Genomic DNA, 114,139 nt, shown 5'->3' with positions numbered 1-114,139 from the left:
ATGTAAAACTGACCCCGTACTGCCTGCTGGGTAAATACAGTATCAGTCCAAGCAGCCAACTTCAACAACTAAACCCGCTGGCTTATTGTTCGGTAAATAATCAGACTTAATAAAAGACTTGTTCAATAACCTCTACGTATTATTTAAAAACTACCGTCCAGTTCAGCAGCGATGAGCTCGAGGAATTGAATCGAGGCCCTTATTATTAGTGAATCTCCTGTTCCTGTTCAAGACCTCAAAGCACAAAATGCTGGAAATGTCAATAATTAATGGTTTAAAAGTTTAACGATAAGAGTTCACTGATGAGTCAAATCATTCCATAATTGTAGAATGGGCCCTTATATCATATATTATATCATCACATATTGAAACATGAATTATGATGTGATAAGAATGACATATTACATGTATATTTGATTCTCCACTAACAGGTCCAGGCTTGCATTTCTGACTGTTTCCATTAGTTTTGACTAAAAGAAAGAGGCTTCCATGTAAAGGATGCTTTTTGTCCCAGCACAAGACTGAACACAACCTTCAACCCTCAAGTTCAAATAAAAGATATCCACATTTACAAGCTGCATTTTCAAGCAATTCCTCTCGTTTCAGTGATGCATCACATCAGGCTTTTGTCGCTGCGACTTCTGAGGGTTGCTTTGCTGTGCCATCATGCCTCCGTTGGTCTTTATAAAAGGGCAAAGAGAAGCCATCTCCAACTTCTGCTCTTGTATCTTTCTGCTCCGGCATCGCTGGGCACATCTGTCCACCTTTGTAATCTGAAGCCTCATGAAATATCAATGTCATCAGCTCGTCCATGTTAGAGAGCGGACAATTAAAAGAGCGTTTAAAAGGGAGGAGGGGGGCGGTCCGAATGAAAGAAGAGTGTGTTTCAGTCTTCAGGCTGAAGAAAAGGCGAGCAGGACTAATGCGCTGTGGATAGCTGTGTGTCGCCCGAGGGTTAACAAGCTGTAGCTGAACAGCAGGCGAAGTGCAGCTCTGCAGATCGGGGTGACCATTAACCTCTTCAACTCTGAGGGCCTCGATTTCAATTCCTCAAGCTCATCACTGCTGAACTGGACGGTAGTTATTGAATAATATGTAGAAGTTATTGAACAAGTCTTAAGATTATTAAGTGAATAATAAGGCAGCAGGTTTAGGTGTGGACGTTGGTTGCTCGGATTCGTACTGTGTTTACCCAGCAGGCACTGGGTGTCAATTTGACGTCAGAAAGGCGCTGGACTCTGTGTAAATGAGAAGGAAATGAAAATCGGTTGATTTGTCTGCTAAACATCATAACGTTAACATCCACACAAACGTCCACACAAACGTCCACACAACGTGAAATTCGAAGCTGACGTGGACATGTTGTGTTTAATTTTCCCAACCAAAATTCAACATCTGTACAACGTTGAAGCCTGACAGCGACCCAGTGTTGGTTTCTAATGAATGTAACTTTAATTTCTAACCAAAATTCAACATCTGTACAACATCAGGGCTTTTAAATGTAAATGTAATGTAAATGTTGTCAACCGAATGTTGGTTTCTGATGAAGGTGACTTTAATTTCTAACCAAAATTGAAAACGTCTGTTCAATGTTAGAGGTTGATGTCAATACAATGTTGGTTTCTGATGGATATGGGACTTTAATTTCTAACCAAAATTCAACATGTGTACAACATCAGAGCTTGACGTCAACCTAATGTTGGTTTCTGATGAATGTGACTTTAATTTCTAATCAAAATTCAACATCTGTTCAATGTTAGAGGTTGATGTCAACACAATGTTGGTTTCTGATGGATATGTGACTTTAATTTTCAATTAAAATTCAACATCTGTACAATGTTTGAGCTTGATGTCAACACAATGTTGGTTTCTGATGGGTATATCACTTTAATTCCCAACCAAAATTTAACGTCTGTACAACGTTGGAGCCTGACATCGACCCAATGTTGGTTTCTGATGGATATGTGACTTTAATTTCTAACCAAAATTCAACGTCTGTAAACATCGGATCTTGACGTCAACCTAATGTTGGTTTCTGATGAATGTGACTTTACTTTCTAACCAAAATTCAACATCTGTTCAATGTTAGAGGTTGATGTCAACACAATGTTGGTTTCTGATGGATATGTGACTTTAATTTTCAATTAAAATTCAACGTCTGTACAACGTTTGAGCTTGATGTCAACCCAATGTTGGTTTCTGATGGATATATGACTTTAATTCCCAACCAAAATTCAACGTCTGTACAATGTTTGAGCTTGACGTCAACACAATATTGGTTTTTGACGTATGTGTTACCGTAATTTCTAACCAGAAAGTAACGTCTGTACAACGTTGGAGCTTGATGTCAACTCACTGTTGGTTTCTGACATTTTGTTTGGAGTTTAAAGTCACATATCCATCAGAAACTGCCGCTGGGTTGACATCAAGCTCCAATGTTGTACAGACGTTGAATTTTGGTTGCAACATCAACATTTAAACCTTGTGCCCAATGATTCCAGGTAGGCTCTAGACGCACTGTGTCCCTGGCCACAAAGATGTGGATGAGAAAATAATCAGTATTTAGCAACCAGAGACTTTTAGAGCCTGGCAGAATGATCTATTCCATCTGTCCCGATGTGCTACAGCACATGTATTGCTTTTGGCTGAACTGTTCGTTAACAGTAGAAACTGAAAGACAAGTTAATGCTTTTATGTATAGCAAAAAGTCCAAGTTGCTTTTATAAAAAATAAAAACAGCCTTGCTAAAATAATACTAAAATATACTATATATATATATATATATATATATATATATATATATTTAATATACTGTAAGACACTACTCTATTGAAAGAATTCAATGTAAACTGCCTGCGTTACTCAGTAATACAAGTCTGGCTGGCTGATCCCGGCCATTTAAGAAGTTAAATAGGCACTGCTTTTATAACGGCAGTGCTGAGAAAAGACTTACTTCTTTGCCTGGATTAGGTGTGTGTCCGTCCCCTGGAGGGCCACAACACACTTAGTACTTTACTCAGGGCTGTCACATCAAATCTCCAGCCCTAGGACCCAAAATACAATGTTAGTGAGTTTTCTTCCTCAGCAGATGTTTGCGATTTGTTGGTGAAGTCTGCTTCACATAGTTTCAACTCTTCCCTTCAGCAGCAGCCCAAATCCAGCTCCAAAGCTAACGATCAAGCCCTTCCTGAGCTGCAGCGAGTGTGTTAGAGCAGGGACAGCCTGAGACTGTGCTCTAACTCACCGACTAAACCAGTTCACTAACTGCTGAGGTGAATCAGATGTGTTCGAGCAGACAAATCAACCCGCTGGACTAAAGCCCCCCCCTCAGGACTGAAGCGGTTGAGCCCTGCTATACGTTTTCATGCTTGTGCTGTTACCCGATTCATTACTAGATTAACACAAAGACCTGAAATAAAGACACTAAAACAGAGCCCCCCACCCCTCCACCCACCCACCTGATTCAACTCATCAGCTAATTCCCAAAGCCTACAGGATTTAAACTGGGTGTGTTAGAAGTGGGAAAAATAAAACCCTAATCTCCGCAGGGCCGAGGCCCTCTAGGACCTGAGTCTGATACCCCTTCAGGGCCTGCATGCTGCAACATACACGGGCACGCGCCTGCCTTTAGCCTGCAGGGCTTCTACAGGCAAGCTTGAGGAAAAGCACAAGGCTTTTCAAGCCTCTTCACATTTATTCTTACTAATATAATCTATAGGTACCTCCACATACCACAGTTGTATTCAAATGTCTGAGCATCCCTGGTCAGACTATGTGTTTTGCTGATGTTCTAAAAACATGCAAAATATATTTATAATTGTATATAATAGTGTAGATATAGTACATTTACATTCATTACAACACATTTGTTGTTTTATGTTACCTTTTTGAGCAAATATTTTATAAACAAATAAAAAATATATTTATTTTGAACAAGTGTATGTTTATTAATGTTCATTCATTTGTCTAAATTAATATTTGTAATATATTTTATTTCATATAATGAATATATATTTAAACACATTTCTTTTAGATAATTATACATATATATATACATATATTTGTGTCAACATATTTTTCTGCAATAGGTTACATTTAAAAAATAAGAAAATAAATATAAAACTTCAAATTTAAGTTTGTTAAATTATTAATTATTTGTTTCTAAATATAGAAATAATCTGAGGAGAAGTACCTAAACTTTTCTGTATGACTAACAAAGGCAATGTTTCTGTAAAAAGCTGAAAGGAAAGCAGTAAACAATTAAACATGGGTTACACATTTACTTTACATTTATTTTTACAGCGTTTATCAGTAAAGGTTTATTCTACCTAGAAACACGTACAGTCGTGTGCAAAAGTTTTGACGCCCTTGCTCAGAAAAGTCTGCTTTGTTAAGAAAAAAATGTGAACAAATCCACTAAAAAGAGAACAGACTTACATATGAGACAGTTCTGCACATCGTATAGTATCATTTTAATGTATGTGCTGAATTTAATATAAAATAAATTAAAGATATTAAATATTAAATGTGTCATGAACTTCGTATGTGCCATATTTTGTAATTTATGTTTTTCCAACATGTTATTTTTATATTCAGCAAATAAAAAGTAACTGTATATTAATATGAGCAGAAGTGTGTTCTGATTTACACTGCCCAAACATTTGCATATGATAGTATTTAGGAAGCTATAACTTACGGTTTACTATAGCAAGCCATAACTCATACATTATGATCTGCTTTAAGATATAACTATTTTTCATGTAAATGTAAAATAAAGTACATTACATTAATTCATTCATTCATTAAAACGTGTTTAGATCACTAATTTAATGTATATTTACAAACACCATCTGCAAGATCTGCTTACTAATTCTTACTGCTGTAAAAACTGATGTGTGTGTTATCCTCTTACGTGTACGCCTAAACAAACACATATATGATATATAATATATAATAAAAGCACAAAGGGTTTTTTTCCGGATGGAAATTATTAACTGGACATAAAGACAGTCACTTAGGTTGCATACCTTATAAACAAAAGCTTCAGCTGCATTTTTTTTCTCGACTACTGAGAAACATCGGTTGTGCACAGTTTGATGGAACTAAATGATTAGTCTTTTCCCCCCTTTGTTTTATTCCGCACTGGGTTTTACTTACATCACTACTGATTTCATGCTGCTCCAGCACTGCCCACTCAATTGAATGCATCCCGGTGGACTCTGTACTGGAGGATTTGCAATATTCAGACTATCTCTGGGCATTGCATTGAAAATATTTGCACACAGCAGCGGGGGGCTTCAGTGGCAGGGTACATCCCCCCTACGCCCCCCCCTTTAAAGCAGCTGCTCTCAGATTCAGCCTTGATTTCCATCCTCTTGTGTGTTTTTAATATTATGCATGGCTCCCCAGATAAAGTCCATGGAGAATGTAACATGTCTTAGTCGGTTTAATCACTTTCAGAATTAAAGCTACCTGTCAGATCCACAGAACAGGCCGGGGCGGGTGGGACGGGGGGCGGGTGTTACCGCTCCAATACAAGTGTCATATTTTTTGTTTTAATGTTTCAGATCCCAGTAAGCAAACACATCATTAAAAAACAACGAACTAACTGGCTTACAAACAGAGCTATTAGCACAATATTAATTGTTTAATTAGTCCAAGTGGTGCTACATAAATAGTAAACCGCTTCTTTATCATTTATTGTTGGATTATTAAAAATAAGCAGCGTTTGAAGTGGAAACCCCCCCATCCTCGGGCCGGTGTCCCGCAGAGTTAAGCAGGTGTTATGGAGCCGCGCTCACCTTTCCTGCAGATTTAAGCCCATCCTCCATGCTGAGATATCCACCTTCAGCTCGCTTTAATGGCACAAAGAGAAAGACTCCCACAGGAAAGAGGGTCATCTCTGCCCCTACACCCGAAAAGATAATGATTACACAAATTACACTAAATTATACAGGCCAAATTCTACAATTCACACACATTTTACAATAGACATTTAAATGTACTCTATATATATATATATATATATACACACTTAGATTGATATGGTTATATTATGTTTTTTATGGGAACAACATTGGAAATCAATGTAAAAAAGATTATTTAGATTATTTATTGTTTTCCTACTGTAAATCAGATTACAATTACGTCAAAAACTGGAAAAAAGGCAAAAAATTTGATACAACTTTTGCATTACAGTAATGACATACATGCATAAAAATGTACATATCCATTTACAGCAGAGCGTATATCTACACAGTATATTTTACATATAATAAGATGTTAATGTATTATTTATATAAATGTTTTCATTTGTAATAATACTATTATTATTATTTCTAATTATTATTGGTAATCATTTATTGATAATTATTACTGTGTTTTTTTCCAGCTCAACTGAATTCAAAGCTTCAAAGCTGATTTCACACTGAGTGCAGAGAGGAGTTTGCTTGTTTGGCGCAGTTATTATAATTAACATTGCGTGTGTATGTATTGTTATCAGTGTGTCACTCAAAAACGTGTCTCTTAATAAAAAAAAAACTATATCTGTCAAAACTATATCTGTGATCTGTCAGTTCTTCTTTACATTGTGTCCAAATTGAAATGGATCAATAAAAATAAATGGATCAATAAAAATAAATGGATCAATAGAAATGCCTGGAATAAAATATTTTTCAGTGTCTTTCACTGAACCTTAAGAAGGTTCTTTCCTTCTCCTGTAAAGCTGTAATTTTGGAGATACATGATTTTTGCACAACAGTGCTAATATATCTGCTGCAATAAAAGGAATATGCATAACTTGAGTGGTCTGGAGAACTTCAGCTGTCTTTTCAATGTGTGAGTTAATGAGCTCTGCTCGTGTGCAGCTGCTGAACTGAAGCCGAGTCTGAAGTGTCTGCAGTGCCTCTGAACTCACCTCAAGTCCTCTAGGCCGTCCACCTTTCTCCTGGTCATTCACATGCCAGCGCAGGGTTGTCAGTCTGTCCTCAGAAGCAGCGTGCAGGATCGATTTTGCAGCACTTTCTGCTCCACACACAGCGGCACTGGAGCTGTGAATAGAACAAAATAAAGATGTTCTTCTACCCCGCTGGAGCATTCAAACACAGCCCAGCAGTGCAGGGAAAAACGGACAGAATCACAGCGCAGAAGAATGGCTGAATGCATACACTGCTAAACACGCTGACACAATGTGAGGGCTTCATACAGACCCCCTATGAATATGAATCCCCTCATAGGAGCGAGAGAACAATGCAGGAAAACGCAGAGCTTTCTTTGGGCAAATTGTTACAGAGACCATACAATTACACCTCTGTATGAGAGGCTGAGGTCAGGGGGAGAAATGTAGGACACTTTCTCAAGGAAGAGAATGAAGATACTAACATTACCACCACTACCACTACTATTACTACTACAACCACTACTACTACCACTATTACTACTACAACCACTACTACCACTACTATTACTACTACTACTACTACCACTACCACTACTACCACTACTACCACTACCACCACTACTACTACCACTATTACTACTACAACCACTACTACCACTACTATTACTACTACTACTACTACCACTACCACTACTATTACTACTACTACCACTATTACTACTACCACTACTACCACTACTATTACTACTACTACTACTACCACTACCACTACTATTACTACTACCACTACTACCACTACTATTACTACTACTACTACTACCACTACCACTACTATTACTACTACCACTACTACCACTACTATTACTACTACTACTACTACCACTACCACTACTATTACTACTACCACTACTACCACTACTACCACTACTATTACTACTACTACCACTACCACTACTATTACTACTACTACTACCACTACTATTCCTACCACTACCACTACTACTATTACTACCACTACCACTACTATTACTACTACTACCACTATTACTACCACCACTACTACCACTACTACTACCACTACTATTACTACTACTACCACTATTACTACTACTACCACTACCACTACTATTACTACTACTACTACTACCACTACCACTACTATTACTACTACTACCACTATTACTACCACCACTACTACCACTACTACTACCACTACTACCACTACTATTACTACTACCACTACTACCACTACTATTACTACCACCACTACTAAGATAAGATAAGATAGTCCTTTATTAGTTCCGCAGTGGGGAAATTCCCAGTGTAACAGCAGAAAGGGATAGCAAGACACTCAGTTACAAAAATTTGGATAAATAACTACCACTACTACTACCACTATTACTACCACCACTACTACTACTACCAATACCACTACTACTATTACTACTACTACTAATAATAATAATAAAATGATTGTAATGAATAAGACCTACATAAAAATATATATATACACACACACATACAGATTTTACTGTTTATAACTTTTTGACATAATTTGAAAATTTCTGATGAATGGACCAACAGTATATATATATATATATACACACACATTCATAAATAATGTAAAAATCTGTAAGCAAATTTTTACTATAAGTATTGTTGATTTTCTAAGTGTAAATAACTGAACCATAAAATTAGTTACAAGGTTTTGTTTGTATATATAAGTACACATACTTGATAACAGATAAAACCTACTTATGGTTCTTTTATCCTATACAGACCTAGGAGCAGATGTAGTGTGTACAGCCCCTGACCTGTAAACATAGACTGATTTTACTTCAAATTAGTAAAAGTAATTTTAATTATTTAACTCAATTTAATTATTTTAACAATGTTCTTTTAAAGGGTTTTTGGTCTCTTTCAGAGACAGATTCAACTGTTGGCCAAGTTGTGCTCTCTCTCTCTTTTCCCCTCCCCTACTCTCTCTCTCTCTCTCTCTCTCTGTCCACACACACACACACACACACACACACACACACACACACATCCTCGCTCGCCCTCCAATCATGGGCTTCCAGAGGGGGCTGTCCCCTCCACAGAGAGTTTCTCTTTCAAAGTGAAACAACTCTGCAGAGGGAGGGCTGAGCCATTAATAACTCATTAGCGAGGGGGGCTGAACCCTGCCCAATATAAGCGCTCCCCCAGCCTGCGAACGGGACACTTACTTTCCACCGGCTCGTCACGTCACAAGGAGCAGGGCTGCCCCCCTTCATTCCCACACGTCCCGTTCCTTCTGCCCGGTGCTGCTCTCCAGAAGCCGTAGCCATGGGGTCGGTGTTGCCGGCTGAAGCGCTCATGATGAAGTCTGGGTTCAAGCCTCAGACTCACTCCCTGTGCGACATCATCACCTCAGACATCCTGCACAGCTTTCTGTATGGACGCTGGAGGAACGTGCTGGGAGAGCATCTGTCAGAGGAGAAACAGCAGCAGCACCACCACCACCACCACCACCACCACCACAGTGTCAGCCCCAAGACTGCCTTCACCGCGGAGGTCCTCGCACAGTCCTTCGCTGGAGGTAGGCTGCCAGTCTATATTCACTCCTATTAACACTCTCTTTTAAATTTGGACCGTTTATGCAAAAGTTTGGGTACCCCTGGTGCAATCTGATGTATTGTTGATTATTTAAGTACGTATAAGTGAACAGAAATACAGAGAAAACACAATTAGATGTGATTTAATTAATTTACTTGTAGTTTTCTGCAATTTTAGATAATTCTAGATATATGTATTTACTGAATTTAACATTTTAGAAAAGATAAAACATGACAAAAAATGTGAGATAACTTTTGTACATCACATTTCATGTTTAAATATGTGAAATTCTGCAAATTAACAGTAATTCTGTATTAAATTGAGCCTCATTACAGAGGAGGTGTATTTATTTTGGCTTAAAATCAAGAATTGCATGTAATTTGACCAGAACACATATGTATATATATATATTTATTTCTAATACATTTCTACAGTCATCTTATATTCCCATCCCATATGTATTTTTATTAAGCCTCATCTTGCATATGTATCTAATATGTGTTCATGCATTTACACTCATTATATATATAACTAATACCCAATCAATCTGGTATCACCCTATATGTACTACGCTTAGTCACATTTACTACTACATCCTACAGCTATTTCTGCTTTATATATATATATATATATATATATATATATATATATATATATATATATAATGGTTTCTACGACTTTTCTTCCTGCATATACACAAATCTATAAGGCTGTTATCTCATCGCCACAGATATTTCTATTATTTCACATCTATATCAATTTCACCCCACATTTCGACCTATTTCTATTATAAAGTGCTATCTTAAGAGGCTCTATTAGAAGCGAATAGATACAGGCGATGTCCAATGATCATAATCACAACAGTACTCTCACTGCACTGCCGATTTTTACATTTAATTGAATAACTACAGTAATTTAAAGGTGAGCACTCCTATTTTACATATGAAAACATTGTAAAAATAAGTTATTTGAATTCAGATTTATATAGGGCTAATTCTGTAGGTAAACCGGCAGTGCTTATGCTTGCCGCAGATGTCGTGTGAAGAATATAACATAAATATCAATAAAATAAAATGTATCTGTTACCTGTCCTGGTGCACCTCAGTGAACTAGACACCTGTGCTGTGTTCATTTTACATGAATAATAATGATAATAATAATTTGCCCTACTACCTACTGCTGTCCCAGGGTCTGGGCTGGGACAGAGGGGACACCGCTGTCCCCCACTGTCCTCAGTTTCTTCCCAAGGTCCCTGTGACTCTGGCATTACTGTTCTCCAGCATTTTCCCACTTTGTCTCCTTTCTTCTCCTCCCATTGAGCTCCTTTAACCCGTTTAGTGCTCTGACCCCCTCCATTTCCAGGCCTGTTAGGCGTGTAACTGCTGCTGACTAAAGAAAGAAGGGCATTAAATTCATTTGGTTAACTTTGTGCTTGACCTGAGAAAAAAGTTTCCACTTAAACTGAGGGGCTAAAGGGGGGGAAGGAGCCCAGCCCTCCCCTCAGCCAACACCCACCTCTTCTTTGAGATGTCCCCTGCTCTTTTTCCATTTTTTTTATCTGGTATTCATCCATCTCTGGACAGTCTCTTTGCCTCTTTTGGCAGCTCCGGGGCCTTTTTCTCCCTTTCTGTGGCCTGAAAAGCTGGCTGTTCCTCCCCTAATGCACCGTGAAGGCTAATGCTACCGCTATTCACGGCGTGGCAGCGAGCTAATCGCCTTGCCGTCTTTCTTTCTCCTTTTTGTTGTTTTTTTTGTTTTCTCGAGAAATTCCAGGGTGCTTTAAACAAGCTCCCGTTTCATTCAGAGCAAATTTATTGCTACAAAGTCCTTAAAAAGGATAATGAATTTGGAATTAGCCGCTCCTTTTCCAGCGGAGTCATGAATATCTTTGGGGAGCCGGAACAAATCGCTGGACGGGCGGTGGCTATATAGCTAATGCAGGGCCGTTTAACCTCTCCCAGGTCTCATTCGCCGTCGCGAAGAATAATAATAATGGCGATAATAACAATAATAAAAAAGAGAAGCCTTAAATGCTTTGATTGTGACATTTAAGAAAGGCAAGTGTCACTCTTTAAGCCCTTGAACGAATCTGACTGTGCGGAGCTTTCCCTCCCAGGCTTTCACCTCCGTTTTAGCCCGTAAATTGAATTTAGCACGGGGAAATTAGCCTGTATCTAGCTAATATTTCGTGACCAGCATTAAAACGAGAGAAACGAGAGAAACGAGAGAAACTCTCATTTGCATTTCAGATAAATGGACACGTCTGGGTTTAGTTTCCTGGGCTGAACTAGCGCAGCGTGGCGCTATGTGTCTACTATCAGTGCAGCTCAGGCTAATCAAGCCAAATTAATCACAATAAATAATTAATATTTCACCTTCCCGAAACGATATTCCAGTATTAGTCTTAATCTTAATCTTGTCTTGATGTAAAAGTTAAAATAAGGGTTTTTAGGGAACCAGTAGCGGTTCTTCTGTCGTGTTCCTCAAAGATCCCCTATTATTAAGAGTGCAGGTGCTGCTAGCTAATGTGGCTAAGTCGTTGTACTGTGTTTTATTTAAGCAATAAAGGCAAACCTAAACAAAAACACCCCCCAAAAATATATTTTAATATCAGTAGATTTTAATTAAATTAAATTAAATTAAATTAGAGTTTATTTTCATTGAGAAAGTACAAGTTCAAGAACGAGCTAATGCAGTTAGCATCATCCAGAAGTGCAAAACAGCGATCACAAAAATATAGTTATCTAGTACAGTTTATGTAGAAATCGACAAGGAGAACCATTTAAAGGCTTAAAGAACCTTTAACTTCATGTAAAAGTTAAAATAAGGGGTTTTTAGGGAACCAGTAGCGGTTCTTCTGTCGTGTTTTTAAAGATCCCCTATTATTAAGAGTGCAGGTGCTGCTAGCTAATGTGGCTAAGTCGTTGTACTGTGTTTTATTTAAGCAATGAAGGCAAACCTAAACAAAAACAGATTTTAATTAATTAAATTAAATTAAATTAAATTAAATTAGACTTTACTGTCATTAAGAAAGTACAAGTTCAAGAATGAGCTAATACTGTTAGCTAGCTAGCGTCATCCAGAAGTGCAAAACAGCGATCACAAAAATATAGTTATCTAGTACAGTTTATGTAGAAATCGACAAGGAGAACCATTTAAAGGCTTAAAGAACCTTTAACTTCAACCTTTAACTTTTAGGGAACCAGTAGCGGTTCTTCTGTCGTGTTTTTAAAGATCCCCTATTATTAAGAGTGCAGGTGCTGCTAGCTAATGTGGCTAAGTCGTTGTACTGTGTTTTATTTAAGCAATGAAGGCAAACCTAAACCAAAAACACCCCAAAAATATATTTTAATATCAGTAGATTTTAATTAATTAAATTAAATTAAATTAGACTTTACTGTCATTGAGAAAGTACAAGTTCAAGAACGAGCTAATGCAGTTAGCATCATCCAGAAGTGCAAACAGCGATCACAAAAATATCTTTATTATTATTATTATATTATAAGTTATCTAGTTCTGTTTATGTAGAAATCGACAAGGAGAACCATTTAAAGGCTTAAAGAACCTTTAACTTCATGTAAAAGTTAAAATAAGGGGTTTTTAGGGAACCAGTAGCGGTTCTTCTGTCGTGTTCCTCAAAGAACCCTTGGTAGCTCCTTTATTTGTAAGAGGGCAGGCAGTGCTAGCTAATGTAGCTAATTTAATATCAATAGATTTTAATTAATTAGATTAGATTAGAGTTTATTTTCATTGAGAAAGAACAAGTTGAAGAACAAGCTAATATAGCTAATACTGTTAGCATCAGCCAGAAGTGCAAAACAGCGATCACAAAATTATAGTTATCTAGTACTGTTTGTGTAGAAATCGAGGTTATGTAGAATTAAAGGCTTAAAGAACCTTTCACTCGATGGAAAAGTGCTTTACCAGTTAAATAACCTGTTGCAGCTTTATTTTATTACTTTAAGAGTGAACCTAATTAAAGTGGTTACACTATACATTATTATTTTGTTTTATTTTGTGCATGTAAGACAGACCAAACCAAACAACAAACCCAGAAAATCTAGATAATTAATCCAGTTAATTTTACAAAAAAATATTTCCAACTTATTTATTCAGTCTAGATAAGATTAGATTAGCAACACGAGCAAAGGGTGGTAATAGAGGTGGTACACAGGGTTCTTTGAGTGATTCCATAGAAGAACCATTTTTGTAAGAGAGTGAGTGTGAAGAGCCTTTTTAAGGCTTAAAGGACAACCTTCACTTTATGTAAAGGCTCTTTACCAATTTAAAGATTCCTCACCCTCATAAAAAGTGGTTCTTCTACGGTATCACTCAATAGCTTTTTTGGGACATATTTGGGATGTTTAAAAAAGCCGAAATTGTGAGTTTTAATAGTTGAGTTTTAGTGTTATAATCATGTGTGTTTTGTAGCTATTGTATTGTTTTTATAGATTTGTTCATATAAAAAATGTATATAGTATTAAAACATGAAATGGCATGAAATAATCGTGTGAAGAGTCTAATCATATTTGCTATGGTATGTAATCAAACCATAATATGTTATAAGTATATATAAGTTTTTGTGTGAAAGTCAAGATATGCAATAATCGACGCAAATCTCGTCTTTGGGCTCGTGTTCATGGTTGTTGTGTTTTGTCTCTTGCAGAAGTGCAGAAGTTGTCCAGCCTGGTGTTGCCCAGTGAGGTGATCATCGCTCAGAGCTCCATCCCCGGCGAGGGTCTGGGCATTTTCTCCAAAGCGTGGATTAAAGCAGGCACAGAAATGGGCCCGTTCACCGGCCGCCTCGTCTCTCCCGAACATGTGGACCTGCTGAAGAACAACAACCTCATGTGGGAGGTGAGCAACCACCATAAACAGCTCCATAAACCCAGTTCTCAGAGCAAGGCGGTCTATGGGGACCTTTAATTTAATTCTTTAATTTCTCAAAGAATCTTGTAGTGCTTCTGAACAATTACTAGGCTTGTAGATTCATACAGGATAGCATGCAAGTGTCACTGTAGGACAATATTACATATTAAAAGGAGGTGAAATAGTTAAAATATTAGCATTTTGATGATATTATAAATAAGCTAGTATTAGACGATAATTTTATATAGGGAGATCTGATGAAATTAGACTGATTTGATCTGATATCAGAATCAGCCTATAATTCCCACATCCATCCCTACCTTTATTAGAGAAATGTTGTTGTGTATTCACTTTAGTAAAAAGGTGCTTAATGCTTGCTTGAGTCGTTAATTCGTTGAATTTATAAAACTGCAGAATAACCATGAACTTAAATGTTCTTTATGGAATTTGTGAAATTTAAGGCTTTATTTTAAGGTTCTTCACACTTAATCAGGTTGTTTATAAAATTTAAAACTAATTTATAAAGGTCTTTGGAAGAACTTTCCATTAGAAAGTTATTTGGGAACCAAAAGTGGTTATAATATGGAATCTGTCAAGAGAACGAGGGGTTATTTTACAAAATTGGTCATGTTTATAAAAATGTACGGAAGGTTCTTGCACTTACTTTTGAGTCATTGATTTATCTCATTGATAAAAGTCTGCAGAAGAACTGTCCACTGAAAGGTTCTTTAAGGTTTAATGTTCTGAAAGGTTAAAAAAGTGCTTATTGTGTGGAATAATAAACCTTTTATAAGGCTTTATTTTTAAGGTTCTTCTCACTTAATTGAGTCGTTGGCAAAAAATTGTCTTTTTTCTAAAAACCTGCGGAAGAACCTACAAGGTGGAAAAAGTGGTTATTGTGTGGACTTCATTTTTAAGGTTCATAACAATAAGGTTCGTTATATAAAATCTGCAGAAGAACTGTCCACTAAAAGGTTCTTTAGGGAACCAAAACTATGGAATTGCTCCAAAGAACCCATTTAAAGCCTTTCTTTTTTTAAGGTCTTTAATTCATCTCATTAATAAAGATCTACAAAAGAATTGTCCATTGAAAGGTTTTTTAGGGAACCAAAAGTGGTTCTTGTGTGGAATCGCTCTAGAGAACCCCTTTTTAAGCTTTTATTGTTAAGAGTTTTGTTTAAAGACTTAGTGTTGGAGCCGGTTTCTATAAAATCATATTTTTAAGAACTAAATTAATAGTATATAATAGATTCAAGATTGAAGCGTTTATTGCCATGTGCACAGCAGAACAAGCAGTTACACTGTACAATGAAATTCTTACTTTGCAGTTCCTCCACTTACCGACATAATTAAATAACTTAATAAATTAAATTAAATATCAAATTAAAAAGAGTGAAACAGAATAATTATAATAAAAAAATAAAAACAAACAAAATTATATATATTTATATATACACTAAGTACACGTACAAGTAACGCTAAGTAAAACAAAACCACTAAGGAAAGAAAGTACAGTATGGATACATGTGCAAGTTGTACAGTTAAACACAAGATTTACATTTAATGTAAGTTAATTAAATGTAATTAAATTAAAATAAAGTAAAAAAAAATAACATTGAAAAAACAGAATATTTACATTGTCCAAATATATTTAATAATATCATATAAACATGGCAGCTGGATTACTGGACACTGTGTAAAAACTGTTATCCAGGTATGGATTGGTGAAGAAGAGTGATCTCGTTCATCTGAGCCAAAGGTTTACGTCTTAATAACTGAAGATTTTATGTGACTTAAATATAAAGAGTTCTTTAGCTTGTATAACAGCTATGGTGTCGTCCGAAGCTAAAGGAGTCCAGAGTTTGACTAAGCTGGTAAAGGAAGGCATGTTAGATGTTGTCCATAACGCTCTTTATACTAATATGCTCTTTAGAGACAACCTTGCTTGTGGCGCTGACCATGATGTTGCTCCTCTGCATGCTTCCAGGTGTTCAATGAAGATGGAACTGTCCGCTGCTTCATCGACGCCAGTCAGGAAGACCAGCGCAGCTGGATGACCTACATCAAGTGTGCTCGCAACGAGCAGGAGCAGAACCTGGAGGTGGTGCAGATCGGCAGCAGCATCTTCTACAAGGCTGTGGAGGTAAAAGTGACAATATAATGCACTGAGTGCATCAGACAGTTTATTAATAAACACCTACATGATATGGACAAAAGTATTGGGACACCTGCTCATTCATTGCTCCTTCTGAAATGAAGGGTGTTAAAAAAGTCTATCCTGCTTTTGTTGGAGTAACTGTCTCTCTACTGTCCAGGGAAGGCTAGCTACATCAGAATTTTGGATGATCACCACCCCACCGTATCCTAAAAGTATTGGATGGAGCTGCTCCACCCATCAGTCAAGAGAAAACAGTTCTTCCACAGCTCAGTGCTGGGGGGCTTTATACCCCTCTAGCCCACGGCTGGCATTAGGCAGCATGGTGCCCATAGGTTCATGTTGATCTGCTCCAGAGAGTCCTACTCTATTGGCAGTACTTCTCTACCGTGTGAGTGTGGACATGTCCAAATGTTTGTGGACAACCTTTCTAGTAAATGCATTCAGCTACTTGAAGTTGCAGCCATTGCTGACAAAGATGTGCAAATGCACCATTCCTAATAAAGCCCCATAGCAGTGAGCTGAGGAGCAGTGGAAGAACTGTATTCTCTGGAATGATGGATGAGTTGGGGAGTTGGGCTAGTAGAAAGCAACATCCAGAAGTTACTCCAAAAGAAGCAGGATGAGCACCAGGTTTCAAAATTCTGAGTTTTTACTACTGGAAGGGAGAACTACTGAGGCAAATGAACTGTTATATAAATATAAATATTTGCAGTGTTGTGTATTACTGGGAACTGATCTCAGATTTTGCTTTTGTTTCGATTTAGACAATTCCTCCTGACCAGGAGCTGCTCGTTTGGTATGGAAATTCCCACAACACTTTCCTGGGTATTCCCGGTGTTCCAGGTACCGAGGAAGAGCAACAGAAAAAGAACAGAAATGGTGAGTGTACTCAGAAATATGACCCTGTATGGGAGACTTATGCTATATTTTCGGTCTTTCTCTATCTGACTGAATAGAAATACACTATATGTCCAAATGTAGTGCTGGGAAGTACTGCCAATAGAATAGGACTCAACATGATGAACCTATTGGCACCATGCTGCCTAATGCCAGGCATGGGCTAGAGGGGTTTAAAGCCCCCCAGCATTGAGATGAGATGGAGCAGTGGACAAACTGTGTTCTCTGTGATACTCTCAATACTTTTGAGTTGGGGATGATGAGGTGGGGTGGTGATCGTCATCCAACATCCTGACCTCACTAACGCTCTTGTTGCTGAATGCAGTCAAATCCTCACAGCAATGCTGCCCCGAAATCTAGTAGAAAGCCTTCTTTCCTGGACAGTAGAGACAGTTACTCCAACAAAAGCAGGATAAACTCTTTTCAGTAAATGAGCAGGTGTCCCAATACTTTTGTCCATATCGTGTATATAGTGTAATTTTATTTGCGTAAAATTTGCACACTCTGCATGTGTGTGTGGGAAGGTACGTGTAGAATGTTCTGCCCAGCTCCTGTATGTGTGTGTGCTGAGCTGATAATAGTCGGGGTCTTTTGGGGGAATTATACTCATTAGGCTTTTTTTTCCCCAGATCTGCATTAATTACATAATTGCTCTGCTTTTGTGCTTTTGTTGACACTGTGTGACAGAAAGAGATCGTTATCTCACAAATCCCTAAGCAAGCACGCCCCCTAGTGGTGATCGGTGGCACTGTGGCCCCCTCAGGTGTTCAGTGCTTTAGAGTCAGTCAGTCAGCTCTGGTGTAGTCATTCTAGTATACGGATTAAGTATTATGGCTGTGAAAGAACCACCCACTTTAGAGAACCAGAGGTGGTCCTTCTATGCTAAAGAAATATTTGGTGGCTTTTAATTTTTAAGTTTTTGTGAAAGCCTTAGTGAAAGAGCAGGATTCTGTAAAAATCAGACCCTAGATCAGAAAGACAAACAGACAGAGAGACACAGTTAGTGCAATAAAGTAGAAAACATAAATACAAGGTTTCCTAAAGGTTACTAAATAAACCCCCGTCTCTCTCTCTCTATATATATATATTAATATTTATATATTTTATATTTTTATATTGAAAACTATGTTTTAAATATAAGGAGGCTGTCTCTGCCCATTCAAGTCATATTAACATGCCCAATTGGGGTTATTGATAACAGGGTTGTGGGTGCGATACCCAGATTTGCTAAGCTGTTGGGCCATTGAGCCCTTGAGCAAGGCCCTTAACCCTCTGCTCCAGTTTTGTCCATGGGTTTCATGTTGGCCCCACATATGGATGTCCACTAGGGTCAGTGATGGGACCAGGCGGGGTTAAACATGGTCCCCATCTGGGTTGTATGTTTGCTGTCATGTACTGATATAATGTATAATTAAATAATTAATGATCTGTAGCACCAAAGACAAACTCTAAAGATTTTCAACCTGTGTCTTTTCTCCCTCCTCCCAGATGACCTCCACTCATGTGAAAGCGCCTCCCCTTCCTCCACCTCTTCTTCCTCCTCCTGCTCCTCCTCCTCCTCTGCGGCCAGTCGGATGCGCTGCGTCATCTGCCACCGTGGCTTCAACTCGCGCAGCAACCTGCGCTCCCACATGCGCATCCACACGCTCGACAAGCCCTTCGTGTGCCGCTTCTGCAACCGCCGCTTCAGCCAGTCGTCCACGCTGCGTAACCACGTGCGCCTGCACACGGGCGAGCGCCCCTACAAGTGCCACGTCTGCCAGAGCGCCTACTCACAGCTTGCTGGGCTGCGAGCGCACCAGAAGAGCGCCAGGCACCGGCCGGCCAACCCTGAGGCCGGCCAGCCCTCGCCTCCGCCCGCACAGATGACGGCCATGGCCTCAATGGCCCAGCAGGTGCCGCTGGTGCACCACATAGCCACCATGGTGCTCTGAGGAGCGCAGTCATGTGGCTGGACGCTGGAACAAAGGTTGCACTTTAATCGCTCACCAAAATGTGGTGAGTTGGTCTACGAGTCTGATTTAGACCAGGTTCACATTAGTCTTATTGCTCCATCTCTGTAGGCTTCATATTCCTGATCCATAACTATTGAGGTGGTAGAAACCAGTAGCGCAGTGCATACTGCCATACTTATGGTTAATGTTTGGGCTTTCGTTACCATATTTGATGCAGCATTATGCGAAAATTTGTATTTTCTGCTCCTGGGCTCCCCCCACAGGTGAAGAGTGTAATTCACTTTTACTCCACTGCAGTAAATACAAATCACGCTTTGAGCGCCCCCTCATGGACAGGCAGCTGTACACATGCATTTCTGGACAGGCTGAGAGCTTCAGAAGCAGCATCTGGAGGCAGAGAAGCATGTGGACTGAGGCGGTAGAGTAATACTACAGGGTTTTACTGGATACTACAGGATTTTATCTAATATAATAAATATTATATAATATCTGCTCCATAGTGCAGTAGCAGCAGCATTCTCCCTGTTACAGTCAGTGGAGCATCAGCATGATCCTGAAGCTGATATTTAGGTACAAATGTTTACTTACATAATGTTGCTTTAACATTTGCTGTTAAGGGGGAGGTCCAGTAAATTTGTTTAAATTCTAAATAATTTAAAGTTTAAGATGTAAACACACAGTCAGAGTGGGGTTTGGTGTGAAATGGTCCATTTTTGATAAACTTACTAACTCACACGTTCATCGTATATTGTATAACATCTGTTATTTACATCGTGTCAGAAATGCATGATGACTGGACCAATAGAAATGCCCCATATGACTTCCATTGAGAGTTCAGACGGTTTTGGAGATTATTCACTAAACAAAACCACCAATGAACCTTAACACACGTCTTCTGAGTTTCATATGTAATGTTGATGGCGGTGAAGACCAGAAAGGAAGATATCTTTGGGGACTACTTTGCCTTATAACACCTTGCACATACCCTTCCACCATGAATAGGTGTTTAAAACATACATTTTTACATTTAAAGCCACAACCTTCTCAAATATGCCCTAAAACAATGTCTTAGACCTGTTTCTAAGCACTTTCTAAGCAACTCTTTCTGTGAGGAAGCTCTTCAGACGTCTGCTTCCATTCTCCACCACTGTGAACAACTCTGACTGGAGAATTTTCTCTAGAGCAGAGCATTTCACACCAAACCCACCCAGCCTGACTTTGTTGACACATGAACACTGACACATGAATTACTTCCTCTTACAGTTTCCTCCCATATGACCATGTGCTGACGGTATGGCCCGCACTCGCAAAACCCGGCACTGATCAGTTAAGCTTGTCACGTGAACGCAGCCTTAATCACGATCAGGATTCTGGAAGATCTCGCAGTGTGTTGTGGTCATGCTCTGTATCGGTCAGGTATTGAATAATGTGTTATTTTCTTGCTGACAGAGACGTAATAGTAACTTAAAGGGCCCTTATCTGACATTTATCCTGTTTATTAATGTTTTCCGAAAGACCACCTGTGACATTTGTGTGGTTTTTATGTGCCAAAATTGTCCTAATTCATCTGTACTCGACCTTTTTCCACCTGCCCAGCCTCTCAGAAAGACGTAGAATTAAACAATTACTGCTCCAAAGCTCAAAACATTATTTTTATCTTTTATATTTTTGACATTTTGACAGTGATTGTTGTATGATTTGTCAAACAAAAGCCATTTAGGCTGATTAATGACACTTGCTGTTTTAAGCCCGCCTAGTGCGCCCCCTAGAGGTTGACAAAGTCAGTTCTGCTGTGCTTATAACTTAACCTTAACTGGATGATTTTTTCTTCCAAATTATGTTGCAGTGGGTGTCGGCCCTCTGAATGTTGACGCTCCCACTCGTTGCCACAGCGACATCCATCTGGTCGCCTCCATCCACTCGTTATTGTCCCCTGACATGCATTTTTCAAATACACCTATATTATCGAGATTGATCTACTCTTTCTCAGACTGATGTATGTAAATTACCTGATTCTGATTGGCTGCCATGTATTGTCTCCTACAAACAGCAGTGCAGGCTGAATGGGCGGGGCTAAACTCGACCTTGTTTCCGTATATGGACTTTCTGAATGGGAGAGTGCGCAGGGCTCAGTTGTCCATGATACGGGCCCTTTAAGTGCGACCAGCCGGCCTTCTCAGATATAGGTACACTGTGGATGAACATGCAGCTCCTGCATAAAATAAACATACTCTCTCACTTAATGCCTTAAAACAGAGCTGGGATCAGTGAGAAACACACCCGCGTCCTTTCTGTACGTGGTAATGCGCCGTCCAGATGTTTCCTGGTCATTTTTTCCTCCATGCTTTTTTCTGTCAGAGAGAAATGGGAGTGTAAATCAGTGTAAATAATGTGAATATGCTGTGAATATGTCTCAGAGATGTGCTACAAGATGCTGTACAGTTGCTGTACATGGACACGATTCATCACACGGACCCTGTGAGATGCGAGAGTTCAGGCAGTCATCAGGTGTCTGATGTAAATATGTCTGGATGTTTTCTTTATTGTTAATAAAAGTCGCTGAGTCTAATTCATGCTTCATGCTTATTGACGTCCTTATTGAATTTCACTGACCTGCTGAGTGACCTGCTGAGTGAGCGAGTGACTGGCGGACCTGGTTGGTTGAAATGTGCATGAGCCAGAACTAGAAGAGGCCTTTTCTCGTACTGATGGTCTGAGGACTACATTGAGCCACAAAGCTCACTAGTATCTGAGAGGAGTGGTACTGTGGCCACTGCCGGCCTCGTCCAGCATCGCTACTGTGGCAACTGGCGGCCTCGCCTAGCATCACTATCCCGGCATTAGTCCCAAGCCATGTTGATGAGGTCCTGGGCCCTTCACATCTAAACACTAGTAAATATGCGGTCCACATCTTAAGGCTCTGAGGGCGAGGCTCGAGTCCTTTACCAAGCCGGGTCACAGGAAATGCTACAGGAAATAAATAATAAAGGTCATTTTATGCAGAACAGAACGTTTTCCACCCTAAAGGGCAGATATTTTGGTCCCAAACTGCCATTGATGAATCCTTGCAGCCAACAGGGATCCGGGAAACCCTAGGCTTGCTTGTTTTTTCTTCCTGACAATACCAAGATAGAGATTTTCTACCTCTTTATTTTTGGCAAACTTTTGTCACCCCTCGTCAAATGACAGGGTTTGTTGGTGTTTTTCTGCACATCTAAGCCACAATTTCTATTTATTTGCTGAATTTTACATACACTAAATGGACAGAAGTATTGGGACACCTGCTCATTCATTGCTTCTTCTGAAACTAAGAGCATTAAAAAGAGTTGATCCTGCTTTTGTTGGAGTAACTGTCTCTACTGTCCAGGAAGGAAGGCTTTCTACTAGATTTTGGAGCAGCATTGCTGTGAGGATTTGATTGCGTTCAGCAACAAGAGCGCTAGTGAGGTCAGGATGTTGGATGATCACCAACCCATCCCAAAAGTACTGGGATGGAGCACCATTATCATTCCAGAAAACATTTCTCCACTGTTTCACAGTTCAGTGCTGGGGGGCTTTATACCCCTCTACAGCCCACGCCTGGCATTATGCAGCATGGTGCCAATATCTTCATGTTTGTTTATCTGCCCCAGAGAGTCCTATTCTATTGGCAGTACTTCTCCACAGGGACTAGACAAGCTCTGTGTGTCCATTTGCACATCAGCACTTCATTAGGATGGGTGTCCACAAACATTTGGACATGTAATGTATGTTAAATTAAGACCAGTGGTGCCCAAACGTTTGCATACAACTGTATGTAAGTGTAAGCTGGCAGGAGTTCAGACAGTAAATGAGTGGGAAACCAGTTAAGCAGGGATGTGACCCTTTTAACGGGATATCAGCACTCTCAGTCTTCAGCATCTCGACTCTACAGGAGAAGGAAAAAAACGTCCCAACTTTCAATGGAAGTCAGTGGGGAAAGATTTGATTCCTGGTCATTTTGGAGCATTTCTATTGGTCCAACCATCATGAAATTGGGACACAATGAAAAGAACAACTGCCAGATTCACGTTCTGTCGTAAAGTGAAGAAAAAAAGGCAAAAATGGACATGCAAGGTTTTTGCCTGACAGTGGTGATATATACATCATACTTTGAGAAGAATACTGGACATTTAGACTAGTTGAAGGCATGCAAGCTCCAGGGGGCAGTTGTGGCTCAGTGGTTAACGCTCCGGGCTGTGGGTTCGATACCCGGGCTCGGCAAGCTGCTACTGTTGAGCAAGGCCCTTCACCCTCTCTGCTCCCCGGGCGCTGGAATTGGCTGCCCACTGCTCTGGGTGTGTGTGCTCACACTGCCCCTAGTTCACTAGTGTATGTGTGTGTGTTCACTACCAGAGATGGGTCAAATGCAGAGGACATTGCTGTACATAGTACAGTGACAGATACCTGCACCTTTACCTTAACAGAGCTCCCTTTATAGAATTGGGCATCTCTCAAGCTGCAGTTGCAGTCCTACTCCACTAGGTGGCATCAGAGGCTCAAAAGATAAGACATTCCCTTATTAGTCCCACAGTGGGGAAATACACAGTGCCACAGCAGCAAAGGGATAGCAAGGCTTTCCTCTCTGTGTGTGTAGAGTGTAAGTGTGTGTGTGTGTGTGTGTGTGTGTGTGGTCCGCTGGGAGCAGTGCTGGTTGTAGAGTCTTGGAAGGAAGGACCTGCGATGCCGCTCCTTCACACACTTGGGGTGAAGCGGCCTGTGGCTGAAGGAGCTGCCCAGTGCTGCTAGGGTCTCATGCATGGGCTAGGAGCTGTTCTCCAGCATGGACACCAGCTTGGCTCCCGGCCTCCTGTCTCCCACCACCTGCACTGGGTCTAAAAGGCTTCCAGGACAGAATTCCTGGTTATGCTGCTCTGAAGCAGGGAACTGCTCATTGTAACACCTATTATTGACCACTGAGTGGCAGCAGTGAGTGATCTATCAACGTACACACATTGTCCAAATGTTTGTGGACACCTCCTCTACTGAATATGTTCAGCTTATTTTGAGTTGCACCTATTGCTGACACAGATGTGCAAATGCACAACACAGAGCTTGTCTCGTCCCTGTAGAGAAAGAAGTACTGCCAATAGAATAGGACTCTCTGGAGCAGGTCAACAAACATGAATCTATTGCTACCATGCTGCCTAATGCCAGGTGTGGGCTAGAGGGGTATAAAGCCCCCCAGTATTGAGCTGTGGAGCAGTGGAACTAACTGTGTTCTCTGGAATGATGGATGGTGGTGCTCTATCCAGTACTTTTAGGATGAGGTGGGGGGTCATCTAACATCCTGGACTTCACTGACACTCTTGTTGCTGAATGCAATCAAATCCTCACAGCAAGGGACTTCAAACTGTCTTCCCTGGACAGTAGAGACATTTACTGCAACACAATCAGAAATCAGGAAAACAAAATCAGAAAATCAAAAACTGATTTTGGAAGAAGCAGTGGATGAGCAGTGTCCCAATACTTTTGTCCATATATTGTGTATGTACCAAACCACTTTTTGGTTCAACGATGAGTTACACAATGATCAGTTTTTCAGGCTAGACTGTGCACATGTAACCATGTCTTCTGTAAGGGTGTGTGTATATGTGTGTGTGTGTGTGTGTGTGTCTGTGTGTTCTTTTAAAAGTGGGGCAGGAATGGGAAAGAAAGTGGTTTAAGAGAGGTGAGTCAGAGATGCCCTTGGTGACGAAGATGATGTTCTTTCTCTTTGTAAACTTTGCCCACACAAAGTCGTAGCTCTGCATGTTTACATGAAAAGTCCTGAACTCCAAAAGTATGTGGACAGTATCAGTTTCTTCTGGTTTTGGACATCTACAATACCAGTAGCACACAATGCACTCAGGTTTCCTCATATGCAAATATTCCTCCTCATTCCTGTAAACCTCTGTAAACCCATAGTGCCGTTCAACCCCTCGAGCCCTAGGTTGAGTATCGCATTATTAATCCCAGTGCAGAAACTACTGTAGATTAATTTGGTAGCCTTTGGTAGCCTACCTTGTGGAGTCCCACAGGGTTCTATTGTGGGGCCTATTAAAATGATGCTAAGTCATTATAAGAGTGACGGAAGTGTGGGCTTACATACAGGGTCTTAGGGGGTAACGAGCCTGCGTTGCATTAAGTGAGGTGCTATGTTTGGAGTTCAGTCTTTTCTCAAAGGCAAGAACACGGTTGTGTCTGGTCACAGTAGTTCACGGCTCTCTTACAGATGAAGGTGCTACCTGCTTGTGAAGGAGCTGCAGTGAGTGTGAAGAACCTTTTCACCTGATGTAAAGGTACCTTTACCCCCCAGGCAACAAACTACTGTTTTCACAGGCATGTCTCCATACAATAAAGCGAGGGGTTGAAGTGGGTTTGACATTTCAGCCTGGGGGTGGAGCAATCCTTTCAGGAACCAAAGTCACATGGGAAGCAAAGCCAGCAGTTAGTTAGTTTAGTTAGTTATTATTTATTTATTTCATCATTTTTAATTCAAATAACTTGCTAAATAAAACTATATAAATGTGCATGAAGGCCAATAATTAACTATTTAAAGACATCTTTTGTTTTCATTTACTTACAAAAACACTTTTTTTCATTTGTTGCCTCAGGACATTATTCTGCAGTCAGACCACGTTTATTTATTAATTTGTACAATTTTAACAGATTTTTCGCCCATTTCCTCCCTAATTTGGACCACCTATTACCCAACCCGTACCCCATACTCTCCCCTCCATCGCACGCAACGCCCCAGACACAACTGCCGCCCATGCAACACCGCCGGCAAGCCAACCAACGCACCTGGAGGGAAGCACTGCATACCCGGCTTCAACGCACTGGCCTGCAGACGCCAGTGATGTGGGGGGAGAGCGCCATCTACCCACCCTGGAGAGAGCAAGGCCAATTGTGCTCTCTCAGGACCTAGCAGCATGACCGGGGTTCGAACCAGCGATCCTCTGATCGTAGTGACCATCGTACCTTGGCTTTTTGAAGGAACCCTAGAACCCTAAATGTTGTGTTTTATTGAATGTTCTTGTCTCCACCCGTATTATTCACACACAGCGCAGATCACTGGCACACTGTGTCCCTCTGCATCCTGACTCCTCGGCCTTTTAATTGTCTGTAATTGTTTGTGCGGTTGTGTTGTGCTCTGAGGCCGACTGCATGAAGAAGCTCGTTAATGCGAGCGAGCTATTCCTGCAGCGGCCTACTGTACCACCTCTGTAGAGGTCCTAATCAACACGCCTTTAAACACGCCAGGCTGCTCATCACCTCAGGTCAAACCACAAATGCACAGTGATGGAATAATCACCAATCAGTGCGGTGATGTTCCAGCCCGAACCTTCCAGTAAAGCTTTTGAGGAGTGAAGCTCCAGTAAAAGCGCTGAAGTGACGCAGAGCGCTGCCTTCTGGAATCAGTATGAGTTATTTAGACACAGGTTATGAATATTGAGATTAATTAGAATAACGATTGCTGCTGTTTGTGCGCATAATTGATTAAGAAGAGCTACTGCTGCATTTGACCACACTCTCTTACACACACACACACACACACACACACACACACACACTCTTCAGATTTTAGGGCAGGAGCAGTTTTGCTCATTTTTGGTGTGATTGCCAGCTTGCAGTCTTTTCAGCTATAACATTATATATATATATATATATATATATATATATATATATATATATATATATATATATATATAAAAGAATATATTAATATTAATATATAATTATAAGAGGGAAAATCCAGGGAAATGTAATTTATATAAAAGTTAAAATGAAAGGTTTTGTTAGGTTTTATTTCATTATTGATGATCTTATAATGAATGAAATAAAGATTTCCAGATGTTTAAAATATATATATATATATATATATATATATATATATATATATATATATATATATATATATATATAAATAAAAGAAAAAAGATGGCCCTCATGGGGTGTCCTAATTTTTCTCTCGCTTCTTTTTCTCTCAGACTTCGCCTGTGTTGAAGCCCATTAATCTAATGTATGTGAGCCTATACTTCCCTCACTCCCTTAACGTCATTACTGTCATAATTAACACCTGTTTAATAGGGCCTACAATAGAGCCCTGAGGGACTCTGCTTCGTTTAGTGATAATAATTTCTGCATTGGGATTAATACAGGTTTAAGGTAGAGCGGTGCACTGCCAAGAATCTGGCGATATCTCCGGGATACTGTAAGCAAGGCGATATATTTAGTGCAACACTAAATGAACCACGGTCTGCCCCCATTCTTTACAGATAAACTACTCATAAAAAGTCAATACTGAGAATCGAGTCAGTACTGCAGAATATCATACAGCAATACAGCGAGATTTTCTAGCTCCCTGATTTTTAGATCAAAGGGTTAAAACTGCAGAACTGGGGCGTCATTTAAAGGTGCTCTAGAAAGGAGAAATGTGTTGATCTTGGCATGGTTGAATAACGAGAGTCCAGTACAAGGTCACAAACTGTGAACCTCAAACACTGCTGTTCCTCCTTCAGAAGAAAATCTAGCAGAACCACCTTCAACATGTCCATAAACCCAGCCCACTGGAGGGAGCTCTAGTCACAGCTGGTGAAACAGTGAAGCGCAGCAGCGACTTCAGGAGAATAGGGTGTTGTTGATACTGGAGAGCAGCTCATCACCTCCAGACTCTTCCTGAGGAAGGGAGCGGGTACTTGCTAACCCTAGCTCGGGGGAGTCCCATTCAAGAAGCGACACCAGGCAAGCACTTTACTTCTCAGGGTAAAGTGTCCCTCTGGAAAGCAATTTTAGGGAAATCGTCCCTTGGGGAAGCCCCACTTAATTGGGGGTAAAAAAAATTGACCCTAGGTGACTGGCTTTGGTCTCTCTTTAACTCTCGTGGCTCTGAGAAGGACACCAAGGCTATCCAGTAAGACTGGAAATTTACCCAAAAAAATCTCGGACTGTTTTTCTTACAGTACTAAGAGCAGGACTGTGCCCCTCTGAAACCCTGTGGTGACATAAAAGCCCCCCATAAAAAAAATCAGCATGTTTCATTCTGAGGTAAAATAACAGGGTGGTAAATAGTCTTATAAATCTGCCAATAGAATAGGACTATCTGTAGTAGATAAACATTGACCCATTGGCACCATGCTGCCTAATGCCAGGCATGGGCTAGTAGAGGGGTATAAAGCCCCCCCAGCATTGAGCTGTGGAGCAGTGGAGGAACTGTGTTCTCTGGAATGATGGCTGGTGCTTCGCCCAGGTGAGTAGGGAAGTTGGGGATGATCAACATACTGACCTCACGAACACTCTTGTCACTGAATGCAATCAAATCTTCACAGCCATGTTCCAGAACCTAGTAGAAAGACTTCTTCCCTGAACAGTAGAGACAGTTACTCCAGCAAAAGCAGGATACACTCTTTTTTTTAATGCTCTTGATTTTGGAAGAAGCAATCAATGAGCAGGTGTCCCAATACTTTTGTCCATACTTTTGTATAGATCAAACATCAAAGGCAGACTGATTCATAACTGGTACGACACATCTGAATGGAGTCCAACTCGAATGAACTGAACTGAATTCAGTCTGACTGGATTAGATTGGACGTGTTTCTGCTGAAACTGATGTGAATGTCCTTTATTCCACGTGTCGACCCACCGTAGCCACAAACGGTGATGACGCAAGGGCGTAGGGGGCAGCTACCCCGTATAAAAGCAGCAGCCGCAGCTCCATCAGCACCGAGACGCACCGGGGAACTTGGACAGGTTCACGATGAGCGCGCACGCGCAGTCCGTACTCTTCGCTCTCTGCGCGTTGCTGGCGCTTTCTTCTGCATGCTACATCCAGAACTGCCCCAGAGGGGGCAAACGATCTGCCGTGGACACAGATCACCCCAGGCCGGTAAGAAATTTGCCTCATGGCTTTGACTTTTTAGACGGATAGATAAGTAGACGCATGGATGCGTTTTTGCGCGGCGATATCCAGGCACGCGAGAGCTCGACGTTAGCTGGATATTGAGGCACTTGCTGGTAAAGTGACAGATTGGTCAGATAAGACGTTTAGACACACAAAACCACGGGTGGAATATCAAAAAGAGGTAAGCTAGTCAGTGCGTAAAACACGTGCGTAAAACGGCGCACTGGCAATTACGCACGAGAAAATCTCTCACTAAACGTGGTTCATCACTTGGAAAACAGCACTCGTGCTGCCTATTAAGGACTTTGGTGATGTTTGGTACCACTTTGCCAATTACTATGCTACTAATATCTACGTTATGTAATCATAAGAGTGATGAACTGCAGTCTAGCTGACATACAGACCCTTAAGGATTACAGTACTTACATGACTCACAAAAGAACGCTGATTGTATCTGTTCCCAGTGTCTGGTGTGTGGCCCAGGAGGTAAGGGCCACTGCTTTGGCCCCAGTATCTGCTGTGGAGAGGGACTTGGCTGCTTGCTGGGCTCCCCAGAGACTGCCCGCTGTTTAGAGGAGGTCTACGTCCCTTCTCCTTGCAAGGCTGGAGGAAAGCAATGCGGGGCTGAAGAAGGCCGCTGTGCGGCACCTGGAGTGTGCTGCCATTCAGGTGAACACATAATATATATATATATATATACACACACACACACACACACACACACACACACACGCTATATGTCCAAATATTTGTGGACACCCCTTCCAATGAGTGTATTGGGCTGTGGAGCAGTGGAACTGTGTTCTGTGGAAGGATGGATGGTGCTCCATACAATACTTTTGGGATGGGTTGGGGGGTTGGGGAGTTGGGGACGGGGTAGGGTGGTGATCATCCAGCATCATGATCTCACTAAAAATCTAATTCTCACAGCACTGCTCCTTCAAAATCTAGAAGACCGTCTTCCCTGGACAGTAGAGACAGTTACTCCAACAAAACCACAGGCAACTACCTAATAGTAATACCCTTGATTTCCAAAGAGCTCACTGAGGCTTTCAGAAAGAAGGTTGTAGATGTAGATGTGTCTGGGAAAGGATTTGAAAGATCTCAGAACTATTCTAAACGAGCCGTTTCACTGTCCAAGTGGAGAACATCTGAGGACCATCGTGTCCAGGTCTTAGGATAAAGAGAGTTTTTTAGGCATGAGGCGCTTCTTTTAATGACTTGCATGAGTGCAGTGACATGTCTTAGTATCTAGAAGTCTGCAGAGTAGTTAGATTGTCAAAGCTTTTTCCAAACAAGAATAAAGTATCTGCTCAAAAGCTGCTCTTCCAGACCTGCAGTGGATGTCCTTGGTCCACTCTTAAGGCGTTTTCACATCTATAGTTGGTTTGCTCTGGTCTGAATCAGTTAACGGGTTTGTAAACTTGCTCTGGGGTGGAGCAATAAGGTAAATACAGGAGGAAGGTTCTGTGTTCTGGACTAGTGCAGATGTCTGTGCAGTTTAACATGGCATTAGTTCACAGCTGTGTTAATTATCTGGGCAGTAGACCACTTTAAACTACCCTTTAGCTCAAACGTGTGGAGTATGCTTGATAGTTGGGTCAGATCGAGGTCATTTGAGAAAGGTAAACACTAAACTCTAAGGTCATTTCTCCTTTATAAACTTTTAAAATATAATATATTTATAATATATTTAAAAGTTTTAAAGGATGCAGTGATTGATGGGTTTACCTGTTGATTTAGTTCTGTTTTCATACTAAAAATATTTAATATATACTTTAGTTGTTATTTAGTTGTAATATGTGTATTAGTAATAAAGTAAGCCACTGTAACCTATAACAACAGGTCTACTGTTTCTAATAAACAGAAGAAATTCATGTAGTAAAAGTCAATTTTACTAGCAAAATCAACCAATATACCTGTCTATCTGTATCTACCTGTCTATCTGTATATGTAACTGTATATGTCTGCATGCATACCTACCTATCTACCTACCTAAATTCTGTGAAACCCTCAAAATCCCTAATGCACATCTGCTCAAACGAATCACACCAAGCCCGATTTAACCAGACTAAAACAGTGCAGGTGTGAAAATGCCCTTAAAAATGAAGGGGCTTCAAATGTTTATTTGAGCAATGCTCTAGAAGAACCACTTTTGGTTTCATTCAAATCCTGTGTGAGTGTGAAGAACTTTTACGTCAAGTCTTAATTACAAACATGGTTCTATATGGTACCAAAAGTGGCTCTTCTATGACATTGCTCAAACAACTTTACATTTTGTGTATCATCATAGGAACTGAAACCAGAGCTGAACTGAACTGAATTCTGAACTAAATATATCAACGTTTAAAGTGGATCTCAGACACAAATACTCTTCTGTGTAGAAGAAGGTGAAGGTATTATCAATTGGAGACTCGTTGAGAAGCACAAATCCATCATAACAGTGCTTAAGAACTGCGTAAGCCACACCTCTGCCAATAGCATCCTCTGGTCTCTTACCTTGAGGTTGTTTGCTGGATATTTTGCTGATAAACTCACTCTGTGTGTGTGTGTGTGTGTGTGTGTGTGTGTGTGTGTGTGTGTGTGTGTGTGTGTGTGTGTGTAGAGGGCTGCACACTGGATCCTGAATGCACGGAGAACAATGCCGGGGAGTCGGCCGAGCAAATCAGCAGCTTAATGGGGCCGTCACGAGGAGAGCTCCTTCTGCGCTTGGTCCAGTCCAGCAGGGCAAGGAGTCCATACTGATCTCCTGTACTATAGAGACCACTCACAGTGCCTGGTTATAACTCACACACACACACACACACACACACACACACACACTATATATATATATAAACGCGGACAATGACATCATCAAAACGGTCATAATATGATCCAGTGTGATCTGTTTACACACAGAAACCCTCACCTCACACCTGAACGCTGTTTGAGGAATGCTACTGTAGCTCTACACACACTGCAGTATATGCTGCAGTAACCTGTAGTTTGGCATGCTGTTGTTTGGTTGAGAAGCTTCTACAGAAATATGCACTGCCTGCTGTAAAAGAGTGTAAATACAGTACACAGCAAATAAAACTGGGACTTGGACTGCATGCTTTGACTGGCTGTTGTTATATCCACTGATATTCCACTGATGTTTTTTTCTGGGTTTTCCAAAAAATATAAATAAATAAATAAATAAATAAATAAATAAAAATAAATTGGAAGTCCACTGCTACTGTAGGGGCCCTTAACCCTCCCTGCTGCAGAGGCTCTGTAGCATGGCTGACCCTGGCATTTTAAGCTGGGATAAGACTCTCTGGGAGTTTGGGATTTTTCCTCTCTCTCTCTCTCTAAGACATTATTATATAGATAAATATTGATATATTAATTAGTTTTGTGTATATACATACATACATACACACACACAAAACTAGTTAATATATCAGTACATATACAGAAACGTCATTATTTTGATATACTGAAAACGGTCTATCTGTCTCGGTCCTGGTATAACAGAGTTTCATTATACCGTACAAGTATAAATGACAGTAAAAGCAATTTATTACTTTATTACTAATATAAGCTAGTATAAGTAATTACCTCGTTATACAGAAAACAGCACATTACCCACCCTGCTCTGTAGATGGCACAAATAGGCCATTCTCTCTCTCATATCTCAATGAGCCAACTGTCCATTGTTAAGGGGTGCTGGTACTATTCCATTGGAAACAGGCTGCTGAAGAGCACTCTATTTTAAACTGGGCCTCAAACACAAAAGCATTGTTTCAGTGTTCATCAACAGACATCATCAAACTTAATAACATAATGTTTTGGCTGAAGGGTTACATTAATACATCCAGGGTATTTTAGAGTATTTGAGATCAAGTTTAAAATAAACATCATTATGGATAATATTTATCCAGATATAATTATTTTAAGATTATAAAAAAAAAAAAAATCAGGACACTTCACAGAAATGTAGCAATTTTCCCCCCACTCATATCGTAGTGGTTGGTGTGGTGCAACAGATAACAATGCTAGAAGCCAGGAAGACTGGGGTTTGATTCCCGGTCTGGGTGATTTTGCTGCGCTACACCAATACGAGTCCTTGGGCAAGACTCTTAACACTACAATAGTCCTCCTCTGAAATACAAGTAACATTGTAAATCGCTCTGGATCGAACGTCAGCTAAATAACATCGATGTAATGTAATATTCTGTCAGGGACGCCTTAAGACGAAGAATCAAAAAGCCTAGACTAAAATAATTTCCAAAGATAAGCCACCGCTGAGGTTTCAGTTTAGTCCAGGTCTAGGATTAATCCATGTCTTAAGAGACCAGCCTTGAGAGCTTCATTCTGCCCTAGGAACTATGGTTGAGTAAATACATGGAAATGAATGCAAACGGTCCAAGTTGGTCTTACGTTCCAGACTGGAGGAACGCAGGGCTTTCCCTAATCAGTCAAATAAGACAAATCAAATGAAACTACATTGAAAAGAACGAGAAACTTTATTAACTGTAAGATTCAATCATTCATTCAACCTGAAATCTGCCATCCAAACAGGCAAACACTGCATTTCACATTAAGCTGACTCTCTTCTGGAGCTCAAATACGAATGCATGAACCAAGATAAAGCGTATCCATTAACGTGGGCAGATTCAAGAGCCTAAATATAAATAAAACAGGCAAAGAAAAGAGTTAAACACTGGCCTGCAGCTTCTCAGTTAGTGCTGAGAAGTAAAATATACTCACTAAGATACTCCACAGATGGGTCTCACTTTCCACCTTACCAGTTAAAGGAAGGTCGACTCCATTTTCAACTCCTTACAGTTGAATCCCATTTATTATATATGAAGCATCTTCCCTTTTGACACTCATCTTACACATTAAAGCAGCTTAAAGGAATGAAAGGTCACTGAAGAGTCACATTTAGGCAGTTTACTCCTAACCGCAAATGCAGATCAGCCAAGAAATGTGTAGTGTCTCCAGTCTGTGCCATTTCACTAAAAGTAATTTCACTAAAATAGCTGAAATACAATGACAGTCTATGACACAGATAATCGTACATTAGCCTTGTAGCTCCAGTGCTTAAACTAAAGCAACAAAGACACTGAGCCTGCCTTGGCTGTTTAAGTATATTTGGGGTAAACTTCATTTTTTAGTGATCCACTCTTTCAATATGCTAAACCATCTCTGTGTGTCCACTTACCACTCAGCAGAACTCACAGTATGATGAGAGAACCTGACCACATTAACTTAGTGTTAGTTCATGTCTGTGCAAGCCATCATAGACAGCAAAGGAACATTTGCACAGCAAGTAAAATAGTGCCCATAAAAACTGGCCCCCGTAATATAGAAAATGCCAACAATGCTCATAATAATGGCGGGAGTCGTTGAAGCACTCACAAAAAACAAAGGTGCTGCAAAGGGGTTCTTTGAGTGATGCCGCAGAAGAACCACTTTTGGTACCATAAAGAATTTTTGTAAACTAAATGTGAATCTCTTTTACCAAAATGGTTCTTCTTCTATGGCATCTTTTAAAGAACCTTCTTGCAGCACCTTTACGTTTGCAAGTGTGTGCTTGAGACTAGAATAACTACTGAGCCTACTGAGAACATCTGAAATGATCTGTAGCACTATGCTGATAACCAGGAACGTACCTTTGGTACATGCTGGAACATGAAACCTTTAGACTTTAGAAATACAGGAGAAGTCAATGTGCAGGTGCTGAATACCATCCTACTGGCTAAAAGTCAATGGGTAGAAGCTTAAACACCTATTTATTGGATAGAGTCAATGGGCAGATACAACTGCCTATTGGACAGAAGTCAAAGGGTATTCAATGCTTAAACTCCTGCCTACTGGCCAGAAGTCAATGGGTAGAAGCTAAAACACCTACTTACTGCACAGAAGTCAATGGACAGATGCTAAAATGTCCACTTATTGGAGACAAGTCAATGGACAGATGCTGAAACATCTACCTACAGAACAGAAGTCAATAAGCTGATGCTAAAATGCTACTACATAGAAGTCAGTGGACAGATGGCAAAAAGCCTACCTACTGGATCAATTTCAATAGGCAGATGCTTAAACACCTACCTACTGGCTAGTGGTCAATGGGCAGATGCTGAAACACCTATGAATTGGATAAAAGTCAATGGACAGATGCAGAAACAACTGCCTACTGGCTAGATGTCAATGGGAAGTCAATGCTTACACACCTGACTACTCGATAGAAGTCAATAAGCTGATGCTAAAATGCTACTAGATAGAAGTCAGTGGACAAATGCCAAAAAGCCTGCCTACTGGATTGAATTCAATAGGCAGATGCTGAAACACCTATGTACTGGCTAGTGGTCAATGGATAATCAATGCTTAAACACCTCCCTACCGGATAGACGTCAACAGGCAGATTCTATAACACCTACCTAATGACTAGAAGTCAGTACGCAGATGCTACAACACCTACCTACTAGATGGAAGTCAGCGGTCAGATGTTAAAAAGCCTACCTATTGGCTGGAAGTCAACAGGCAGATGCTGAAACACCAACCTACTGGCTTCTATTATATGTTTTGAGTTAACGGGTTTCCTGGGTAAATTTTGGTCCATGGTAACAGATCAAATGCTACAGATGTGGAGAATGGGGAATATGTTACAATGTTACATAAAATGATGGAGCAATTCTTTAAGTGCAACTCTGAAGAGACATGTGAATGCTGTTTGTTTTGAGGTTTCAGTGCTACTCCGTCTGGTTTGTTGATGAGGTCACAGGGCACAGTAGTGAGATCTTCAAAGCTGGAAAAAATGGAAAAGTTGACATTAGACAATTCACCACATTCCCACTCACACAAGTCTTATAAATCAGCCCTGACCCAAACCATCGTTTTGGAAGATAAGGCTACGGTTACATCTGGCATAAAGCAAAGCAAAGACCATCAAACCAACAGTCAAACATGATGGTGGTAGTGTGTAAGCAAAATGATACCAACATTAATGTGTACTACAGTGAGAACCACTGTTTTAAACCTTTAGAAGTTGGCAATTATTAATTTTGTAATTTTGTGAAAAGTGAAAAAAGTGATACCATTCGATCAGAATCACCTCTACACACGTTTCTTTCAGTGACAAACAATTACAAATGTAAAGGATGCTTTATCTCCCAGCAAAGCAAGACACAGCCACACTCAACTCTAACTTATCATAATGAAATTTCTCCTCTTCTATTTATAAACTCCAAATTACACTAAAGACTAAAAGTCTACAATCTGCATTTTTGTCTGTATTTCTCCACTAAAAATGTATTATTTATACAATTTCTAAGAGTTAAAGGATCAATTTCTTTCATATTGCTTTATTATCGGTAAACTGGACTAAGCTCCAGGTGTAACGTACCTCATGCTGCTGTTTGGTGGAGATGCGATCCCACAGCTGCAGAAGCTGCCCTCCAGCCTGTGGCTCCAGCTCCTGTGCAGAAGCAAGAAGCACAAAATCAGAGATTTTCCCATCCACTGAGCTTTCAAAAAAAAAAACTTTTCCATGAAGTGCACTGCCTCTCCAGAGCCTAGTAAATCTTCCTGAAGGTCTTTTGTAATTTGATCATTTGTCTTTCAAGCAAACCTACAAGCAGTCCACTGTGAAAGGCCATTTCCTAACTGTAGTACCAACGCCTTCTTCTTCTACTAACCTTCTCCTGCTTTTTGGCTGGGGGTGCAACGACCAATCGGTTTAGTCGATCAATAAAATCAAAGACCAAAGTAGGTGGCAACTAATTCATTAGGCCATGTTGGTGACACTATTGCGTGTTTCTCATACTAACCGCGATTTTAACCACGGATTAAAAGCCAAAGTTTAATCATAACAGTGAGGACGTTTTACTGCACTGTTATTTTTCACAGTTTATCAGTATGGATGCAAAGCTGCAGTGGAAACACAGACTGAGCAGCTGTCCGTCACGCGAACGGAGCATGAGGATAAAACCGGTACACTGAGTCATTAGAGCAAGAAGGCAACGCGGTCACACATCTGCAGCAACATCACTCGTCTGTCGGAGTCTCATATGGACACGGACTGAGTGTCATTCTCTCATTCTGTACTCCACTATTAACTAAAAAAATAAAATAAAATTATATATATATATATATATATATATACACAAAGCGCAAGATGGTGGGAATTGCGAACACAACTGTGTCAAAATAAAATGACTGTCTCTGCTCTGAAAAATGCATTTTAGTTATGGTTTAGTTATGTTATATTTAATTGTATATATTTAATAAAATCTTTTATTTTGGCAGCAAGCTATTTAAAACACTACATTTGTGTAAGGTATGAATCTTTATTGTATGGTCCTCATTGTTGGTGCGCAAATGTATAAAAACAACCTCCGGCTTAATTTAACAGCTAATAGCTATGTAAGAGTTATAGTTTTGTCAATGAGCAATTCATAATCTAAACAATCAATGATTAGTTTAAATGATTACTGATTTATTATCAATACAGTCGGTGCAGTTGGTGCAGCCCTAATTGTGGGCATTCATTATTTTCATGTTCAGAGAACTAGACAGCCACTTTGAGAAGCCAATGGCTGCTGATTGTTGGGATAAGGTTTGAGTAGACAGTATTTATAAAACGTTGACATTTGCATTAACTGGCCTTTCAGAAGGATGATGGTAAACAAGCCTTAATAACAATCCTTAGGTTTGAGACCTTGGTAAATGTTATTTGAGAGCTCAAAAATTAAAAAACACTGGTTTGGTTTGTTTTAATTGATCATTAATCATGAGATCAGAGCAGACTTTATTGTTCTCGGTAGGACAAGGCTTAATCTGTGAACACCAAGCTGAAGCCTGCAATAAGAAAACCTCCCCACATACTCGGCTCTGTCAGAGAGACTGGGTGATTGAGTCCACCTACTGTATTGCAAGGGGAAAAAACAACTCTCCAACAACAATGCCTTGCGTCCAGCAGTCCTTCAGAGAAAACAGGGCATCATAAATAGCCCTGCTTTTGTAAAAGCATCTGAAAAATACGGATTTCGAAACTGTTTGACGCTCACAGTGAAGAAATTCAAAAGACGTGCCCTTGCACACGTACATCTGTGAGCGCTTACTGACCTTTACGACTAAGGGATGCTTGACGCCCTCAATCTTCAACTGGGTCTTAACATCTGCTGTCTGTTACAAGGGTTTGAATAGTTTGCTTTCGAGTATGAACACAGCGTACGTAAGGACACAGGAGATGTGTACAGGACTGTCATACAGAGGCCTGGTAGCGTAGGGACACCAACACAATGGAGGCTGACACAGCGTCACCAATGCAGCTCCCTCAAAGTATTTCAGGCTAGAAAAAGAAAAAGCAGCAGGAGCAGGAGAGGGAGAAGGTCCAAGGAGAGGGTCCAAATCTATGAACTACTATTTCATTATGATTTTACTTACCATATATACCCTCATATAAATGTGTTTAAGGGGGTGTTTATACTTCTCATCTTTGGCTGGATTAAAACGAACCCCGATGCGAATGCTCTGTCAGTGTGGTTCATTAGAATAAGTGTGAACTCTGCCTTTCCAACTCTGGTGGGCACCAAACAAGCGGGCCGAGACCACCTGAACAGGTGGATCTGGGTCAGTTTCTAAACGAACTCAGTACGAATTGAAGACGTCTAATCCAACCAATTGCAGGAGTTGAGCACGGGTGCAGACCGGCCCACGTTTATTTGCTTAGTTTAGCGGGGCTGTGTCCCAAACCGCACACTACCACACTACCACACAGTGTTTCAGAACTAGCCACCACTAGAACTGCATTCATTTGTGTAGTTGCCTCAGTAAAGTGAAGATGTGTGCGAGTTGGGATGCAGCCACAGTAATGTTAAATTTTACTCTGCAATACACAAATTAGCAGGTGTACATTTTCCAAAAAACATTTTTTTTACACTGAGATCAAGTTGTGATTAAATTATGTGATTTAAAAAGCCTGGTGTAAGGGTTCAGGATTTAGATTTTAGGTGGATCAACCAGTACCTGCAGACAAACCCGCCTCTACCTGCAGCCTTCTGTCATGCACGCCTCATATTTAGAACATCTTTCTCTTAATTTTGGTTCGATTGCATATGTCAGTACAAACGCTAAGCAAACCTGGACCAACATCTAACAATGCATCATTTTCTTACTTAGTCTGGACCAAGAAAACCCACAATAACACTGGAATCATGGATCAGCATTCATCTCATTTCTTCCACTGATTTCAGTTGGTGCTTAAAAGCAAAGCTGGCTGTCAACTGTCGTCACTCCTACTTGTGGCCCACCTGTCCATCTCTGCTGATCTGCACTTTCTTGTTGTCGTTCCAGGGGTTGAAGAGTTGGTGTGTGAACTGAAAGGGGAGGCTCTCTTTACGGATCCATTCAACCTTGAAGACCCCTCCCAGCCCGGAGGACCCCCAGTCCTGACAGCGCTCTGAACCGATCTCTGAACTCATCCTAGCATAGCCCTGAGAGAGAGAAAGAGAGAGAGAGAGAGAGAGCACATGAGACTTAATCTGCAGTGGATCATAGTAGGGGTGTAAATCTCTAAACTTACAAAGACCTGACTTGATTAAAGAGTAGATCCACCCTCAATATCAGCGGGTCTCCTGCCCTCTCAGCACATTTGGAAAAATGCACATTAGGGGTCAATAGTTACAGGGTCAATAATAAGCGCGTGGAGGCGGAGCTTAGTGAGGTGCAAGCAAAGTAGAGAGCAATCAATCAGCGACCAGTAGGAGCTTCAACATTCGGTTAAAGGTCGTCGCCCACAGTTACGTAACAGAGGTACATATCTTTAAATATTTCACCATTAATTGAGGAGGAGCAAAGCACTTCTGTACGTTGCTCTGGATAAGTGCCTTACATGTAAATGTAACTGAATTTGCAACTCTAGGGGGCGCAATGATTAGGGTTGGAAAAGTAAAAGTGTACTTTATCAGCATTAAATGACAAATCACTTAATCTAACTGAATACTACAGCAGGGAGTGTGTGTGTGGAAGTGTTTCTAGACAAACAATTGTTTTATTTGCACTCTAAGAGCATTGAAGTCTCAAACTGCAGTATTATTATAAACCGTATTATTTTGGCACAGAATAATTTCTAATAAAATAACTGACTAAATAAATATACTAGAAAAAATGACAGCATTTTATTTTTACATTTGAGAAAAGCAGAGGAATGTCATTTTGGTCAGAAATGTCATTTCTAACTTTATTATAGTTGCAAATGCAGTTGAACCAATTTTTTTTTATATACTATTTTAATATAACTCATTATACATAACACATTTTTGTTTTGCTTGGCTGGTTGTGAATTACGCTGGTCATGCCACTGATCTCTAAATAAGAGTAACACTTTATTTGGATAGTCCATTGTAGATGCCTTGTAGATGCTCACCTGACATTTAATTGAATTTGTATTAAATACAGCTTATAAATGTAAGTGACTGTCTTTTGAATGTAAGACTACACCTAACCCCAACCTTACCTTTACGCTTTTAGAATTAGGTTTAAGGTTATATTTAAGGTTAAGGTCAGGAGTACTGGGGTTCGATTCCCGGTCTGGGTGACTACTCTGGCTGCGCTACACCAATAAGAGTCCTTGGGCAAGACTCCTAACACTACATTGGCCCACCTCTGTAAAACCAGTAACCTTGTAAGTCGCTCTGGATAAGAGCGTCAGCTAAATGCCATAAATGTAAATGTAAATGAGTAGGGTTACATTCAATAGACAGTCATTTACATTCAACTACCTTTAATACGTATTCAGCTGAATGTTAGTTGAATGTCAGGTGAGCAATTACGAGGCATCTATGATAGACCATCTAACTAAAGTGATACCAAATAAGATACTGACAATGCAGAAGAACTATCATTTGTCATTAACAGTATCTTAGGTATGTTAGGTAAATACCCTTTGGATGTTTATGGTTTTCTGCATTAATCTGTCAGAATCTCATCTGATCCTCATCCAAGTCAAGCGCATTGACAAATATAATGTGCTTAAAATAATAACAAAAAAAAAATCTGATCATCCATGTCTTTATAGAGAATAACCACAAAAACCTCCTAGTGCCAGTGGAGAAAGTACCCTTCAGTTAATGATCTCAGAAAAACTCATTGGAGTCAGGTGTTAGCTGGAGTCTTCTTAAAAAATGAGTTTGGAGGTGTGGACTAGAGCTCCTCTGACTTTTTGAGTTTGCTCTGCACAAGAAGGATACACATAAATGAGCCATGTCTCCCCAAAAAGAGCTTTCAGAGGATCTACGATTGATTGTTGATTTACATAAAGCTGGACAGGGTTACAAAGTGATTTCAAAGACTTTAGACATTCACCAGTTTTTAGGCAAGCAATCTACAAACGGAGAAAAAAAGTGCCAAAAAAGTGGGTGCCCAGTCAAAATGACCCAAAGAGCACAACGGAGACCAATCAGCTATTAATTCCAAGGGTTCACTTTCTTTTTCCACTGTCACTTTCAATGTTGAATATGTGTATTCAATAAAGACCTGCAAGATCATAGATTTGTTTTGCGTTATTATTTTAGGCACATTATATTTGTCAATACGCTTGACTTGGATGAGGATCAGATCACATATTATGACAAATTAATGCAGAAAACATAAGCATAACATTTCAAATAGTTGACATCCATTTTTCTTGCCACTGTATACTTTACATGTACTGTTATGGCATTTGTCCGACATTGTTATGGTGTGTGTGCTTGTCTTGCCAGGGAACAAAACTCTAGGCTGCTATGGGAAAGCAGTTGGGAGATTTTATTACACACAACGCAACACCAACCCAATGGTAAGGGGTATGACCAGACTAATTCACAACCAAAAACAAAAACAGCAAGTGAAGTGCTACAGCATTAAAGCAGAAATACACCTAAAACTACACAACTACAGCATGGAAGAATTTAGAAAGTAAAAAAAATCATGTTCAAACCCAATTCAATGCTAAAAAAATAACACACACCTGGAAGTGTCCAGACCCTTGTACAGAGAAGATGAGGAAGACCATGCTGCTTTCCTGAAAAGCTCGGTTCAGTTTGTGCTCATTGTTGGTTGTGGTGGACCAGATGCTCCTCTGCTGTGACAACTCAATGTTCCTCAGGTTACTGCTCTTCATGATGAAATAACGGACGGGAGCGGCAGGTCTCGGGGATGGCGACTTGGCGCACTGGAATGGATCAGAAGGATCAGAAAGTGTGTGACTGTACAGATACGATATTTATATTAAATGAAGAAAATTACACAGCCACTATCTCTTCAGAATCCCTCATGCAGTGATAAAAAGGTCAACAGCATGGACCAAATTCAACTGTCCCATTATATCCAAACCCTAACCTTAACCTTGTAGGGTCAGGATTAGGGTTAGGTGTAGGGCTACATTCAATAGACAGTCATTTCCATTTATCTTCAATTTTATTCTAATCCGTATCTATTGGTCTATTTATCATTAAATTTGGTCAGATTCACATTACATTATAGACGAAAAACAACAAAGTTGAGTGACAGTGACAACACACTTGTTTATAACTAAGGGCACTTAGTAGTTTTCTTCTCTGTATCAATAAAAAAGAAAAAGAGTTTGGACACTCCTAGTTTAATCAATATAAAAAATGACCCAGCCTCCTTCCAATTGCAGTAGAGGCAAAACTAACAGGTACTTTTCCTGAGGAGGTAGAGGACGGGCTGGCGCATGGGCTGTTGAAGCTGGGGCTGTCTGATTTTACTGAAAGGCGGTCATCAGCAGTGCGCTTATGTTGAGCAGCACCCTTATCCCGGTGGTGTTTAGGCTGAAAGAGGGCAGGGGACAGTCTTGAGGGCCTGGTAGAGAAAGAGAATAGAGGAGCATTAGTGTCTTAAAAGGGCTTACAGCTAAATCTAGTTTTCTAGAGTTTTTTGGTAGAAAGTAAAAAGGCACTTCCCAGGAAATCAGATCAGGTTAGAATCAGAAGAACCAATTTTAGTTAACTGGACAGAAAAACTAAAGATATTTATACAAAAAAACTCTCACTAAAAATATTAATGGCTGTATTTAAAAAGCACTGGAGTAAATTATTGTTTTTTTTATTTTAAGATAAGGTAAATACAGAAACTGGTAATTAATTGTGAAATTGTGCATGTAAATAATATTTTATTTTTAAAAAATAAAAAAATCAATATACTTCTTCCTTTCATTAATTTTGTCCTACAACTGCCCTTTATTCTTATTATGTACATAATTTGATAATGCCATTTAAAAGGTCAAAGGCATTGTAAAAGAGGATGTAAAGGATATATTTTTATTTGTATTTCCTCCATAAACAGAAAAAAAGCCTCTGACTGCTGCAGGAAGACTTGCCTGTCTCCACTCCCCGCCTCCTCGCCCTGCTCCGGCTCCACTGGGCCCCTGCGGCTATTAGTGCTTTTCCAGGAGGAGAGCTGTGGAGGCTCATCTGAAGACATGGGTTTGGGCCTCTGTCCAATACCCGTTGGCTGCTGCAGGCCGGCTGCCTGTTCCTCAGTGGACAGCACTGAGACCAGGGCTCGGATCGTGGCCTCGTCCAGTTGAGACCACTGCTTAGAGGGGGAACGGATTCGCCTCAGGAAAAGACCCTGCCATCGCTGCCTGAGCTGGAACACCAGGTCTGCCATCTAACAAAGACAGACAAACAGATCGACCGAAAAGAAACAACAAACAAACACAAAGAGCATTATATATATATGTTTATGTATATGTGTATGTATATATGTTTAATTTACTTCTTTTATTTACTTCTTGATGTTAAACTTATTTTGAAGATTACGCCTCCGCTCCGGCTCGCTTCGTTCAACTCGTTCTTATTAAATATATTAACTATTTATTTTTTCCAGCGTAGACAAAGTGCCGCAGGTGACGTAAGCGGATATGACAGGGAGAGTTAATTAGGCAAGATAATAATAATCGATTATTATCTATTTGTTGTTGCAGCCTTACTGTGGTGCCGCTAGTTTTACTCTGAATGTATATTTTAGAAAGGACGTTACACCCTAACCTACGATCCAACTTTTCTTCAGTTGGTACAACTGGCTGCTTAGGACTAAATCTACACAACTGCCTGATACCAGTATTTTTAAAGCAATCATCTGCCAATGCTGATAACACTGTACACATTCCTACAAGAGTATTTGACTAAAATATGAAAATGATGCTTATTTGTAATTAAGCTTAAAAAAGTGATTTTCCTGTTTTCTGTACCTCTCTATCCAACTTGAAGTTCAGCCAGTCATCAATCTTGATCTGGGCCAGGTGAGCTGTGGAGCGATCCTCCATCTCACTGTCACTGCTCTCATTCACAGCATCATCTACAGCTGACAGCATACACACACACACACACACACACAATTACAATTGCATTAAAGCCTCAAATTTCAGAAAACAAAACTGATCAGTCCTCTTAGATTTGCTTAAAACATCCAGGGTAAAGACCTCATTTAAGTCTCTGGGTACAAGAGAGTAGTCAGAACAGTAGTAGTCCGAATTGCAACCTATCTACTGGACATAATGACACTACTTCCTGAAGGTATGGTCAGTGAGAAAGTCTTCAGTGATTCACCTGGTTAAATGTTGATCAGCACACATTTAATCCAAATGCTAGGGTGGCCATATTGTTGTTGTTTTTTCGTTTCTTAAAAAAAGAGGACACTGGGGACACACAGGTATCCGCTGTAGTTATGATGTCGTGGCTGGGGGGTTTCAAGTAGGCCAAGTTATAGGCAGTGTGTGTGTGTGTGTGGCTACAGTATGCTTATTTACATTAATCCACACACGTTTACTCATTTAGCAAAGACCAAGAAGTAGCCTTAATAGCCTATATGACCAAACCATCTCATTTCAGTTCAACTTACAACCTAGGCCTACTTAACACCCCTCCAGCCACAACATCCTAACAGTGCCCCCCATCCACAGTGTCCTCTTTTTTGAAAACACATAAATAAATAATGATCAGCACACATACAATCAGGGGTGTCCAACTAACACTAGGCTGACCAGAGAAGGGTAAAGGGTCGCTAGCTAACCACACACGACACAGAGAGAACCCAGAGAGGAAAACATATATTATGTTTTTGTTACAGTGCTAAGCTAGGCTAAGCTAAGCTAAGCTAAGCTAAGAGGCTGTAAACCAGCCAAAAAGAGCCAATCCTTAGTAAAGGAAAAATCAGTGTGTTTCATTCTAGGGTAAAAATAACAGGGTGGTAAATAGGCTTGTAAAACAACATCTAAGGTCCAAAGTCTCACACTGACTATGTCTACTTGTTTATGCAACAAACTACAGCTTAAACACACAATAAGGGAACTTCAGGGCACCTCTGAAGAGTTCTTAAAGGAAGAGTCAAGACATTGTTCCTGAGTTTATTGTTAGTGGGGTACCTCTTGCCACGGTAGGCTCCTGGAAGGCAGTACTGGGCAGTTTGGCACTACCTCCAAACACGGCCAGGCTAAGCGGGGTGACCGCAGTGCAGCATCGCACACTGGCTATCCTGTGCGCCCGTGTCATCTCATCATAGATTAGCCAATCGGTGGGCAGGGACTGGACTGCGGCCGCCTGGGCATTGGCTGGAGGAATCTGAGGATGGAATTTGAGGAAAATTTGCGTCACCTTAAGTAATATGTACACACTCAGCAAGCAATTTATTAGGAAGACTTGTACACCTACTAACTGGTGCAATCACCTAACCAGCCAATCATGTGTCGGCAGTTAGATGCACAAAATCATGAAGATACGGGCCAACAGCTTTAGCTAATGTGCACCTCAACCATCAGAATGAGGGGGAAATGTGATTTTGAGCGTGGGATTTTGAACGCTGGTTGGTGGCAGACAGGCTGGTTTAAGTACTGCTGATATCCTGGGATTTTAGGCACAAGCTCACACACACACACACACACACACACACACACACACACACACACACACACACACACACAAGACAATACAGAGGCTGATTATGTGCTTCCATCCTGCTTCTACTGACCTTCTTGTACTGGGGCTGACTGAGGACAGATGTGGGGTGGAAGCGGACCTTCTTCTCTTTAGCTCCCATGAGCGTCAGGCTCTCCCTGTCCACGTGAGTCAGGTTGGGGTACATGCCAGCCACCAGTGCAGCCTTCACTACTGCCCAGTTCTCAGAGTTCAGATTGACGTCCCGGATATCGCCACCTCCTCGAGCTCGCACAAAGCCTGTTAGCCCAGAGTAAGACAGGTTAGTGAACTGTGCAAATGTTGGATGAAAATGTGAGAGTAGTGGTTTTCGGTCCCAGTGCAGTCTCCTGCTTTAACACTTTCTAAAAGCAGCCCTATGCAAGAATCGATATTTCTTGCTCCTGGCTCCCCCTACAGTCGGGAAGTGTATTTTGCCCTCTGAGAAAGCCCTAAAGCAGAGGTCACTATTAGGCGGACCACAGTCCAGGTCCGGACCAAGATGCTGTCCAATCCGCACGTGTACTCATCACCGATAACTGCAAAGAACTATTCGATTTTGATTTTGGAGTGTTTCTATTTTAACCTGCATGACTTTTCTAGGTGTAGCGGACCAGAAACTCACAGACCAATCACATGCATTGTAAATACCACAGGTGACGCTACTTAGCCAACCATCAGCCAATTATCAGCTAATGCGCATTATGATGACCTTGAGTGACACACAAAGGGAAGAGACAAGAACAGCGTTTGGAGAAGAGAGCGAGTTCACACGTTGGCTCTAAAAGGAAAAAGGTGGAGTGAAAACTGAGCTTTTAATCAAGAATGGACTCGTACCTGTTGACTCTTCCCACAGGCTACACTAAACCAGAGGTCGCAGCAATTATTAGAAGCAGCGCCTTGAGAAGTTGAAATGTGAAAAGAACATTTATTTAGAGTATTTGTTATTTATGATTTGAGGTTCAGTCACTGACTCTATAAAATGTTGATATAACTACTACCTTATTTATTACTACCTTATTCTGGACCTTTGCTTGAGAAAACTTTCTCTAACAGGACCTGGATGCCTTGCTGGACGCAAATGTGCTTTGGTTAGACAGGTAGCAACTTTATTTGCATCAGTGCTAATCTTTCCTTGGTACATGCAAATCCAAAGGATTCTCTTCAGGAGTTTCCTGAGATGATGCCAGGCAAACATTCTTGTTCAAGAAAGAGCAGAATTCATGGTTCCTCCAACTATGACAAGGCATCCAGGTCCTGTTAGAGAAAGTTTTCTCAAGCCAAGGTCCAGAACACAATGCCTAACTTGAATTATGATTCAGTGCTCTATCCTGTATAATAAAGATATATAGGATAGAGCACTGAATCATATATAGGATATAGCACTGAACCATATGACCTTGTCATAACTGGAGGAACCATGAATTCTGTTCTCTGTCAGAAAATCTTGAACAAGAATGTTTGCCAGGCGTCATCTCAGGAGACTCCTTTGGATTTGCATGTACCAAGGAAAGACTAGCACTGATGCAAATAAAGTTGCTACCTGTCTAACAGAGACACATTTACATAAACGGGATGAGGATAAAGTGTACATTGATATTATCCGGATATGCATGAGACGACGAGTGTGTGGAGGCTTTTAACATTCTTATCAAAGACATCATGACCAATATTATTTGAATGTTTTCACAAGCTATGATGTGTGTGAGGTTTCAGTAGCTGGAGTGTTGCTACTGTTAGACCTGTCACAGTAATTACATTGTAGACTTATCGTATAATATATGGACAGGACCTCAGTCGGTTTTACTGACTTAGACATGACCCATAGAGTTTAATTACATTTTCACACAAGGGTGTAGCTGCATTATTATGCTATTATATCATCAATATATCAGTGGCATCATATTTAATATCATATATAATATCATATATAATATCATATATAATATCAACCTGCAATCAATTATATTACAAATTATATATATATATATATATATATACACACACACATACATACACACACACACACACACACACTACTGTGTATCTACTGTACCTATGGCTCGGAGCTGGCCTAGCAGCTGAGTGCGCATCCCGATAATGATCTCCATGGTAGCCTGTGACAGAAAGTTCTTTTCGCAGAAAGATCTCTCCCAGCCATCGCTGCGGGCCTTTTGCCACGCCTAGAACACAATGATGAAAGCACACGTCACACATCAAAATTATTAATATACATGATATCCATTTAATACATCGGATAGAACTGTGATTGTCAATATAGAAGTTCTGTTCCCTAACCTTTACAGACAATTTCAGGTTTAGTAGCTACACAACAGCCTTTCTGAAGTGTTAAAATGACTCACTGGAAAAGTAGCTACAAAGACGATCTAATTAACCAGCCGAAAACACACTTAGGCATTCAAGGCATTCTAGATTAGCAAAATTCACTCAATAACCTTGTATCTTCATTTTTGCAGTTTTTAAGACGAAAAGACCAATAGAAATGGTCCATAATATCTCTGAATAAAATATTTTTACACTGATGTTCAAGACAAGACCCCCATATTCACCAGTTGACTTCTGCATTTAAACCCATCCATGCAGTAAACACACACACACACACAGTGACACACAGTGTGCCCTGCCCTAAGCGGTGGGCAACCTTTGCTGCGGTGCCTGGGCAGCAGAGAGGGTTAAGAGCCTTGCTCTAGGGCCATTGCTCAGTGGCAGCGTGCTGAGCACGGGTATCGAACCCACAACCCAAAACCTGCTGTCATCCGTGCTGTCAGTTTGCACTCAAATATACACAGATCAACCATAACATTGCCATAACCATAACACTGACAGGTATAGTGAAAAACAGTGATTATCCTCGTCTATAGTGGCTTCATCTGCCAAGGGGTGGATGTACATATTAGGCTGGAAGTGAGCAGTCAGTTCTTGAAGGTGATGGAGGTGTTAAAAGCAGTAAAATGGCATAAGAATCTGAGACACTTGGACCAGAATCAAACTGTGATGGCAAGACAACTGGGTCAGAAAATCTCCCAGACATCAGGCAGGTTTTGTGGGGCGCTTCCTACAAAAAGTCAGTACCTACCAAAAGCGGTCTAAGAAAGGACAAGGATGTCCCACCTCCAACTTTCAGGACTTGAAGGTTCTGCTGCTAACGTCCTTGGTGCCAGTCACCATAAGACATCTTCAGAAGTCTTGTGGAGTCCATGCTTTAAATTGTCAGATCTGTTGTGGTGGCACCAGGGAGGCCTACTCAATATTAGGCAGGTGGTGCTAATGTTATGGCTGATGGTGTATAAACATTCCTGATAACCTTAGCTAGCATGGCCTCTGAGCTTCCTGGATTAAACCCAAGGGTTATTATTCAGTGAGTAATCTTAAGACTTAAAGAGTCTTCGAGTTTAAAGGGTTAATGAATGGATGGATTAAGCTTAGTCTTCTAATTCTCTCTCATACTAATTCCCTAATACTAATTACCAAACAGAGGGAGGACCCTTTCAACAGCATGTTGTCAAATGACTTTCTGTCCAGCAGATGGTGCTGTAGCATTAAGCCACTAAAGTCCTCCTAAAGCTCTGGTCAGTGCATCTACCTGAAAGGCCCGAAGCAGGGCCATGTGATCGCTGGAGGTGTTCGCAGCAAAGCGCTTCCTGCATAGCATGGCGGCTCGTTTCTGTGAAGCCTGAGCGGGGAGCACGAACGGGTCCCTGTAGGCCAGTGTGCAGGCGATGGTGAGGATGGGGTCCAGGCACTTGAGCACCACAGCACACAGAACCATCTTTCCCAGGTGTGGCTCCACGGGAAGATCAGCCAGGTGATAACCCAGCTCAGTCAGGTCCTCCCACGGGTCCATGGCATCTATAGTCTGGGTGGGAACCCAGAGATAAAAGGGGTAGAAATAACTGGAGAGGTAGAAGGCTGGCTTTTATGAAATGTATGAGCTGATTCAATTTTACTTGTTATATTTAGTGCTGTCAAAAAACAACAACAACAACAAAAAAACACTAATTTTAGAATATATAATTTTTTTTCTTTTTGTTCATTAAAACATTTTCATCATGGAGTCTATTATTAGTTTAGTATTATGTAGTGATCAACACCTGGTTTGGTAAATCATGGCTTAATGGTTGATGGAGTTGAACACATCCTCCACGCTGTGCTGGCTGGACTGGGGGGTGTCCCGGAGAAACCGCGAGGAACCGAGCTCTGTTCTAAAGACTAGCTCACCGACAAGATCTCACTACTTTCTGCAGAATGAGGAGCTCTTGTTTCTCATTTGTACTGGATTTATCTTCACCTGCATCTGTTCTGATGAGCTCTGGAGCTTCTACAGTAAAAACTCTATAAGGAATGCTATATAGTGCTATATACATTTAAATTAAATTAAACCAATCTATTGTTGTAAATCTATTATTAATAGATTGTCAATATTCTGTTAATTCTGATTCCATTCTTAAATCTAATAAACTGACTAGAGGTTTTTTTCTTTGACATTTTTCTTTTGCTTATAATATATCTGTTTAGATTTGAGAACACAACAAAGCTTGGACACAGAAGCTTTAATAAAGAAAATGCTTTAACAACTTTTTAAGACCTATTTCAGGCAATACCTTGAGCATCTGAACTGCATTCTTGACAGTCATGAGGTGGGGTGGCTCTGGAGCTTTGGCCAGAAACTCAGCAATAGAGCAGTCGATAGGAGCGAGGAGTTTAGTGTGGAGACAGAGTTCCTATTAGAGAGAATGAGATTAAATAAATAAATAAATAACTATATATATATATACACACACACACACACACACACACATATATATATATATATATATATATATATATATATATATATTTTTTTTTTTTTTAAATTTAACAAAGAGTTGTCAAGAGTAAATGAGAGTTGTAGCTGAAGTCAATAGAACAAGATTGTATTCCAATTTGACACAATATAAAGAATAACTGTCACAGTTTAATGGTGTCAACCTAAAAAAAAGTAAAAATGGAGATAAATGTGTGACAGCAACAATATAGAAAATAAAAAGTACAATGGTTTCTCACTGATTCTGGCCTAGATTTTCATAGAGGCTCACATTAGGGTGCTGCTCTAGAAGAAACGCTTTAATATCAGCAATCAGTTCTACATGACTATATATATATGACGTGGATATTATTGCATTATTGTGCTTGTCTTTATATCCATGTTAAGTTAAGAAGTGCCAAAGAAAAAACCCTGAGTGTACCTGCAGAGGCATACGCAGCAGTTGAGGGACCTGGTGCTCCAGCATGTTTTTAAACCGCAGTCGACTGAACAGATGAAAACAGATTCCCGGTCTGCAACGTCCAGCTCTACAACAGCAAAGACAGCAACCACAGGCATTAATATGGCATTGCAGCTCTAACAGCAGGTCTGGAGCTCTGCAGTTGTTGAGTCAGCAGAGACTTTTCTGCACTCTGCTCTAAGCTCAGCACTCGGCCCTGACACCGCTCTGTACCTTTACATGGAGGAAATTTCACTCGCTGACTTGTTGTTGTTGCAGCGGTGGCTCCTATTACATACAGATCCACGCTGGAGTTCAGTGAGCTCTTCAGAACCACCCAGTCTTTCACACTTTTTTGTGTGTAAGAAAGGCGGACGTCATGGCTAGGGGGTTGATTTTATACACCTGTGACGATGGGACTGAATGATAAACCTAAATGTAATGATCAATGGGTGTGTCCCAATACTTTTGTCTATACAGTATATCTACTATACATCAAAGAACCACTTAAAATAATCAATAAATGCTTTGAGCTATAACCTGAAAGGTTCTCTGTGGGGTGACCTGATAAGTTACATAATATTGATAAATGATTGATAATGATAAACTGCTAACTATCACTTTGACAGATACGTACCTTCCCTTACGCTGTAATGCACTTGCCTTCGATATCCAAACCATCTTCAGCATGGTCACATGATTCAGAGCATCAAAAGCTTTCTGTCACAGTGATATCAGAGCAAAGTTAGTGGATCTCATATACAAATGTAAAGCCGCCATAAATCAGTGAACAGTACTGATACAGTACCTCCTTAACTTTGCCAGAGTCAATGACAAACACCACATCATTGACTGTGATACTCGTCTCTGCAATGTTTGTGGAAAGAATCTTGAGGAGAAAGAAAGATGTAGGAATTGTTTAGAGGAAAAATTAGATGTGGCAAATGTTTATATTTTTATTGCAACTAAAAACTAGACTCACAATTTTGCGAACCCCATTTGGACTCGGTTTCAAGACTTTCCTCTGGTCTGAGGTCTGCATGTTGGAGTGCAGTGTGAACACCTGGTACCTTAAAAACAAAAAAAATCAAAGTTAAAACTGAATGAAACCTAGAAAATATCACAATTTACTGAAAACTACAGACAAATCCAAGTCACTACTAATTAATCAGTGATGTCAGTAAACATGAACATGCCTGTGATGTTCTGCAAATCTCTTGTCGTCATATAGAATTCGGTCTCGCAGTCCAACTATCTCATCGTAACCTGGCAAAAATATCAGAACTGCACCTAAAGATGTAGAAAACACATCAAGCACATCATTAGACCAAACCTTCTTTATAGCACAGGACTACATGCCAACACACAGTTATGTGAAAACATTAGGACACCCCAATAAAACCTGGGAGTAGTCACATCAACACCCCCATCTTCATCACCCTCACCTTCATCAGAGCTGTAGCAGATGTTGTAGAGCAGATGCATGATGAGGTCCAGGTCCACCTTCTCATCGTCAAAGCTGTGGTGGTACGCCTTCAGCAGCTCCTGGTCCTCAGCACTCAGCTCACCGTTAGACGCTTGCACCAAGGACGACTCGTCCAGCTGGCCTGCCTCCAGGGAGGAGCTGTGGCAACATGGAAGAAACAAGACGTGTATATGGGACCAAAATCAGTGTTTCTGCTTATGGGAAGAGTGATCTATAATGCTGTAGGTTACATTTCATTATATTACGGTTTGATTAGACATTAGTCAATACAAACAATGGTTTAGACAGACAGACACATTTATAGACATGAGTAATGGATAGATTAGTCAATAGTCCATAAATGGTCGATGGTTCGATTAGTCAACAGCTAATGGTTCAATTAGACAATAGTCCATAGTTCAAATAATCAATAATCAATATATTGTTGATGGTTCGAGTAGTCAATTGTCGATATATAGTTGATGGATTGATTGGTCAATTTGTCAATGGTTCCATTGGTAGTTATGTAGTTGATGATTTGATTGGTCAATAGTTGATGGTTCGATTAGTCAATAGTTGATATATAGTTAATGATTTGATTGGCCAATAGTCGATGGTTCAATTGGTCAATAGTTGATATCCAATTGATGATTTGATTGGTCAGTAGTCGATGGTTCGATTAGTCAATAGCTGGTATATAGTTGATGATTTGATTGGTCAATAGTCAATGGTTTCATTGGTAGTTATGTAGTTGATGATTTGATTGGTCAATAGTTGATGGTTCGATTAGTCAATAGTTGATATATAGTTAATGATTTGATTGGCCAATAGTCGATGGTTCAATTGGTCAATAGTTGATATCCAATTGATGATTTGATTGGTCAGTAGTCGATGGTTCGATTAGTCAATAGCTGGTATATAGTTGATGATTTGATTGGTCAATAGTCAATGATTTCATTGGTAGTTATGTAGTTGATGATTTGATTGGTCAATAGTTGATGGTTCGATTAGTCAATAGTTGATATACAGTTGATTTAATTGGTCAATAGTCGATGGTTTGATTAGTCAATAGTCGATATACAATTGATGATTTGTTTGGTCAGTAGTCAATGGTTCGATGAGTCAATAGTCAATATACAGTTGTTAGCTGTATGGTGAACAACAGGTGGTCAACAGATTCATATCAGGTGCAGGATCCACAACAGGGTTGTGGAAATAGTACTGATTTTCAGCCCTAAGGTTTGATCATCATTAAAATAAAAATGTAAATGCTACAGTAACACCAACAGACCTCAGAGCATGTGGGTTAATAATTTCTGCATGCACGCTTACATATGCGACTCCAGAAGATCCACTGCTTCAGTCTGGTTGAAGTGTTTGGCCCAGTCCAGTGCAGTCCTAAAAAAGAAAGTACGAATGAGAAGAACAGAAGAGCACAACTACAGGAATGTCCCAGGTCTTCATGTTGCTGCATTCCTACCAGCCGTTGGAGGCTTTGACGTGCACGTTAGCTCCCATGCTGAGGAGCTGCTCCATTTGGCAGATGAAACCTCTCCCTGCAGCCACCATCAGAGCAGTGGCACTTGTCTCACTGTGCCTGTAGTCAACTGACATGGACAGGGAAAAAAAAACACTGTTAGAGCGAATTCCACCATGTTCACAGTGTCTCACAAGGGAACATGCATGTTTATGAATGTCACACTGACGATGACTTACTGTAAATAGGTATATTGAATACAAGGCACCAAAATCAGACACAATTTAAAGCTGTAAAAGCCTTTAAACATGTGTAAATTGACCATACCACTGATGTTCTCATTGAGAATGAGGTTGAAAAGCTGGACGAATGCATCCGCGTCCTGTTCCAGGAAGATGGCCGAGATACAGGTGTCCATTTCTTTCAGCAGCCATGGTTCCAGCGAGGCCACGTCTTTCTCATTCTGCACACAATGGACCAAGGTTAGAACTTGTGCTGCACATTAAACATTTTTCAGCAATAAAGCACAGATCCAAGATCAGATATCTTAAGGCAGAGAGGTTTTAGGCACCTAAGCACATTTTTATAAATAATCTCTCTCAGCACTGAGAGATATTGTACTGTAGAAACTCAAGATCTCATTAAATCAGATGCAGGTGAACAGAAATCCAGTACAAATGAGAAACAAGAGCTTCTCATTCTGAAGAAAGTAGTAATAGTGAGATCTTGTCGGTGAGCTAGTCTGAAGAACAGAGCTCGGTTCCTCCAGGTTTCTCCTGGACGCCCCCCCAGTCCAGCCAGCACAGTGTGGAGGATGTGTTCAACTCCATCAGCAGCAGCAGCAGCAGCAGCAGCAGCAGCAGCAGCTCACCTGATTTACCATCATTAAGCCCTGATTTACCATCAAACCAGGTGTTGATATGAGGAGAACTCTAAATAATACTAGACTCCATGAGGAGAATTTTGGAGATGTTTTAATGAACATATAGACCCATGATTTTATGTAGGAATGTTATTAGTATTTATTCTAATATTAGTGTTTTACTGAGGAAATAAACACTTACTGCTCAGATAAGCAGCTTTTCACATTCTAATTTTTACAGTTGCCTAAAACGTTTGCACAATACTGAATATATATTTAGCCAATGAGTTCTGAAAAACAAACCACATAACCATAATGAATAAATATTAATAATATATTTGTAATATACAAGCCCTTATTGGACAGTTAATTGGACAACATCCACAAAAGAGACAAGGAGGTGTGTGGAGAATGAAAGTATACACAAAAGAGAAAAGAAAAGCTTTAAATGGCACAAGTGAGCTAGCTGCAGAATTACCAGCTGGCTGAAGACACTGTCACCTCCGTCATACAACAGGTCGTTCTCCTGCAGGACGCAGGCAGGTGGCCTGTTCCTTGGAGGCTCCTGCCGAGAAACCCCCTCTTTCACCTCACACCACTCTGTAAGAGACGTCTGCTGCTTCTCCTCTGTCACAAACACACACATGCAGACAGACACACAAAGTGTGAGAGCAAATAGTTACAATGGAGACTGACGGACATTTTTATTTTTTTATTTATTTTATTGTTTATATAAATACACCTGTTACAACTGACCTTATCAATATATACTATTGGCAATATTCATGACAAATGTATATACTTTTTAATTCTGGTCCACAAGACACAAGCTTTATTTTTTTTATTATTCCCATATAATATTTTATTTTATAACTTTTGGATATTGATCAGCTCAGGATATTTTATTATTAGTAATGTATTTGTTTATCCTCATATATCTCATATCATATATTTTCTTGCCCTTAATAAAATATTCTGTGGCCACAGCATATTACAAATAACCACCATGTAACCTTAAGGGCTCTGGAAAAAAATGATTATTAAATTATTAATTATTAAATGATTAAATTATTATTAAATTATTAAATGAATAAATGACTGATTATTATATTACTAATATAATCAACTGTTTTTTTTTTGTTTTTTCCCCCTCCATTTATGTGGTTTCTGGTCCCTTGTTTGTTTCAGCGTGTTTAGCGTGTAGACCCCCCTTCTTATACCTATGTACATGTCAACCAAGGACTGTTTCCCACAGTGTTTCAATTATTTCTGTATAATAAAAGGTTGGTGGGCAATAAATAAATAAAATAAATGAATAAATAAAAATAAATAAAAGAATAATAATAATAAGAAGAAGAAGAATAATCATCATCATCATCATCAACAGTGATGGCCAACAACCAGCAACTTCTACCAAAGATTACAAAAGGATTTCTAAAGCCCTATTTGGACAGGATTAGTTGTACATGGGTAGGTGGGGTAACATAACTATTACCAGAGTTTCTCTGGACGTGGCTTCCATGTCAGTAAAGATTCCAGGTGCCTTTTACCCTCTGTAAAACGAGCCATAAAAAATAACTTCAAACCTGTTTTTACAGTTTTTCTCAAGTATGGATGCGCTAGAGGATGCATTTAGTGTCATTATGCGTTGCATAGATACCTCGGGTCGTTTAGATACCTGGGCGAAGTTGCTGGCAGTTTAGGTAAGTTACTGTGTAGCCTGGCCTGAAGCCTACATGTGTCATAAACATGTAGCTGCTAATAAGTGGGTTATCATCACGTCCTGTAGTAAATTTACATTACTCCACCTCACCCATGTAAAACTAATCCCGTCTTGACAGGGCTGAAGAAATAAACCTGCAATAAAGCCTGAGCTTACCTTTTTGCCTCTCTTTCTTATATTTCACCATGTCTTTGTTTGCATAGCCTGTGGTCCTCAAGATGTCCTCCAAGAAGAGCTGTTTGACATCATATGGCCGTCCTTTAACTTCAAAGAAACACATATTTCAGTTCATTCTTTTAACAGCATCTCTGTCATGCTGCCAACAGCAACTTTACAGGAGAAGGAAAAAACATCTTAACTTTCAATGGATGTCAATGTAAAAAGATTTTATTCCAAGTCATTTTGGAGCATTTCTATTGGTCCATTCGTTTTGAAATTGAAATTTAGAAACAATGTAAGAAACAACTGCCAGATTCACATTATGTCAAAAAGTGAAAAACTGCAAAAAAATGGAGAAACAAGGTTTGTGACAGTGATGATATGTAAATCAACTTTTAAGCCGTTCTCGCTGTAACAATCAGTGGAGTGTCAACATTATTTCGAAGCTGCTATTTCAAGATGAAAATGCTACATAATGTTGCTTTGAGATTCCCAAATTTATCAATCAATAAGTTTCAAATATTTGAAAGACTGCACCAACAAAATGATCACCAAATAAATTGACTATTTAATTATTAATATATCTATCAGTGACAGCACCTCTTGTAATAAAGCTACATTTGGCCTCATCTTCTATGTAGACTTACTGTGAATAATTGGGCATTTGCCAAAGTATCTGATGAAAAGGTCCACATCAAGGGCAGCACTGGACAAGATGAGCTTCAGAGAGGGCATTTTCTGCAGCATGTCCCGCATCTTGGTCAGGAGGAAATCTGTCAGACCATCACGCTCATGGACCTCGTCCTGTTGAGAACAGCAAGACATTTAAGTGAAGGTAAGACAGGGATTCGAGGAGTCAACTGCTGCATCTTACTGTTTAATGCTGAAAAAGAAAATGCAAGATTAATAGGGTAAAAACTAACCAGTTCAGACTCATTTAGTTTTAAACAATAATTATATCAACAATACAATAATACAAATAATTCAAAGCAATAATAATATAATAAGAATATTTTTTATAAACCATTTACTAATAATAGATTTAATAATATGTATTATAATATATAACACAAATAATTGAATTCTACATGTTGTTATTTAAGTTTGTATTCAATTACTCATACCCCTTTTTTTTTGGACCAACAGTGAAAACAATGGACTGTAACAAAGTCATCATGCTATGGTAAAGCCAATTTTCACTTTGTGGCTGAAAAGGTCTGGGAAACCTGCTGCAGAGACACTCATTGCTAACTGATTGGTGATTGCTAATCTTCAAATCTCCACATACAAACACAAGCAGCAGAATGGGCCATACTAAAGAAACATGGCACTGTCATAGGATGCCAGATCGTGAAATTTCAGTCCTGCTAGAGCTACCCTGGCCAGCTGTAAGTGTTGTTATTGTATGGGAGCGTCTATGAGCAACAGCTCAGCCAGAAAGCAGTAGACCATGAAAACCATGAAACCAAAAAATAATTGGTGGCATCATTCACTGTAGGGTTGTGCAATGGCCGGATCCTAGCGATATGATTTGTATTACGATGCATGGGTCACATTTATCCTGGGATCTCAAGACTAAACATGATGACTTGCGGAGTCACTGGAGAAGTCGAGCACTTCGTAAGGAAAACGTGTCCATACTGAGATGTTAACAGACTGCCATGGCTTCACTTAACCACTTTCCAACAAACATAACACAAATGCCACTTTCTGCCACAAATCCTTACATGCTAACTATTCAATAAAAATGTATAATGTATTTTTCAGAATTAACACAATATTGCAAAACATTATATCTCAATACTTCAATATATTAATATTTTCTTACACCCCTAATTCACTGAGCTTTGTGAAATGGGCTTCCATGGCTGAGAATGTGCACACAAGCCTAAGATCCCTGCACAATGGCGTCAGCTGGCCTTAGAGCTGGGCATTATGGCAATATTTTATTGTATTACAATAACTTTTGTTATCGTGATATGCAATATGCTTTTCTAAGCATATGGAGGGTATTGCTAGTGCTTAAAGAACCCTGATCAGCTGCAAGTTTCATTATAAACAGTGTAAATAGACAGATGTTGAGTAAAAATCACTGTACTCAGTACAGGAGAGTATCCGAATAGTCGTTACTGATGTATTTAGTCTGTGGTTACCTGCAATGTGAAAATATCGTGATGTGGTATTTTTACCATATTGCCCAGCCCTAGCTGGAGTGGTGTAAAAGCACACAGTCACTGGACTCTGGAGTTAATGAATCACCTTCATTATCTGTCAGTCTCATAGACAAATATGGATTTGGCAGATTAAAGGAAATGCTACCCAAATTGATGGAGAATGGATAATGATCTTAAAATATAAAAAAATATTAATGCTGAAGCATACAAAGCCATTTTAAAGCCATTTTACAAGACTAATATACGCCTCAAACGTAGCAGCAACAGTTTGTGGAAAGCCCTTTCCTGTTCCAGCATGTGCCCCTGTGCACAAAGACATGCCTGCATACGTTTATCTGTATAGTGTATGTGGGCAGCAATGCATTAAGCACTGTTATTTTAAATAAGAAACTACTGGGGTAAAAAAGGAAGTGCTTATAGCTCATCCTGATTTACAGCTGAAGAAATTATTTCTTTATATCCAAAGATGTCGAAAGTGCCTCTCCCATTTATCTAATTAGGTCACCGGCAGTTCACTGCAGCCCCAGGCACACCCAAAATGTGGGTAAACATGTCTGAAAGGCTGTTACTGCACAAGCCAACACCCAACCTACTGACTTACAATACAAATGGCTATAGATAGGAGAGTTCGTCCAAATACCACCAGAGACTATTACCACAGACTCCTGACCCAAATAATACATGTAAATATTAATAAATGGGATGTGCTTACCACAATGACATGCGTGACAGTGGAGAGGGTGGCATCTCCAGCCATCAGGGTTCTGAGCAGAACACCACTCGTGCAGAAGGTCAGTAATGTTTTGGGAGAAACTCTGGAGAAGAAAAAAAAAGCATAAGGCAAAAGTAGCCACTTTGCGTGTTTAAGGTGGTAGTGACTTCAGGCTCCTGCAGATGGTGCTGCACAAGGATGATTGGGCTATGAATATGATTCAATGTGTGGGAAATGGGGCGCAAAGCAGATACAGTTAATGATGGGAGGAGTAAAAGAAGTGGATGAATCTGCAGGTGTATGGAAGCGTACGGTCATACGGGTCTACCAGCAGTGGCAGAAATCCCAGTTTACAGGAAATTCTCATCAGAGTTGTGGGCGAAAGACGGAACTGACAGACAGGGACCGCTGGTGATTTCGCTTCCAGGCAAGTACTGCTTCTAGAAGTCAGCGCCAAATTTCTAAAAGAACACTCAACAGGAAACTGCAATTACACCACAGCCTAATCTTCATGATAATATGCCCAGACATCTGTTTGCTGGTGGGGGTGGAGCTGGGGGCAGCAGTTCAAAAAGAGGTGGTAGCTGGTTTCACATGTATTGGAGGAGACGTGTTGTCCTTACCCTCCTAGTGTCGGGAGCACGGCTAGTGCTAGGGGGAGCTACAAACGGGAGAGCTTATCTAATGCTAAAAACTTGATCACTTTGGACACTTTCCTTCAGCCTTTTAACTGTTGCTGCTGTACTTTTGGCCGTGGTTAAATGTGGTTTGCACTGCTGGATTCTTGGCTCTGCTGTGTTTTGATACTCACTGTACCAGGCTGAGTGATGTACTCTGGAGAGAGGTATCCGGTATGGGGTGTTATAAGTCTTTACTCTGCTTGTGAGTTTGAGTCAAATACCATAAACCCAGGGAAAGACTGACAGAGCAGAGCCAGCACACGGAGTGGCTCTAATGAGTGTCTGCAGCTCTATAGTTCCATCTAACGGTGGAACAAGGAACTGCAACCGAAAGGTCTTGTGCAGAGTTGTTGTAATTCGTATCTCGCCAATATAATCTGATTGGCTCTCTGGAGTGGCTATGTTAGACATACATGTTTTGGTTGTATCAATTTTTCAATTTTTATTCTAATGTCAGATAATGTGACGTGACATGCAATGAAATCACATGATAAGTTTCACCTAATGAGTATTTGACAGAGTTAGGAGTATGAATGAATGAATACTTAATACTTAAAGGGTAGTGCAGTAAATGAACACAAAGGTTTGAAATAATTATGTTTATCTGTAAAATGTGAGTCAGATATTTAAACCTGCATAATTATTTAAGCACGGTGTTAAAAATACTTCAACAAATCATAAAATGACTGAGTTTAGTTTGTTTTGAATCAGAATTATTTCACATAATGTATGTAATAGGAGCCACCGCTGCAACAACAACAACAAGTCAGCTGGTGAAATTTCCTCCCTCCTAGATCTTCCCCCATCAGCTGTGAGTGGTGTTATTGAACAGTGGAGGTGTTTAGGAACCACAGCAGCTCAGCAAGACCACGTAAAGTTACAGAGCGGGGTCAGGGCCGAGTGCTGAGCTCAGAGCAGAGTGCAGAAAAGTCTCTAATAACTGCAGAGCTCCAGACCTGCTGCAGTTAGCGCTGCAAAGAGGGATCAGCTCCATAATAATGCCTATTAATGGGATGTAGAATGGGATGTAATGTGTAGGTGTCCCAACACTTTTGTCCATATAGTGCATGTTTAAATGTACATACTATGAGGATCAACATCCTACCTGCTCTCCAGGCGGATCTGGTAGCCAATAGTCTGGCCTATACTTTCTCCTCGCTCTGCAGCCACACGCTCTGCCACAGCGATGGCTGCTAATCTCCGGGGCTGGGTGCAGAAAATTCGGCACGGTAATCCCTTCCGGCTGCTGTCATCCAGCAAGAACTGAGGAATCTAGAAGCAGGGTGGTGGTGGTGGTCATTTAATATCATTATAAGTTCAGAAGAACGAATTAACAAACACTAAATCAGTTTTGAGCAATTACTGATCCTCACCTGAGTGGTCTTGCCTGAGCCCGTCTCACCCACAACCAGCACCACCTGGTTCTCCTTGATGGTAGTCACGATCTCTTCTTGGCGTTCATAGACAGGCAGAGTCCGCCGAAAACTTTCCAGCTCAGACAGCCCTCTCTTCTGAGGCACTTGGGGAATGCCATTATTCAGCCTGCCACTGGTCCTGTTCTTGTCTCGACTGCTGTCTGCAGGGGGAAGAAAAACAGCAGGATTGGTTTTAGCTGATGAGGCAGAAAGGTTTAGGTAAAGAAATGTGAGATTTGAACCCTGTGCACATCTGCAGTGTGTGTCATTTCTACAGTGTGATAGTGGAGATGCAATAGTAGGCATATTCGTACTGAACCACCATGGTATAGACGCTTCGGTGTGTGTCTGTGCAGAACCAAATCAACGCACAAATATTAATTTATAAACTGTTAGAAAGGAAGGTATACATTTGCATGGTATTATGGGAATTATAGTGGGTGTACGGTGGAGTATGGCTATGGTAACGGTAGTCTCGCAGTATGTTTTTTAGGTTATCATTCCGTGTTGAAAACCAAACATGACTCGATTAATGAAGAAAATGAGCAGATTTATCTGTAATGAAAATAATAACTAGCTGGAAACAAACTAGTTCAAAAACGCTTCACCTCACATGCAGCTATTTATTTATTTATATTTATTTATTTCATCATCAGAAGGAAGACGTTTTGGGCCCTGAGTGGTTAAGGCAGAATAAGGCGCTGTCACTATGACCAGAGGATCACTAGTTCGAAACATGGTCAGGCTGCTAGCCATCCCCCAGGAGATCATAACTGGCCTTGCTCTGTCCAGGGTGGGTAGTCGGCACATTCTCCCCACATCACTTCAGTGCAGTGCTGGCCGGCAATGAGTGCCAAGGCTGCCTGGTGGTGTTGCATCAAGGTACTTTGTAAAAAGATGTGCTGGCTGGCTGTGTGTGTCGGAGGTGTGTGTTGGTCTTCATCCTCGAATCTAGGGTGTTTTTCATTTTTATTGATTAGATTTTTTATTGATCCGGTGATTTTAGCCAGTATCGGACATCTCTGGGGCTTTTTTTTATTGACTAAATAGTGTTGTGAAATGGCCGAACTCAGAGCTTCCAGAAATAGTCCATTACACACTACATTACAGACTGTCCTCTATTAAAGCTAACCCAGGTCTAACAGGGCTTGAGGAAGGCATCACTGTGGACAGAAGTTTGACACAGATTCATCAACACTACAGTAGAGACCTGACATGGAACAATGCCCCAGGACATCCAGGAAAAAAAAGGGACAAGTACTCACCACCGGCTTCCAACGAAACAGACAGCCCTCTTTCAGTGCGTGGAAGCAGATCAGTGCGCTCCTTGTTCGTGATGGGAAACCTCTGCAGCAGGCTTCTCACCACATGCTTGGAATTGGCAGTGAATTTAAAGGTCATAATGGACTGAGCAGCTTCTGAGCCATCCTTCTTCCTTATAGTGAGGAACCGGTTTGATCCTTTACTGCAATGACATGGTTAATATGCTTTAATGTTAGCGTAGGCGATACGTCAAGAATATACAATAAGTTAACGGCTTACAGGTTACTATTCAGTTTATATAGATTTTACACACTGGTTGTTGTTTACAGGCTCAGGAAAATAACACTAACAACCGGGCTGTAATTGAATCAATACAAGGAAAATTAAGTCTATGGGTCCTATTTTAGCGACCTTTCTGCGAGCAGTCATCCGCGCACCACACAGCTTGATTTAGGGCATGTCATCATGTCTATGCTTTCATAATGATGGGTAAACTTCACATTGCGCAGCTCAAAGTGCACAAAAGTCATGTTGGAAGTCTACTAATTAATCATGGGGGTGTTTTGGGCATAACATGCAATAAACCAATCAGCATGTCACTCGCCATTCCCTTTAAGAGCCAGGTGCGGTCAGACTTTGGCGAATTGCTATTTCAATGGCGTGGTTGGGCACGTTGGGCACGCGCCTGTGTTGACAATTCACTGCCAAGATACTCATTTCGAGACCACCATGCCCATCGGCGTAGATATATTTGTAAGCAGCACTGATATTTAAACGACGCAGGCGGATGTAATATAGCAATGATCAGGGTGTAAGATAGGATCAAACGTGTATTTTTAATGTTTACCCTCTGCTTTTTGAAATGTAGCCCAAGGACTGAGCAAAGCGATGAATGAAGGCTCTCTCTGAGCTGGTCAATGAAGAAGGAAACTCCATCTCTATAAGAAAGAAACAGAAATTATGACTTTATTCGATAATCAGCAGAAAAGAAAGAGCTTGAGAACCCAGCATTGTAAAAACTCAATCTATAAACCATTTTTTGCTTTGATTTTTCCAAATTTTCCAAAAATCATTTACAACCAGCACTAGGAGCACTTCCGAATCATATAAGGCTCCAACTGCCACTAATGCAAGGTCAATGGGTGCTAACTGGCTAACTGCCAGTACAGTACGTCACCAGGAATAAAACCTGAAATCTCCCCATAATTAATGCCTATAGGTTTAGAGTGGGGTGTCTGAAAAGCTCCTGTAGGTGTAATTTGTAGGTGTCCCAAAACTTTTGTCCATATACTGCAAACATAGTAAATAGACAAATGGTTTTGAAACACAACATTGCATAATTATTTTTTATTTATTTATTTAGTACCGATATACATTATAAGGACAAAAGTATTGGGACACACCTCTTAAGGGCTCAGCATATCTCCTGCAACATGAAGTTCACAAGAGCGACAAAAAGCCGAAAGCAGCTTCAGAAGCTTACAAGCTTGCATACTTTCCACTTTGTCACGTGTGCTCTACAACTGTTCATGGCATGCCTCCTTTTTTACAAGCCAATCAGAGACTTTATTATTATTAGATTCAGGTGTCTCATTTAGTCTCATTGCTACAGGTCATGCCGTCAGCCTTTCTTCCACACATTAGTGAAAGACTGGTTGGTTCTCCAGTGTGGTTCTGTATGTAATAGGAGACACCAGTGCAACAACAAGTCAGCTGGTGAAATTTCCTTCCCCCTAGACCTTCCTCCATCAGCTGTGAGTGGTGTTATTATTGAACAGTGGAGGCGTTTAGGAGGAACCACAGCAGCTCAGCAAGACCACGTAAAGGTACAGAGCGGGGTCAGGGCCGAGAGCTGAGCTCAGAGCAGAGTGCAGAAGAGTCTCCAATAATTGCAGAGCTCCAGACCTGTTGCTGTTAGAGCTGCAAAGGCGGGACCAACTCCATATCAATGCCTTTGGGTTTAGAACAGGATGCCCTAAAGGTATAATGTATAAGTGTCCCAATACTTTTGTCCAAATAGTTTATGTACGTTAAATAGACAACTTATTTTAAGACAAGCAGCCTTATACACACCTATCTGGTCACTGTACTGGAACCTCTCCAGAGCGATGTTCACAGATATTTTAACCTCTTCATCAATTCTGATGTCCTTCAGCCCTTTTGATCTCAGTGAACTCGACTGCTTAGATGAGCCCATGTTTGCTTTCTGGGAGCCAGCGTTCTGCCGGGACATCTTCACCCTGTAAAGGAAAAAGCCACACACAGCTGAATGGTGTTACACAGGTTGGAGAATGTAGTGGAGTCAGACATTAGTCCCTCACTGGGACGGTGAGGCCTATATAGTCTAGACAGTCTAACTCAAAGAGAGGCCTGTTCCCTACATTTACCTGGGTAATGAATCTATACATTGGACAAAAGTATTGGGACACTTCTTCAAAAACCATAGACAATAAAAACATCCAATCCTGCTTCTGTTGGCGTAACTGTCTCTACTGTTCAAGGAAGAAGGCGTCCAACTAGATTTTGGAGGAGCATTGCTGTGAGAATTTGATTGCATTCAGTAACTCTGTAAATCAGAGTGTTACTGAACGTAACAGGACGAGGATTGTAACCACCACACCTCATCCTAAAAGTACTGGATGGAGAACCATCACAGCCCCACTGCTCCACAGCTCTATGCTGGGGGGCTTAGGCAGCATGGTGCCAACAGGGTACAGGGTCCAGACAAGCTCTCTAAGTGTGTGTTTGTGTGTGTGTTGTCAGCAATGGGCTCAACTTAAACAAAGTAGCTGAATGCACTGATTAGAAGGGGTGTCCACAAACATTCGGACACACAGTGCATTGTTCCACTTGCAAATAATTTAGTGGACGGTGGAACGTCTGATTTCTAATAGTTCTCAGACTCGTCTGCGTCTACAGTCTTCTTTCTGAAGGCCTCAGGGAGGTCACTGGATCTGACCATGATGAATGAGGAAAGCAGACTAAAGGTCTGAGGGTTGAATAAGACAGACTCCTCCAGAATCATCCTCTCCAACCATGTTCTGACCATCTGCAGCTGATGTTCTGCTCCTGGGTCTGATTTTAGACATTTGACAGTGTGATAAATCACATTTCTATTCATTTCATTTTATAAATGATGATGATGAAAGGCATTTCTTCAGTTGTGTGAGTTTAGCTGGATCGCCTCCGTCTCTCAGTATTGATCACATGAAGATGAAATGTCCAAATACTTAAATATGATCAAAGGTTTTATGGGGTGTCTTCTCTTTTTTGTTTACATGACTGCACTTTAAGGTACAGCCAGTACTATCACATGTGTCCCAATGCACACACACACACACACACACACACACACACACACACACACAGCTCAGTAAAGTAAGTAAACAAGGTCGACTTCGAAAACGAAACTCAAACAAAACCAAAACAAACCCTTGTATCTCCCTCCAGCTACAACACTAAGACATTTAAAGCATCCCTTTATTGAAATCCCTGCATCTGAAACCTTTAATAGAGGGTCTTTCTAAATAAACATCCATTTAAACACTAATCAATAACACTGATAGATGAGAAACTGCACCAGGCTACAGCAGTTCATTGATAAGACTGGCTGGCTAGCTGACTAGCAATGCAGCTCCACAGCAGGAGCTAAAGCTAGGCTACACCGGCTAACCAAACCCCTCGTTAGGAGGTTCAGTAAGTTAAGCAGTAATTGATCCGTTATTTTAACTAATTACCCTGATTAAACCGTCTCCCAGTCCCAGTGTTTATCCTCTGAAGCTGGCTCACTTAGCTAGCAGCAGCCTTCCCCCTCAGCATCACTGTGAAGATAGCTAGCAGAGCTCGTAGCTAAGCCAGCTTTTATTTGTGTCCGTTTTATTTTCGGTCAGAAAAGTCCTTAAAACCGGTCAGTCAGACGGTCAAACACGACCACAGATAACACACAGCTTTATCTTACTGTCTGTTGTCAGAGCAGAGGTAAGTTCACCCGGCTTTCTGCACCTCCTCTTCCTCCTCCACTCGCCTCCTACAGGCTGAATGAACGAACGGCCGCGTCCCGAACCGCACAGCTCCACACTACGACTAGTACACTAAAGAATAGACGACTCCTAAAGATTTTACCTCCTAGAGATCCAGACCACTTCGTATTTGAGCTCAGACTGAACACATTTCAGACCTCCACACTACACTACAGAAGTGCTGTGACCTAGTTTAGTGGGGTTATGTGCGGTTTGGGACGAAGCCTAGGGTTTGGGACCCAGCCTTCAGATCAACGCATTTCAGACCTCTACACTACACCAAGTACACTAACAGTAATGTGTGATTTGGGACGAAGCCTACGGACTTCAACTAGTATAGTTCATGTTTAAGCTCAGAGTGAACACATTTCGGACCACACTACATCTAGTACACTTAAAAATGCACTGCTAAAAGTGCTGTGCTTTTGTTGGCACACTATTTAGTGAGGTAAAATGCGGTTTGGGACAAAGCCTAGGGTTTTGGTCTCACAAGGTATACCAAGTACACTAACATGTGCACTGCTAATGGTGCTGTACTCCTGTTCACTGTCTGTTTAGTGAGGTAATGTGTGGTTTGGGACGAAGCCACTTAAAATGCACTGCTAAACTGCTGTGCTTCTGTTGGAACACTATTTAGTGAGGTATAATGTGGTTTGGGACAAAGCCTATGGAATGTAAATGTTAGACCTCCAACCTCCAAGTGACCAGATTTCAGACCTCTACACTACACCTAGTGCACTTAAACTGCACTGTTAAAAGTGCTGTGCTCTAATTGACACGCCGTTTAGTGACTTACGGTGCGGTTTGGGACGAAGCCTAAGGATTTTAACCCTTAGAGGCCCGAGCCATTTCATATTTAAGCTCACAGTGAGCACATTTCCTATGGTAATATGTAAGTGTTGCATGTCTATGGAATCTGCTGAACCTTTGCTAGATGGTGGGAGCACTTACACACCTCTTAAATCCAGTATGATTTATTTTTATATACAAATTGAACAAATCAAACATAGAAATCTCCTGAAACAGACAGTATATAAGAGCTAATAGGTTTTATAAAGGCCACAATCTGACAAATTTAATTAACCCATAATATGACATGATGATACAGTGGCACGGAAGTGTCCCCAAAATGCTTTGGGGTTCATTTGGGATTTGTAGTTAGTTAAAAAGAGAGGGATTTTAGTAGTAGTTTTGTTAAGCATTGTTATTTGTGTTATTTATGATCTAAAAGATGTGGTTAAGTAGTTGATTGGGTGTTTTATGATTGTTTTATTTATTTAATCACCATTATAATGTCAGCATATCAAATATAGAGCCTTACATATCCTCTGTCTCACACTTTGAATTATGATATGATATATAATATTAAAAATAATAATTTAATATATAATATTGTAAATAATTTTCTGTAAGAGAGAATTACATAGATAAATTCAGTTGTAGCGTCTCTTCTAGTGTAGCCGTTTCTCTTTATTGGACATGTGGACAGTGTTTAAAGGGGTCAGCTGTGCTTGTTTCCACCGTATTTTCCCAATCAGGGAATTCCAGTAGTGATATTCCATATTTTCATCATATAATAATATAATAAATGTGTTATAATGTATTATATTATAATAAATATATAATAATAATAATAATAAATGTATTATTAGAGACTCATTCTGGGTCGCTGTTCAGACGCTGTCCTGTAATTCAGTTCAGACTGGGAGGAATTTGCAGTTTGAGGCAGTGGGTGATGTCATAATGGCCTGGAATGGGGGCGGAGCCAATAGAAGCATTTCCATGGCAACGGGCTGGTTCCAAGTATAAGAAGCAGGTGCTTGGAACTAGGGGCCTCATTCAGCAGTGTGTCCCCAGGAGGAAAGGTGAGGCTCACAGCTGGATTGCTCCAGATGCAGTGGGTACGAGAGCTGCAGTGTTTCTGGAGCAACTTCTGCTCCAAATTCTTCAGCTGCCGCGATGACAGCCGAGCCCTGGAGCGGCAGAGGGAGGACGAGTGGTTCCACCGGCTTCAGACGGAGAGGAGGAAGTCTGAGAGGAAGCTGAAGCTGCTGAAGAGGAAGCTGAAGAAGATGGAGGCGGAGGAGAGGAGCTTGGACATGAGGAGGAGGCAGCGAGAGTGGGAGAGAGAGATGCAGGAGAGGAGAGAAAAGGATTGGTGGAGCAGCTGGAAGGAACTGAGAAGGGAGGAGGAGCAGGAGCTGAAGAGCAAGTCCAACGTGGAGAGAGAGAGCCTGCTCCTCCTTCAGCAGATCCAGAGAGAGAGAGAGGAGGAGCAGCTGGAGTGGAGAGAGAGAGAGGAGATCCTGAGGAGGCAGCTGAAGGAGATGAAGGAGAGAGTGGTGCAGATGGAGCGTTGGAGTGAGGACGAGAGGAGGTGTGAGGACCGGTTGGAGAGGAAGAGAGAGAAGGAGGTAAGAAAGAGGGAGATCAGGAAACAGATGATGGAGGAACAGAGGGAGGAGAAGAATAAGGAGGAGCTTCAGCTTCAGGCTGAGAGAGAGCGAGCCCTGGGGAAGAAGCTTGAAAGAGAGCTGAAGGAGAAAGAAGAGGAGGTGGAGAGGGAGAAGAGGAGGATGGAGGAGAAGGAGAAGGAGATGCAGAGAAAGCTGGAGGAGATGAAGCAAGAGATGGAGAGAGAGCAGGAGGTAAGAAAGAGAGAGGAGGAGAGAAAGATGGAGATGGAGCGAGAGGAGGAGAGAAAGATGGAGATGGAGCGAGAGCAGGTAAGAAAGAGAGAGGAGGAGAGAAAGAGGGAGATGGAGCGAGAGCAGGAGGTAAGAAGGAGAGAGGAGGAGAGAAAGATGGAGGAGAGAAAGAGAGAGGAGGAGAGAAAGAGGGAGATGGAGCGAGAGGAGGAGAGAAAGATGGAGATGGAGCGAGAGCGAGAGCAGGTAAGAAAGAGAGAGGAGGAGAGAAAGATGGAGATGGAGCGAGAGGAGGAGAGAAAGATGGAGATGGAGCGAGAGCGAGAGCAGGTAAGAAAGAGAGAGGAGGAGAGAAAGATGGAGATGGAGCGAGAGCAGGTAAGAAAGAGAGAGGAGGAGAGAAAGAGGGAGATGGAGAGGGAGATACTAAAGATGCAGGAGGAGAAGCTGCATCAGAGGCGCCTGAAGATGGAGAGAAGGAGAGAGGAGAAAATCAGGGCTGAGAGAGAGCGAGCCCTGGAGCAGAAGATGGTAAGAGAACTGAAGGAGAAAGAAGAGGAGGTGGAGAGAGAGAGGAAGAGGATGGAGGAGAAGGAGATGGAGATGGAGAGAAAGCTGGAAGAGATGAAGAAGGAGATGGAGAGAGAGCAGGAGGTAAGAAGGAGAGAGGAGGAGAGAAAGATGGAAGAGAGACAGAGAGAGGTAGAGAGAGAGGAGGAGAGAAAGAGGGAGATGGAGAGACAGGAGGTGGTGAGACAGAGAGAGGTAGAGAGAGAGGAGGAGAGAAAGAGAGAGGTAGAGAGAGAGGAGGAGAGAAAGAGAGAGATAGAGAGAGAGGAGGAGGTGAGACAGAGAGAGGTAGAGAGACAGCAAGAGGCCCAGAAGATCCAGGAGGCCAGGCAGGAGCACATGCAGAAAGCGAGGCAGCGGAAGAGGGAGCTGCTGAAGAAGATGTTCGCTCCAGGAGAGCGTCTCTACAGAGCGGCGGAGGAGGGAGCTCGTCGCAGGGGCTTCAGAGGGAACGGGAAAACCGGGTTCTCATCTCAGGAAAAGGAGGAGAAACCTGAGCTGGAGAAAGAGCAGGACAAGCCAGTCTCTTCCAGTGGAGGACCCCGGTTCATCAGCGTCAAGCCCCTCAACACAATCCCAGAGCCTGAGGAGGAGCCTGAAGCCATACCTCCCTCCCCAGCTGATTCCTCCACAACTTCCACTGAGGAGGACAGTGTGGTGGACCAGGAGAGCAGCGCTGGTCCTGAGAAAGCCGACCATCGAAGAGAGCCCTCAGAGAACTCGGAGGCTCCAAAAGAGGCTAAAAGCAGCAAGGTGGACAAGCTGCAGGAGATCTTGCGGCAGCCGCGTCCAGAGGGCAACATGGCGAAGTGCTGCGTGGAGCGGGACAGGCGGAACAAGCACGGTCCCACCTACCGAATGTTCAAGGAGGGAGACGACAGCAAAGAGGTCAGTGATATGATGGGCAGTCATGAGGTCCAGGATTAATGTCCTGTTGTGGCTGAGACCAATCACTATTTAAACTCTACTGCATCTTAGTGAACTCTAACCTCTCTCTCTGCTCCTCTTCCTCAGCAGTTGTTGATGGTGGCGAGGAAGGTGGATCACAGGAACACCTTTGAGATCCAAGTAGGCGAGTCTGTGGATGGTGGGAGTGCTGTGGGTCTACTGAGGTACGTAGAGATTTCTGACCAAAGTCCAGTCCCCCTCTCTCAGTAGGTCAGGATCATGTGTTCTAAAGCTTCTCTGTGTTTCTTACAGGTGCAATAAAAATCGGACGGAGTTCACGCTGTACGGCAACAGAACCAACCCTGGTGTGAGCGATGAAGTTCCTCTAGTGGAGAACCACAATGAGCAGGAGCTCGCAACCATCCGCTACGTAAGTACATGCCGTTACACACACACACACACACTGTACACACACACACACACACACTCGTGCTGGGTTCTGCCCAGTGCCACAAATGACTTGACTCATGCTGTGTGTTCTACTTGCAGGAGAACAGCTTTCTGAGGTGGAAGAAGATCTCAGAGAAGACAACAGTCGTCATTCCCTGCCTGTGCAAGAAGAAGCCTTCAGAGGTAAGACCACCCTGTCTCAGTCACTTCCCGCACTGTAATCAGTATCCCTGCTTATAAATAATAGCTTATTAAGTTATTGGGACTTTGTTCTACTTAGGAGTCATATAGAGTTTTCTTAATATTCCTGTGTTTTTACTGTTAACAGGGAAAACCAGTACAGGAGCCATGTAGCAACAAGATCAGACTGCAGAACAAAGCTCCACGGTGGGACGAGGAGAAAGAGGGATACGTGCTTGACTTCCACGGAAGAGCTAAAAGACCCTCTTCTAAGAACTTTCAGATCTCCTTCCCTAAAAAACGTAAGTTCAAGAGCCTTTACTTGCTTTCTTCTCTATTCTCTCCATCTGTCTCTCTCTCCCACTCTGCCGTAGCTCTGTACTCTCTCTGACTCATGATCGGTCTCTCTGCTTGTGTCTTCACAGAGGACTTGGTCATTATGCAGTTTGGTCGCATGGACGAGGACACCTTCGCCCTGGACTACAGCTCTCCCTTAAGCGCGCTGCAAGCCTTCGCCGTTGGCCTGTCCTGCTTTGAGGCCAAGTAACATCATTCACAGGTTCTTGTCCTGAACAGGAGGTGGCATGAGGAGGACCAGAAAACATCAAACAACAGAAGACTGGACAGGGGTACAGACAGTAGACAGACTTATTTGGTGATCCGGTGACTATAATAATTTATAAGTAGTTCTGACCAGAGGAGGATGGGTCCCCCATGTGAGTCTTGGTTCCTCCCAAGGTTTCTTCCTCCAGCTTTGAGGGAGTTTTTCCTTGCCACTGTCGCCGTTGGCTTGCTCACTAGGGGTTTGATGTTTTACGTTAGACAGTAACAGGGATAAGGATAGGCACCAGATCAGGAATAAGGATCTAAAATTGGGGAGGGAATTGGGGTAAAACTGTAAAGAAAAAGTCTGTTCAACTGTCTGTGAGACCAGCCTGGGCACAGATTTGGGAGCTGGCAAAAGCCCGGTAGGGGCGATCAATGTCACTGACTCCAGGGCCACGGAGTCGCCATGTGAGCAGGAGCTGACACAGGGATTAGGGCACCTTGCATGGACACAGGAGCAGCTGGGACAGGAACAGGAGCCGACGTGGCCAGGTGGTTAGGCCGGAGCAGAGAGGGGAGGAGGGTGGTGGGGTCACCGTAGGGAGCCGTGGCTGTCCGAGGCCCAGCCCGCATGGTTGCCTGGTTGTGCATGTCTTTTGGGACATGCATGTGGGCAGCTGTTTTAGCTCCAGCGCGCCCTCTCGGACACATGCCTGCATCGGAGCTTGGAGCACCAGCAGGGTTGTGTCCTGGCACGCTGTGGCAATGGGCATTGCTGGAGGCAGCCATGAAGTCGCCCTCGATTGCCGCTGTGGCACACGCTTCTGGGTGCCCCCCTCACCCTTGCGAATCTGGCCCAGGGCCAGGAGGGACATAACTGGCACGAAACCAGGTTTGGGGCTAGAAGCCAACAGGCGAGGGTGGTCAGCCATCCACCCTGGCTGGGTTGGACTGGCCTCAGCCACTGGTTATTAGTTATTAGTCTCTCCGAGTCTCTGTCCTCTGCTGCTCCTTTCCATGTGTGTGTGTTTGAGCTGGGGTCTTATAATAAGGGGGCTAGCAGCTCATCCCTAATTCCTTTCACCAGACGGTGATCACTCCGTCACAGGGCAGACTCCAGGGACAAGCAAAAGCTCCATGTTGAAGTTCTCCATCCCACACTCCTGCATACAGGTCATCAGGACTCCAGGACATCTTCTCCACCTCCTAAGTATCAATAAAATGTTTTGTAAGCCATTTCTTAGTGACGGTCATTTTGTTTAACCTCCTGCCTCATGCAGGGGGTCTATCATCAGAGTAACACTGTACACTCATGTAGCACATCACTGTTTTAATGAACTGATCTCAGAACTGTGGTAAAACAGTGTCTCGGGCATCAGGCGGTGTATTCATATCTATTCAGTGTAATAACATTCAGTGAGGGAGCTTATAGAGCTTCAGCTTTCTGCTTCCATTCACCACCACTGTGAAGAATTCAGACTTCAGAGTAATCCCACTCTGAATGACTGTTCACATCTTAATCATTTAATTAATATTTATTTAATGCAGTAAATGTAACTTATGGATGTTAGCAGCATAGTCGGGTACTTCACCCCTGCATAATATAAAACCCCCGACCCTTTATTAGGTGAAAACTCCCTGCTGAATTATAGCTGTTAGGAGTCCAAATCACGGTTAAACAAACAACTAGTTCTAAGACTAACAAACAAAACTAACAGAAACAAACCAAACAGGCCCAGCCAACATACCCTGAACCCACATGAAAACATACACATGCACAAAACCAGGCAAGAGCAGGCCGAAACAAAGAGGTACGTATACACAGACAGACAAGGAGCACCTGGAGCTAACAAGGGGGCGTGGCTAGTACAGAGACACAGGTTGGATCATTGAGGAACAGGCGGGGCTAGAAATGACAAAAACAAACAGAGCCAAGGGCTTGTGAGTAAATGGTGCGGCCAGACAGAAACACAGGTGTGACTATGGTGCTGTCCAAGTCGGAGCTGCCAGGCAAGTTCAAGGCCTGGATGTACCAGCATGGCATTCTACCACTTCTGCTCGTCCCCCTGCTGGTCTATGACATGCCACTGACCACAGTCGAAGGCTTTGAGAGAAAGGTCATCCAACACCTGCGGAGGTGGCTGGGCTCAGTGGCTGGGCCTCAGCAGCATTGCCTTGTATGGGTGGAAGACCAAGCTACAACTCCCCTTCAGAGGAGCCTAAGGTTACCGTGCAGGAGAGGTGCTGTTGTACAGAGACTCAACTGACAACAAAATCACTGTGGCGAGCATTGAAGTGAGGACTAGCAGGAAGTGGGGAGATCAAGAAGTGGAGGATCAGGCAGAAGCTCAGCTTCAGCACAATGTACTGGTGGGAGTAGTGGCATCAGGACGGGCTGGACTTGGTAACAAACTATGACCCTCCTACAACCAATTCCAGGGGAAAGAAAGTCGTTACTTGGCCCAGGAGGAGGTCCGAGCAGGAGTGGAGGAAGTTCGCTCTAGTCCAGTCCATCCAGCCTCTTCTGCTGGGACCTGGCAGAAACACCGGCATGCCCACTGTGCCAGAGAAAAGGATCGCTGGAACACATCTTGAGCTGCTGCCCCAAAGCCCTGAGAGAAGGGTGCTATCATTAACGCCATGACCAGGTGCTGAGGGTCATAGCAGATGTCATCAGCATGGGCATCTACTTCAGGAGGCAGCAACAAACAGCAAAGCACTCCATTACATTTGATAAAGCCGTGGCGAAATAAAAACGATGCCCAGGCCAGGCAGGGGGGTTTCTGACAAAAGCAAGGGACTGTCAGCTGAAGGTGAACCTAGACAGGCAGCTCAAATTTCCTACCACCATCATAGAGACCATGCTCAGGACAGATCTGTTACTGATGTCTGAAACAACAAGACAAGTGGGCCTAATGGAGCTAACGGCTAAAGCTCGGACGGAGGAGGCTTTTGAGAAGAAGAGGGCTCAGTATGAGGAGCTGGTAAGCGAGTACTGAAGCAGGGAATGGAAGACCTGGTGAGACCCTATCGATGTTGGGTGCAGAGGCTTCGTAGGTCAGTTACTCTGCAGGACTCTCAAGAGGTTGGGGATCAGAGGGCTGCACAGTAGAAAAGCCATCGGGAAGATCTCTGATGCTGCAGAGAAAGCATCTCTGGTGGCTGTGGATCAAGCAGGGGGATCTGGACACTGGTTGGGCCGCCTGGGCGAGGGTGTGTGTTGCTGAAAGACCTGAAACACCCAATGACCCCAGGTAACATCACTGATGATGTGTGTAACGTTGTTCTGAGAGGTGTATTAAAAACAGATGGTCGTGTGATTTCACCTGCTTGTTTCATTCAATAATTTCTGCATGATTTGTGTTTGTCTTGAGATGTTTTACTGACAATCATCCAGCATCTCTCTAAATAAGTATCAGTGTTGTCTAAATTAAATATCTTCTTGGAAGCCTGAAGCAAAACAAGTGATTGGTCACTTTTCATTTAAATTGGCCTTTCAGCCAAAATGTCTGAAATCCACAGATTTGGACATGGTGCCAGTGTCTGAAAGCTGTATATTTTCCTTCAAGTTACAGATGAATTTTTAATATTACACCTCACAGTTCTTTACAACTGACCTGAACTTCACCTAGTGATTTTCCAGGATTTTAGGCCCGTCTAAAACCGCCTCCCTTATATTCTCCTTTCTCTTCGTCTCACTTTCCTCTTTATTCCTATTTCTCTCCAACTTGTATTCACTCATTTTTATTTTTATTGTTCTTCTATTTTTACTCCAGGGTTGTTACTTGTTCTTTATTCCTAATCCGACTATTTCTCAAAACCAACTTTCACGCAGTGACTGATATACACACGTCTTCCCGTTAAGAAGATAAGAGCCCAACCTTCATTAATCTCACATGGTGTGATTTAGCTCAGCTTATCGTTACTAATGAGGCTTTCCTACACTTTTACTTCAACCTTCCTTTCCTCTTATTTTCTTATTCTTTTATTTTCTCTGTTTCCTTTATGTTTCTTTATTTCCCCCTTATCTGTTAAACATGTCCATATTCTGAGTCATCGTATATTTCCAGATAAGTTCACATGTCAGCCATGAAGCTGAATACACTACACAAGTAAAGACACGTAAAGAGGACAAGGTGAGGTTCTCTGTTTAGACATCTATAAAAACCTTCATTATTTACTGATTTGTGATATAAATGTAGCTGCCTTTGCTAGATAGAGTCAGCTAGCTAGCTAACATCAGCTAACTTAGCTAGCTAGAAGGCTTGCAGTTGCTCTCTACACAATATATGTTAGACTTGGTGAAAGTGTAACCAAGCGTACAATTCTTTAATCTAAATTAAAATTTAATTAAGTTCAAATGACCACAGAAACATATGACACGCTTGAATTGAAAGGAATTTATTTAGGGTCTGGTAGCAGTGTACTACCTAGGTCCAATAAGTCTAAATGTTACTGGACTGGAGCGTTTCTTTCATCTTATGAAGGATTTGCGTTGAGTTGTACTGACATATTATTTGCAATGACATTCATGAAAAGAAAATATAAAATGTGCACAAATTCACATTTATAAATGTGATCTAAACACATGTGAAATAGGTTGAAATAGGTAAGTAGTTCTGAACCTGAACACTGAACCTTGAGATTTCTCTTGCACAGTCCTTAGAAAATGGTCGCTGGGAATGTCCAAAAAAAAAATAATATGCGAACCGTCCTTGGACTCTGAACGTTGGTGTAAAAAAAATATGTATTTGGGTACCCAATAAAAAAAATTTCAGTGTGTTAAGCGGTGTACTTAAGTGCTCCGATGCAGGCTAAAGACGGTCGTGACCAACATCTCTCTCTCTTTCTCGATCTCTCTCTCTCTCTGTCTCTCTCTCTCTCTGTCTCTCTCTCTCTCTGTCTCTCTCTCTCTCTCTCTCTGTCTCTCTCTCTCTCTCTCTCTCTCTCTCTGTCTCTCTCTTTCTCTCTCTCTCTGTCTCTCTCTCTCTGTCTCTCTCTTTCTCTCTCTCTCTGTCTCTCTCTCTCTCTCTGTCTCTCTCTCTCTCTCTCTCTCTGTCTCTTTCTCTCTCTCTCTCTCTCTCTTTCTCTCTCTCTCTCTCTCTCTGTCTCTCTTTCTCTCTCTCTCTCTCTCTGTCTCTCTCTCTCTGTCTCTCTCTCTCTCTCTCTCTTTCTCTCTCTCTCTCTTTCTCTCTCTCTCTCTCTCTTTCTCTCTCTGTCTCTCTCTCTGTCTCTCTCTCTCTCTCTCTCTCTCTCTCTCTCTCTCTCTCTCTCTCTCCAACGTGCCTCTCGCGCGTTGCTGAAGCCGGTCAAAGTAACATAAGCTGAGCGCCCTGCCAGCCTAGCAGGAGACTCTAGCAGGAGAATCAGTAAACAGAATAAAGGGTATGAAGGTAGCTGGGGCTGGCTGCAGTATATCAAACCTCTCCTTCCCCCTCTCCAAGCTATCTGAGCCTCGTGCTCTCCTGTCTATGCTTTTCAACATAAACTTGCCGTTTTTGCCATAAATCAGCTGCTATTGCGGGAAATAGCTTCGACAGATTGCCGAAAACTGCCGCGGTTTTCTTAAAGGGGCAGCACCCATTTAAGGGCTACCATTCAACTAAAAGGGCTTTATTATAGCTGGGTTACAGGAGCACTTACACACCTCTTAAATCCAGTATTATTTATTTTTATATACAAATTGAACAAATCAAACATAGAAATCTCCTGAAACAGACAGTATATAAGAGCTAATAGGTTTTATAAAGGCCACGATCTGACAAATTTAATTAACCCATAATATGACATGATGATACAGTGGCACAGGAGTGCTCCCATAATGCTTTGGGGTTCATTTAGGATTTGTAGTTAGTTATAATATTAAAAAATAATAATTTTATATATAATATTATAAATAATTTTCTGTAAGAGAGAATTACATAGATAAATTCAGTTGTAGCGTCTCTTCTAGTGTAGCCGTTTCTCTTTATTGGACATGTGGACAGTGTTTAAAGGGGTCAGCTGTGCTTGTTTCCACTGTATTTTCCCAATCAGGGAATTCCAGTAGTGATATTCCATATTTTCAGTGAAATAATAATCATATAATAATATAATAAATGTATTATAATGTATTATATTATAATAAATATATAATAATAATAATAAATAAATGTATTATTAGAGACTCATTCTGGGTCGCTGTTCAGACGCTGTCCTGTAATTCAGTTCAGACTGGGAGGAATTTGCAGTTTGAGGCAGTGGGTGATGTCATAATGGCCTGGAATGGGGGCGGAGCCAACAGAATCATTTCCATGGCGACGGGCTGGTTCCAAGTATAAGAAGCAGGTGCTTGGAACTAGGGGCCTCATTCAGCAGTGTGTCCCCAGGAGGAAAGGTGAGGCTCACAGCTGGATTGCTCCAGATGCAGTGGGTACGAGAGCTGCAGTGTTTCTGGAGCAACTTCTGCTCCAAATTCTTCAGCTGCCGCGATGACAGCCGAGCCCTGGAGCGGCAGAGGGAGGAGGAGTGGTTCCACCGGCTTCAGACGGAGAGGAGGAAGTCTGAGAGGAAGCTGAAGCTGCTGAAGAGGAAGCTGAAGAAGATGGAGGCGGAGGAGAGGAGCTTGGACATGAGGAGGAGGCAGCGAGAGAGGGAGAGAGAGATGCAGGAGAGGAGAGAAAAGGATTGGTGGAGCAGCTGGAAGGAACTGAGAAGGGAGGAGGAGCAGGAGCTGAAGAGCAAGTCCAACGTGGAGAGAGAGAGCCTGCTCCTCCTTCAGCAGATCCAGAGAGAGAGAGAGGAGGAGCAGCTGGAGTGGAGAGAGAGAGAGGAGATCCTGAGGAGGCAGCTGAAGGAGATGAAGGAGAGAGTGGTGCAGATGGAGCGTTGGAGTGAGGACGAGAGGAGGTGTGAGGACCGGTTGGAGAGGAAGAGAGAGAAGGAGGTAAGAAAGAGGGAGATTAGGAAACAGATGATGGAGGAACAGAGGGAGGAGAAGAAGAAGGAGGAGGAGCTTCAGCTTCAGTCTGAGAGAGAACGAGCCCTGGAGAAGAAGCTGGAAAGAGAGCTGAAGGAGAAAGAAGAGGAGGTGGAGAGGGAGAAGAGGAGGATGGAGGAGAAGGAGATGGAGATGCAGAGAAAGCTGGAGGAGATGAAGCAAGAGATGGAGAGAGAGCAGGAGGTAAGGAAGAGAGAGATGGAGAAAGAGGAGGAGAGAAAGATGGAGATGGAGCGAGAGGAAGAGAGAAAGATGGAGATGGAGCGAGAGCAGGTAAGAAAGAGAGAGGAGGAGAGAAAGAGGGAGATGGAGAGAGAGATGGTAAAGATGCAGGAGGAGAAGCTGCATCAGAGGCGGCTGAAGATGGAGAGAAGGAGAGAAGAGAAAATCAGGGCTGAGAGAGAGCGAGCCCTGGAGCAGAAGATGGTAAGAGAGCTGAAGGAGAAAGAAGAGGAGAGGAGGAGGATGGAGGAGAAGGAGATGGAGAGAAAGCTGGAGGAGATGAAGAAAGAGATTGAGAGAGAACAGGAGGTAAGAAGGAGAGAGGTAGAGAGAGAGGAGGAGAGAAATAGAGAGATGGAGAGAGAGGAGGAGGTGAGACAGAGAGAGGTAGAGAGAGAGGAGGAGAGAAAGAAAGAGATGGAGAGAGAGGAGGAGGTGAGACAGAGAGAGGTAGAGAGAGAGGAGGAGAGAAAGAGAGAGATGGAGAGAGAGGAGGAGGTGAGACAGAGAGAGGTAGAGAGAGAGCAGGAGAGAAAAAAAGAGATGGAGAGAGAGGAGGAGGTGAGACAGAGAGAGGTAGAGAGAGAGGAGGAGAGAAAGAGAGAGATGGAGAGAGAGGAGGAGGTGAGACAGAGAGAGGTAGAGAGACAGCAAGAGGCCCAGAAGATCCAGGAGGCCAGGCAGGAGCACATACAGAAAGTGAGGCAGCGGAAGAGGGAGCTGCTGAAGAAGATGTTCGCTCCAGGAGAGCGTCTCTTCAGAGCGGCGGAGGAGGGAGCTCGTCGCAGGGGCTTCAGAAGGAACAGGAAAACCGGGTTCTCATCTCAGGAAAAGAAGGAGGAGAACCCTGAGCTGGAGAAAGAGCAGGACAAGCCAGTCTCTTCCAGTGGAGGACCCCGGTTCATCAGCGTCAAGCCCCTCAACACAATCCCAGAGCCTGAGGAGGAGCCTGAAGCCATACCTCCCTCTCCAGCTGATTCCTCCACAACTTCCACTGAGGAGGACAGTGTGGTGGACCAGGAGAGCAGCGCTGGTCCTGAGAAAGCCGACCATCGAAGAGAGCCCTCAGAGAATTCGGAGGCTCCAAAAGAGGCTAAAAGCAGCAAGGTGGACAAGCTGCAGGAGATCTTGCGGCAGCCGCGTCCAGAGGGCAACATGGCGAAGTGTTGCGTGGAGCGGGACAGGCGGAACAAGGGCGGTCCCACCTACCGAATGTTCAAAGAGGGAGACGACAGCAAAGAGGTCAGTGATATGATGGGCAGTCATGAGGTCCAGGATTAACGTCCTGTTGTGGCCGAGACCAATCACTATTTAAACTCTACTGCATCTTAGTGAACTCTAACCTCTCTCTCTGCTCCTCTTCCTCAGCAGTTGTTGATGGTGGCGAGGAAGGTGGATCACAGGAACACCTTTGAGATCCAAGTAGGCGAGTCTGTGGATGGTGGGAGTGCTGTGGGTCTACTGAGGTACGTAGAGATTTCTGACCAAAGTCCAGTCCCCCTCTCTCAGTAGGTCAGGATCATGTGTTCTAAAGATTCTCTGTGTTTCTTACAGGTGCAATAAAAACCGGACGGAGTTCACGCTGTACGGCAACAGAACCAACCCTGGTGTGAGCGATGAAGTTCCTCTAGTGGAGAACCACAATGAGCAGGAGCTCGCAACCATCCGCTACGTGAGTACATGCCGTCACACACACACACACACACACACACACACTGTACACACACACACACACTCGTGCTGGGTTCTGCCCAGTGCCACAGATGACTTGACTCATGCTGTGTGTTCTACTTGCAGGAGAACAGCTTTCTGAGGTGGAAGAAGATCTCAGAGAAGACAACAGTCGTCCTTCCCTGCCTGTGCAAGAAGAAGCCTTCAGAGGTAAGACCACCCTGTCTCAGTCACTTCCCGTACTGTAATCAGTATCACTGCTTATAAATAATAGCTTATTAAATTATTGGGACTTTGTTCTACTTAGGAGTCATATAGAGAGTTTTCTTAATATTCCTGTATTTTTACTGTTAACAGGGAAAACCAGTACAGGAGCCATGTAGCAACAAGATCAGACTGCAGAACAAAGCTCCACGGTGGGACGAGGAGAAAGAGGGATACGTGCTTGACTTCCACGGAAGAGCTAAAAGACCCTCTTCTAAGAACTTTCAGCTCTCCTTCCCTAAAAAACGTAAGTTCAACAGCCTTTACTTGCTTTCTTCTCTATTCTCTCCATCTGTCTCTCTCTCCCACTCTGCCGTAGCTCTGTACTCTCTCTGACTCATGATCGGTCTCTCTGCTTGTGTCTCCACAGAGGACTTGGTCATTATGCAGTTTGGTCGCATGGACGAGGACTCCTTCGCCCTGGACTACAGCTCCCCCTTAAGCGCGCTGCAAGCCTTCGCCGTTGGCCTGTCCTGCTTTGAGGCCAAGTAACATCATTCACAGGTTCTTGTCCTGAACAGGAGGTGGCATGAGGAGGACCAGAAAACACCAAACAACAGAAGACTAGACAGGGGTACAGACAGTAGACAGACTTCTTTGGTGATCCGGTGACTATAATAATTTATAAGTAGTTCTGACCAGAGGAGGATGGGTCCCCCATGTGAGTCTTGGTTCCTCCCAAGGTTTCTTCCTCCAGCTTTGAGGGAGTTTTTCCTTGCCACTGTCGCCGTTGGCTTGCTCACTAGGGGTTTTTAGGTTTTACGTTAGACAGTAACAGGGATAAGGATAGGCACCAGATCAGGAATAAGGATCTAAAATTGGGGAGGGAATTGGGGTAAAACTGTAAAGAAAAAGTCTGTTCAACTGTCTGTGAGACCAGCCTGGGCACAGATTTGGGAGCTGGCAAAAGCCCGGTAGGGGCGATCAATGTCACTGACTCCAGGGCCACGGAGCGGCCATGTGAGCAGGAGCTGACACAGGGATTATGGCACCTTGCATGGACACAGGAGCAGCTGGGACAGGAACAGGAGCCGACGTGGCCAGGTGGTTAGGCAGGAGCAGAGAGGGGAGGAGGGTGGTGGGGTCACCGTAGGGAGCCGTGGCTGTCCGAGGCCCAGCCCGCATGGTTGCCTGGTTGTGCATGTCTTTTGGGACATGCATGTGGGCAGCTGTTTGTAGCTCCAGCGCGCCCTCTCGGACACATGCCTGCATCGGAGCTTGGAGCACCAGCAGGGTTGTGTCCTGGCACGCTGTGGCAATGGGCATTGCTGGAGGCAGCCATGAAGTCGCCCTCGATTGCCGCTGTGGCACACGCTTCTGGGTGCCCCCCTCACCCTTGCGAATCTGGCCCAGGGCCAGGAGGGACATAACTGGCACGAAACCAGGTTTGGGGCTAGAAGCCAACAGGCGAGGGTGGTCAGCCATCCACCCTGGCTGGGTTGGACTGGCCTCAGCCACTGGTTATTAGTTATTAGTCTCTCCGAGTCTCTGTCCTCTGCTGCTCCTTTCCGTGTGTGTGTGTGTGTTTGAGCTGGGGTCTTATAATAAGGGGGCTAGCAGCTCATCCCTAATTCCTTTCACCAGACGGTGATCACTCCGTCACAGGGCAGACTCCAGGGACAAGCAAAAGCTCCATGTTGAAGTTCTCCATCCCACACTCCTGCATACAGGTCATCAGGACTCCAGGACATCTTCTCCACCTCCTAAGTATCAATAAAATGTTTTGTAAGCCATTTCTTAATGACGGTCATTTTGTTTATCCTCCTGCCTCATGCAGGGGGTCTATCATCAGAGTAACACTGTACACTCATGTAGCACATCACCGTTTTAATGAACTGATCTCAGAACTGTGGTAAAACAGTGTCTCGGGCATCAGGCGGTGTATTCATAACCATTCAGTGTAATAACATTCAGTGAGGGAGCTTATAGAGCTTCAGCTTTCTGCTTCCATTCACCACCACTGTGAAGAATTCAGACTTCAGAGTAATCCCACTCTGAATGACTGTTCACATCTTAATAATTTAATTAATATCCAATTAATGCAGTAAATGTAACTTATGGATGTCAGCAGCATAGTCGGGTACTTCACCCCTGCATAATATAAAACCCCCGACCCTTTATTAGGTGAAAACTCCCTGCTGAATTAAAGCTGTTAGGAGTCCAAATCACGGTTAAACAAACAACTAGTTCTAAGACTAACAAACAAAACTAACAGAAACAAACCAAACAGGCCCAGCCAACATACCCTGAACCCACATGAAAACATACACATGCACAAAACCAGACAAGAGCAGGCCGAAACAAAGAGGTACGTACACACAGACAGACTAGGAGCACCTGGAGCTAACAAGGGGGCGTGGCTAGTACAGAGACACAGGTTGGAACATTGAGGAACAGGCGGGGCTAGAAATGACAAAAACAAACAGAGCCAAGAGCTTGTGAGTAAATGGTGCGGCCAGACAGAAACACAGGTGTGACTATGGTGCTGTCCAAGTCGGAGCTGCCAGGCAAGTTCAAGGCCTGGATGTACCAGCATGGCATTCTACCACTTCTGCTCGTCCCCCTGCTGGTCTATGACATGCCACTGACCACCGTCGAAGGCTTTGAGAGAAAGGTCACCCAACACCTGCGGAGGTGGCTGGGCTCAGTGGCTGGGCCTCAGCAGCATTGCCTTGTATGGGTGGAAGACCAAGCTACAACTCCCCTTCAGAGGAGCCTAAGGTTACCGTGCAGGAGAGGTGCTGTTGTACAGAGACTCAACTGACAACAAAATCACTGTGGAGAGCATTGAAGTGAGGACTGGCAGGAAGTGGGGAGCTCAAGAAGTGCAGGATCAGGCAGAAACTCAGCTTCAGCACAATGTACTGGTGGGAGTAGTGGCATCAGGACGGGCTGGGCTTGGTAACAAACTATGACCCTCCTACAACCAAGTCCAGGGGAAAGAAAGTCGTTACTTGGCCCAGGAGGAGGTCCGAGCAGGAGTGGAGGAAGTTCGCTCTAGTCCAGTCCATCCAGCCTCTTCTGCTGGGACCTGGCAGAAACTCCGGCATGCCCACTGTGCCAGAGAAAAGGATCGCTGGAACACATCTTGAGCTGCTGCCCCAAAGCCCTGAGAGAAGGGTGCTATCATTAACGCCATGACCAGGTGCTGAGGGTCATAGCAGATGTCATCAGCATGGGCATCTTCCTCAGGAGGCAGCAACAAACAGCAAAGCACTCCATTACATTTGATAAAGCCGTGGCGAAATAAAAACGATGCCCAGGCCAGGCAGGGGGGTTTCTGACAACAGCAAGGGACTGACAGCTGAAGGTGAACCTAGACAGGCAGCTCAAATTTCCTACCACCATCGTAGAGACCATGCTCAGGACAGATCTGTTACTGATGTCTGAAGACAAGACAAGTGGGCCTAATGGAGCTAACGGCTAAAGCTCGGACGGAGGAGGCTTTTGAGAAGAAGAGGGCTCAGTATGAGGAGCTGGTAAGACCTGGTGAGACCCTATCGATGTTGGGTGCAGAGGCTTCGTAGAGCAGTTTCTCTGCAGGACTCTCAAGAGGTTGGGAATCAGAGGGCTGCACAGTAGAAAAGCCATCGGGAAGATCTCTGATGCTGCAGAGAAAGCATCTCTGGTGGCTGTGGATCAAGCAGGGGGATCTGGACACTGGTTGGGCCGCCTGGGCGAGGGTGTGTGTTGCTGAAAGACCTGAAACACCCAATGACCCCAGGTAACATCACTGATGATGTGTGTAACGTTGTTCTGAGAGGTGTATTAAAAACAGATGGTCGTGTGATTTCACCTGCTTGTTTCATTAAATAATTTCTGCATGATTTGTGTTTGTCTTGAGATGTTTTACTGACAATCATCCAGCATCTCTCTAAATAAGTATCAGTGTTGTCTAAATTAAATATCTTCTTGGAAGCCTGAAGCAAAACAAGTGATTGGTCACTTTTCATTTAAATTGGCCTTTCAGCCAAAATGTCTGAAATCCACAGATTTGGACATGGTGCCAGTGTCTGAAAGCTGTATATTTTCCTTCAAGTTACAGATGAATTTTTAATATTACACCTCACAGTTCTTTACAACTGACCTGAACTTCACCTAGTGATTTTCCAGGATTTTAGGCCCGTCTAAAACCGCCTCCCTTATATTCTCCTTTCTCTTCGTCTCACTTTCCTCTTTATTCCTATTTCTCTCCAACTTGTATTCACTCATTTTTATTTTTATTGTTCTTCTATTTTTACTCCAGGGTTGTTACTTGTTCTCTATTCCTAATCCGACTATTTCTCAAAACCAACTTTCACGCAGTGACTGATATACACACGTCTTCCCGTTAAGAAGATAAGAGCCCAACCTTCATTAATCTCACATGGTGTGATTTAGCTCAGCTTATCGTTACTAATGAGGCTTTCCTACACTTTTACTTCAACCTTCCTTTCCTCTTATTTTCTTATTCTTTTATTTTCTCTGTTTCCTTTATGTTTCTTTATTCCCCCTTATCTGTTAAACATGTCCATATTCTGAGTCATCGTATATTTCCAGATAAGTTCACATGTCAGCCATGAAGCTGAATACACTACACAAGTAAAGACACGTAAAGAGGACAAGGTGAGGTTCTCTGTTTAGACATCTATAAAAACCTTCATTATTTACTGATTTGTGATATAAATGTAGCTGCCTTTGCTAGATAGAGTCAGCTAGCTAGCTAACATCAGCTAACTTAGCTAGCTAGAAGGCTTGCAGTTGCTCTCTACACAATATATGTTAGACTTGGTGAAAGCAGATTAAACAGTAGAGCCAAAAAGCTTTTTGCTCCAAAAAGAAACTTTCTGCTTTGTGTATTTCTCTTCACAGTTAGCTAGCTACATAGCTAATTAGCTGATAGCTAATGTTAGTTAGCTATTATAACACTCCACAATAAAAAGTAGCATTAAAGATACTAGCTAGCTACTCAGCAAGATAGCTTACAGCAATTTACTGATTTAAAACTCTGTTTTACATTAAAATGTATCCATAACTTTTAGTTTTTATTTAGCTAGCAAATATGTCCCACCGTTTGCTAACTAACACTTTACCAGCAGTTTGTTAGCTAGCTATGTTAGCTGTGTAGCTAATGATATGTGTTGGTTGCTTAAACTACAGAGGTAACTTAGTAATAATAATAATAATAATAATAATGTAAAAATAAGTGCATAGATGTACAGAGCATTTCCATTTGCAACATTAAAAACCCTGTGCAGTGAAATGCAGTGCAGGTGTTGTGGATCGCTGCTGAAGATAAATGTGTTCTGCAGTAAAGAAGGTTTAGCTTTGACACTTTTTCCTCATGTTATTTATTCAGTAATTTGTTATTTGTCATTTGTACATCGCATTTCACATTTCACCACTAGGACTGCTTTCAAATCTGGCACCGAATCTCCTCCTTAAAACTGATCTTGAGCCATTTTTTCTTTATTGCAGATCGACATGAGTGTGATTTCTGTCCTGACGGATGAAGAGTTTGGAGAAAACGTCCCCAGATATGGAGATCGTAGTGCAGTGAGAGCTTGTTCCCTCAGAAAATGTCCACTTGCAGTTCCACTGAACTTCTCAAAGATAGAAATCTCCTGAAACAGACAGTATATACAGCTGAACCAGAAGTTTACATTCACTATAGAAAAAGACACATATGCATTTTTTTCCTCACTGTCTGACATGAAATCAGAATAAACTTTTAGTGTTTTAGGTCAATTAGGATTAAAATTATTTCTATTTGCTAAATGACAGAATAATGAGAAATTTTAATACTTTCTTTAAAGTAAAAGTTTAAATACATTAAGATTACTATGCCTTCTGACAGCCTAAATGATGATGTCATGTCTTCTGATAGGATTATTGGCAACATCTGAGTTAATTAGAGACACACCTGTGGAGGTATTTTAAGGCACACCTGAAACTCACTGCTTCTTTGTGTGACATCATGAGAAAGTGTAAAGAAATCAGCCAAGAGATCAGGAAGAGAATTGTGGACCTGCACAAGTCTGGCTCATCCTTGGGTGAAATTTCCAGAAGCCTGAAGGTTCCTCGTTCATCTGTACAAACAATTATATGCAACTACAAACAAGATGGGAGTGTCCAGCCATCATACCGCTGAGGAAGGAGGCAGGCTCTGTGTCCCAGAGATGAACGACGTGCTTTGGTCCAAAATGTGTCCAAATCAACCCAAGAACAAAAGCTAAAGACCTTGTGGAGATGCTGGCTGAAGCTGGTAAGAGTGTGTCATTATCCCCAGTGAAACGAGTCCTGTATCCACATGGGCTAAAAGGCCACTCTGCCAGGAAGAAGCCATTACTCCAAAAGAAACAGAAAAAAGACAGATTAATGTTTGCAAATGCACACAGGGACAAAGACCTTCATTTTTGGAGACATGTCCTGTGGTCTGACGAAACTCAAACTGAACTGTTTGGCCATAATGAGCATCGTTATGTTTGGAGGAAAAAGGGGGAAGCTTGCAAGCCTGAGAACACCATTCCAACTGTGAAACATGGGGGTGGCAGCATCATGCAACATCTCAAGACATCAGCCAGGAAGTGAAAGCTTGGGTGCAAAAGGGTCTTCCAAATGGACAATGACCCAAAGCAGACTGCCAAACTGCTTACAAAGTGGCTTAAGGACAAAGTCAATGTTTTGGAGTGGCCATCACAAAGCCCTGATCTCAGTCCTATTGAAAATGTACGAGCAGAGCTGAAAAGGCATGTGCGAGCAAGGCGGCCTACAAACATGGCTCAGTTACACCAGTTCTGTCAGGAGGAATGGGACAAAATTCCTGCCAACGATTGTGAGAAGCTTGTGGAAGGATATCCAAAACGTTTAACCTAAGTCATACAGTTTAAGAGCAATGATACCAAATACTAATGAAATGTATTTAAACTTTTACTTTGAAGAAAGTAATAAAAATTGCCTGAAAAATTCCCTCTCATTATTCTGGCATTTAGCAAATAGAAATAATTTAGGTAATCCTAATTGACCTAAAACAGGAAAAGTTTATTCTGATTTCATGTCAGACAGTGAGAAAAAAATGCATATGTGTTTTTTTATATAGTGAATGTAAACTTCTGGTTCAACTGTAAGAGCTAATAGATTTCATAAAGGCCACGATCTGATAAATTTAATTAACCCACAATAAGACATGATGATACAGTGGCACAGGAGTGCTCCCCTAATGCTTTGGGGTTCATTTAGAATTTGTAGTTAGTTATAATATTAAAAAATAATAATTTAATATATAATATTGTAAATAATTTTCTGTAAGAGAGAATTACATAGATAAATTCAGTTGTAGCGTCTCTTCTAGTGTAGCCGTTTCTCTTTATTGGACATGTGGACAGTGTTTAAAGGGGTCAGCTGTGCTTGTTTCCACTGTATTTTCCCAATCAGGGAATTCCAGTAGTGATATTCCATATTTTCAGTGAAATAATAATCATATAATAATATAATAAATGTGTTATAATGTATTATATTATAATAAATATATAATAATAATAATAAATAAATGTATTATTAGAGACTCATTCTGGGTCGCTGTTCAGACGCTGTCCTGTAATTCAGTTCAGACTGGGAGGAATTTGCAGTTTGAGGCAGTGGGTGATGTCATAATGGCCTGGAATGGGGGCGGAGCCAATAGAAGCATTTCCATGGCAACGGGCAGGTTCCAAGTATAAGAAGCAGGTGCTTGGAACTAGGGGCCTCATTCAGCAGTGTGTCCCCAGGAGGAAAGGTGAGGCTCACAGCTGGATTGCTCCAGATGCAGTGGGTACGAGAGCTGCAGTGTTTCTGGAGCAACTTCTGCTCCAAATTCTTCAGCTGCCGCGATGACAGCCGAGCCCTGGAGCGGCAGAGGGAGGACGAGTGGTTCCACCGGCTTCAGACGGAGAGGAGGAAGTCTGAGAGGAAGCTGAAGCTGCTGAAGAGGAAGCTGAAGAAGATGGAGGCGGAGGAGAGGAGCTTGGACATGAGGAGGAGGCAGCGAGAGTGGGAGAGAGAGATGCAGGAGAGGAGAGAAAAGGATTGGTGGAGCAACTGGAAGGAACTGAGAAGGGAGGAGGAGCAGGAGCTGAAGAGCACGTCCAACGTGGAGAGAGAGAGCCTGCTCCTCCTTCAGCAGATCCAGAAAGAGAGAGAGGAGGAGCAGCTGGAGTGGAGAGAGAGAGAGGAGATCCTGAGGAGGCAGCTGAGGGAGATGAAGGAGAAAGTGGTGCAGATGGAGCGTTGGAGTGAGGACGAGAGGAGGTGTGAGGACCGGTTGGAGAGGAAGAGAGAGAAGGAGGTAAGAAAGAGGGAGATTAGGAAACAGATGATGGAGGAACGAGAGGAGGAACAGAGGGAGGAGAAGAAGAAGAAGGAGGAGCTTCAGCTTCAGGCTGAGAGAGAGCGAGCCCTGGAGAAGAAGCTGGAAAGAGAGCTGAAGGAGAAAGAAGAGGAGGTGGAGAGGGAGAAGAGGAGGATGGAGGAGAAGGACATGCAGAGAAAGCTGGAGGAGATGAAGCAAGAGATGGAGAGAGAGCAGGAGGTAAGCAAGAGGGAGATGGAGAAAGAGCAGGAGGTAAGAAAGAGAGAGATGGAGCGAAAGATAGAGGTTAGAAAAAGAGAGATGGAGAGAAAGATGGAGATGGAGCGAGAGCAGGTAAGAAAGAGAGAGGAGGAAAGAAAGAGGGAGATGGAGAGAGAGATGGTAAAGCTGCAGGAGGAGAAGCTGCATCAGAGGCGGCTGAAGATGGAGAGAAGGAGAGAGGAGAAAATCAGGGCTGAGAGAGAGCGAGCCCTGGAGCAGAAGATGGTAAGAGAGCTGAAGGAGAAAGAAGAGGAGATGGAGAGAGAGAGGAGGAGGATGGAGGAGAAGGAGAAGGAGATGGAGAGAAAGCTGGAGGAGATGAAGAAAGAGATTGAGAGAGAACAGGAGTTAAGAAAGATGGAGGAGAGAAAAAGGGAGATGGAGAGAGAGGAGGAGGTGAGACAGAGAGAGGTAGAGAGAGAGGAGAGAAAGAGAGAGATGGAGAGAGAGGAGGAGGTGAGACAGAAAGAGGTAGAGAGAGAGGAGGAGAGAAAGAGGGAGATGGAGAGAGAGGAGGAGAGACAGAGAGAGGTAGAGAGAGAGGAGGTGAGACAGAGAGAGGTAGAGAGAGAGGAGGAGAGAAAGAGAGAGATAGAGAGAGAGGAGGAGGTGAGACAGAGAGAGGTAGAGAGACAGCAAGAGACCCAGAAGATCCAGGAGGCCAGGCAGGAGCACATACAGAAAGCGAGGCAGCGGAAGAGGGAGCTGCTGAAGAAGATGTTCGCTCCAGGAGAGCGTCTCTTCAGAGCGGCGGAGGAGGGAGCTCGTCGCAGGGGCTTCAGAGGGAACGGGAAAACCGGGTTCTCATCTCAGGAAAAGAAGGAGGAGAACCCTGAGCTGGAGAAAGAGCAGGACAAGACAGTCTCTTCCAGTGGAGGACCCCGGTTCATCAGCGTCAAGCCCCTCAACACAATCCCAGAGCCTGAGGAGGAGCCTGAAGCCATACCTCCCTCTCCAGCTGATTCCTCCACAACTTCCACTGAGGAGGACAGTGTGGTGGACCAGGAGAGCAGCGCTGGTCCTGAGGAAGCCGACCATCGAAGAGAGCCCTCAGAGAACTCGGAGGCTCCAAAAGAGGCTAAAAGCAGCAAGGTGGACAAGCTGCAGGAGATCTTGCGGCAGCCGCGTCCAGAGGGCAACATGGCGAAGTGCTGCGTGGAGCGGGACAGGCGGAACAAGGACGGTCCCACCTACCGAATGTTCAAGGAGGGAGACGACAGCAAAGAGGTCAGTGATATGCTGGGCAGTCATGAGGTCCAGGATTAACGTCCTGTTGTGGCCGAGACCAATCACTATTTAAACTCTACAGCATCTTAGTGAACTCTAACCTCTCTCTCTGCTCCTCTTCCTCAGCAGTTGTTGATGGTGGCGAGAAAGGTGGATCACAGGAACACCTTTGAGATCCAAGTAGGCGAGTCTGTGGATGGTGGGAGTGCTGTGGGTCTACTGAGGTACGTAGAGATTTCTGACCAAAGTCCAGTCCCCCTCTCTCAGCAGGTCAAGATCATGTGTTCTAAAGCTTCTCTGTGTTTCTTACAGGTGCAATAAAAATCGGACGGAGTTCACACTGTACGGCAACAGAACCAACCCTGGTGTGAACGATGAAGTTCCTCTAGTGGAGAACCACAATGAGCAGGAGCTCGCAACCATCCGCTACGTAAGTACATGCCGTCACACACACACACTGTACACACACACACACACACTCGTACTGGGTTCTGCCCAGTGCCACAAATGACTTGACTCATGCTGTGTGTTCTACTTGCAGGAGAACAGCTTTCTGAGGTGGAAGAAGATCTCAGAGAAGACAACAGTCGTCCTTCCCTGCCTGTGCAAGAAGGAGCCTTCAGAGGTAAGACCGCCCTGTCTCAGTCACTTCCCGTACTGTAATCAGTATCCCTGCTTATAAATAATAGCTTATTAAATGATTGGGACTTTGTTCTACTTAGGAGTCATATAGAGAGTTTTCTTAATATTCCTGTGTTTTTACTGTTAACAGGGAAAACCAGTACAGGAGCCATGTAGCAACAAGATCAGACTGCAGAACAAAGCTCCACGGTGGGACGAGGAGAAAGAGGGATACGTGCTTGACTTCCACGGAAGAGCTAAAAGACCCTCTTCTAAGAACTTTCAGCTCTCCTTCCCTAAAAAACGTAAGTTCAACAGCCTTTACTTGCTTTCTTCTCTATTCTCTCCATCGGTCTCTCTCTCCCACTCTGCCGTAGCTCTGTACTCTCTCTGACTCATGATCGGTCTCTCTGCTTGTGTCTCCACAGAGGACTTGGTCATTATGCAGTTTGGTCGCATGGACGAGGACTCCTTCGCCCTGGACTACAGCTCCCCCTTAAGCGCGCTGCAAGCCTTCGCCGTTGGCCTGTCCTGCTTTGAGGCCAAGTAACATCATTCACAGGTTCTTGTCCTGAACAGGAGGTGGCATGAGGAGGACCAGAAAACATCAAACAACAGAAGACTGGACAGGGGTACAGACAGTAGACAGACTTATTTGGTGATCCGGTGACTATAATAATTTATAAGTAGTTCTGACCAGAGGAGGATGGGTCCCCCATGTGAGTCTTGGTTCCTCCCAAGGTTTCTTCCTCCAGCTTTGAGGGAGTTTTTCCTTGCCACTGTCGCCGTTGGCTTGCTCACTAGGGGTTTGATGTTTTACGTTAGACAGTAACAGGGATAAGGATAGGCACCAGATCAGGAATAAGGATCTAAAATTGGGGAGGGAATTGGGCAAAACTGTAAAGAAAAAGTCTGTTCAACTGTCTGTGAGACCAGCCTGGGCACAGATTTGGGAGCTGGCAAAAGCCCGGTAGGGGCGATCCATGTCACTGACTCCAGGGCCACGGAGTCGCCATGTGAGCAGGAGCTGACACAGGGATTAGGGCACCTTGCATGGAGACAGGAGCAGCTGGGACAGGAACAGGAGCCGACGTGGTCAGGTGGTTAGGCCGGAGCAGAGAGGGGAGGAGGGTGGTGGGGTCACCGTAGGGAGCCGTGGCTGTCCGAGGCCCAGCCCGCATGGTTGCCTGGTTGTGCATGTCTTTTGGGACATGCATGTGGGCAGCTGTTTGTAGCTCCAGCGCGCCCTCTCGGACACATGCCTGCATCGGAGCTTGGAGCACCAGCAGGGTTGTGTCCTGGCACGCTGTGGCAATGGGCATTGCTGGAGGCAGCCATGAAGTCGCCCTCGATAGCCGCTGTGGCACACGCTTCTGGGTGACCCCCTCACCCCTGCAAATCTGGCCCAGGGCCAGGAGGGACATAACTGGCACGAGACCAGGTTTGGGGCTAGAAGCCAACAGGCGAGGGTGGTCAGCCATCCACCCTGGCTGGGTTGGACTGGCCTCAGCCACTGGTTATTAGTTATTAGTCTCTCCGAGTCTCTGTCCTCTGCTGCTCCTTTCCGTGTGTGTGTGTGTTTGAGCTGTGGTCTTATAATAAGGGGGCTAGCAGCTCATCCCTAATTCCTTTCACTGGACGGTGATTGCTCCGTCACAGGGCAGACTCCAGGGACAAGCAAAAGCTCCATGTTGAAGTTCTCCATCCCACACTCCTGCATACAGGTCATCAGGACTCCAGGACATCTTCTCCACCTCCTAAGTATCAATAAAATGTTTTGTAAGCCATTTCTTAGTGACGGTCATTTTGTTTATCCTCCTGCCTCATGCAGGGGGTCTATCATCAGAGTAACACTGTACACTCATGTAGCACATCACCGTTTTAATGAACTGATCTCAGAACTGTGGTAAAACAGTGTCTCGGGCATCAGGCGGTGTATTCATAACCATTCAGTGTAATAACATTCAGTGAGGGAGCTTATAGAGCTTCAGCTTTCTGCTTCCATTCACCACCACTGTGAAGAATTCAGACTTCAGAGTAATCCCACTCTGAATGACTGTTCACATCTTAATCATTTAATTAATATTCAATTAATGCAGTAAATGTAACTTATGGATGTTAGCAGCATAGTCGGGTACTTCACCCCTGCATAATATAAAACCCCCGACCCTTTATTAGGTGAAAACTCCCTGCTGAATTATAGCTGTTAGGAGTCCAAATCACGGTTAAACAAACAACTAGTTCTAAGACTAACAAACAAAACTAACAGAAACAAACCAAACAGGCCCAGCCAACATACCCTGAACCCACATGAAAACATACACATGCCCAAAACCAGACAAGAGCAGGCCGAAACAAAGAGGTACGTATACACAGACAGACAAGGAGCACCTGGAGCTAACAAGGGGGCGTGGCTAGTACAGAGACACAGGTTGGATCATTGAGGAACAGGCGGGGCTAGAAATGACAAAAACAAACAGAGCCAAGGGCTTGTGAGTAAATGGTGCGGCCAGACAGAAACACAGGTGTGACTGAGGTGCTGTCCGAGGGGCCAGCTTGGCACAGTTCTGGGGATCGACCGTGGTACACGATCCAAGGTGGATGAGACCGCCGGCACAGGAGCAGAGGACTGTGGAGCCGGCACTGGAGCTGAGGCGTCAGGTGCCTCTGGCAGTGGAATGGAGGTGGCGGGCCCGGCTGGCACTGGAATTATTAATGTAATATTTAAAGGAAATTTGATGGTGACCAACATCAGTACTCGGATGCAGACGGATTCTTCAAGGCCTGCAACGTCTCTTCACTTGGGCCCCGATGGTCCCGATCTCTGGTACTGAAGAGGGAGAAGGTCACTCACAATTTCCACTTCTCCCTTGGAGGTGTCCAGATCCCATCCGTCAGTGAAAAGTCTGTTAAAAAGTGGTAAGGTTTTTGGCTGCACCCTGAGGGACACTGCTGCACTCCAAGCAACTGGCAGAGAGCTGGGATGTTGGCTAACAGCAGTGGACAAGTCGGAGCTGCCAGGCAAGTTCAAGGCCTGGATGTACCAGCATGGCATTCTACCACTTCTGCTCGTCCCCCTGCTGGTCTATGACATGCCACTGACCACTGTCGAAGGCTTTGAGAGGAAGGTCATCCAACACCTGCGGAGGTGGCTGGGCTCAGTGGCTGGGCCTCAGCAGCATTGCCTTGTATGGGTGGAAGACCAAGCTACAACTCCCCTTCAGAGGAGCCTAAGGTTACCGTGCAGGAGAGGTGCTGTTGTACAGAGACTCAACTGACAACAAAATCACTGTGGCGAGCAGGAAGTGGGGAGCTCAAGAAGTGGAGGATCAGGCAGAAGCTCAGCTTCAGCACAATGTACTGGTGGGAGCAGTGGCGTCAGGACGGGGAAAGAAAGTCGTTACTTGGCCCAGGAGGAGGTCCGAGCAGGAGTGGAGGAAGTTCGCTCTAGTCCAGTCCATCCAGCCTCTTCTGCTGGGACCTGGCAGAAACACCGGGGTGCCCACTGTGCCAGAGAAAAGGATCGTTGGAACACATCTTGAGCTGCTGCCCCAAAGCCCTGAGAGAAGGGTGCTATCATTAACGCCATGACCAGGTGCTGAGGGTCATAGCAGATGTCATCAGCATGGGCATCTTCTTCAGCAGGCAGCAACAAACAGCAAAGCACTCCATTACATTTGATAAAGCCGTGGCGAAAGAAAAACGATGCCCAGGCCAGGCAGGGGGGTTTCTGGCAACAGCAAGGGACTGACAGCTGAAGGTGAACCTAGACAGGCAGCTCAAATTTCCTACCACCATCGTGGAGACCATGCTCAGGACAGATCTGTTACTGATGTCTGAAACAACAAGACAAGTGGGCCTAATGGAGCTAACGGCTAAAGCTCGGACGGAGGAGGCTTTTGAGAAGAAGAGGGCTCAGTATGAGGAGCTGGTAAGCGAGTACTGAAGCAGGGAATGGAAGACCTGGTGAGACCCTATCGATGTTGGGTGCAGAGGCTTCGTAGGTCAGTTACTCTGCAGGACTCTCAAGAGGTTGGGAATCAGAGGGCTGCACAGTAGAAAAGCCATCGGGAAGATCTCTGATGCTGCAGAGAAAGCATCTCTGGTGGCTGTGGATTAAGCAGGGGGATCTGGACACTGGTTGGGCCGCCTGGGCGAGGGTGTGTGTTGCTGAAAGACCTGAAACACCCAATGACCCCAGGTAACATCACTGATGATGTGTGTAACGTTGTTCTGAGAGGTGTATTAAAAACAGATGGTCGTGTGATTTCACCTGCTTGTTTCATTAAATAATTTCTGCATGATTTGTGTTTGTCTTGAGATGTTTTACTGACAATCATCCAGCATCTCTCTAAATAAGTATCAGTGTTGTCTAAATTAAATATCTTCTTGGAAGCCTGAAGCAAAACAAGTGATTGGTCACTTTTCATTTAAATTGGCCTTTCAGCCAAAATGTCTGAAATCCACAGATTTGGACATGGTGCCAGTGTCTGAAAGCTGTATATTTTCCTTCAAGTTACAGATGAATTTTTAATATTACACCTCACAGTTCTTTACAACTGACCTGAACTTCACCTAGTGATTTTCCAGGATTTTAGGCCCGTCTAAAACCGCCTGCCTTATATTCTCCTTTCTCTTCGTCTCACTTTCCTCTTTATTCCTATTTCTCTCCAACTTGTATTCACTCATTTTTATTTTTATTGTTCTTCTATTTTTACTCCAGGGTTGTTACTTGTTCTTTATTCCTAATCCGACTATTTCTCAAAAGCAACTTTCACGCAGTGACTGATATACACACGTCTTCCCGTTAAGAAGATAAGAGCCCAACCTTCATTAATCTCACATGGTGTGATTTAGCTCAGCTTATCGTTACTAATGAGGCTTTCCTACACTTTTACTTCAACCTTCCTTTCCTCTTATTTTCTTATTCTTTTATTTTCTCTGTTTCCTTTATGTTTCTTTATTCCCCCTTATCTGTTAAGCATGTCCATATTCTGAGTCATCGTATATTTCCAGATAAGTTCACATGTCAGCCATGAAGCTGAATACACTACACAAGTAAAGACACGTAAAGAGGACAAGGTGAGGTTCTCTGTTTAGACATCTATAAAAACCTTCATTATTTACTGATTTGTGATATAAATGTAGCTGCCTTTGCTAGATAGAGTCAGCTAGCTAGCTAACATCAGCTAACTTAGCTAGCTAGAAGGCTTGCAGTTGCTCTCTACACAATATATGTTAGACTTGGTGAAAGCAGATTAAACAGTAGAGCCAAAAAGCTTTTTGCTCCAAAAAGAAACTTTCTGCTTTGTGTATTTCTCTTCACAGTTAGCTAGCTACATAGCTAATTAGCTGATAGCTAATGTTAGTTAGCTATTATAACACTCCACAATAAAAAGTAGCATTAAAGATACTAGCTAGCTACTCAGCAAGATAGCTTACAGCAATTTACTGATTTAAAACTCTGTTTTACATTAAAATGCATCCATAACTTTTAGTTTTTATTTAGCTAGCAAATATGTCCCACCGTTTGCTAACTAACACTTTACCAGCAGTTTGTTAGCTAGCTATGTTAGCTGTGTAGCTAATGATATGTGTTGGTTGCTTAAACTACAGAGGTAACTTAGTAATAATAATAATAATAATAATAATAATGTAAAAATAAGTGCATAGATGTACAGAGCATTTCCATTTGCAACATTAAAAACCCTGTGCAGTGAAATGCAGTGCAGGTGTTGTGGATCGCTGCTGAAGATAAATGTGTTCTGCAGTAAAGAAGGTTTAGCTTTGACACTTTTTCCTCATGTTATTTATTCAGTAATTTGTTTTTTGTCATTTGTACATCGCATTTCACATTTCACCACTAGGACTGCTTTCAAATCTGGCACCGAATCTCCTCCTTAAAACTGATCTTGAGCCATTTTTTCTTTATTGCAGATCGACATGAGTGTGATTTCTGTCCTGACGGATGAAGAGTTTGGAGAAAACGTCCCCAGATATGGAGATCGTAGTGCAGTGAGAGCTTTTTCCCTCAGAAAATGTCCACTTGCAGTTCCACTGAACTTCTCAAAGATAGAAATCTCCTGAAACAGACAGTATATACAGCTGAACCAGAAGTTTACATTCACTATAGAAAAAGACACATATGCATTTTTTTCTCACTGTCTGACATGAAATCAGAATAAACTTTTAGTGTTTTAGGTCAATTAGGATTACCAAAATTATTTCTATTTGCTAAATGACAGAATAATGAGAATTTTTAATACTTTCTTCAAAGTAAAAGTTTAAATACACTAAGATTACTATGCCTTATGACAGCCTGAATGATGATGTCATGTCTTCTGATAGGATTATTGGCAACATCTGAGTTAATTAGAGACACACCTGTGGAGGTATTTTAAGGCACACCTGAAACTCACTGCTTCTTTGTGTGACATCATGAGAAAGTCTAAAGAAATCAGCCAAGAGATCAGGAAGAGAATTGTGGACCTGCACAAGTCTGGCTCATCCTTGGGTGAAATTTCCAGAAGCCTGAAGGTTCCTCGTTCATCTGTACAAACAATTATATGCAACTACAAACAAGATGGGAGTGTCCAGCCATCATACCGCTGAGGAAGGAGGCAGGCTCTGTGTCCCAGAGATGAACGACATGCTTTGGTCCAAAATGTGTCCAAATCAACCCAAGAACAAAAGCTAAAGACCTTGTGGAGATGCTGGCTGAAGCTGGTAAGAGTGTGTCATTATCCCCAGTGAAACGAGTCCTGTATCCACATGGGCTAAAAGGCCACTCTGCCAGGAAGAAGCCATTACTCCAAAAGAAACAGAAAAAAGACAGATTAATGTTTGCAAATGCACACAGGGACAAAGACCTTCATTTTTGGAGACATGTCCTGTGGTCTGACGAAACTCAAACTGAACTGTTTGGCCATAATGAGCATCGTTATGTTTGGAGGAAAAAGGGGGAAGCTTGCAAGCCTGAGAACACCATTCCAACTGTGAAACACGGGGGTGGCAGCATCATGCAACATCTCAAGACATCAGCCAGGAAGTGAAAGCTTGGGTGCAAATGGGTCTTCCAAATGGACAAATGACCCAAAGCAGACTGCCAAACTGCTTACAAAGTGGCTTAAGGACAAAGTCAATGTTTTGGAGTGGCCATCACAAAGCCCTGATCTCAGTCCTATTGAAAATGTACGAGCAGAGCTGAAAAGGCATGTGCGAGCAAGGCGGCCTACAAACATGGCTCAGTTACACCAGTTCTGTCAGGAGGAATGGGCCAAAATTCCTGCCAACGATTGTGAGAAGCTTGTGGAAGGATATCCAAAACGTTTAACCTAAGTCATACAGATTAAGAGCAATGATACCAAATACTAATGAAATGTATTTAAACTTTTACTTTGAAGAAAGTAATAAAAATTGCCTGAAAAATTTCCTCTCATTATTCTGGCATTTAGCAAATAGAAATAATTTTGGTAATCCTAATTGACCTAAAACAGGAAAAGTTTATTCTGATTTCATGTCAGACAGTGAGAAAAATGCATATGTGTCTTTTTATACAGTGAATGTAAACTTCTGGTTCAACTGTAAGAGCTAATAGATTTCATAAAGGCCACGATCTGATAAATTTAATTAACCCACAATAAGACATGATGATACAGTGGCACAGGAGTGCTCCCCTAATGCTTTGGGGTTCATTTAGGATTTGTAGTTAGTTATAATATTAAAAAATCATAATTTTATATATAATATTGTAAATAATTTTCTGTAAGAGAGAATTACATAGATAAATTCAGTTGTAGCGTCTCTTCTAGTGTAGCCTTTTCTCTTTATTGGACATGTGGACAGTGTTTAAAGGGGTCAGCTGTGCTTGTTTCCACCGTATTTTCACAATCAGGGAATTCCAGTAGTGATATTCCATATTTTCAGTGAAAAAAATTATTGATTATATTATAATAAATATATAATAATAATAATAAATGTATTATTAGAGACTCATTCTGGGTCGCTGTTCAGACGCTGTCCTGTAATTCAGTTCAGACTGGGAGGAATTTGCAGTTTGAGGCAGTGGGTGATGTCATAATGGCCTGGAATGGGGGCGGAGCCAATAGAAGCATTTCCATGGCAACGGGCAGGTTCCAAGTATAAGAAGCAGGTGCTTGGAACTAGGGGCCTCATTCAGCAGTGTGTCCCCAGGAGGAAAGGTGAGGCTCACAGCTGGATTGCTCCAGATGCAGTGGGTACGAGAGCTGCAGTGTTTCTGGAGCAACTTCTGCTCCAAATTCTCCCGCTGCCGCCATGACAGCCGAGCCCTGGAGCGGCAGAGGGAGGACGAGTGGTTCCACCGGCTTCAGACGGAGAGGAGGAAGTCTGAGAAGAAGCTGAAGCTGCTGAAGAGGAAGCTGAAGAAGATGGAGGCGGAGGAGAGGAGCTTGGACATGAGGAGGAGGCAGCGAGAGTGGGAGAGAGAGATGCAGGAGAGGAGAGAAAAGGATTGGTGGAGCAACTGGAAGGAACTGAGAAGGGAGGAGGAGCAGGAGCTGAAGAGCAAGTCCAACGTGGAGAGAGAGAGCCTGCTCCTCCTTCAGCAGATCCAGAGAGAGAGAGAGGAGGAGCAGCTGGAGTGGAGAGAGAGAGAGGAGATCCTGAGGAGGCAGCTGAAGGAGATGAAGGAGAGAGTGGTGCAGATGGAGCGTTGGAGTGAGGACGAGAGGAGGTGTGAGTACCAGTTCGAGAGGAAGAGAGAGAAGGAGGTAAGAAAGAGGGAGATTAGGAAACAGATGATGGGGGAACGAGAGGACAAACATAGGGAGGAGAAGAAGAAGAAGGAGGAGCTTCAGCTTCAGGCTGAGAGAGAGCGAGCCCTGGAGAAGAAGCTGGAAAGAGAGCTGAAGGAGAAAGAAGAGGAGGTGGAGAGGGAGAAGAGGAGGATGCAGGAGAAGGAGAAGGAGATGCAGAGAAAGCTGGAGGAGATGAAGCAAGAGATGGAGAGAGAGCAGGAGGTAAGGAAGAGAGAGATGGAGAAAGAGGAGGAGAGAAAGATGGAGATGGAGCGAGAGGAGGAGAGAAAGATGGAGATGGAGCGAGAGCAGGTAAGAAAGAGAGAGGAGGAGAGAAAGAGGGAGATGGAGAGAGAGATGCTAAAGATGCAGGAGGAGAAGCTGCATCAGAGGCGCCTGAAGATGGAGAGAAGGAGAGAGGAGAAAATCAGGGCTGAGAGAGAGCGAGCCCTGGAGCAGAAGATGGTAAGACAACTGAAGGAGAAAGAAGAGGAGGTGGAGAGAGAGAGGAAGAGGATGGAGGAGAAGGAGAAGGAGATGGAGAGAAAGCTGGAAGAGATGAAAAAAGAGATGGAGAGAGAACAGAAGGTAAGAAAGAGAGAGGAGGAGAGAAAGATGGAGGAGAGAAAGAGAGAGATAGAGAGAGAGGAGGAGAGAAAGAGAGAGGTAGAGAGAGAGGAGGAGAGACAGAGAGAGGTAGAGAGAGAGGAGGAGAGAAAGAGAGAGATGGAGAGAGAGGAGGAGGTGAGACAGAGAGAGGTAGAGAGAGAGGAGGAGAGAAAGAGAGAGATGGAGAGAGAGGAGGAGGTGAGACAGAGAAAGGTAGAGAGAGAGGAGGAGAGAAAGAGAGAGGTAGAGAGAGAGGAGGAGGTGAGACAGAGAGAGGTAGAGAGACAGCAAGAGGCCCAGAAGATCCAGGAGGCCAGGCAGGAGCACATGCAGAAAGTGAGGCAGCGGAAGAGGGAGCTGCTGAAGAAGATGTTTGCTCCAGGAGAGCGTCTCTTCAGAGCGGCGGAGGAGGGAGCTCGTCGCAGGGGCTTCAGAGGGAACAGGACAACTGGGTTCTCATCTCAGGAAAAGAAGGAGGAGAAACCTGAGCTGGAGAAAGAGCAGGACAAGCCAGTCTCTTCCAGTGGAGGACCCCGGTTCATCAGCGTCAAGCCCCTCAACACAATCCCAGAGCCTGAGGAGGAGCCTGAAGCCACACCTTCCTCCCCAGCTGATTCCTCCACAACTTCCACTGAGGAGGACAGTGTGGTGGACCAGGAGAGCAGAGCTGGTCCTGAGAAAGCCGACCATCGAAGAGAGCCCTCAGAGAACTTGGAGGCTCCAAAAGAGGCTAAAAGCAGCAAGGTGGACAAGCTGCAGGAGATCTTGCAGCAGCCGCGTCCAGAGGGCAACATGGAAAAGTGCTGCGTGGAGCGGGACAGGCGGAACAAGGACGGTCCCACCTACCGAATGTTCAAGGAGGGAGACGACAGCAAAGAGGTCAGTGATATGATGGGCAGTCATGAGGTCCAGGATTAACGTCCTGTTGTGGCTGAGACCAATCATTATTTAAACTCTACAGCATCTTAGTGAACTCTAACCTCTCTCTCTGCTCCTCTTCCTCAGCAGTTGTTGATGGTGGCGAGGAAGGTGGATCACAGGAACACCTTTGAGATCCAAGTAGGCGAGTCTGTGGATGGTGGGAGTGCTGTGGGTCTACTGAGGTACGTAGAGATTTCTGACCAAAGTCCAGTCCCCCTCTCTCAGTAGGTCAGGATCATGTGTTCTAAAGCTTCTCTGTGTTTCTTACAGGTGCAATAAAAACCGGACGGAGTTCACGCTGTACGGCAACAGAAACAACCCTGGTGTGAACGAAGAAGTTCCTCTAGTGGAGAACCACAATGAGCAGGAGCTCGCAACCATCCGCTACGTGAGTACATGCCGTCACACACACACACACACACACACACTGTACACACACACACTCGTACTGGGTTCTGCCCAGTGCCACAGATGACTTGACTCATGCTGTGTGTTCTACTTGCAGGAGAACAGCTTTCTGAGATGGAAGAAGATCTCAGAGAAGACAACAGTCGTCCTTCCCTGCCTGTGCAAGAAGGAGCCTTCAGAGGTAAGACCACCCTGTCTCAGTCACTTCCTGTACTGTAATCAGTATCACTGCTTATAAATAATAGCTTATTAAATGATTGGGACTTTGTTCTACTTAGGAGTCATATAGAGAGTTTTCTTAATATTCCTGTGTTTTTACTGTTAACAGGGAAAACCAGTACAGGAGCCATGTAGCAACAAGATCAGACTGCAGAACAAAGCTCCACGGTGGGACGAGGAGAAAGAGGGATACGTGCTTGACTTCCACGGAAGAGCTAAAAGACCCTCTTCTAAGAACTTTCAGCTCTCCTTCCCTAAAAAACGTAAGTTCAACAGCCTTTACTTGCTTTCTTCTCTATTCTCTCCATCTGTCTCTCTCTCCCACTCTGCCGTAGCTCTGTACTCTCTCTGACTCATGATGGGTCTCTCTGCTTGTGTCTCCACAGAGGACTTGGTCATTATGCAGTTTGGTCGCATGGACGAGGACTCCTTCGCCCTGGACTACAGCTCCCCCTTAAGCGCGCTGCAAGCCTTCGCCGTTGGCCTGTCCTGCTTTGAGGCCAAGTAACATCATTCACAGGTTCTTGTCCTGAACAGGAGGTGGCATGAGGAGGACCAGAAAACAACAAACAACAGAAGACTGGACAGGGGTACAGACAGTAGACAGACTTATTTGGTGATCCGGTGACTATAATAATTTATAAGTAGTTCTGACCAGAGGAGGATGGGTCCCCCATGTGAGTCTTGGTTCCTCCCAAGGTTTCTTCCTCCAGCTTTGAGGGAGTTTTTCCTTGCCACTGTCGCCGCTGGCTGCTCACTAGGGGTTTGATGTTTTACGTAAGACAGTAACAGGGATAAGGATAGGCACCAGATCAGGAATAAGGATCTAAAATTGGGGAGGGACTTGGGTAAAAATGTAAAGAAAAAGTCTGTTCAACTGTCTGTGAGACCAGCCTGGGCACAGATTTGGGAGCTGGCAAAAGCCCGGTAGGGGCGATCAATGTCACTGACTCCAGGGCCACGGAGTCGCCATGTGAGCAGGAGCTGACACAGGGATTAGAGCACCTTGCATGGAGACAGGAGCAGCTGGGACAGGAACAGGAGCCGACGTGGCCAGGTGGTTAGGCCGGAGCAGAGAGGGGAGGAGGGTGGTGGGGTCACCGTAGGGAGCCGTGGCTGTCCGAGGCCCAGCCCGCATGGTTGCCTGGTTGTGCATGTCTTTTGGGACATGCATGTGGGCAGCTGTTTGTAGCTCCAGCGCGCCCTCTCGGACACATGCCTGCATCGGAGCTTGGAGCACCAGCAGGGTTGTGTCCTGGCACGCTGTGGCAATGGGCATTGCTGGAGGCAGCCATGAAGTCGCCCTCGATTGCCGCTGTGGCACACGCTTCTGGGTGCCCCACTCACCCCTGTGAATCTGGCCCAGGGCCAGGAGGGACATAACTGGCACGAGACCAGGTTTGGGGCTAGAAGCCAACAGGCGAGGGTGGTCAGCCATCCACCCTGGCTGGGTTGGACTGGCCTCAGCCACTGGTTATTAGTTATTAGTCTCTCCGAGTCTCTGTCCTCTGCTGCTCCTTCCTGTGTGTGTGTGTGTTTGAGCTTGGGGTCTTATAATAAGGGGGCTAGCAGCTCATCCCTAATTCCTCTCACCGGACAGTGATCGCTCCGTCACAGGGCAGACTCCAGGGACAAGCAAAAGCTCCATGTTGAAGTTCTCCATCCCACACTCCTGCATACAGGTCATCAGGACTCCAGGACATCTTCTCCACCTCCTAAGTATCAATAAAATGTTTTGTAAGCCATTTCTTAGTGACGGTCATTTTGTTTATCCTCCTGCCTCATGCAGGGGGTCTATCATCAGAGTAACACTGTACACTCATGTAGCACATCACTGTTTTAATGAACTGATCTCAGAACTGTGGTAAAACAGTGTCTCTGGAATCAGGCGGTGTATTCATAACCATTCAGTGTAATAACATTCAGGGAGGGAGCTTATAGAGCTTCAGCTTTCTGCTTCCATTCACCACCACTGTGAATAATTCAGACTTCAGAGTAATCCCACTCTGAATGACTGTTCACATCTTAATCATTTCATTAATATTCAATTAATGCAGTAAATGTAACTTATGGATGTTAGCAGCATAGTCGGGTACTTCACCCCTGCATAATATAAAACCCCCGACCCTTTATTAGGTGAAAACTCCCTGCTGAATTATAGCTGTTAGGAGTCCAAATCACGGTTAAACAAACAACTAGTTCTAAGACTAACAAACAAAACTAACAGAAACAAACCAAACAGGCCCTGCCAACATACCCTGAACCCACATGAAAACATACACATGCACAAAACCAGACAAGAGCAGGCCGAAACAAAGAGGTACGTATACACAGACAGACAAGGAGCACCTGGAGCTAACAAGGGGGCGTGGCTAGTACAGAGACACAGGTTGGATCATTGAGGAACAGGCGGGGCTAGAAATGACAAAAACAAACAGAGCCAAGGGCTTGTGAGTAAATGGTGCGGCCAGACAGAAACACAGGTGTGACTGAGGTGCTGTCCGAGGGGCCAGCTTGGCACAGTTCTGGGGATCGACCGTGGTACACGATCCGAGGTGGATGAGACCGCCGGCACAGGAGCAGAGGACTGTGGAGCCGGCACTGGAGCTGAGGCGTCAGGTGCCTCTGGCAGTGGAATGGAGGTGGCGGGCCCGGCTGGCACTGGAATTATTAATGTAATATTTAAAGGAAATTTGATGGTGACCAACATCAGTACTCGGATGCAGACGGATTCTTCAAGGCCTGCAACGTCTCTTCACTTGGGCCCCGATGGTCCCGATCTCTGGTACTGAAGAGGGAGAAGGTCACTCACAATTTCCACTTCTCCCTTGGAGGTGTCCAGATCCCATCAGTCAGTGAAAAGCCTGTTAAAAAGTGGTAAGGTTTTTGGCTGCACCCTGAGGGACACTGCTGCACTCCAAGCAACTGGCAGAGAGCTGGGATGTTGGCTAACAGCAGTGGACAAGTCGGAGCTGCCAGGCAAGTTCAAGGCCTGGATGTCCCAGCATGGCATTCTACCACTTCTGCTCGTCCCCCTGCTGGTCTATGACATGCCACTGACCACCGTCGAAGGCTTTGAGAGGAAGGTCACCCAACACCTGCGGAAGTGGCTGGGCTCAGTGGCTGGGCCTCAGCAGCATTGCCTTGTATGGGTGGAAGACCAAGCTACAACTCCCCTTCAGAGGAGCCTAAGGTTACCGTGCAGGAGAGGTGCTGTTGTACAGAGACTCAGCTGACAACAAAATCACTGTGGCGAGCATTGAAGTGAGGACTAGCAGGAAGTGGGGAGCTCAAGAAGTGGAGGAGCAGGCAGAAGCTCAGCTTCAGCACAATGTACTGGTGGGAGCAGTGGCGTCAGGACGGGGAAAGAAAGTCGTTACTTGGCCCAGGAGGAGGTCCGAGCAGGAGTGGAGGAAGTTCGCTCTAGACCAGTCCATCCAGCCTCTTCTGCTGGGACCTGGCAGAAACACCGGCATGCCCACTGTGCCAGAGAAAAGGATCGCTGGAACACATCTTGAGCTGCTGCCCCAAAGCCCTGAGAGAAGGGTGCTATCATTAACGCCATGACCAGGTGCTGAGGGTCATAGCAGATGTCATCAGCATGGGCATCTTCCTCAGGAGGCAACAACAAACAGCAAAGCACTCCATTACATTTGATAAAGCCGTGGTGAAATAAAAACGATGCCCAGGCCAGGCAGGGGGGTTCTGACAACAGCAAGGGACTGACAGCTGAAGGTGAACCTAGACAGGCAGCTCAAATTTCCTACCACCATCGTAGAGACCATGTGTAACCAAGTTAAAAAAGCTATATATGGTTTTAATGTTATAATTACACAAAATTCCTCTCTATAAGGTGGCTCGTATTGGTGCTGGGCAGTTTAAATTAGGACCTCCCCTTCCCTTCTCCTCCTCTTCCCCTGCCTCCTCCCTTTTGACTTCGGTCTGTATGAGGAGGTAGGTATCTCTGAGTGCCTCAGGGTTAATCCTTATTAATCTTAATTTTCTTAGTTCATAAATATCTCAACATAAGTATATATATATTCCTGGGCTCATAATCAACACTTGTATTGTATTGTATTTTGCTGATGGTCAATGTTAGAGTGAGTTATACTGCTGCACATATTGCTAGCATCGTGCAGCATGGCCTATGCAGTATACCAGTCGGCTGAGCTAATTGGTTTTATATTCTTTTCCTATGAGGAGCGAGGAGAGAGTGATGCACGGGCTGCCCAACACTAAAACAGCTATATTATTTCTGTTATCAGGTATGACTATTTCATGTATTAAGTTATTCAAGTTAGAGATATTTTCATAAGCGTTACGGTTATGCTAGCACTGTGTAGCACCGTAGGGCGACGTTGTTGCTATATGCTAGTGTCTAGTCTGTAAAGAAGCTGTGATATATCATTCATGAGCTGCTGTTCCTGTGCTGCTTTTTCTACATACACATTACGTGGTATTGTTATATTTGTTAAGCCCCTGCCTCCGCCCTTTTTTTTGACTTCGGTCTGTATGAGGAGGAGCGAGGAGAGAGTGATGCACGGGCTGCCCAACACTAAAACAGCTATATTATTTCTGTTATCAGAATAAAAGCCACACAACGAAACAACGCAGAGTCCCTTTGTCTGTTGGTGACAGTGGTATCATCATCCACCGGTTACACTTGGTGCCGTGACCGTCCTGGATTCTGAGACCATCGCTCGTTTGGTCGCCGTGGGTTTCTCCTCCCGCTCGCCTCGCGCCTCCTTCCCCCGCCCGCTACGGAGACAACGTACCCCCTCCCCTCCCGGCTCGCGCGCTGTGTGTGTGAGCGTGTGCACCCGTGAATCTGCACTGGTGACGGACACTCTCTCCTATGCTCCGTGTTAACAGGGCAGTTAATTCGAGTAGCCACGTTTTATATTTATATTAGTATAAACAGCACTTTGTGAAAGTTAGAATTTATATAGTGATGTGTTGTTGTTTTTTTCTTAAAGTGACCAGAATCTGACGTTCTCTTAATATCAATAGCTTGGTTATTCACTAAGCAATGTTTCAGAGCAGGCTACATCTGTTTACAGTGGTGAAGACAATCATATGTTGATAGCTTTTTGTGTATCATCTTGCACATTGGTTTAATAAGAGTTCAGTATGTCACAGTTTGATGGTGCAAGTAGTGACAGTCCTGTTTCACATGATACGAGATTTACGTTTGGGAGGGGTCAGCCAGTTCCAGGTTATGGGAGGGGCAGAGCAGTAGCACCTACCTTTATAGTAAATCAGGATGACACAGTTAATCAGTTTGTGTTAGACTGTCATAGAGGCCCAGCAGCAGTTTCTACCCCTGTTGCTCATGAAGTTCCACAGACCCAACCTCAAGTGGTTAGCACTGAAGTTTTAAGTGAGGTCATGGCTAATCTAGCTAAACAGATAAGTGAAAACATTACTGCCAGTATCCACACCATACACCAGCAAAGCAATTCCCAAGTGCAGTATCACAGCCATCAGTCACAGTCTGCCATTGATGCTTCAAAACTAAACATAACCGTCCAGTCAGATGTTAAACCTCCACCCTTCTTTCGAGGGGATGGCACAGACAGCATTACAGTCCATGAGTGGGAGGATATGATGATGAGTTATCTCCACCGTGTAAACCTTGAAGAAGAAAAAATTGGTAGTTTCATTATCAGCAGACTGACAGGTAAAGCAAGAGATATGGTGAAAGTTTCTCTGCGCAGCAACTCACAGCTAAGCTCCTGCAGTCCTACTTCTGTGTTCGACATTCTGAAGAGGCATTTCAGTGAGCTAACATACTCCAATATGCCAATGAGAGATTTCTATAACACTGTTCCTATGGTTGGTGAGGGTGTTATGGATTATTGGATTCGTCTCAACAAAGCCATAGATGTAGCAGATGAGTGTTTAAGGAGACGAGGTAAAAGTGTGGAGGACCCAAGTGCTGAAGTTGTCATGATGTTTATCTCTCACTGCCCAGATCCTGGTCTCGCTTTGTCTTTTTCTTTCAAGTCCGCTGAAAAATGGACTGCAGCTGAGGTACAAGAGAAACTGGATGCCCACCAGAGAGATATGAGAAAAGGTACAGTGCATGCTCCACAGGCAACAGTAACAACACGCAGGATGGGTTTTGCACCCATCACCCAAGCTGTTATCAAAAAGGATGAGTCTCACCAACCAGTCCAAGCCCCTAGTCATCTGCAGCACAGCAGTGCTTCACCTATACAATCAACCCCATCTTCTAACCCTACAGCAGCTGAGCCTAGCTTTAAAGAGGTGGTCAGTATGCTTGACAAAGTCCTTTCCCTTTGCACAACGTCACTCTCTCCATGTCAAGAGCAGCACAAGCAAGCCTATAGCTCCCAGGGACAAACACGGCAGACGTGCAGAGTGTGTGGGAAACAAGAACACTCCACATATGATCACTGTAAACTTCATCGGCTGTGTCGCCACTGCCTAAAGCCTGGCCATTTCAAGAGTGAATGTCCAAACACTGCCAAACCACAAGTGAGCAATGTGCAGACCTCTAGCAGTCCTTTAAACTAGCTAGCCCATGTGGTGAGAGGGGAAACATGGGCAGTGTTGATGCTACCCTCATTGAGTCAGACTTTGAGGCAGTTTATGTTAACAGCTGTGCATTCTTACCAGCAGAGAAGACTGCGATTTTTGTGGGCTCACAGAAACTTGAAGGAGCCAGTGACCTGTTCTATACCCCAGTGATAGTCAGTAGCCAAGTTACATTAAAAGGACTGCTCGATTCAGGTTCTATGTCATGTACAATTAGTGAAGAGGGTGAACGGAAACTGAAAAATGCCGGCGTTCTTCCTCGCTCACAGCCAGCACCCAGTAACATTGTGCTCATTGGCTGTGGGGGTTTAACTACTCATCCAAAGTGCATATATGAATTGAACATTGAAGTGTGTCAGGCCAGGTTCATTGTGCCAGCTCTTGTCATTCCCGGCCAGCGTGATGAGTTCATCATTGGTACAAATGTGATCAAACCAGTTATACAAACAATGAAGTCTGATGAGAAGTACTGGCAACTGATATCGTCCAGAACCAGAGATCCAGAATGTGAGCAGCTGCTTGAGTTACTGAGCTGTGTTTCACGGGGGACAGGCCTAGAGACGGCAAGCAAAGTTGGTACAGTAAAACTACGACAAGCAGTTACTCTCCTCCCACAAAAGGAGCATCTGGTGTGGGGAAAGCTTCCAAACAATGTTACTGTTTCACCAGGAGCCACTGTCATAGTTGAGCCTACATCTTCTAGAGCAGGTCCCAGGAATGTTCTGGTTGGAAGAATCATAACACCGATGTGGGGAGATCGCTGGGTGCCGCTGAGAGTTATGAATGCATCCCTGTGCCCTGTTACACTGAGGCGCAACACCAAGCTAGCCGACGTATCCCACTGTCTTGTTGTTGAAGACCTACCTGTCACTCAAGGCTTATCTCAAGGTCAATCTGACAATTGTAACCTTGTATCTCCAAGAGTGATGTCATCACCTGACACTAAGCAGCTGCTTAAAGATTGTGGATTGGGTGATATCGACATTGATGCATGTGAAGTTTCAGAAAAATGGAAAGCTAAGCTGGCTGAGCTGTTGGTGAGATTCCAAGATGTGTTTTCTAAAGGCAAGCTGGACTGTGGTGAGGTGAAAGATTTTGTACATCGGATTCATCTGGCTGATGAACGCCCCTTTAGGCTTCCATACCGCAGGGTTCCACCTGCTCACTACCACAAGTTGAGGGAAGTTCTGAGTGAGATGGAGGAGAAAAACATCATTAGCAAATCAGTGAGTGAATATGCCTCGCCACTCGTCATGGTCTGGAAGAAGAATGGGGATCTACGAATCTGCACTGATTTTCGTTGGCTCAATGCCAAAACTGTTAAAGATGCTCATCCCTTGCCACATCAAGAAGACTGTCTTGCTGCACTGGGTGGAAACACATATTTCAGCACCATGGATTTAACATCAGGATTCTACAACGTCCCTCTTCATGAGGCTGATAGGAAATACACCGCTTTTACCACGCCCTTAGGATTATACGAGTACAATCGCCTCCCACAAGGGCTTTCGAATAGCCCGGCTTCATTTATGAGAATGATGCTCTCCATCTTTGGGGACCTGAATTTTTCTACTATTTTGTGCTACTTGGACGACTTGCTTTTGATGGCACCTTCAGAGGAGGAGGCACTGAAACGCCTTGAAGTGGTACTGAGTAGGCTTAGAGCAAACAACCTGAAGCTCTCTCCAAAGAAATGTCATTTTCTGCGCCAGTCTGTGCGATTTCTTGGCCATATCATTAACAGCGAAGGGGTGTCTGCTGACCAAGAGAAAGTGAAGGTCATCTCTGACTTCACAACTAGAGATCTAATGATGGAGGACAGCATCACCCCATCTCAAAAACGGATCAGATCCTTTTTAGGAATGGTGTTGTACTACCAGAATTTCATTCCTGGCTGTTCATCTATTGCAAAACCTTTGTTTGCCCTAACTGCTGGCCAAAAGCGGAAAGTTAGAGGCGACAGAGGCTGCAAGAGACCTGGCACCTTCCGTGAGCTTAAACCTGAGGATTGGACACCAGCTTGTGAGGCAGCGTTTGGGGGACTGAAGAAAGCACTTATAGACAGTGTAGTACTGGCCCACCCCAATTTTGAAAAGCCTTTTCTCCTTTCCACTGATGCATCTCTTGATGGCCTTGGTGCGGTTTTATCACAAGTCCCAGATGGAGAAGACAGAGCTAGGCCAATAGCCTTTGCTAGCAAATCTCTTAGTAGAAGTCAGGCCAATTATCCAGCGCATAGGCTTGAGTTCTTGGCACTTAAGTGGTCTGTGTGTGACAAGTTTAGTCACTGGCTCAAAGGTCACAGATTCACAGTTTGGACAGACAACAATCCTCTCACTTACATCATGACCAAACCAAAGTTAGATGCATGTGAGCAGCGGTGGATTTCCAAACTCGCTCCATACAGTTTTGAAATCAAGCATGTTCCAGGTAAACAGAATATTGTGGCTGATGCCCTGAGCCGAGACCCTTTTGTGAAGCCTATAAGTGAGAGACTCTTGTCAGAATCTTACAGTGCACTAGTGGAGCAGACAAGCAAAGTGGAGGACGAATGTGTTCAGGAAGTTTTTCGTCTGTCATGTCAGCCACAAATGATGGCTACCCTTCCTGCCTGTGATCCGCAGTCAGTGTCTATGTCGAAGGATGATGTCTCTTGTCTCCTCACATCTCATGACTCTTGGGATGATGGGCCTAGGCAGAGAGCTGCTTCCATGGTTGACCATGTAGAGGAACTGATTCCTAGTAGCCAAGACACTTTCCCAACATGGTCCATTGAGGAACTGAGGTCACATCAACTACAAGACACTTCAATAGCAAGAGCACTGTTCTATGTTGAAAGGAAGCGTAGGCCAACCAGACGTGAGCGCTTCAATGAAACACCAGAGTCTTTAAAAGTACTAAAACATTGGGAGAGGCTGACACTGATAAATGGCATTCTGTACAGAGTTTCCAAAGATCCAGCGACCAAGCACAAGAGATTTCAGTTTGTTTTGCCTGAGTCGCTGAAAAAGGATGCCCTGACTGGTATTCATGATCTGGCTGGACACCAGGGTCAGCCACGTACACTTTCTCTTGCCCGACAGCGTTTTTTCTGGTGTAACATGGAGAAAGACATTAGGAACTATGTCAAGTCCTGTCAGAGGTGTGTTTTCGGCAAGACTCCAGAACCTTACATTTACATTTACATTTATGGCATTTAGCAGACGCTCTTATCCAGAGCGACTTACAAAGTGCTTTGCTATTTACCCAAGAAAACCTCAGCTAGTTAGAATAGACTAATACACAAGATACCTCCAAGCTTAGACATTACTAAACACAATACAATAAGGCAACCATAGAACTATTCGTCCAAGTACTCTCTGAAGAGGTGGGTCTTCAGTCTGCGTTTGAAGACAGCGAGCGACTCGGCCGTTCGGACATCCAGGGGCAGCTCGTTCCACCACTTTGGTGCCAGGACAGAAAAAAGCCTGGACGCTTGTCTTCCGCGGATTTTGAGGGATGGTGGGTCGAGCCGAGCCGTACTTGAAGCTCGAAGGGCTCTTGGTGCGGATCGGCTTTTGACCATTGCCATCAGATACGGAGGGGCTGGTCCGTTCTTGGCTTTGTAGGCCAGCGTCAGGGTTTTAAATCTGATGCGGGCAGCTACAGGAAGCCAGTGGAGAGAACGCAGCAGTGGAGTGACATGGCTGAATTTAGGGACATTGAAGACGACCCGTGCCGCTGCATTCTGGATGAGTTGCAGGGGCCTGATGGTGCGCAGAGGGAGACCAGCCAGAAGAGAGTTGCAGTAGTCAAGTCTGGAAGTGACGAGAGACTGAACAAGCACCTGGGTGGCCTCTCTAGAGAGGAAGGGTCGAATTCTCCGGATGTTGTACAGAAGAAATCTGCAGGACCGAGTTACGTTTGCAACATGACTTGAGAACGATAACTGATCATCCATCACTACACCAAGGCTTCGGGCTTCAGTAGAGGGAGTGACCAGTGAGTTCTCGAAGGTGATGGCAAGATCGTTTCTTGGTCCAGCAGTTCCCGGGATGTACAGCAACTCCGTCTTGCTGGGGTTGAGTTTGAGGTGGTGAGCCGCCATCCAAGACGAGACGTCGGCGAGGCATGCTGAGATACGGGTGGAGACCTGTGTGTCAGACGGTGGGAAAGAGAGCATGAGTTGAGTGTCGTCGGCGTAGCAGTGGTAAGAGAATCCATGGGAGGAGATCACTTTACCAAGAGAGTGGGTGTATAGTGAGAAAAGAAGAGGACCAAGAACTGAGCCTTGTGGAACGCCAGTGGAGAGACTACAAGGAGCGGACGTGTCGCCCTGCCACGTTACCTGGTATGAGCGTCCCTGCAGGTATGATG

At 43.2% G+C, this 114,139-nt stretch overlaps 7 protein-coding genes and 4 pseudogenes across 10 annotated transcripts; 10 read left to right on the top strand and 1 right to left on the bottom strand.

Moving 5' to 3' along the window:
* Positions 1–9,145: 9,145 nt before the first annotated feature.
* On the top strand, positions 9,146–21,841 carry LOC140572248 (PR domain zinc finger protein 12-like). Its single transcript, XM_072692742.1, has 5 exons — positions 9,146–9,476; positions 14,160–14,350; positions 16,350–16,505; positions 17,285–17,399; positions 18,906–21,841. Exons 1-5 carry the CDS (start codon positions 9,224–9,226, stop codon positions 19,349–19,351), a joined length of 1,161 nt encoding a protein of 386 aa, XP_072548843.1. The 5' UTR covers positions 9,146–9,223; the 3' UTR covers positions 19,352–21,841.
* A 7,266-nt stretch (positions 21,842–29,107) lies between these two features.
* LOC140574975 (vasotocin-neurophysin VT 2-like) lies at positions 29,108–32,368 on the top strand. Its single transcript, XM_072695116.1, has 3 exons — positions 29,108–29,258; positions 29,738–29,942; positions 31,879–32,368. The coding sequence occupies exons 1-3, from the start codon at positions 29,130–29,132 to the stop codon at positions 32,016–32,018; spliced, it is 474 nt and encodes a 157-aa protein (XP_072551217.1). The 5' UTR covers positions 29,108–29,129; the 3' UTR covers positions 32,019–32,368.
* Positions 32,369–33,743: 1,375 nt separating this feature from the next.
* On the bottom strand, positions 33,744–67,443 carry ythdc2 (YTH domain containing 2). Of its 4 annotated transcripts, none has more exons than XM_072694353.1 (31): positions 67,375–67,443; positions 65,490–65,656; positions 64,264–64,354; positions 63,419–63,618; positions 62,112–62,314; positions 61,844–62,010; positions 60,059–60,161; positions 57,820–57,976; positions 57,170–57,277; positions 55,769–55,917; positions 54,756–54,891; positions 54,432–54,558; positions 54,284–54,349; positions 52,932–53,110; positions 52,683–52,776; positions 52,469–52,556; positions 52,295–52,375; positions 52,124–52,206; positions 51,469–51,574; positions 50,845–50,964; positions 49,827–50,099; positions 48,279–48,405; positions 46,278–46,483; positions 45,676–45,871; positions 44,503–44,615; positions 43,627–43,919; positions 42,944–43,109; positions 42,256–42,459; positions 39,560–39,742; positions 36,652–36,723; positions 33,744–36,054 (listed from the first exon to the last, which is right to left on the bottom strand). In XM_072694353.1, the coding sequence occupies exons 2-31, from the start codon at positions 65,647–65,649 to the stop codon at positions 36,049–36,051; spliced, it is 4,257 nt and encodes a 1,418-aa protein (XP_072550454.1). In that variant the 5' UTR covers positions 65,650–65,656; positions 67,375–67,443; the 3' UTR covers positions 33,744–36,048. The 4 variants fall into 4 exon arrangements, with proteins under 4 accessions (XP_072550454.1, XP_072550389.1, XP_072550527.1 ...); XM_072694288.1 differs by having other exon boundaries at positions 67,154–67,433; XM_072694426.1 differs by having other exon boundaries at positions 42,950–43,109; positions 67,154–67,433.
* On the top strand, positions 67,314–72,718 carry LOC140537819 (uncharacterized). Its single transcript, XM_072660081.1, has 8 exons — positions 67,314–67,394; positions 69,293–71,332; positions 71,390–71,541; positions 71,671–71,765; positions 71,854–71,971; positions 72,091–72,174; positions 72,320–72,473; positions 72,597–72,718. The coding sequence occupies exons 2-8, from the start codon at positions 69,328–69,330 to the stop codon at positions 72,716–72,718; spliced, it is 2,730 nt and encodes a 909-aa protein (XP_072516182.1). The 5' UTR covers positions 67,314–67,394; positions 69,293–69,327.
* A 1,981-nt stretch (positions 72,719–74,699) lies between these two features.
* Positions 74,700–75,975, top strand: LOC140537811 (uncharacterized; annotated as a pseudogene).
* A 3,145-nt stretch (positions 75,976–79,120) lies between these two features.
* LOC140572232 (uncharacterized) lies at positions 79,121–82,345 on the top strand. Its single transcript, XM_072692741.1, has 8 exons — positions 79,121–79,642; positions 79,685–80,951; positions 81,009–81,160; positions 81,290–81,384; positions 81,473–81,590; positions 81,716–81,799; positions 81,947–82,100; positions 82,224–82,345. Exons 1-8 carry the CDS (start codon positions 79,121–79,123, stop codon positions 82,343–82,345), a joined length of 2,514 nt encoding a protein of 837 aa, XP_072548842.1.
* A 1,954-nt stretch (positions 82,346–84,299) lies between these two features.
* LOC140537802 (uncharacterized) lies at positions 84,300–85,680 on the top strand (annotated as a pseudogene).
* A 3,953-nt stretch (positions 85,681–89,633) lies between these two features.
* On the top strand, positions 89,634–92,912 carry LOC140537791 (uncharacterized). The gene is made up of 8 exons (XM_072660048.1): positions 89,634–90,096; positions 90,148–91,379; positions 91,425–91,667; positions 91,797–91,891; positions 91,980–92,097; positions 92,209–92,292; positions 92,440–92,593; positions 92,717–92,912. The coding sequence occupies exons 1-8, from the start codon at positions 89,634–89,636 to the stop codon at positions 92,836–92,838; spliced, it is 2,511 nt and encodes an 836-aa protein (XP_072516149.1). The 3' UTR covers positions 92,839–92,912.
* Positions 92,913–94,889: 1,977 nt separating this feature from the next.
* LOC140537783 (uncharacterized) lies at positions 94,890–96,493 on the top strand (annotated as a pseudogene).
* A 4,023-nt stretch (positions 96,494–100,516) lies between these two features.
* On the top strand, positions 100,517–103,807 carry LOC140537776 (uncharacterized). Its single transcript, XM_072660024.1, has 7 exons — positions 100,517–102,344; positions 102,402–102,553; positions 102,683–102,777; positions 102,866–102,983; positions 103,101–103,184; positions 103,332–103,485; positions 103,609–103,807. Exons 1-7 carry the CDS (start codon positions 100,517–100,519, stop codon positions 103,728–103,730), a joined length of 2,553 nt encoding a protein of 850 aa, XP_072516125.1. The 3' UTR covers positions 103,731–103,807.
* A 2,127-nt stretch (positions 103,808–105,934) lies between these two features.
* LOC140537769 (uncharacterized) lies at positions 105,935–108,091 on the top strand (annotated as a pseudogene).
* Positions 108,092–114,139: the final 6,048 nt, after the last annotated feature.

The sequence above is a fragment of the Salminus brasiliensis genome, chromosome 1, assembly GCF_030463535.1.
Source record: "Salminus brasiliensis chromosome 1, fSalBra1.hap2, whole genome shotgun sequence".
Taxonomy (NCBI): domain Eukaryota; kingdom Metazoa; phylum Chordata; class Actinopteri; order Characiformes; family Bryconidae; genus Salminus; species Salminus brasiliensis.
The sequence above is the reverse complement of the archived record's forward strand: the minus strand, read 5'-3'. Positions and strand labels throughout refer to the sequence as shown.

Excerpts from the sequence above, each read along its gene's own strand:
- LOC140572248 (XM_072692742.1), top strand. The coding sequence starts at position 9,224 with ATGGGGTCGGTGTTGCCGGCTGAAGCGCTCATGATGAAGTCTGGGTTC. Across the intron at positions 14,351-16,349 it reads ACAACAACCTCATGTGGGAG|GTGTTCAATGAAGATGGAAC; the intron begins GTGAGCAACCAC and ends GCATGCTTCCAG. Across the intron at positions 17,400-18,905 it reads ACAGAAAAAGAACAGAAATG|ATGACCTCCACTCATGTGAA; the intron begins GTGAGTGTACTC and ends CCCTCCTCCCAG.
- LOC140574975 (XM_072695116.1), top strand. The coding sequence starts at position 29,130 with ATGAGCGCGCACGCGCAGTCCGTACTCTTCGCTCTCTGCGCGTTGCTG. Across the intron at positions 29,259-29,737 it reads ACACAGATCACCCCAGGCCG|TGTCTGGTGTGTGGCCCAGG; the intron begins GTAAGAAATTTG and ends ATCTGTTCCCAG. Across the intron at positions 29,943-31,878 it reads TGGAGTGTGCTGCCATTCAG|AGGGCTGCACACTGGATCCT; the intron begins GTGAACACATAA and ends GTGTGTGTGTAG.
- ythdc2 (XM_072694353.1), bottom strand. The coding sequence starts at position 65,649 with ATGTCCCGGCAGAACGCTGGCTCCCAGAAAGCAAACATGGGCTCATCT. Across the intron at positions 52,376-52,468 it reads CAAATGGGGTTCGCAAAATT|ATTCTTTCCACAAACATTGC; the intron begins GTGAGTCTAGTT and ends TTTCTCCTCAAG. Across the intron at positions 50,965-51,468 it reads TGCTGCGTATGCCTCTGCAG|GAACTCTGTCTCCACACTAA; the intron begins GTACACTCAGGG and ends TCTCTCTAATAG.
- LOC140537819 (XM_072660081.1), top strand. The coding sequence starts at position 69,328 with ATGCAGTGGGTACGAGAGCTGCAGTGTTTCTGGAGCAACTTCTGCTCC. Across the intron at positions 71,542-71,670 it reads AGGGAGACGACAGCAAAGAG|TTGTTGATGGTGGCGAGGAA; the intron begins GTCAGTGATATG and ends CTTCCTCAGCAG. Across the intron at positions 72,175-72,319 it reads GCAAGAAGAAGCCTTCAGAG|GGAAAACCAGTACAGGAGCC; the intron begins GTAAGACCACCC and ends TACTGTTAACAG.
- LOC140572232 (XM_072692741.1), top strand. The coding sequence starts at position 79,121 with ATGCAGTGGGTACGAGAGCTGCAGTGTTTCTGGAGCAACTTCTGCTCC. Across the intron at positions 81,385-81,472 it reads AGTGCTGTGGGTCTACTGAG|GTGCAATAAAAACCGGACGG; the intron begins GTACGTAGAGAT and ends TGTTTCTTACAG. Across the intron at positions 81,800-81,946 it reads GCAAGAAGAAGCCTTCAGAG|GGAAAACCAGTACAGGAGCC; the intron begins GTAAGACCACCC and ends TACTGTTAACAG.
- LOC140537791 (XM_072660048.1), top strand. The coding sequence starts at position 89,634 with ATGCAGTGGGTACGAGAGCTGCAGTGTTTCTGGAGCAACTTCTGCTCC. Across the intron at positions 91,892-91,979 it reads AGTGCTGTGGGTCTACTGAG|GTGCAATAAAAATCGGACGG; the intron begins GTACGTAGAGAT and ends TGTTTCTTACAG. Across the intron at positions 92,293-92,439 it reads GCAAGAAGGAGCCTTCAGAG|GGAAAACCAGTACAGGAGCC; the intron begins GTAAGACCGCCC and ends TACTGTTAACAG.
- LOC140537776 (XM_072660024.1), top strand. The coding sequence starts at position 100,517 with ATGCAGTGGGTACGAGAGCTGCAGTGTTTCTGGAGCAACTTCTGCTCC. Across the intron at positions 102,554-102,682 it reads AGGGAGACGACAGCAAAGAG|TTGTTGATGGTGGCGAGGAA; the intron begins GTCAGTGATATG and ends CTTCCTCAGCAG. Across the intron at positions 103,486-103,608 it reads GCTCTCCTTCCCTAAAAAAC|AGGACTTGGTCATTATGCAG; the intron begins GTAAGTTCAACA and ends GTGTCTCCACAG.